Source organism: Phocoena phocoena, chromosome 10, assembly GCF_963924675.1.
Source record: "Phocoena phocoena chromosome 10, mPhoPho1.1, whole genome shotgun sequence".
NCBI classification, from domain to species: domain Eukaryota; kingdom Metazoa; phylum Chordata; class Mammalia; order Artiodactyla; family Phocoenidae; genus Phocoena; species Phocoena phocoena.
Window position 1 is genome coordinate 49,502,106 of NC_089228.1, and position 144,179 is coordinate 49,646,284.

At 42.4% G+C, this 144,179-nt stretch overlaps 1 protein-coding gene across 2 annotated transcripts; it reads right to left on the bottom strand.

Moving 5' to 3' along the window:
• Nucleotides 1-8,677: 8,677 nt before the first annotated feature.
• Nucleotides 8,678-110,659, bottom strand: STAC (SH3 and cysteine rich domain). 2 transcript variants are annotated; one of them, XM_065885590.1, is made up of 11 exons: nucleotides 110,476-110,659; nucleotides 74,140-74,416; nucleotides 50,063-50,163; nucleotides 48,457-48,538; nucleotides 47,263-47,378; nucleotides 43,978-44,056; nucleotides 35,899-35,963; nucleotides 34,475-34,563; nucleotides 18,137-18,188; nucleotides 17,905-18,042; nucleotides 8,678-10,048 (listed from the first exon to the last, which is right to left on the bottom strand). In XM_065885590.1, the coding sequence occupies exons 1-11, from the start codon at nucleotides 110,584-110,586 to the stop codon at nucleotides 9,950-9,952; spliced, it is 1,209 nt and encodes a 402-aa protein (XP_065741662.1). In that variant the 5' UTR covers nucleotides 110,587-110,659; the 3' UTR covers nucleotides 8,678-9,949. The 2 variants fall into 2 exon arrangements, with proteins under 2 accessions (XP_065741662.1, XP_065741663.1); XM_065885591.1 differs by lacking the exons at nucleotides 48,457-48,538; nucleotides 50,063-50,163 and having other exon boundaries at nucleotides 9,950-10,048; nucleotides 110,476-110,586.
• Between the last annotated feature and the right edge of the window lie 33,520 nt (nucleotides 110,660-144,179).

Genomic DNA, 144,179 nt, shown 5'->3' on the forward strand with positions numbered 1-144,179 from the left:
TTCGTGCCCTGGTGCGGGAAGATCCCACATGCCGCAGAGCAGCTGGGCCCGTGAGCCATGGCCGCTGAGCCTGCGCGTCCCGAGCCTGTGCTCCGCAACGGGAGAGGCCACAACAGTGAGGGGCCCGTGTACCGCAAGAAAAAAAAAAAAAAGGAGTAGTAGACAAACAAAAATAATGCCATGCATAGAAAACACGGGGTCACGTGAGTAACCTGAGAACCTGAGTAAATGAGGCCAGTGTAGGAAATCTAAAGATGACTGATCATTTTTCTTGGACATAGGTATTTTCCTTTTCCAGGGTGTATGTTCAGTACTTCAGTATGTCCTGACTTCCATGAAGACAGGGAAGATGTTTCATAGCTGTTTAATCTTGATGATGAGATGATAAAAAAAGATCTGCCACGTTCTCATTTTTAAAAAGGAACTATAAAATAAATTGCTATTAACTTGTTAAAATTTCAAGGTACCACTAACAGTTTCTATTACCCACAGGAAGACTGAGGACTATTTAAAACTCCTTATTGGAAGCTAAGGAAAAAATATATTCCAAGGGTCAAAAACACCAGGTGTTATACAAAGCACACAACAGAATGGCAACTGAGAAAAATCTGAGAGATCGTTACAGGATGTCATCAAACTGTCGTTACAGGATGTCATTTTTTTGTCCGAGTTGTTTGTAAGGGTTTTTGTTCTGTGATAAATCTGTGGAATGCAACTGCTCACTCAGTTTCCTGGGGATGCTATTTTGGGTGATGCTGAACTTTCTTTTATTCTCAGATTTATACCACCAGCCTACGCCCTGCTGGTCAGTATTTGCTAAAGTTATCGGAACATGAAAAAGCCACTCTTCCTTGTGAGTTTTTCATCCCTTGGGGACACAGATCCCACTTTCTTCTACTCCCTGCTGACTTAGATTCCAGAGTAGACTATCTTTCAGCCTTCATTTTTTACTATGATTGCTCACTTTTGTCCTTTGCAATACCTCATAGGTATCTTAGTGATATTGTAGGAAGAAAGGGGCTATTAGGTGGACCCGATATTATATAAGAATTCTCTACTGAAGAACTTTCCAAACTATATTCCTTGGAATGTTCTACTTGATGCTAACAGGTATTCCATAGTTCTAGATCACTTTATTTAAACCTAAGTTTCTATTTGAGCACACAACACTTTTTCATAGCTACCTGGGCCTGTCTGTAGGCTGGGGCTGACAGTAGGTTTCCTTCCTGGCTCTTTTGTCCTTGGAGCAGCCAGTGATCTGGACCAGCTTTTGGACTTCCATGGTGCTTCTTTTCTTTTTTTGCCTTTTAGCAATACTCGGCACCAGGCTATTTACATGTGTTGTGATCTTCCCACTGATTTTATTTTTCTTTCTTTAATAGCAAAGAGGACAAACTCTAATAAGTTTCTACCATCTCACTAGTTGCTTTCAATATGTAATACAGATGCTGGACGCTTCATCCTGATGGGAGTGTGTGTGTGTGTGTGTGTGTGTGTGTGTGTGTGTGTGTGGTATAGAGCTGTGGGGGGGAGCAGTCTGTGAAATCAATCCTGCTAGTAGCCAGCTGGACATCTACATATGGGCTTTCTTTGCAGCCCCACTGCCCACGTTAGAGGTGCCTCAGATGTCTGCTAGTGATGGGAGGGTGAAAGAAGTTCTATTCTTCACCCCCTGGAGCCCTGAGGAAGGTTCAATCAGTTCTTCATTTCAAATTCACCACGATGGCATCCAATCCTACAGCACTGGTGGTGAAGTGCTGGGCACGGCGCCTGTGGTTTGGCTAGATGTGTGCCATCCCTTAGCTGGAGGCAGGGGGAGGCAAGGGGATGCAAGGCTGTTCCCTCACACTGTGAATATCCCCAGGCCCCCTTTTTCTTCTTCATATTAGCACTTTCCCCTCCTTTCCTGTCCCCTCACCTGGGTCTGTCTCCTGAGGTCTTCATCTTATCCCTATTCCAAAACTGTGGTCATTCTTCCAGCCATTTCTTGAGTTGTGGAAACCTTCAAGACTTTGGTAGGTTGAGATTGGTTCAGGATGGTGGAGTGGAAGGACATGTGCTTACTCCCTCTTGTGAGAGCACCAGAATCACAACTAACTGCTGAACAATCATTGACAGGAAAGACTGGAACTCACCAAAAAAGATACCCCACATCCAAAGACAAAGGAGAAGCTGCAATCAGATGGTAGGAGGGGTGCAATCACAATAAAATCAAATCCTGTAACCACTGGGTAAGTGACTCACAGACTGGAGAACACTTATACCTCAGAAGTCCACCCACTGGAGTGAAGGTTCTGAGCCCCACATCAGGCTTCCCAACCTGGGGGTCTGGCAACAGGAGGAGGAATTCTCAGAGAATCAGCCTTTGAAGGCTAGCAGGATTTGACTGCAGGACTTTGACAGGACTGGGGGAAACAGAGACCCCATTCTTAGAGGTCACACAAGTGTAGTGCGTGCATCAGGACACAGGGGAAGGAGCAGTGACCCCCATAGAAGACCGAACCAGACCTACCTGCTAGTGTTGGAGGGTCTCCTGCAGAGATAGAGGGTGGCTGTGGCTCACCATAGGGACAAGGACACTGGCAGCAGATGTTCTGGGAAGTACTCCTTGGCGTGAGCCCTCCTAGAGTCCGCCATTAGCCCCACCGAAGAGCATGTAGGTTCCAGTGCTGGGTCGCCTCAGGCCAAACAACCAACAGGGAGGGAACTCAGCCCCAACCATCAGCAGACAAGCGGATTAAAGTTTTACTGAGCTCTGTCCACCAGAGCACACCCAGCTCTATCCATCACCAGTCCCTTCCCATTAGGAAGCTTGCACAAGCCTCTTAGATAGCCTCACCCACCAGAGGGCAGACAGCAGAAGCAAGAAGAACTACAATCCTGCAGCCTGGGAACAAAAACCACATTCACAAGAAGACAGACAAAATGAAAAGGCAGAGGACTCTGTACCAGATGAAGGAACAAGATAAAACCCCAGAAAATCAACTAAATGAAGTGGCAACCTTCCAGAAAAAGAATTCAGAATAATGATAGTGAACATGATCCAGGACCTTGGAAAAGGAATGGAGGCAAAGATCGAGAAGATGGAAGAAATGTTTAACAAAGACCTAGAAGAATTAAAGAACAAACAAACAGAGATGAACAATACAATAACTGAAATGAAAACTACACTAGAAGGAATCAATAGCAGAATAACTGAGGCAGAAGAACGGATAAGTGACCTGGAAGACAGAATGGTGGAATTCACTGCTGCGAGACACAAAAAAGAAAAAAGAATGAAAAGAAATGAAGACAGCCTAAGACACCTCTGGGACGACACTAAATGCAACAACATTCGTATTATAGGGGTCCCAGAAGGAGAAGAGAGAGAGAAAGGACCCGAGAAAATATTTGAAGAGATTATAGTCGAAAATTTCCCTAACATGGGAGAGGAAATAGCCACCCAAGTCCAGGAAGTGCAGAGAGTCCCAGGCAGGATGAACCCTAGGAGAAACACCCCAAGACACATAGTAATCAAACTGACAAAAATTAAAGACAGAGAAAAATTATTAAAACAAGGGAAAAATGACAAATAACATAAAAGGGAACTCCCATAAGGTTAAGAGCTGATTTCTCAGCAGAAACTCTACAAGCCAGAAGGGAGAGGCACGATATATTTAAAGTGATGAAAGGAAAGAAACTACATCCAAGATTACTGTACCTGGTAAGGATCTCATTCAGATTCAATAGAGAAATCAAAAGCCTTACAGACAAGCAAAAGCTAAGAGAATTCAGCACCACCAAACCAGCTCTACAACAAATGCTAAAGGAACTTCTTTAAGTAGGAAACACAAGAGAAGAAAAGGACCTACAGAAACAAACCCAAAACAATTAAGAAAATGGTCATAGGAACATACATATTGATAACAACCTTAAATGTGAATGGATTAAATGCTCCAACCGAAAGACACAGGCTTGCTGAATGGATACAAAAACAAGACCCGTATATATGCTGTCTACAAGAAACCCACTTCAGACCTCGGGACACATACAGACTGAAAGTGAGGGGATGGAAAAAGATATTCCATGCAAATGGAAATCAAAAGAAAGCTGGAGTAGCAATTCTCATATCAGATAAAATGAACTTTAAAATAAAGAATTTTACAAGAGACAAGGCAGGACACTACATAATGATCAAGGGATCAATCCAAGAAGAATATATAACAATTATACATATATATGCACCCAACATAGGAGCACCTCAATATATAAGGCAAATGCTAACAGCTATAAAAAAGGAAATCGACAGTAACACAATAATAGTGGGGGACTTTAACACCTCACTTACACCAATGGACAGATCATCCAAAATGAAAATAAATAAGGAAACACAAGCTTTAAATGACACAATAGACCAGATAGAGATTTAATTGATATTTATAGGACATTCCTTCTGAAAACAGCAGATTACACTTTCTTCTCAAGTGCACACGGAACATTCTCCAGGATAGATCACATCTTGGGGCACAAATCAAGCCTCGGTAAATCAAAGAAAACTGAAATCACATCAATCATCTTTTCTGACCACAACACTATGAGATTAGAAATAAATTACAGGGAAAAAACCATAAAACCCACAAACACATGGAGGCTAAACAATACATTACTAAATAACCAAGAGATCACTGAAGAAATCAAAGAGGAGATAAAAAAAATACCTAGAGACAAATGATAGCGAAAATACGATGACCCAAAACCTATGGGATTCAGCAAAAGCAATTCTAAGAAGGAAGTTTATAGCAATACAATCCTACCTCAAGAAACAAGAACAATCTAAAATAAACAATCTAAGCTTGCACCTAAAAGAACTAGAAAAAGAAGAACAAACAAAACCCAAAGTTAGCAGAAGGAAAGAAATCAGAAAGATCAGAGCAGAAATAAATGAAATAGAAACAAAGAAAACAAGAGCAAAGATCAATAAAACTAAAAGATGGTTCTTTGAGAAGATAAACAAAATTGATCAACCATTAGCTAGACTCATCAAGAAAAAAACTGAAAGCATTTCCTCTAAGATCAGGAACAAGACAAGGATGTCCACTCTTGCCACTATTATTCAACATAGCTTTGGAATTCCTAGCCATGGCAATCAGAGAAGAAAAAGAAATAAAAGGAATACAAATTGGAAAAAGAAGTTAAACTGTCACTGTTTGCAAATGACATGATACTATACATAGAGAGTCCTAAAGATGCCACCAGAAAACTACTAGAGCTAATCAATGAATTTGGTAAAGTAGCAGGATACAAAATTAATGCACAGAAATTTCTTGCTTTCCTATACACTCACAATGAAAGATCAGAAAGAGAAATTAATGAAACAATCCCATTCACCACTGCAACAAAGAGAACCTAGGAATAAACCTACCTAAGGAGGTAAAAGACCTGTATGCAGAAAACGATAAGACACTGATGAAAGAAATTGAAGATGGCACAAACAGATGGAGAGATATACCATGTTCTTACATTGGAAGAATCAATGTTGTGAAAATGACTATACTACCCAAAGCAATCTACAGGTTCAATGCAATCCCTATCAAATTACCAATGGCATTTTTTACAGAACTAGAACAAAGAAATCTTAAAATTTGTATGGAGACAGAAAAGACCCTGAATAGCCAAAGCAAAGACCCTGAATAGCCAAAGCAATCTTGAGGGAAATGGGGCTGGAGGAATCAAGACTCCCTGACTTCAGACTACACTACAAAGCTATAGTAATCAAGACAATATGGTACTGGCACAAAAACAGAAATGTAGATCAATGGAACAGGATAGAAAGCCCAGAGATAAACCCACACACCTATGGTAAACTAATCTATGACAAAGGAGGCAAGGATATACAATGGAGAAAAGACAGTTTCTTTAATAAGTGGTGCTGGGAAAAATGGACAACTACATGTATAAGAATGAAATTAGAACACTCCCTAACATCATACACAAAAATAAACTCGAAATGGATTAAAGATCTAAATGTAAGACTGGACACTACCAAACTTTTAGAGGAAAACATAGGAAGAACACTCTTTGATATAAATCACAGCAAGATCATTTTTTGACCCACCTCCTAGAGTAATGGAAATAAAAACAAAAATAAACAAATGAGACCTAATGAAACTTAAAAGCTTTTGCACAGCAAAGGAAACTATAAATAAGGTGAAAAGACAACCCTCGGAATGGGAGAAAACATTTGCAAATGAATCAATGGACAAAGAATTAACCTCCAAAATATATAAATAGCTCATGCAGCTCAATGTTAAAAAAACAAACCCAATCAAAAAATGGGCAGAAGACCTAAATAGACATTTCTCCAAAGAAGACATACAGATGGCCAAGGGGCACATGAAAAGCTGTTCAACATCACTAATTATTAGAGAAATGCAAATCAAAACTACAGTGAGGTATCACCTCACACCAGTTAGAATGGGCATCATCAGAAAATCCACAAACAACAAATGCTGGAGAGGGTGTGGAGAAAAGGGAACTCTCTTGCACTGTCAGTGGGAATGTAAATTGACACAGCAACTATGGAGAACAGTATGGAGGTTCCTTAAAAAACTAAAAATAGAATTCCCATATGATCCAGCAATTCCATTACTGGGCATATACCCAGAGAAAAACATAATTCAAAAAGATACATGCACCCCAGTGTTCACTGCAGCACTATTTACAATAGCCAGGTCATGGAAGCAACCTAAATTCCTGTCAACAGGCGAATGGATAAAGATGTGGTATATATACACAATGGAATATTACTCAGCCATGAAAAGGAATGAAATTGGGTTATTTGTAGAGACGTGGATGGACCTAGAGACCGTCATACAGAGTGAAGTAAGTCAGAAAGAGAAAAACAAATATCGTATGTTAATGCACATACGTGGAATCTAGAAAAATGGTACAGAAGGAACTGGTTTGCAAGGCAGAAATAGAGACACAGATGTAGAGAACAAACATATGGACACCAACGGGGGAAAGTTGGGGGGAGTGGGATGACTGGGAGATTGGGATTGACATATATAGACTAATATGTATAAAACAGATAACTAATAAGAACCTGCTGTATAAAGATAAAAAAAAAAAAAAGACTCTGGTAGGTCATAGCAATCTTTGTCCTTGCCATTTCCGCAGACAGGCAGGAGGAGAAACAGAGTGATGGCTCCTAAAATCTGTGTATGTGTGTTTGCGTGTGTGTGTATAAGCATCCATGGCAATCTGTGCTGTAAGGAACATTTTGTTTTTTTCTCTGATTATCTGCATGACTCCAGATCTTTAAGGAGCACTAGACATCTTGCATTTGGAGGGTTAACCTCCTGCCAATACTTGATGGTTGCAAAAACTTATGGGCCACATTGTGCAGAAAAGTTTTTTTTCTCCTTTCTAACGCTGGCTCAAATTACAAAGTCCCTGTTCCAGTTATCTATTTTTGTGTAACAAATTACTCCCAAACTTAGTGACTTAAAAAACATATTTATCTTGCTCATAAATCTTACACTTGGGCATGGCTCAGCCAGATGATTGCTGCTCTGTGATGTCTGGGTTGTTCTCAGCTGCAGAAATGTGTGGTCTCACACTGGTTTCTCTCCAGCATTGTGGCCTCAGCGTAGATAAACTTACATGGCGGCTCAGGGTTCCCAGGGGGGGGTGTTCCAAGAGATCAAGGCAGAAGCTTCAGGGAGTTTTTTTCACCTAGCCACGGATATCATGGAGAATCACTTCTGCTACAGTCTACTGGCCACATAAGACCAGCACAGATTCAGTGTGGGAGGGGCCTAAACAAAGTCAAGAATGTCAGGAAGCAGGGATCGTTGAGGGGATCACCTTGGAGACTGGCTACCGTAGCCTCTTTCTGTTCAACTTTGAAAGGAAAACTGATTGTTTTAAAAAAATTAATTTATTGATTTTTGCTGTGTTGGGTCTTCGTTTCTTGTGCGAGGGCTTTCTCTAGTTGTGGCAAGCGGGGGCCACTCTTCATCACGGTGCACGGGCCTCTCACTATTGCGGCCTCTCTTGTTGCGGAGCACAGGCTCCAGACGCGCAGGCTCAGTAGTTGTGGCTCACGGGCCTAGTTGTTCCGCAGCATATGGGATCCTCCCAGACTAGGGCTCGAACCCGTGTCCCCTGCATTAGCAGGCAGATTCTCAACCACTGCGCCACCAGGGAAGCCCAAAACTGAGTTTTTAAAATGCAGATTAAATTTGCATAGGATGTAACAAAACTGTACCCAAAAGCTTCGGTGGATATTCCAACAGAAAGAAGAGATCAGGACACATGTTTTCTATGCTCTTTCCAGCCATTGTGTTGTCTTTATTAAATGGAATATTGAATTAGAGGCAAAGAGTGTTTGTATTCTGGTGTTCCATTTTATGGAATGGCAGTCATGTTATCCACCCTGGCTCTCGAAGAATCCATCTTGATTCTGTACACTCAGTTTTGCATGTTGTATCAGAGAGGGAGGAAATCCTGGATGCTGGCTTTAAAACGAGAGTAAGGCATCCAAACTACTGTGAAACCAGCAGTCATCCCATCTCAGCTCCCAACTTCACACTGAGCAGTAACAAAAGAAATAAACGGAGACTAATGATGCTTTGGTTTGGGAAATAATGCTTACATGCACAGGATGCATCCACTTAAGTCTTTTAAAAACCAATTGTTCTAATGATTTTATTGCTCCGTAACAAAATAAACCAAACCGACATTAATTCGAAGGTCATTGTGAATTGAAGTTTAACTGCATTAATGACTGATAAGATGCAAGTCTGAATGCTAGGAGGAGGCTTGAGGAGGAAGGCATCACAGTATATTGCATTCTTGTAAACATTAGTACAAATACAGAGTAATAGAGATTCCTCTAGTTGATGCTAAATAGGCCCCAAGTTCCTCTGTTTTCAGAGGGATGAAGCATTAAGGATTATTTTCCACTTTATATCTGCTGGGGCATAATATTCTGCCCTAAAGAAGAATGGATTCCTATTTGGCTACTTTTCTCCTAAGATGCTGTTTTTGGTTCTCCTCCATGTTTCTGGTTCCCTGCAAGGTGGGCTCAAACTCCCTTCAAAAGGGAGTCCTACAGGATGGCAGGAGGGGAAACCGTCCCCAGACAGAGGATGTCAAATGAAGATGAAGCACTCATGGAGACTTTTTTCCACATTCACTTCCCCAGCTCCATCTCCTTGGGGAAAGGACTTCATAATTGAAAGGGCTGTATAATCATCAATAACTAAGAGCTCTTTGCCCCACCTTACCCCACTGGGCCCACTGTTTCCTTCCATGTCTCGTATCCTGCCTCCGTCACCTTTGTCAGTAACTAGAGTAGCCGGAGGGACTGCCTGACAGCAATTTTGGGGCAGATCATGTCTTTGCAGTTGGTGTCACATCAACTTATCCTTCACATCTAACGCAGGCCACCAGGACTTACTCGGAGGCCAGAGAGACAGCTCGATCACAGTGAGGGGCTTGTGGGGAGTACTGGGGGCTAGGAAGTAGGGCTTCCTGATGCTCTGCAGAGAGACTGTTGGGGGCTTAGATGTGATGATGCTGATTGGTCGGTACTGGGGACAAAGGTCTGGAACCAGAATCACACTTGGCTACGTGGATCTGAGCCTCAACTGGGGCCACTCCACAGACTGGAGCATCCTCCAGCGGGTTAACTGACACCACATGGACAGGGAGGGAGTTGAGTCCTGGGGGATGGCGGTGGTTACTCGGCTCTGCTGGCCAACTCTCTCAGCCTCACCCCCATCTTTGGGCAGCCTGGATGTGCTGTGGGATGCGCCTCCTGCCTTGTGGCTGTTCCCCCACAGTCTCAGATTCTTGAGTCTTGTCTCACTGTTTCCTGGGTGGCGGGTCAGCGCAGCAGCCCCTCTGGGTTAACACAGTGTGAGGTGAGTTTGCCGACTGCAAAAGGAGGAGGGGCCAGCAATCAGATGTTTTCTAGAACGTCGAAGGGAACCAGACCTCTCTTCTTTCCACTGAGGACTCTGATAAAGCCGTCTTGTTCTTCTTCAGAAGTCACACAGATCTGGAAAAAAGGAAGAAAAAAAGAAACGTGTCAATGGGAAAGAAGCTAGAACCCGCGGCTTGAGTCACCGCTGGTTGAAGTCAGTGGAACACCAAATTGGAAAAGGGAGACTGGTTTAGGGAAACCGAGGCTCGGTGAGAAAAATATTTGATAAGAAATTAAGCAGCATCCTGGGTTTGGAACTAGGTCCAGGCGTTGAATGTTTTCTGAGATTCAGCTTTACGAATGAGGATCAGTAAAGCAGGATTGATGATTCTGTGTCCCCCTGAAGAGTCCCTATGAGGACAGAATGAGATAATGCTTATCACAGAGCCTAGCATTCGGCATGCAATGAGTCCTCAATATATTATTTTAAAATCCAAAATAATGGCTACCATTTAGCAGGCTCCTGTCATATGCCTGGAAGTTTATACATATAATGTCAGGAAGCCAAAGGAAGCTATTTCATTCTTGGTCACAAGAAAATAGATGCTATCATCTTGCATATTCCAGAGTAAGACCACCTATGCTGGACTTAAAAAAGGAGGTGGTTAAAATCCATTTGGGCATTTTGTCATTCACCACTAACAGGCCATTGAAGGGCGTGTAAGGGTGGCTGTGGCCAGCTGTAAATGAGAAGCAGTTCTGAAGGGCTGTCAGCATGCTGAGTTTCTCCTGCTGAACCTGCTTCCAAGGGTGGTGAGTTTTGTCTTTGGTTGGACTGCCTAGAAACAGAGCCTGAGACAGGAATCCCTGTGCAAGTGACTTGCTGTGGGAGTGCTCTCGGGAGGTGGGACATGAGGGAAGCAGGATGGGGCAGGAGAAGGAGCTGGCAAGGGTGTGGTCTCAGCTGGAGGTGAACCTCAGCCTGATCCCACAGCGGGCGCCGTAGCGTTAACTGTGTCATAGGATTGACCCACTTTCAAGCAAGGGGTCTGGCATTTTGGACCCCACATTAGTCCTTGGTCACTGGCTGCTGACCTGCGGAGTGAGAGCGTAACTCTGGTGAGGCAGCTTTTGTTCCACCAAGGGGTATTCGCTGGAGAAGGGGCAGCTATGAGTTGTTAGTCGCTGACATAGCAACTGGAAGATGGGTGCACACGCCTAGTGAAGGGGATGTAGGCAGGGCACCAACAGAAACCAATAGAGCGGGTTCTTCTTTTACACAGAATAAGGAGCTTTATGATTAAGTATTAGGATACTTAAAGAGCTTGATTTGTGACTCCTGAGGCTTGGGGCACACAATGGACTGGTATCTGATTCATGTTTCAGAAATCTAACACCTGGCAGTTAAGTGCCCCTCTTGGCTCAGTTCCATTTTAGTCCTATCTGGCTAAAGTCCTTCAGTCTAACCCACTTCCGGGAGCGCATATGCTAATAATATCTAAGGTTTCCCCCTGCATTGCCTCCAAGCTCGTTAACATTTAAATATGCTGCCACTTATAGCAGAAGAACAGTCATTTTATTTAAAAAGATTTTTTGCCTAGCATTCTTAGACTCAGTTTTCCCCTCAAAATACCTGTGAAAAGATAGGGAGTTGGAGGTGGGGAAGAAATGTCAAAATACTGAACGCCCAGACTGACAGCCATTCCAGAAGCTGAAAGTTCCATAAGACCTTTGGAGCTGAGCTCAACTGATGACAGAAGCAAATTGTGCTGCTGGACCAAGGATAAATCTACCAGCCTAAAAGATGACGCAGACCTTGTTGGTTGATATCAACAGTCATTACTGCCCCCTTCCCATGCAGCAGAGTCTGGACTTCTGTTCTGTTGTCCATCCTTAACCCTGCAGGACTCAGGTAAATCCTAATTGGTCCAAGTCTGTTTCTACCCTCCTTGCTAATGATTCTTAGTGGTTCCCATGGGACTCAGTTCCAGCCAATGAAACAGGATGGAATATCTGCTCGGAAACTTCTGGGAAGAGTTACTTTCCTCTTAAAAGAGATGCACTAGGAAGAAAATCTCTTCCTTTTTCTGGCAAGGATTCCTGGAGTGGCTGCAGCCATCTGTGACCACTAGGGGAGGTGGCTAACATTTCAAGCATAGCAGAACAGAGGGGTGGAGGAATCTAGATCCCTCTCCGATCATGGGGTCAAGCTGCGGAATTACGAATACAAGAACTGCCCTTACATCTTATTATATGAGTAAAATATATCTTTTGCGGTTGACTCAATTGGAGTTTTGTGACTTGAGATATGTATTAGTTCACTTCTGCTGTCATAAATTACCAGAAATTAGTGGCTTTCAACAACACAATCTATTATATCACAGTTCTCTAAATCCTATATCTAGTGGGCTTGGCCAGTTTTCTCTGCTCTGGGTTTCACAAGGCCAATATCAGGGAGTCAGTAGGGTCCTATTCCTTTCTTTCTCTTCTATTTCTCTAGGAGAGAATCCAATTCCAGGCTCATTTAGGTTGTTGCCGAATTCAGTTACTTGTAGTTGTAGGACTGAGGTCCCTGTTTCCTTGCTGGCTGTCAGCCAAGGGTCATTCTCAGCTTCTAGAAGCCACCTGAATTCCCTGACTTGTGGCCCCTTCCTACAGCTTCAAATCCAACAAGGGTGGGTTGAGTCCTTCTCACACTTAATCTCTTTCTGACCTGCCCTTCTGCCTCATCTCTCTTCTGCCCTCTTTTGCTGCATCTCTCTTTCTCCAGCCAGCTACATTTCACTGCTTTTAAGGGCACAAATGATTAGATTTGGCCAATGTAGACAATCCAGGCTATCTCCCTGTCACGTGGTCCATAACCTGCAATAAAATCACATCTGCAAATTTGCTTTTACATAGGAAACAAATCCAAACAAATCTGGATTTGTTTCCTATGGTGGCTACAACAAATTACCATAAATTTTGTAGATTAAAACAACACAAATTTATTATCTTGCAGTCTTGGAGATCAGAGTCCCCAAATCAGGGTGTCATTAGGTCTGTGTTCCTTCCAGAGGCTCTAAGAGAGAATCTGTTTCCTTACCTTCAGCTTCTAGAGGCCACCTGCATTCCTTGGCTCATGGTCCCTTCCTGCATCTTCAAAGCCAGCAGCACAGCATCTTCAAATCCCTCTCTTTCTTCCTCTCTACTTCTACTGTCACATCTCCTCTGACTAGGACCCTCCTGTCTGCCTCTTATAAGGATCCCTGTGATTACATTAGGTTTACGTGGGAACCTACTTAACTTAAAGAAAACCTGCTGTAGAGGAAAGTGGGCTGATTGAGAAGAAGGAAATAAACACTAAATTAAGATCAATGTTAGAAGTGATGAAAGCCTGAATCAAGCTTCAGAAAATTAAAGTGAAGTGCGGGACTATCTTGAAACATTCTCCTAGGAAGAAGTGAAGTGATAAAGTGGGAAGCAATAAAGAGATTAAAACCATAAGGGAAATATGATAAAACAGAGATGATTCAACTGAAGCATTATTAAGTTCCTGAAGGAAGAAGCATTAAGATCAAAAGGCAAAGGACCAACTGGGGGAATCGTTGGCCACACATGATAGATCAGGTGTAATTTTAAAGGATAGAAAACTTTTTCAGTAGTGTAAGAAAACAAGAAAGTACACAGATTATTCATAAAAGAAATACAAATGTGTTAAAATTTCAACCTCTCTAAGCATCCAGGAAATGAGGATTAACATGAAATATTATTCACTTATCAAAACAACAGATATCATTTTGTATGATATACAAATATGTAAAAAATAGTAATGTTCAGTTCTGGCAAGGATGTGGTAACCTGAATATTTTCATAAACAGCTGATGTGGGTGTAAACTGGCACAAATGTTTGGGAGGCAATTTGGCAGTATGTATCAAGAACTGTAAAAATTGTTTATCTGTTTTCCTGTAAATTCTAAAGCATATTCTAAAGAAGTAATCAGAGTTATAAAAAACAATTTAGGTTTAGAGGTGTTCATTGCAGTTATCCACAATAGTTTTAAAAACTCTGAATATCCAATCATAGAGGAAAACTTAATACATTCTTGTACACCTACACTAGGGGTTGGAAAATTTTTTCTGTAAAGGACTAAATAGGAAACATTTGTAGGCCACGTGGTCTCCACTGCAATGACTCAACCCAGCTGTTGCGGTGTGAAAGCAGCCGCAGGCAGTGCAGGCAATACATAGATGAATGAGTGCAGCAGTGTTCTAATAAACTGTATTTCAAAAACAGGGCCAGACTGATCCATTGGTTATAGTTTCCCAACCTCTGCTCTACATGATGATATGTTATACAACTGCTAAACCATGTTTTTTTTTTTTTTTTTTTTGTGGTACGCAGGCCTCTTACCGCTGTGGAGCACAGACTCCGGATGCGCAGGCTCAGTGGCCCTGGCTCACGGGCCCAGCCGCTCCGCGGAATGTGGGATCTTCCTGGACTGGGGCACGAACTCGTGTCCCCTGCATCGGCAGGCGGACTCTCAACCACTGCGCCACCAGGGAAGCCCAAACCATGTGTTTTGATAAACATTTAGTAACTAAGTTTTTTAAAAAGTTGGGAAACTAAATATAATATGATATCAAGATAAGAATTAGAAGAAAAGTCTGGTGGGAAATAACATGAAAGTAATTATGTCGATAGTTGCTTGATGGCTGAATTACCTGTGATCTTTACTTTCTTCTTTGTAATTTTTGAGGGTATTTTCCAAATTTTCTCCACAATAAAAGCATTTTAGTTTTATTAATCTAAAAATGATTTATCCATTTTTCTTTAAAGCTTTTATAGGACACAAGAATCAATTAAAATAGTTCTCTAAGGATGACAGAACTATGGATGAATTAAAACATAGTTTTATGGTGTTTATGTTGATTTAATAAGGATAGTTTTTAAATTTCAAAAATGAAGAAAAGATACTCGTGTCAATGCAAACTCTAGGTGTGTTCACAACAAAAAGATAACTTAATTCTATCTGCAGCAAAAGTTCTGTGAAAAAAATAATGTAATAATTTTGAGACAAATTAACCCCAGAGGCAGAAATTTCATCAAAGAGATGCATTACATTTGTTTTCAGGATTTAATTTCTTCTACTTCCCTGCTAATGACCATTTGTCTCTTTCTATTTTTAGAGTTTTAATATCATGCTATTTTCTGATGTTTACTAGGTAATTTTAGGTGGCACTGGCCACTGTAGATGGATGTCCCAGTTAGGCTTTTCTCTGAATGATGACGGCAGCAAGGGTAATGACCCCGTTCAGCACCCACGGTGGTCAGGCATTGTGCTGACGCTTTACACAGGTGATACATGTAACTTTCACCTCCATGTCAAGAGACACATGCTACTATGCCAATTTTACAGATGAGAACATTGACTTTCAGAGATGACTTTGTCAAAATCACCCAGGATACAGATCCATTTCTGTATGATACTGGAATCTGTGTTTTGCTACTACATTAGACTCCCCTCAATCAACAAGCATGTTTTGAACTTTTACACGTAAAATAATTTGAGACACTAAAGTGGAGACAAATTTAAAATTTCTTCTCAATAATAGATTTTTAAAATGGAATTTTCTTTCAGGGGGCTGATATTTTCCAAAAATTGGTACCCACATTGATGACAAAGATCGAAAATAGAGATTTGTATAGGAGTAAAGAGATCTCAGTGCCTTTTGTTGACCCATATGTAATTGGAAATAAAAATGCCTTTAGGGCTTCCCTGGTGGCGCAGTGGTTGAGAGTCCACCTGCCGATGCAGGGGACACGGGTTTGTGCCCCGGTCCGGGAAACTCCCACGTGCCGCGGAGCGGCTGGGCCCGTGAGCCATGTCCTCTGAGCCTGCACGTCTGGAGCCTGTGCTCCACAACGGGAGAGGCCACAACAGTGAGAGGCCTGAGTACCACAAAAAAAAAAAAAAAAAAAAATGCCTTCAGTTGCCAAAGAACTACTATAGGGCTTAAAAGTGAAAAATGGAAATGAAGGTCATTCTCAAATCTTAGCTTTGATCGGAGCACCTGGGACGTCTGTAAAAAAAGGCTGATTCCCTGCCTTTGTCCTGAAAGTTTCTGCTTCAGCAGGTGTGGGATGGAGTTAGAAATCTGCATTTTCAGGGACTTCCCTGGTGGCACAGTGGTTAAGAATCCGCCTGCCAATGTAGGGGACATGGGTTCAAGCCCTGAACTGGGAGGGTCCCACATGCCGTGGAGCAACTAAGCCTGTGCACCACTACTTCTGAGCCTGCGCTTTAGGGCCTGCGAGCCACAACTACTGAGCCCGCGGGCTGCAGCTACTGAAGCCCGTGTGCCTAGAGCCTGCACTCCATGACAAGAGAAGCCACTGCAATGAGAAGTCCGCACACCACAACGAAGAGTAGCCCCTGCTCGCCGTAACTAGAGAAAGCCTGCGCGCAGCAACGAAGACCCAACACAGCCAAAAATAAAATGAATTAAAAAAAAATAAAGAAATCTGCATTTTCAGCAAGCTCCCAGGTGATTCTGATTCACATGGTGCAAAGACCATACCTTAGAAATACCAGGCTAGACAAATATCAGGGTTATAGCCCTTTCCTAAACAATTATGGGTAGATTCATGCGGTTCCAGGTTCAGGCCAAAATGCTGTGTTGTGTCTCGAGCGTGTCTAATTAAAGATGGTGGGTTGTTTGTCTCACCCCCACCCCGGCAGGTTGTCAGTTCAACCATTAGAGTGGAGAATGTGAGCTCATTCCCAGAAAAATTTTTTTTCAGGGGGAATACGGCCAAGGGATTGGTAGAAGTCTTTGAGCAGCTGTTCTGCTTCTGGAAATTGATCAACTTAAGCAAATTTTAACTTGCCTTCTGTTTTCACTGATTTGTATTTTAATAACGTAAAACAATGTTTAATCTCAAATGGGGAAGCAAAAGATTATTCTGAGAAAAAAAATCAAACAAGCTAGCAAAATTATGTAATAATGCTTTGCCAATAAAGATGAACATCCTTCCCGAATGTATTTCATTCAAAAGACTTTCCAGATTTTGTAACAGGAAGGATACAGTGGGTAATCCTGGAGAAGTTTGAAACACTGGTGTGGAATCCAGCTGGGAAATGTCCCATTTGCTTTGTGGGATGTTTATGGCATTAGAGATGGGGTCTCAGTCTGATAAGGGTGATTCCATTGCCTGGAATCAAGAATGACTCAGTAGGGCTTCTGTATGAGGAAGAATTTGTTTCCAAGGGCCCTTCTGGTCCTAGGACACTTGCCCTGAGGACACTTGCTTCCCGGAACCAAACTATGCAAAAGGCACTTTACATTCTGTTTGTTCCACATTGTCCAGGGCACATGGCTCAGTGGAAGGCACTGACTTGAGGCTTGCAGACCTATCTTTAAGTTCCAGCCTGGCCACTTACCAAGTTTTTGCCCCTTGAGCAAGGTACCTGACCTCTATGAACCTTTGTTTCCTCATTTATAGGGCATGTATAGAACTTCAAAAAAATGTAGGTATATAAGCTCTATAAATAATGTATAATCTATATGTTTGGTTCCCAGGGAAGGCAAGTGAGCTTCCTAACACTTTGGTTTTGCATGTTTAGATCCTCCTACACTAATATCATTGGACTAAGAATATCTTCTCTCAAAGTGAATACTTTGCTTGTGACTCCACTCATTCAGACTTACATGTACTGCTATTTGTCAAAGTGAGTTACTCTGGGGCTTCCCTGGTGGCGCAGTGGTTGAGAGTCCGCCTGCTGATGCAGGGGACGCGGGTTTGTGCCCCGGTCTGGGAAGATCCCACGTGCCGCGGAGCGGCTGGGCCCGTGAGCCATGGCCGCTGAGTCTGCGCGTCCGGAGCCTGTGCTCCGCAACGGGAGAGGCCACAACGGTGAGAGGCCCACGTGCCGAAAAAAAAAAAGAAAAAAAAAAAAGAGTTACTCCGTTTTGGTCATACTTGGTATGTGTTTGTGTGCTTTACTCACCTGATTCTCTTTCAGTGTTATCTGCCCCTGTTCCTTACACCCAATGAAGGTTCTAACACATTTAAAAATCTTCTCATTTTGTTGTACTCTCTGAACAAAGTTGGCTGGAAAGAAGCCAATCCTGTCTTGAATTTTCCCCTGAAAGGAAAAAGGAGGCATGCATCCACAATTGTAGCATTCATTGTGATTATATTTACCAAATGACTTTTCTTCAAGAAAAAGCAATACTTACTTTCCACCAGTCTTCATTGGAGTCCTCTAGGAGAGTAATCATGTCTCCTGGCCTAAAATGAAGAATGAATGAATGAGTTGGGTGGGGAAGTAGAGGGGGTGAAAGAGAAAAAGATGGTCCTTTAAAGTCAGAAGTGGTAGCTTTTCACTTACACAAATAATCCTAAAATAAATAGGATTAAAATAAACATGACTTTTACCTGTTCTTCCCACCCATGAAAGTAGCTTTGTTAGATACTGAAAGCAAGTGTAATTTCTGTGCTGTATTTTAAAAATAATCTTTAGCTTTATTTTTATATTATACATAGATGATCATCTTTGCATTGAAAAAAACTCTAAAATTTGGAAGTCTAAAATATGAAAACTGGAGTTTCTTCATATTCTGCCCCATAATCCTCCTCCCATTGCCCAGAGGTGACCACTGTGAGTGGTTTCCTGTGCCTCCTTCTGGACCCTTTTTCATGCACTGACATTTATATAGAGATATAGATGTATTTGGCTGTTTCTTTTGTTTACTAATGGCATCTGGAATGAGACATTATCTCTATTATCAGCTATGTCTTCTCAGTACCTTCTTGAAACCATTTTTACTTAGTTCCACTTCCCTTGTCTGCCACCTTTTATGTAGGTATAATCTGGAATTTTGTTTTAGACTTGTGTGTGTGTCTGTTATATCCTTCATCAAGAATTACTTGGTTTAACTGAAGAATTACATAATGTTTTTGCTCTTGGAATTGTTGTAGATATGGTGATTATTTGCCACTTCTCATTGGATTTTCACATCCACGTGTATGTGTGTGTGTGTATGTGTCTTTTCATTCCTTCTTCTCTGCACCTAATGACACTTTTACAATCTGAAGATTGTACTCTTTTTCAACTTGGGAAAATCTTGTCTATTATTTTCACTGTTTTCTACCATTCATTTTTCTCTCTTCTTTCTTCCTGGAATTTCTATGCAACACATGTTGGACCTGCTGGATCAATCATCTATATCTTTTGTCTTTCTTACACATTTTCTGTCTTAAAAAAAGACTCTGTTTGGGACTTCCCTGGTGGCCCAGTGGTAAAGAATCTGCCACAACTAGAGAGAAGCCCGCACGCCGCAATGAAGAGCTCGTGTGCCGCAAGGAAAGATCCCGGATGCCGCAACTAAGACCCGATGCAGCCAAAAAACACAACAATAACAACCCCTACCCGCCCCAAAAGAACAACTCTGTTCTAAAATTTTTCTCAATTTAATTTTCCTAATTGCTTAATGGGCTTGTCTCTTCTAATATTTATTATAATACTGAGAATTAAAAAAAAAATTGAATTTCCAAGCACTCTGTATTATTTTCTGAAAGTTTCCTTTTAACATTTGTCACTTTATGTTATGGATGGAATAGTATGATGGATCTTTCTGAGGATATTATTATATATTTAGAACAATATTTCTCCCCTTTATTGAATGATTTGTTTCCACTAGGATTAGTTAGCCGGTTCCTTATCATACTACTTTACTTCTCCTTCCTATCAAGGTATTTTCTCCAACACCTGTTTCTCGGCTGTCTCTTTATATTCATGACTGAAATCAGAGGGTGTGAATCGCTGGGCAAGTTTCTCTGCTATCACATACATCTGTATCTGCAATGTATGAGGGTCAATTTCAGGCTCTGCTTAAGAGAGCAGGGTGTGTCAGTCGACGCATCTCATCTTTGGATGCTTGAGAGTATAGCAGACAAGCAGTCTGGAGCCTCCTACCACCACCCCAATGGCTAAAACAAGGGCGGCTTTCTTAACCCCAGGGAGGGAGAAGGTTAGATTATTTTCCTCCAAGTAGAGCTATCTTTTCCTTCCCTCCTGCTCTCTAGAAGCTCTGGAGGTCCAGAATTATCTCAACACAATTCTTTTTTTTTCTCAGTCTTTCATGCCCACACAGGAGCCCTCCTTGGGCAAGGGTTCCCTTTCTTTAGAGTACAGGTAATGGTTTAATTCTAGAGTCAAACACCATTGCTGCCTATTTCTCATTCTAAGTAGTAACACGGTGTTATGAACACTGTTGGGACTCTGTATCAGTTATATATTGCTATGGTAATGCTGTGTAACAAACAGCCCCCAAACCTCAAAGACTCACTCACATTCTTGGGTGTTGGCTGCTGGCTGGGATGACTGGGGTGATTTTGCCTTATTCCAATGTTTCTCATACCCCAGAAGGTCAGTTGGGACTTTCATGGCATTGCCAGGGCAGCAAATGGAAATGTGAAAAACACATAAGACCTGTATGGCCTAGGCTCAGAACTGACACATTTTCATTTCTGCCTCATTTTATTGGGCAAAGCAACTCTGCAGTGAGAGGAACTGTAAAGTCTCATGGCAAAGGGTATGGCTACAGGGTTGGTGAAGAATTGGGGCCATTAATACAATTCAGTCACCAAGACACCATTATGCTCTTTAATGAACCTGTTGTGAATTCAGTGTCTCTTTAGTGCTCTTACATTTAAACTTGTTTTTTTCCTGAGCATCCTTTGGTCTCTGGTCATCTGCCTTGTTCTCTATTTGCTGTGGTCTCCCAGGAAACTCCTAAGATTTTTTGGTCTCTGATAGTGTTATTTCTTATTTTCTAGTACTATGATGGGATGTATTCTTTAAAAAATATATTTTCTGACATTTTAAGGGATTGGAGCAAGAAGGGAAGTAGATTTGTGTGCTCCTTTTACTATTCTGGTTCAATCTCCTCTGCTGTTCATTTTCAATTTTCAGTTAATATCTATCTTCTTAGGGGATTCCAAATGTAACAGCCTTGTTGCACCCTAAGCATTAAACACAACGGGCATTTTGGTATTTCAACAGTCACAGTATCATGCTGATGCCACAGAAAGTGAGAAGGCTGAAAATCACTCTTTTCTCAGGTGAGGGATTTAATTAAGCAGCAAGGATAAAAGTCAATGTAGAAAAGTCCTTCTAGCTCCAGCAGATTTTATTTAGCCTAGTAACCTAAGAAGCCATATGTTAAACTACATTGACTTTGCTGATGGTTCGGTAGAAATTGTAAGTAGGGAATCAAGGTTGGAAGAGGCGACTTTTCCTAAGGGTATAAAACAGTGCTGCCTGAATCCATCTTCTATTTTTATGGTCTAGAGAGTCAGTCTTCACCGTGCCCAGATGTGGACAGTCCCTGAGCCCATGACCTATGTTAACTAAACCACACATTAGGATAAGGCACTCATTGGAATACAAGCTATAATTTTATGAGAAAGACTAGACATCCTGACAGTGTGATGGAGTTTCTGTCTTTTCCTATAAAAGAGCACTGCCAGCATCTAAAATTCTTTGGTAAGTGAGGAGAATTACGTTCATCCCTTCATCATTTGTTGTTTTGTTTACCCACTCATTCAACAGATATTACAGAACACTGACTCTGAAAGAGTGATTTTACTAGGCACCGGGTATACTTTGGTGAGTAAAGTCCTCACTGGAGCTAATATTCTAGTGAGAATGACAGATAACAAGCAAATGCATAATTAAACTTTTAATAAATATAGAATGTGTATATATAACTAATAAATATATATGAAGGAAATAAACAGGATGCAGTCATAAAGAATAAGAGTAGACCCCTAATGATATTATTTAAATACTCTAGTCATCAGACAGAGACAGCTAATGTCTCTTTTTCAGTTTGGGGAGGATCTTGCTCTAGGGTGGCACTTGAATCCAAGACAACAACTGGGCAAGCACACATGTGGCCTGTGGGATTTCTACTGCCCTCTTGCCTCTGCCTGGCATTTTTCTCTTCTCTTCCCAGCATTCTTCCCCACTGAGGCTGCTTTAGATCCTTTCCCACACTGAGCTCCAGGCAGTTGATCTGAGTAGGCATGCAAGGTAAAATCACTCTGTGTAATATAAGATTTTTAATTTATTTTTAAAAATATGTCTTGACCAGTTTTGAAACTCTGGCAAGAGATTGGTCAGTTCCTCCTTAAACATCTGATTAAATCAACACCCACACAACTTCCCTCATGAGGCTGGGATGCTCCGGGGCACTATGTACCAGCCCCATCCCTAAATGCCCTGGGGCCAGGTACCAGACAGCTAGGGACAGCCTCTGTACCCTGGAGCCTGTGAAATTATTCAAATTAGCTAACCCACAGGAAGCCTGGGAAACCTCACTAATCCCAGCTGCTGACCATACATAAGCTGCCATTACAGCTCCAGCTGCTGTTACCCTGACTCCCTGCTTGGCCAGTGTGGCCCTGTGTGGCAGCCCTTTACTCTCAACTGTGAGTTCTCTTCTAACCTGTTCTCAACTTAGTTCTCTTCTCCTACCTGTGGTGTCAGAGTGCCATGTCCTGCCATCAAAGAACTAAGTCAACACTCTGCCTACCTGCTGTACATAGGAAGAGCCTTGCCATCGATCCTGGAGGAATGGAGGCCTAATGCTTAAAATTCTCCTTCCCTTGGTTGGTCCTAAGATGGACACTGCCAGCGCGTGACTCTCTGCCTCTAGCTGTTTCATGCCTCTGTGGCTGACCAGGCCCCTTTCCATGAAACAGTTCTTTCTTATTTCACATTATCACACTCCAGGCATGTTAGAAGAAAGTCCTGCTCTGGTCTAACAGCTATTTTCTCTCTTCCAGGTGACTTTATGTTCCTGATCCATTATATATCGATTTTATAATTTAACTATATTTCCAAATCTTGGAGATGAACTCATCAGGCTCCCAAATACTGAAAAAAGCATACTTTTGCTTAATTCAATCAATCAGAGCATCCTAAGCTCAGGTAAAAATTCTGCTGTATTGTAACCCAGAATTTTATACATTGACAAAAAGTACAACGCTCTTCAGACACAACACAAGCATGAGCCTCCTACTTGGAGCAGACGGATCAGAACACCGCAGCTGGCCTTTTCGTTTGTTCAGTAAAATTGGTCTTAAACCCGGAGGAAAATTTTCAGGTTGGTTATGTCTTGATTCATGGAACATCTTGAAATGAAGAGGGAACTGTGGGCTATCAATAGGAGCAGGAATAAAATAACAAAGCTAACTACAGCATCATGGCTTCGCAGCGAGGACAGAGTTCTGTGTGTGTGTGTGTGTGTGTGTGTGTGTGTGTGTGTGTGTGTGTATATGCATGTGAGCCTGATGGTTGCTATCTGGGGTCACTTCCAGAAGTCCTCTGCCTCCCTCATTTCTCGATTTTCCACTTGGACACAGAACCCATCTCGCCCTCAATCAAGTAAACTGGTTTCAGGGACTCAGAGGGCACAGTGTACGTGGAGCATATGAATGATGCAAGCGAGCCTGGCCATCTACAGGGAACTCTTCTGCAAGGTGTTATGAAGATGGTTGAGTCTTTCATGGGTGGGAGCTCCTGGAGGGTGGGTTGTGAGCTGTCCTGAGGCCCCCCATCCAGCCTCTCTCCAGTCCCCACATAGAGCACAGATTCCTAGGGGTGGAGATAACTGACACCCTTCCGATGGTCACTGCTTCCAAGAAATACCTTCTCCACTGTCTGAGACAACCTGAGACCTCAGCTCGGCCCTCCTATGGGAAGCCCATGGACAAGGCAGGATGCTCTGGGCCTTCTTTTCTTTCATAATGTTTTGGATATACTGAATATTTGGGACAACAAAGGAAATTTGTCTTTCTTTATCCCTCCATCTTTGTCTATTGAGCTGAAGGAAATTATATGGCATTCAAGTATTTTTTGAATGCTTATGACACGTTAGGTCTTGGGTGTGCACTCAGGGTACAAAGATGAAAGGATTATTCTATGCATCAGTTTTCTTATCTGTCAGGTGAAGATAATAATTGCACCCACGTCAATTGTTTTGAGGATTAAATGAGTTAATACTTGTGAAGCACGTTTAGATAAGCCCACAAGAGATGGTGGCTATTATGGTTGTTAAGACATAGTTATTGCCATCAAGATGTTGGTGATCTCAAAGGGGAAAGACATGTAAACTGGTAACTTATAGTGCCATTGCTAACTGAGAAGAAATATGCTCGAGGGGCACAAACGTGTGGAATTGACCCCAAACAAAAATCACAAACATACATGCCTCTGAGACTCAGCTACCTCAATTATATTTACATAATTACAAACTATGCATTATATCTATATCTGTATATCCATCTCTATACAGTGAACTATATTTACTTGGCAAAATTGCTATGTGAATTAAATGAGAATGCATACGCGGAAGTCTTCAGCACTGTGGCTGATAATACAATAAAGGCTTAAAAATTCTAATTTCCTCCTAAAAATGCAATTTTTCACTGGGAAATGAGATTTAGTAATCAGTACTTTTTTTTTTTTTTTTTTTTTGTGGTATGCGGGCCTCTCTCTGTTGTGGCCTCTCCCGTTGCGGGGCACAGGCTCCGGACGCGCAGGCTCAGCGGCCATAGCTCGTGGGCCTAGCCGCTCCGCGGCATGTGGGATCTTCCCGGACCAGGGCACGAACCCGTGTCCCCTGCATCGGCAGGTGGACTCTCAACCACTGTGCCACCAGGGAAGCCCCAGTAATCAGTACTTTTAAATGAGTGTCCCCTTAGGTTCTGGCAGGGACAGTTCCTTAATGTGATAGCCTTTGACCTCTTAAGTGGCTTCCGACACTGAAGTTTGATGTGATTCAGAGTTTTGGAAAAGTGTTTCCCTCTCTTTATGCCCCCACCCCTCATCTCTTTTGCCCCTTGACTCAGGTAGTGACCACAAAGGTGTGGCAGGGCCCGGGGTGGAGTGAGGATTCTACCACGCAGGTGGCTGATTGCAGGGGAGATGATGGAAGGGTTGAGGGGCTCCCACACAGCCTGGAGGGGACGGCAATGTTCACTGAATGAAGTGGGCGTGACCAGTAGCATTCTCACACAAGTAAGAAGGTCAAGAGAGACTTTACCACTTACAGGTAGGTTTGATTCCACCACTAACTCCACTAGATCCGGCTGCTTCTTGTACCACCCAAACTTTGTGAAAACTCCTTGGAATTGCCCATTTTACTCTGCAAATATTTGGGGATTTTTAAAAAATTTCTTAACACTTTCCCATTCATTAGGCAAAAAGGACCCCCAAATCAAGCTTACATCAACCATGGTCACTGGGCCCAAACAGATCTCCTGGAGAAACCAAGACAAGGGGAATAAAACAGGGGCCAGCCAAACTGCCCCATTAATTTTAGATCTACTGCTTAATTTTTCACTAGACCCATTTCTCAATTTCTATAATCCTGGTCTGGGGCCTTTTATAGTCTCAGCACATGGATCGGTAACAAGGAACTCCTGAACTCTGTAGTTTGATTTTGTCTTAAGCCTGGCATCCATAAGACTGCCTGCACCTTCTCAAGTCCAGAGACCAGCTCAGAGAAAAAGCATTCAGCTAAAGGGCCATTTGGATGGGATTTGGTAAATGTTCCTGAACTGTCATGGATCACGCTCTCCAGAACCTAATTGAAAAAGGCATTTGAGTGAGAGGGAGGCTCCTAAACACATTAGTGACATTCAGGAAGATCTGGGTTTCCTGACATAGTGCAGCATCAGAGCATAATATGCGCCAGAGACTTTCCTCAAATGGCCTTAATTGCATTTTGATGTCCTGGTGACTGTGAAGATGATTTTTAAATCAAATCGGTACATACGAATTACGTTTAGTTTTAATTAAGTTGATGCATTTGCCAAGCAGTAATGTACTTATAGAATGGAAACGAGACATCAAGAGAGTCTTATTTTGTCTTACCCTGTCTCACGGGCTCTCCTTTTCTTATCTTATGGAGGGTTTATAAAACCTTACAGAGTGAAGCATATTACCAAATAAGAAGCCCCAATGCGGACCAGTGTACTGAGCATTGGCTGAGGGTCAGGAAGCCTGCATTTTGGGTTGGCCACCGGCACACTACGCATTTTTGGAGAAGTCCGATAGGTCACAGTTGCTCTCAAATCTGGCAGGTAATCAGAATCCAGAGAAATACTCAACCGTACAGATTTCCAAGTGGATCTGACTCTCTAGACCTGGGTGCAGGCCAGGAGTCTCCATCTTAATAACATTCTCCAGGAGATTCTTAAGGATTGGAACACGTGGTTTAACCATCCTGACCATAATTTTCTCTGTAAGATACTACTTGCTTGAATAACCCCACAGATTTGTTAAAAGAATGCAAGGGGCTGTCAGGGACAATTTGGGAGACTTTGAAATGGGCAAAACCGATGACTGATCTGGTGTCCTGTGTGGTATGCCCTTCTGGGTCACCTCCCCCTTTCAATGTCTTTGAGCTATTGCACATCTCTGCAATAATGCAAATGATCCTTATCTATAGAAATGCAAGTGAATTGTGTCTGGCAGAATGTAGTTAATTACTACTGTGAATATCGACCAGTTTTGCATTTATTTGTAAATTCACATCAGCACTCCTAATTGCCTATATATGGGTGCTGTGTGAATTCTCCTTTGTACTGGTTCTCTCATTCATTAATGATTCAAATGAAATTTCTGACATGTGCTCATTTTATAATTGTATAACAGCTGTGATTTTATCTTAATTTTTAAAAATTATCCTTGACCAGGAGTGACTTTTCATGAACCCACTCTATAGATCACAAGCTTCCTGTTCTTTTGAAACAGGCTTAATAATCCAAATAGATTTATAAGCAGTGACGTGAGTGGCCAAAATGGGAGAAATTAATGCATTACCTGAATCTGTTGATTAATATAAATTGTCAACCTTATCAGAGAGAAAACCTACCACAGTCAATGTAGGATGGAAAGTTTCGGGTGGGAGAAAGACAAGTGGACTGAGAATCAGCCTCCCTGTGTAACTGCTCCGAGCCTCCACTTTCTACTTGTGAGTTCTTGGATTTGGTTCTCCCTCCCTCCCCTCAAAAGGGTAAAGGACCATAAACTGTGTCATTGGAATATGAACTAAACAGCTAGGTGTCCATTTGCTATGCTTGGACACCTAGTCCATTCGCTAGACTGGGAGGAAGGTAAGACTCTAAATATGTTTCTGCGATGAATTTCCACTTCTTTTGTAATGGGGTTTGCAATTGGCTGGCATTTGGCACCTCTTAAAATAATTCTCTTGTTCTATAGTTTAACTTATTCTTCCGTTATCCTTTCCTCCCTGGAAAGAGAGAATAGAATGACTGCTCAGTATCTAAGCCGCACAGGCACCCATGTCCCCTCTATCTGGAAGCCTTGGCTAGGCCGTGATGCCGCCTGCTTGAAAAGTCTTCCCTGGCTTCCCAAGGCTGCTTCAATGCCTTCTTTTTTTTTTTAAGATTAAATGAAATGATGTATTGTAAAGAACTTGATACATAGTAGATGCTCCCTAAATATCAGTTTTCTTTCTCTCTTCCTTTTAAGTTTTGGGTCACAATCCTATCTGCAGTGGGGTGATGTGGTCGGAAGCACTGATTCTTCCTAGGTGATGCCTCAACGCCTTCTTCAGGTGCAGTAGCAGCATCCTGGACTACATCCCCGCCCACAAGACCTCACATTGGAGGCACTTTCTTGTCTAGGGCTCTCAGCCTTATGGCCGCTGGAACTCTTTGAGAACAGGGCCTGCGAACTGTTCACCCTGCAGAGAGTACGTGCTCGTACACCACGTGATGAGTGGTGGGTAGATGAAACAAATCCTGGAAACAGCCATACAAGGGTTAAAATCCCTTTTAACCTGATTTTCAGTGGTGCTTTCAATAAATCAGGAAGAGGTGAATTCAGGCCATCCCATCTCCAGAGGTTCTTGTGAATATTAGCTAATGAGACAATGGGTTGCTTGGCTTTGTTCAGACTTATCCATGGAAAAATCCAGGACTCACTGCTTCCAAGAAAGAATCTGGCAACTCAAGACTCTAAATCAGGAATCTAATTTGGAGTCACAAAAGAAGATATGTTTTTCTTTTAAGGCCCCCAAATTTAGGTGTTCTGACACACACACATGGAGTGGCAATTAATTTGTATCTCCCTTAATATTTAATAATATTCGAACAGCAGTTTCCTCATTCCCCCTCTTGGCCCATAAGAATTATTTTCCTCTCTTTTTTTCCCCCTTATGAAACACAGCCATTATCACATAAATCTGTCTGGGGACAAATAATAAAAATGAAAATGATTTAGATGTGGAAAACCAAAATGGATTCTTTGGAATAGGCATGGTCACTAAAATATGTATTTGAACCTTAGAGTCTTTTATTTATTCTAGATCTTTTATTTCAGAGTCGCTACCGTGTTTTAGGAGTTTGTGCTTACTCAAAGTTTTTTACATCTGCTGATTATTTAAATGGTATGTCGACTTGGCAAAGCCACTAAAGTTATTCTTATTGATTTTAAAAAGATGGGGCTTCCCTGGTGGCGCAGTGGTTGAGAGTCCGCCTGCCGATGCAGGGGACGCGGGTTCGTGCCCCGGTCCGGGAGGATCCCACGTGCCGCGGAGCGGCTGGGCCCGTGAGCCATGGCCGCTGGGCCTGCGGGTCCGGAGCCTGTGCTCCGCAGCGGGAGAGGCCACAACAGTGAGAGGCCCGCGTACCGCCAAAAAAAAAAAAAAAAAAAAAAAAAGATGCATTGGTGTGAATAATAACTGATATCTCCATGAATGTTTTGCAGACTTCTGAATCCAGAAGCAGTGAGGGTAATGAGGCTGGTTACAGTGTAAATGTGGAGGGCAGGATTTACTTTCATCAAAAGGCTAAGCATGGGTTATCAAGCTTTTGCTAATATGTGTGTGTAAAAATGCAGGTGTATCTGAGTGTGCGCATGTATGTGTGTGAGTGTGTGACTGTGTGTGAGTTTGTGTGTATCTGACTGTGAGTGTGTGGGAGTGTATGTGCATATGTGATGCGTCACACACATACACACTTGGCCAGAATGACTGACACATGACCTTTGTGAATTCACAAGGCAGTGTAGCATGATAGTGAAGTCAGTCCTGATTATAATGGGGTTCTCCAGTTTGTATTTCAACTAGCATTTTAAAAAGCTTTGCTCATGAATTAAGCTGGCATTCCATAAAGTGTAATTTTCAGGACTCCTCAAAAACCTGATAGTAAGGGTTTTTGGTGGAAATTGTCTAAGACCCTTAATGACAGAAAGTTATCTACTATACACGCTCATTACACTTAGAGGAACCCGGGTGCCTCTTTAACGTTACGAGACCTCAAATCATCAGCAACGGGCTGGAGAGCCCTGCATGATGGCATCACAACTTGTGTATCAGTGGTGAAATTCCATACCTAGAGCATGTCATGTCAGCAACCACAAAACCTACTCAGAAGATGAGGGACAGGGTGTCACAGCATCCTTATCACCAGACCAATTAGATAAAGTCTCCTTGGATGTGCTCAAAGGTGAGACAGAAACTTAAACTGTGTTTTTTCTACTATATATCTTTAGGGTAATTGATCAGAAGACCAGGAAATAAAACATATTGTGAAATGATGCAAATTATGAAGAGAAGGTATCTAAAATATATTGTGTGGGCTTCTCTGGTGATGCAGTGGTTAAGAAGCCGCCTGCCAGTGCAGGGGACATAGGTTCGAGCCCTGGTCCGGGAGGATCCCCCATGCCACGGAGCAACTAAGCCCGTGCACCCCAACTACTGAGCCTGTGCTCTAAAGCCTGTGAGCCACAACTACTGAAAGCCCGCGTGCCACAACTACTGAAGCCCACGTGCCTAGAGCCCGTGCTCTGCAACAAGAGAAGCCACCGCAATGAAAAGCCCGTGCACTGCAATGAAGAGTAGCCCCCGCTCGCTGCAACTAGAGAAAGCCTGTGCGCAGCGACGAAGACCCAACGCAGCCAGAAAAAAAAAAAAAAAAAAAAAAAAAAAAATATATATATATATATATATATATATATATTGTGCACCTCACTCTGTCCTGGGCATGAAATCTCACTGTTTTTTTTTTTACATTATCTCATTAAATACTCTGTCTCCCTAGGAAGGAGAAAATGGAGGCTGCAAGAGATTAAACAGTTTGCTCAAACTGATGTAGCAAGCATGTGTCAGAGGTGGAAGGCAGCCCCAGGTGTGACTCTTAGACACTGCTCCTTTCTGCCCTATGCCCTTGTTCTCTCCTGCTCTCTGCCCATGACGGTGGGAAGATTATCATGATCTGAAAGCTCCAGAGATTTGGGGAGGTAATAGCAGATGAATTTATGAAGGAAGTTTGCCCTGAAACTGTAGCAAAGCTGACTGTGTGAAGCTTCTGCCTTTAGACAGTGTTTGGAGACCAGTGATGGGACCACAGAAATTCTAAGAGGAGTACCACTGCCCTAAGAATAAGGGGGTAGCACTCTGGGTTCCTCCTCTCTAAGGCTCACTCCTCCATGCCCAAACTGCATTTGGCTTAGCAGGGCTTCTGCCAAATTGTCTTAAACTCTTGTTCTTTGTGAATACGCCTATGGCTACTTTTGGTCTCTTTTTCTACAGTTTCTTCTGGACAAATCATATTCATCCTGGGCTCAAAGCCCATCTCCTCCAGGAAACACGTCCTGGTTAAACCCTCTGAGCTGGGTTTGCTTCCTCTTTTATAGTTTCCATTATGTTATCATGGACTTTCTTTGCCCACTAATTGTATATGCCAGGCACGACATTGGTTCATTCATTTAATCTCCACAATACTCATCCATTCATTCATGAAATATTTATTAAGCATCTGCTATATCTCAAGAACTGTACTACACTCCAGGGACAGAAGTGTTCGCAGATACAGACTCATTCTCATGGGCTTTACAAGGGAGATAGAAGTTAACCAAGTAACTCAAGAAATAATAGATACAAGATGAGATAAGTACTTTGAAGAAAAGAAATATGGTGTCACGAAAGTATGTAACAGAGGATCTCATCACCCAGGTTGTGCTTATCAAGAAAGGCTGCACTAAGGAAGAGAAATTGGAGCTGAGATCCAGTGGGTGCGTAACAGTCAACTGGAAGCAGGTGTGTGTGTGTGTGTGTGTGTGTGTGTGTGAGATGGTGGTGGTGGTGCGTGGCTAGGAGGCTGAGGCGAGAGGAGGAGCAGACTGCAGGAAGAAAAAGTCCTTGGCAGGTGAGAGTGGGATCCTTTTGGGGAACAGAAGATGGAGCAGAGAGGTGAGGGGAACAATGGTGCAAGACAAAGCAGAGAAGTCACCAGGGATGAGACTGTACGGGTCCCAGAGGTCCCTGTAAGTATTCTAGTCTTGACCCAAGGAAGTGGGAGGACATTAGAGAGTTTTAAACAAAGATTGAGTGTCATGAGCAGATCTAAGAAAGGCACAATGATTATCTCCTTTCACAAGTGTAGAAGCAGAGGCTCAGATGGCTTGTGGAACTTTCTCAGGCTTCATGGGGGTCACACAGCTAAGTGAGTGGCTTGGCTAGGGCTTAAATCCAGGTCAAGTGATGCCCACTCTTTATTCCTAAACATTCGGTGAATCCATGTTGTATGTCATTCTTTCTCTCTCACTTCTTAAGTCTGAAAAGGAAGCACCTACCTCTGGAGTATGAACAGAACTGACTGGAACCAATATTATTAAGCTCCTACTATGTTATTTAATCACAGCCATCCTATGAGGGCAGGGCTTATTATCACTATTTTCAAGATGAGAAAACAGAGGTTCAGAAAGTTAGGTAAGATGCCCTATTGTCAGAAAATAGAGATGAGAATGGTATTTTGTTAAAAGGATTTTTTTCTACCGCATGGTTTAAGGAGAAAAAGATAATTCACAAAGCACCAGTTCATTCAAGGAATGATACTAAATCCCCGAAGCATTGCCTTACACATTCTAAATCAAGAGCTTGGCTTTTAAAATGGGAACCTACAATCTCTTTACAAAAAAAATGAGTATGATTTATCACTCCAATCTTGCAGTCTATGTAACGCAGACATTTCACTTCTGGGAGTGAACAGTCCTGGTCTGCCTCGAAGCAGACTGTAAACGTTTGATTCGTGACCAGACAACTTGACTTTTAAAGGCCTGTAACCGACTAACCTAAGCACAAAAACTTACGACCACCGCCAGGCAGCTAGACTTTACTCCTCAGTACCCCAGTAATAGTCTAGATTTCTCTGGAGTTATTTTTTCCATCTGACGACTTCAGAACAATCTTCTAATACAAAACTGTGGGATCTGCATAAAGGGGAGTTGTTAAATTTTAAACTCTAGACACCCAAACGATAATCTCAAGAAGGACCCAGTATACTATTTATTGCAAAGTAAATATAAGTCACCCTTGTCTTCATCAGCAGATGGTTAACGTGGACTGTCAGTTGAGGGCAAGGCACCACCTCAGTGATGAATTCTAGGCAGGCTCTGCCTAGCAGAGTCTGCTGTATCTTTGATGGAATAGGGCTTCACCTGACAAATGCCATCTCATCCTGCTGCACCTAAGCCAGGCTGTTTAGGTAATGTTTACAACTCCAGCCAGTGAGTCCAGCATGGTGATTCTTCCTCAAGGATGGAGAACATTCAGATGTACAATAACCCAATTGTCTGAAGGAATCTCAGGAGCTAGGAACCAGGCCTGAACTCTGCCCTGGAAAGATCCAAGAATCAACTGGAAGCAGACCACAGACGAATAATGAAAACTGACCTTGGGTGTGAGCGGGGGTGTTCCCAGACTCCTGCAGGACACCCACATCTGCTACGGAGTCCCGCTGGGTGATGCACCAGGAGGGGCAGCTGAGCGGCCAGCGTTGACCCCGGTGGCATATGGGCCCCAGGAAACAGGGTCTAAATGGAGGTTTTTGGTAGCTCTCTCCTTTTAAGGGGCTTTGGGGAAAGTGGAAGAGAAGGCTGATTTCACTGAGGAGGAACTATATTCAGGCAAAAGCCAGAGGGACCATGCCGGGGAAATGGCACAGACCTGAGATGCGGAAACGTTCAAAGAGCTCCAGGGTGGAGACAAGGCGTTCCAGAGTCATCTTCAGGGATGATCGGCGACTGATAACTTGACCTACACGGCACTCGGACAAGTGGAGTCCGCCACAGAAATGGAGGCTATTTCCCTAATACTGTGACAGTTAAGTGGTCTTCTGTGCTGATTTCTCTCTCCATGCTCTTCAGAAGAGGAGAGAACCCATCGCTAAGGGCCCATGTGGCTACAAAAGCAGCCCCTTGTATCCTGCTCTAGGACTGGAAAACACCAAAGCCTTCTCCTGAGATTACTTGTGTTTTGGGTCATAAATGGAGGGAAGGAGTGAGTTCTTTTCTTTGATATAAGCCAGTGAACACGACATTGCAAACACCTTACTGACTACCAGTTCCTGAGTGTTTACCACGATGGTGCTGTATGTTTTAGGAACCTTATTCATTTCACCCTCACAAGTGCCTTAAGGGGAAACGGTCATTATTATTCGTTTATAAGTAAGGAAACCAGAGTAATGAGATGTTCAGACACTGCTTAAGGTCACACAGCAAGTAGGGTGTGAACACAGGACTGACTCCAGTCACACTACCCCTGAAACGCGAAGAGACTGTGGTCCAGAGAAGGACCTCGTGAGGGCCCTGAGGCTCACCTGTCCTCTCGTTTCAGTTACCATGAAGTGGGATGGTTCCTGAAACAGAAGTAGCTCCGGGTAGGAGCCAGGAGGAGCTGCCAGTCTCCAGCAGGGTGAACAAAGAGTTTTAATTTGATTGGTCAATCAGTGTTAATTTGGGCATTAAGTACACATTTTTGGTTCCCTGTTGGACCCCACAGGATGCCAAGTGCATCTGTTGCTCAACCTTCATGAAAACTCCCAGCAGCAGCTCTGGTGACGATGTGCTAACTGCTTTTTAAATTAATTAATTAATTTAATTTATTTATTTTTGGCTGCATTGGGTCTTTGTTGCTGCGCGCGGGCTTTCTCTAGTTGCAGCGAGCAGGGGCTACTCTCTGTTGTGGTGCACGGGCTTCTCATTGCAGTGGCTTCTCTTGTTGCGGAGCACAGCTATAGGCACACAGGCTTCAGCAGCTGTGGCTCGTGGGCTCTAGAGCGCAGGCTCGGTAGTTGTGGCGCACGGGCTTAGTTGCTCCGCGACATGTGGGATCTTCCTGGACCAGGGCTCGAACCCGTGTCCCCTGCATTGGCAGGCGGATTCTTAACCACTGCACAACCAGGGAAGCCCTAACCGCACTTCTTAAAGCGTGGTCCCTGGACCAGCAGCATCAGCACCACTTGCAGACCAGCTAGAAATACAGATTCTCAAGCCCCACCCCAGACGTGCTGAGTCACAAACTCCCGGGATAAGGTCCAGCGATCTGTGTTCACCAGCCCTGCACACTAACATTTGACAGTCGTTGCTCTAAGACACTTGGAGGGAGCGCAGATTGAATTATATATTTTCACATGAAACGATACTGACTTAAAATTTTTCTTTCATTCTTTTTTTCCTTTAAAAATATTTTTACCTCATTTCCAGATCTTCATTCTCTTGTGGTATAAATTTGTACAAGGCAACATAGGTGTTCATCTGTAATTGGTCTTTGGAAAGAGGTCCCTGAAAGAGAAAATAAAAGAGAAGTGAGAGAAGGAAGGAGGAAGAAATAGAGAGAAGAAAGAAAATAGGAAATGGGGAAGTTAAATGTAATTCCAGTGTATGGATCTTAAGTGTTAAAATACCTAAATGTTATTAAATACTTTGTTCCAAACATAGATTTATTTTTAATTTCCTGGCTGAGTTTGATTTCACCACAAACTATTTGGAAACATTTATGTAGAGTTCTTTGTCAGAAATACTGCAATTTTCTTCAAATCAATTTTTTTCTTTGATATAGTTGTTCACGAAAGGTGGGTCCAGGCAAGAGAATATTCTCTCTATAGACAGGAGACATGTGAATAGTAGTAAACAACTTCCATTTCCTAAAATAGACTTTTTTCAGTTAGCCTACAATTCTTTATCTAGCATATCAAAGGGATCTGGGTATATTCATCCAGAAATTCGTTCATTCATGTTGTGGAAAAATTACAGATTTGGGCATTAGACTGATTTAATTTATGTTATGGTATCACCATCTACTGGTTATGAAACTTTGCAGTAAAGATGATAAAAGCTACCATTTTTGATGGCTTACTGTGTGCCAGGTATTATGGTACATGGATTAGCATACTCAAACCTCACAACAGCCCTGTGAGGTCGATTCCATTGTGTCCCCAATTTGTACACTATACAAGAGTCTTACAGGTATTGTGTAAACATTAGCTATTATTATTAACTACATAAATGTTAATCCTATATAAATGTTTATGCTTTATAACATACATAATTTAAAATTATATAATATGTGACATATTATATGTTGTATAGGTATACACTATATATGTAATACATAATTGTATAATACATTTAAATGCATAATATAATAAATATATGCCATATATAGAAAACATAAACACAAGTTGCACACAACTACATTCTTTTTGTTTGTGATTCGCTCTGCTATCCGAAGCTCAAGTACTTTATGAAATATTATTCTGTTCTAATTGCATATGTAAATTACCATAAAATGTAATAAATATATACTTATGTACTTTAAAATAGTCATAATATATTACATAATTATATAATTAATACACTGTAGAGCATATATCAACTTGTATGTGACTACATAACAGAAACAAAAGCATACAGTGTAATGCTTATCCTTTGTACCCTGGATGCCCTGTAGTATTTGTTTTGCTCAATGCTGTCTACGCTATGTACCTTATGCTACATTATTCTCTAAAAATGCTGGTCTGGGCCCCCCTAAATCCATTTCATGACCCACTTGGGTGGTGACCTACAGAATGATCTAAGGACCCTGTCTGGTCTGTTTTCCAAGACATCTATGAATACCTGGTGGTTTATGTTCTTTGCTTGGTCTCTGAAATCGTCAGTGCCATTTTCTGGATACGTGAACACTGAAGGAGACAAGAAAAAGCAGGAGCTTTATTAATCCAGTCACCATGTTTTGGAAACATGCTTGAAAGATGCAGCTTTATTTATTTATTCCCAGCACCATACCTTCGACTTGACCTCTCCCCACCTTTTCCTCATCCTCAGTGACCCAGCTCTCGTGTCATCTTCCACGTGATGCTCCCCGTCTCCCTTGAGCATCCTGCACCACCCTCTCTGCAGGCCCACACCTTCATACAGGCCTCCAGGCCAGCACGCATCCTCCTGATTTGCTTGGTCTCATTTGGCAGAGCTCTTCTCAGGAGCAGAAACCATGTTATTAATCTTTGTTAAATGTATCAAATCATCTGTTAAGGGGATGGTAGGTGAGGTATGGCCCAAATTAACTGCATTTGAATTCAGTTTTTCAAGTATCAGATTCTTTGATCTCTATTCAATATCTTGACTCTAGTTTCTTAATGATTTCTACATTCCATTTGCAGAGTAAAGCTTTAGTTTTAAACTTCAAAATACTTTCTCAATCTCTTATTGTCAATGCATTGGGGCTGCTGTTGAGAAAGAAAATTAAATAGTGGTTTCTCATTTAGTTTGTTCTTAGAATACATAATTCTCTGCCTTTTGCATTTAAGCAGCCACTCTGTGGCCTTCGCTGAAGAAAAAGGCTTCTTACAACGGGCAGGAGTTTTCACTGTCCACACACACAGCTGTGGGAGGTCCCTGATGGGTATGGGGGGTTCTGCCTTAGCTAGTTCAATCAGTCACAATTATCTCAGAGACCAACATCATGTATCTTCCTTAAATAAAAATAAAAGGTAGCAAGTGTTCCCGAGTCTATACAATAGGGTTGTAGTGTTGAAATTAATCTACCTTTTAGATGACTTGACATTCAAAAATAACACATTAGGGCTTCCCTGGTGGTGCAGTGGTTGAGAGTCCGCCTGCCGATGCAGGGGACACGGGTTCATGCCCCGGTCTGGGAAGATCCCACATGCTGCGGAGGGGCTAGGCCAGTGAGCCATGGCCACTGAGCCTGCGCGTCTGGAGCCTGTGCTCCGCAACGGGAGAGGCCACAACAGTGAGAGGCCCGCATACCGCAAAAAAAAAACCAACAACAAAACAACAACAAAAAAACACATTAGTCTTCCCTTTGGTCCTCCTTCAGAGGATCAAGGATACCAGCAGAGGAAGAGAAACACACCACGGAAAGCTCTGTATCCTCTTTCATTTAGTGCATCGACAATCTCCACTGTCCTTAAAATGGACTCAATAACTGTGATGTAGGAAACACACTTCAGAACAAGAGCCCCTGTAAATGTACTGATGCTTAGCAAACATCTGTTGCCCATGGTTTATAGTTCCAGAGCCTGTGGGTGCAATTCCATTATCCCTAGGAAGCCAATATGCAGTCACCGGAGGCACTCGGCTTTGTAGGAAAATGGAAAATGAAGGGCCTTGTCTGCCTCAATATTTGGCTACGCAACTTCCCGGTTTTAAGAGTAGAGACGAGCAACACTCTTCTCTGGTTTTAAGTGATTACCTGAAATCTTGGCATAATTTGATTCCATAAGTATAAAACTGGATACATTTAAAGAATACTGAATGTTTGAATGGAAACATGGGAAGAGCATCTTAGAAAATTCTTGATTGATCTAAAAGGGGGATGACATAAGGTACATATGCAATATTCAGTTTGACTGATTTTATAATTTTGTAATTTCACATTATTTTAGCTTTTCATTGACTATCCATTAGCCATCACAAAAATGTGTATCATTTTGTGAACTATGCTGAAAATTATTTGAAGTGACTCCCAATGTGTTTTCAGCTATATGGTTGCAAACAGAACTGGAACACTGCCAAAAAAAATGAGTTTTTTAAAAAACCCATTCCTTCTGGCTATTTCTAAGACTTTGATTTGAGGGGAAAGGCATAAAGAAAGGTAACTATTTTACCAAAAAAATGTATCAGACACCTTTTATGTTTGGTACTTTTAATTCATTTCATTAAAAATAATTTGGCCGTTGATTTCACCCATGGACACACTCAAAATCTATTTGGCTGTTGATTTTACCCATGGACACACTCAAAATCTATGTCCATTACACAGGCATATTTTCTAATGTTACAGATGCAAAATGAATCTTTAGTTTTTGCTAGTCCTCAAAGAGCTTTCCTCTTTCCCTTTTCTATATTCTGTCTTTATTTTTTACTTTGCAGTCCTGGGAGACCCATGTCTGCCTCAAGCTGATGATTTGGTTTTTCTTCTTTAACCTGGTCATGTACAAGTTACATTATCAGCTTATTTGACATTGAGTCACATTTGCATCCCCAGAATAAGTTCAACTTGGTAATTATGCACTGCTTTTCTAAAATGCATTATTGGATTCAGTGCACTAAGATGATTTTATTTCAGATTTCTGCATCCATATTCACGAGGGGGACTAGCCAGCGATTTTGTCTCATGCTGTCTTCCTTTGATTTTGAGGTATTATACCAGTCCCATAAATTAAGTTAGAGAATGCTGCTGCCTGTCCTCCTGTGCACCTCCTGTTGTCCTGAAAGAGCTTATGTAATCTGAAAATTTTACCTTCCTCAAATGTTTTTTTAAAAATAAATTTCTTTATTTGTTTATTTTTGGCTGCATTGGGTCTTCATTGCTGCGTGTGGGTTTTCTCTAGTTGCGGCGAGCGGGGGTTACTCTTCGTCACCGTGTGCGGGTTTCTCATTGCGGTGGCTTCTCTTTGTTGCCGAGCACCGGCTCTAGGTGCGCGGTCTTCAGTAGTTGTGGCTCGCTAAGCCCGTGTACCACAACTACTGAGCCTGCGCCCTAGAGCCAGTGAGCCACAAGTACTGAGCCCACGTGCCAGAACTACTAACGTCTGTGTGCCTAGAGCCTGTGCTCTGCAACGAGAAGCCACCACAATGAGAAGCCTGTGCAACGCAACGAAGAGTAGCCCCAGCTCGCCGCAACTAGAGAAAGCCTGTGCGCAGCAACGAAGACCCAAAGCAGCCAAATATAAATAAATAAATAAATATATTTTAAAAAATGTTTGGTAGAATTTATTGATAAAGTTGTCTGGGATAAAGTTGTCTGGGCCTGGTATTTTTGTTGTGCAAAATCTTAAAACATTGAGTGTTTCCAACATAACTGGAAGCAAAGTCAAGTTCTCTACGTATTTCTGTTTCCTCTTGAGTCAGACTTCAGTCATTGATAAGTTTCTTGGCATCTGTCCATTTAAAAAGTTTTAAATGTATTGGTATGAAGTTTGTCATAAGATTCTTTCTTGTCAACCTCTGTTACATTCCTCCTTTTTAATTACTTTTTGCTTCATCTCTCTCTCTCTCTTATTCTTATAAAGTTATTAGTGATTGTAAATTTTTTTTTAAAGAACTGTTTTTAGAATTTATTGACCTACCTGTGTCATTTAATAATTTCTTCTCGTTTTTTTTTTTTTTGCGGTACGCGGGCCTCTCACTGTTGTGGCCTCTCCCGTTGTGGAGCACAGGCTCCGGACGCGCAGGCTCAGCGGCCATGGCTCACGGGCCCAGCCGCTCCGCGGCATGTGGGATCTTCCCGGACCGGGGCACGAACCCGTGTCCCCTGCATCGGCAGGCAGACTCTCAACCACTGCACCACCAGGGAAGCCCTCTTCTCGTTTTTATTAATGCCTTCCTTCTGCATTCTTTGGGTTTGTTCTATTTCTTTTTCTGACTTCTTGTATATGATGCTTAGATTATTACTTTTCAGCTTTTATTTTTTAGTGGAATAATTTTAGCGCTAAATACTCTAAGGCACAATTTTTGCTGCATCTCACAAGTTGTGATAGGTAGTGTTTTCATTATTATTCAGCTTTAAATATATTTCAATTTTCATTATGACTTCTTTTTTTGACATATGAGCTTTTTAAAAATATGTTTTTAATTTCCTAAAGTATGGGTTTTCCTAGTTATATTTTGAATATTGATTTCTATCTTGTTTACATTGTAGTCAGAAAGATGTGTTCTGTATCATATTAATTCTGTGAAATGTGTGAAACTTGCAGTATGGTCCAGTAGGTGAGCAATTTTTATTTATTTTTTTGTTGCATTGTGTGGCATACAGGATCTTAGTTCCCTGACCAGGGATTGAACCCATGCCCCCTGCAGTGGAAGTGCGGAGTCTTAACCACTGGACTGTCAGGGAAGTGTCAGCAATTTTTATAATAGTTCCATACATTCTTAAGAAGAATGTGAATTTCCCATTTGTTAGATGGAGTGTCCTTTTAATTTTATATTATCTTATTTTTTAATTGAAGTAGAGTTGGTTTACAATATTGTGTTAGTTTCAGGTGTACAGCCAAGTGATTCAGTTATATATTCTTTTGGAGCATCCTTTTAAAGTCAGTTAGATTTGGATTGTCAAGTGCGTCCTCAGATCCTCCATGTCTGTACTGAATCTTTTTGTTTATCTGATTTGCCAGTGACTGAGAGGAGTGTTAAAAAACTCTCATTATGAAGCGCGATGCCAATTTCCTAATAGTTCTGTCAATTTCTCCTTGAGTTTTTGTCATTTTGAAGCTATGTATTAGATAGATGAGTCTCTCTCTGCTCATGACCTTGCTTCCAGTGGAGTTTCTGGCAGTTAAGCCAAAGGTGAAGACCAACAAATGTGCCCATGTGTATTTCTGATGCACCCAGGAATAGGGTTGAAAACAACCACCAGAAACACTCAGACCTGCCCAAGAGCTTTTATAATATAAGAGAGAAAGCAGAGACTGCACTCTTAGCACTAAAGACATGAGTATGAATTGTACCTTCTTCTGAGGTGGCCTTGGAAATATTTCTCGAGGATTTTGACATAACATCCGGCTGGCAGAAATAATACCTGTGTGCTCTGCGTACATTTTAGAACATACATGAAGCTGGTAAAGCAGAACCGGAGGCTCTCCTTGCCAAGAATGTGAGACGATGAGTGGGAACTTGGACTATATATAAGCAGGGTGTTTTCTCTATGTTGTTTCTCAAACTACATGGACAGAGCATTAAATCCAAATCAAAGGAACACGTTTTGAAGCAAACTGATGCATAATTAATCCCTCTTGCTTCTCAGAGTGCACATGAAGAAAGCTACGGCTGATCAAAGGAATAGTTAATAGATCTCCAAAGCTTTTTAGAGGTTTATCCCTTACTAAGTTCTTTCAACAGATTGCTTTGAATAAGACTGTGAAAATGCCCCTTAACATGAAAGAGACAGCAAATCATCAACTTTGTGTCCTTGAGTGTATTACTCCACGTCTCAATTTCCTTATCTATCCAGTATTTGTTGCGTGTATATGTCTGTGTGTCCCTGTTTGTGTGTGTATATTGGAGGAGAGGGGTTAGACTAAATGGCCTCTAATCCGGCTTCTCAAACGTTAACAAGAATATGAATCACAGGTCCATATGGAAATTCTGATTTTTCAGGTCTGGGGCAGCCTGAGATTCTGCATTTCTAACGGGCTCTCAAGTTCTGCCCAGACCGCTGGTCCACGGGCCACATGTGGATTAGTGAGGCTCTAGGCTGCATCTCTGACACTTTGTGACCTGACGATGACTTCATTAATAGCAATGGTACTTCATATTGATGATCCCTAAATACAGCTGTTCACATAATAAAACCCTAAGAAGATTTTTTTTTTTTTTTTGCGGTACGCGGGCCTCTCACTGCTGTGGCCTCTCCCGTTGCAGAGCACAGGTTCCGGACGCGCAGGCTCAGCGGCCATGGCTCACGGGCCCAGCCGCTCCACGGCATGTGGGATCTTCCCGGACCGGGGCACGAACCTGTGTCCTCTGCATCGGCAGGCGGACTCTCAACCACTGCGCCACCAGGGAAGCCCAGAAGACCATTTTTGAGTGAAGAAATTCCCAGGGCAAAAAGAGACCTCAGCTACTGAGGAATGGGCGACAGCATCCGTAAATCTGGACTAGGGTGGTGGAGGCAGAGAGGGAAGATGTGGGCCCATGCTGGGTGTGATTTTGGAGAGCAGCAGATAAGATCTGCGAACAGACTGGATAAGAGGTGTGAGAAGAAGGGTGTCAAGGCTGATGCCAAAAGTCTTGGCCTGATCATCTAGTAAAATGGTGTTCCTACAACAGAGCAGGAGCAACTGAGGAAGAGCTGGTTTTGGTAGGCGGGGGTGGGGGGTGAGTGAGGGAATCAAGAGTCCATTTGGGTGTGTTAACTTGAAGATGCCTGTTCTCCATTCAGACGGCCGTTTCCAGTAGGCTACAGGCATCCAGAGGCAGCAAAGAGGCCTAATGCTAGGAATGAAGTTTTAGAGTCATCAGTGTACAGATAGTATTTACCTTTGTTATCTCATTTAAAGATCACAACACCCTATGGATTTGTGTTATTAGTATCCTCATTTTAGAGGTGAGGTGACTGAAGCAGAGAGAGGCTAGGTCTCTTGAAGACCACATGGTCACTAAGTGAAGTCCAGCATCTACCTCCACAGCAAGGAGGGGCCAAGGACCAAATACGTCCAGTGCGATTAATGATGAGGATGCCCCCTGCGATTTGGTGAGAAGCGTCAGGGGAAGAAGGCAGGCAGAACTCAGACTCAGGGGACAGAACAGCTGACAGACTTGCAGCACTGAAATGCAGCTCTGGCTTACATTCCAGCCTCTGGTGAGTCTGGTCCTACGATACTGACAAACTCCAGGGCTGCTCACCAAATTCAGTTGCTGGATCTGCAATGCTGGACAGAAGTGGGCAATGCTGCAGAAGTGAGCAGGTCCTGCTCTGCCACGAGGTCCTCTGGCAGCTGGCACTCTCTGATTTGTCTTTCTAATGGCACTGCTAAGTGCTTGACGGATGTCTGCACTGATCTGAAAGTAGTGTTTTCCCCATTTGATGCCAAAGACTTCTTACCCTAGCAGTGTGCTTTAGCAGCTGTGGGTGGGCTTGGCAAAGGGGGTCCTAATGGACGCTGATGCTTATTTAGAAAGGAGGGTCATGGGGCACTGCCTGAGGGAATCGCAGAGGCCCCATCCTAACTAGAGAAGAGAATGAATGGATTCCTAGAGCTAAGGAAGTGAAGTGACACCTTGTAAGACAGCAGCTGACAAAGCAGCTATGGGGTATTTGATGTAGAAGTCCTGCTTCCAGTCTGGAAATGGCAGGGACATTTAGTCAAGTGGAAAATCTGTCCAAGGTGGTGCTTCACCTGTGGGTATTAGAGCTTCAAGGGATAACTTCTGCCAGGAGAATGCATTCAGCCCAAGGTAACAATGCAGGTCAGGACCTGCAACCGTGCTGGGTTATGAGTGACCTGAGGACAGCTTTGTGACCTATGTAGTTTTGCTGCTGGTAGTAAATACTTCATAAATAGTTTTTGGATAAATGAGTGGAAATTAAGTAGCTGTTGACATCAAGAGGCTCATCGAGACTCAGGCATAAGGTGCTGGTTATGTTTCTTTAAGTTCTGGTTTAAGAGGAGGTTCTTTCTCAATGTTAGCAAGCAATAGCATGTAGTTAGCATCTAATAAGTATTCTAGAAATTATTATAAGAAGGGCTTATGCTATTAGCAAACTAAACGATATTAATAAAGAATGTCTGGCTAGACTGTGCAGATCAGTCTTTGAGTCTTATTTATCTCTGCTGGGAAGGAGCCCAGGTGAGGCCCACACTCCCCGGCACCACCCCTCACCTGGAGTACTTCCGGTGTAGCATGGACTGGTTCTCTCTGGGATGCTCTGTTATCCAGTGTAGGTCAGTGGGGGAAGTGACGTGTTAACAGAAAGGCCTGGAAGGACCTCTATGTCCTTATGGCATGAGAACTCAGAAGACAGAACTTAGGGAATGTTATAGCCAAATCACTGAAATCCACCAGTGATTATGCCCGGTTTCCCTCCAGAATATCAAACACTTGCCCGGATTGAATTCCAGAGCTGGCAGAGAGAGGGGCCTGGAAGTCAGGTGTGCCTGCCTGCTGACCTGGATGACGGATGTGATTCCCGTTTGTGCTGGGCGGTGCTAGATCCCCACACCCCCCACTTACCGCTGTTGCTACGCTTCCGTAGGCCGTACACGCCTGCTGGCCCGTCAGCCTCTTCAGGAACCTCGACAAGATCTGAAATCTTGAAAAGAGGGAACAGAGTGGAATGAGCAATGTCATTTCAGGGGCCGACTGAGCAGAGATTGTGATACCAGTAGAAGAGCGAAGGTGGAATTTACATGACACTGTCTTAAGAATCGCATCATTGCTCTTCTGTCTGTTTGGTTAACTTCACAGAGGCTGTGTGCTCTCTTACGGGCACTGTCCCTCCCTCCCAGTGTCCAGAGCAGGCTCTGGGGTTGGCACATGACAGGTGAACGAGTGCCTATATGCACAGGCCACAGTTAGGCTACTTCCCGGGAAGAGACAGAGAGAAATCAGAATTCCTGCTCACATCCTGTCACTTAAAATGGTCAGTAGAACTACAGCTCTTTCTAGGTGAGTGTTAAATATTAATTATAGAGAACAAGATGCACTACTGAGGGGTGCATGACTTAGGTGTGAGTTCAATGCCATTTCCATTGCTGCGAAAAGTAATTGCTTTTGTAATAACAAATTCTGCCCTTTCTTGTGTATAAGAGAGGTCATAGTTAGAATTTAGGTTACAGAAATGACAACAACAATAATAAAGCAGCACTCTAAATAGCTAATTGTTACCAATCATCTAGCACGTGCTGTTTTTACATACTTTATATGAATCATCTCATTTATGCTTCACAGTAATCCTCTGATAGGCCTATTTTTCAGATAGGAATCTGAAGCCCAGAGACAATCAAGAACTCAGCTTGAGGTCTCAGAGCTCGTAAGTGGTGGAGCTGGGGTTTGAACCCCTGGTGTTGTCTCCAGAGCCCATGCTCTTTTTTTTTTTTTAAAGTATAGTTGATTTACAATATTATGTTAGTTTCAGATGCACAGCATAATAATTCAGTACTTTGCAGATTATACTCCATTAAACTTATTTCAAGATAATGGCTATAATTCTCTGTGCTATACAGTAAATCCTTACAGCTTATCTACTTTATGTATAGTAGTTTGTATCTGTTGATCCCATATGCCTAATTTGTCCCTCTTCCCTGCCCTTTCCCCTTTTGGAACCATAAATTTGTTTTCTATATCTGTGAGTCTGTTTCTGTTTTGCATATCCGTCATTTGTATTATATTTTAGATTCCACATATAAGTGATATCAGACAGTACTTGTCTTTCTCTGTCTGACTTATTTCACTGAGCATAACATTCTCTAGGTTCATCTCTTAAGCACTGTGCTTCACCCAGCAGTGTAGCTGGACTAGCTCACGTGGGCTGGTGAGAGCCTTTAGGGTCATCACACTGGTAGCTTGAAATTGGCCACAGTGGGAGTATTTACACCATGGAAATTGGCAAATGCTACAAATCAGGGTTCAGCCCTTGTTGGTCATTAAACATTTACACCACAGATGGCCTCTTTCAAAGGGTCAGTTGCTCTACTTCTATCTGTGCATCTCTCACCTCTTTAAAAGAGGAGTTTAGGGGACCTCACAGGAGAGCCATATTTGTAAAACAATTTATTTATATCTTACTAGAGAGGAACAAGTTTGCCTTCCTAACTCTCCTCATCAGCTCTAGAGTACTTTAGTACCACCTTCCTGAGACTGTTTTTTTCTTACAATTTAACTTTAAGATTTATTTCAGCCATTCTTCCTTTCATGACACATCAGAAAGAAGAAAAAAAAAATGTCACAGGGTCTCTAAGTCACTTGTACCCTGTTCCTCTGAAGCTCACTATTTCTGAATAGAAGTTGCTATTATCATGTTAATATAATCTTACAAAACTGAAGATCATTCCTAAACTAGCTAACCAACTCCTAGAAAGTTTTCGAATGTGGTTTCTCCTGATCTTCCCAAAGCCATCAAGCCTTCTGTATTCTAGAACATTTGAAAGCACATGAGAGGAAACCTAACGATTTAGAAACAGCCAGGCAGCAACTTCCCAACAATGTAAAGCAAATGTCTCTACAGCCCTGGAAGAAAATAAACCTTTGCTATGTGGGAATATGTTCGCTTTAGGATATAACAATACTGCCAGGATGGCAAGACGCTGAAGTTCATTACTACCGACCCTGCAGGAAGGAAGCAGAGTCATGTTAAAGTAGCAATCAATTGTTTCTGTTTGCTTCCACTGAGGCAATTTGGACTCTGGGGAAAGCGTGAAGTGACAGATATTTAAGTACAATTTCATTTGTCTTTGTCTCCCTGCAGCTCTCGTTGTCTCCCTGCAGCTCTCAGAACAAAGCCTTCACAGAGCAAAATTTCAAGAAATATTTACAGATGGAACCAGGGCCAGGAAGTATAAGTGGGCTATGATGAACGAACATATCATTGACATTGAACAAACTATGCTTTTTGCCCCTAAAACCAGTCTGTAGGGTCGAGATATTGCCAGAAATAAAGCTGTCTTAGACACGAAAGCAGACTGGACATCCCTTATTTATGCCTGTGATGGTCTTTCTGCTCATAGCATCAGTCACAAACGTGGAGGCGAAAAGGTTCACTGTCTCCCGCGGAGTGTTTCTCAGGATGTCTCCTTGCTGTGATGAGCAAGAGCTCAGAACCGCAGCAGCAGACATTGCTGCTCATGCGGGCAGGTCAGGCCCATCTCTGGGGAGCCTTCTCTCTGCTACAGAGTTGTGTGGCATCTTGGGGCATTCACAGAAATTTTGGTTGGGACAGTCAGAGAGAGGATGACGACACAGGTCACAGAGACGCACACAACACTCATTTTAGATCAGGTAAAACATAGGAGAGAGGTGCTTGGGAGGGTGTGTGAAACATGGAGGGAAGCGCCCCGCCTCCACGCCACCCCCGTCTTCCGGGGAGGGCAGTGTTTGTGTGAAAGAAATCAAAGGGTGCATCTTGCCTTAGAGAGAGAGGACTGAGAAGATGTGAGAAATGGCTGTATTCTTGAACTGGGATGTAGCTGGAAGGAGAACTGGACACAGCTGGGACTTCTCTGCTTCTGCCCCTTGTTTGGGTCGAACCTTTCTATGTGTCAGCGGATAAGCTACTAGTGGTGGGAGGGGGAGGGAGAGAGAGTCAATGAGCCTGAGGCCAGGAGCGTGGTCTTTAGGAGGAAAGTAAAAGGATCTCTGGGGGTTGGCCCCAGAAGGTTAACCTTTAGTGGCTCAAAGGCACTTGGAGCTCCCTTTAAAGGCTGCCTGACCCCCAAGAGACTCCCCCCCGCCCCCCACCGCCTGATGCATTTAGGTGGGACCCGCACTCCACACTGCCCGAGGGAGGAAGAGGACAATTACCGAGGTTCCGTGAGGTGAACTGGAGCCGCTGCCGGAGCTGCCCTTCTTTGTTCTCTGGGCCAGGGAGGTGCCGAAGCGGAGGGTCTCATAGACAGGGTCCACCTTATTGCCGCAGGCTGCAGCAGAAGAGAAAGCTCACCTGAGAGAAGGGTTTCCTCATATCACAGTCGGGACAGACAACCACCTATCATACCTCCTGGGTTAACGGCATCGAAAAGTAGGTCCTGCACAACAGACCCTCTTACCCCTGGGGAAATGGAGCTTTTGTGGTCAACTTTCCTCGCGTGCTCCCCCCACGACCTGTGCCCATTTCCCAGGTCCCTCCACTGCACTCAGCCCACTCTGCTCCCAAAGCTTTGCTGATTGACTGGTTTTCCTCTTTGTTATCCACCCGCTGGACTCCAGTGCCAAGGTTCTTCCCAGCTTTATCTCCTCTAGTGAAAGGCCCTGCTCACCAGGGTACGAAGTCTCGTGACACAAAGTCTGCAGTAGGAGGCAACCTTTTTGAAAGACTTGGACATTACCAGGCTTCCTGGGATTTCTAATTAAAAACTTTCCAGTTTGTAAATTTCTAGTTTAAAAGTTGCTCCCCCTGCCACCACCAAAGGGCAAACGTAAATGTAGAGATTTTCAGAAAGGGAGAAGAAATGGAACTGAAGGATATTGTTGAGGAATATATTCAAGCCAGAAATACCTAAAAATATAAGACATCTTTTCCTCATTAAAGAATAAACAATATTCAGTAAGCTCCTTCCAAGCGTTGGTCTATAATGTATATCTATTTTCTACAAAAAATTATGAAAAGCAGCCATTGCTGTTTTCATCGTATAGGGTCCAACAGGTTGAGTAGCTTGTTCAGACACACAGTTGGTCAATGGAGGAGCTGGGCTGTGACCCAGGTCTATGGGATGCCAGGCTCCATGCTCCTTCCACTCTGCCATGCTGCTGATGGCCTTTGGACCTGGGTTCTTTGAAGCTTCATCAGGGAGAGGACAAAAATTTCTGGAGAATTTGGTTCACCTTAAGTTTCTCCTCCAGCAAAACAAACAACCATAACCCAATTAGCCACCAAACGAGTGCCACCCGCCCCCGGTCCCCCACTGGTACGGCAGCATCGGGACCTGGGAGAAGAGCAGCCATCAGCTCTGACGTTGCTGCTCCAAACCCAGCTCAGCCCACCGGGCCCCAACTCACCAATGGGCATAACTTCTTTAATGCATCCAAACTGTTCATGAATGAGCAAGGGGGAGCTGTAGTAACGCCGAAACCCCTTTGGCTGGAGACAGAATGAGAAAGAGAAGGGCTCAAAGTTACTGATGAGATGACGAAAACCCCACGAGAACTCTAAAAATGAAACCAGTTGGTTCCTCTAGGGGTGCCTCCCTGTCTCCCTTTAAGATGCTGACATGTCCTGTAATTTATCCCTGGGGTTGGGTTGGGAGGTAGAGGTGTCAATAAGCAAGCTCCACTCCCTCCAGAAAGCAAGCCCCCAGCCCTGCCCTCCTCCGTCCCACTTCTCCTCTACAGGTGCACATTGCAGCCTCCTTTATGTTGGGCTCCTCATTACTTCCCAGGATAAAAATAGACCATTGTGTGTTATTTCACCACGTGATTTATTAACATCATTAAAAGGCCTGGGCATGGGCAAGCAGACCTCACAGGTAGACCTGAAGTCCCTTGTATGTCTGATGAGCTCTACGCAGAGCTTTGTGTCCTAGATTCTGTTCTGTTTTTCTGACCTCTCATCCATGGTTTCTGCCTTGGCTTGTGGGAATCACCATGGGAGGAGAGGAGGGGAGCACGTGAGGCAGGGGTTTTGGAGAAGAGGACACTGCCAATCAGAGTACGGAGATGAACTCTCTAAGAATCCTGACTTACTGTACCCCAGTGTTAGAAGGGAACTGAAGGGTCCCACCCCTACTAGAATTCCAGAATCCCTTCCAATGTTCCTAGCAAGTGGTATGCTCCTGTGAACCCTGCTGGGGATGTGGATAGCAGGAACTCTCACTAATCCTGGAGGCAGGTCTTTGGTGACATCATATCTGATGGTTAAGACTTGGAACCTACTGATCCTAGGCCTTTTCCCTGAAGCCACAGAGGACGACAGAATTCTGTGTGACAGATCTTAAATTCTTCTGAAGACAGCTGTCATGCCCCAAGTATGTGCCTAGGGTAGACATTCTTGGTCCCTTCTATAATTCTTTGGCCATCTTAGTTTCAACTATTCTCAAAAGTGTTCTGGGTGGCTTTTTTATCATTGTGTGGCACCAGTACTGAAGTCCACCCCCGAGATGCGACACTCAGCCCAGAATGGGCCAGGCTGAGCCCCCAGCCCTTCGTTTGCCCACCATGATCTGTTACAGTGGTATAGATGTTTACTACTCTCTCCACTGTGGGGCGGTTCATCTCTATCCCATTCTTGATACGCACTGAGCTGTCAGACAATTAAGCTGGGGCTGAGGGGGCTCCTGGGATGCCTGCTTTTTACTTGCAAAACCTGGACAGTCCCAATGCTAAAACCAGGAAAGTGCCGACCCAGGACAAGGTGGCCACTCTATGAAGGACACTGAGCCCGTTCCACACGTGCAACATGCATCTCCTAAGTTGACAAAGCTCCTCCTTCCTCAATCATTATGCCAACTAGGAAGCCAAGTTGTCCAGCCAGAGACGTGGGGGGGTACCTTCCCGGTGTCCAGTTCTCAGGGTGCTGCCGCGAAATATTTTGAATGGAGTGATCTCATCGGGCAGGCAGGTGCCCTGAGCAGCGGTTCCGGGGCACACTCTGGGCACAAGCCCTTACCAGTTTGCCCATGCACCGCTGGGGTGCCAGGCCGTCCATGCACTTGTGGTGGACACTCATCTTACAGGCCTTGCAGCGCAGTCCATGCTTAGCATTTGTTCCTGTCAGATATATGGTGAGCTTTGGTTAGGATACAACCTACTGTTCCCTGGCGACTTGTATGAAATCACTGAAAAAGTGGTCATTCCCATAACCCAGCTAATTCGTCTTTCCTGTGATGTTTATATGAAGATTTAAAAATGGACAAAATATTACGGTAGATTCTTTTACCTTCTTCCATATTTTCTACCCAAAGTATCAGCTCTGGTTTCCTTCCACCCCTTTCCTGTTTATTCCTCCAGACAATCTCAACCTCCTCTGCCTCCACTGCTCACTCAATTCAAGCTTGCAAATCCCACTTTCTTTGCTCTTCATATGGATCACATTGCTGCTCTTCTGTGTATCTTGCTGAGTAGTCCAAGTCCTGAGATTCTACCCATTTTTACCTGAATTCCCAACACACAGTCTGAACTATTGGGCAAACTCTCTGGAAAATGACCAATAAAGGGGGAACAGCGTGGTCTGTGTGAAAGTGGGGCTGATGATGGTCTAAAGTGGGGGATAGAGGGCTCTATCAGACACCAGCCCCTGCCTGGGGGAAAAGGAAGAGGAGGTGGGGGGCAGTGAAACTACCCCTGCAGTGAGTCACTTAGTGTCCTGGGACACAGTGCCGTAACAGGTGAGAAGAAAGAAAGCAGAGGAGGGAGGGGAGGCAGAGAGTCATCCTGGCCACCGTGTCCAAAATCTTGGCCTGCACCAAGGCCCAAGGCAGCAGCACTGGAGAGGCATCGGGAGGACAGACCAGAGGGCGGGATGTGGGAGCTTCAGGAAGACAGGAGTGGTGCTGGGCACCTCATTTGTTGTTTTACAAAGTGGCTGGCTGGAGGCGAAGAGAGGATGTTAAAATGGGATGTCTTCTGTCTCCATTGAGTCCAGGACACAGGATACAGGACAAGAGGTGCCATCTTCTCTGACTTATGAAAAGGAGGTGGCAGGCTTCCAAGCAGGTCTTAAAAATGAGGCGCCAAAATGGATTTCACAGCTCTTAGGTGACCAAGCAAATCAAGCCTATTGGAAAAGTGGAAGGGAGGTGGGAGGCTGGAGGGAGCATTTCTTTGTAGAGCTGTTGAGACACCATTAGTTTTATCCCTAAAACTGTGCTTCTCTACATAATGAGAAGAAGGAGGTGCTTTCTTCTCTTCTCAGTCTCCTGCTACTGAGAGGGATTTTGAGGAGATTTGGACACATGGCTGTGGCCACACCCATGGGAGCATGTAGGTGAGGGATACGGGTGACCAGTGGTCCTGCCAGCCTACCAAGGAGAAACAGCCATATAGGCAAGGCCCGCACCTTAAAAGCTTGTCAGCAAAAGGATGTGTGAATACTTTCCATGGATCACGTGGAATGCTGCCCAAGAAGACCAGCTGGAAAGGCAACGAGCTTCCCTCAGTAGGAATTAATATGTCCATATGCCGTGACACATGAGGTCACAGGTCTCCCCTATATATCATAGCTGACCACAGACACAAAGCGAGGACAGCCCAACACACATAAAATCCACCCTCTTCTCCACCACTGCCTCCTCCAAACCATCATCACGCCTTGTCCGGACCAATTCCTGACTGAATTGCCTTATCCATTTTTGCCTTCCTCCACTGTGTGTAGAACCTCCTACTTAATGGTCTCTCGGTAGGTTCTCCCTGCCTTTCTGGTGTTACACAAAATGCTCACCATGGTGGCGAGACTTTGTATGATTTGGTGGGAGCCCATTTCTAACTTTGTCTCAGGCCGACCCCTCTTGTTCACCAGGGTCTAGCCACATGACCTTCTTCAAGTTCCTTAAATGCACAAGCTCTTGAATCCCTCAGGGTCTTTACACATGCTGCCCTGTGTGCCTGCAATGCTTGTCTGTAGCTCCTCACTTGTTTCACTGTCCTCATCCTTAGGGCTGCTTGTCATTTCTTCAATGAGGCCTTCTTGGGAACATTCCCTCTCCCCCCCTCTAAATTATCTTTTTTTCCTGTTGGTCTTTTCACAGCGCTCTGTTGTTATCTTTCACAGGATTTATCACAGTTGTTATTTATTTGAGAGTTCGTTTTTGTCTTTTCCTCTGGACTATGAACTCAATGAGGCTAAGGACTGAGTCTGTCCATTTGCCACTGTTTACCCAGCTCTGGGTATGATGCCCAATAAATACGTATTAAAGAAATTAATGAACGAATTCTTTTGTAGTCAGTCACACACATACTGAAATCAGTGGTGACTGATTTAGATAATTAATTGAAGTTGATTTCATCGATGGTGTAGGAATGGCATTCAAGCGCTGAAAGAGGACTTGGAGATCATCTATGTGTATGATTTTATTTTATTTTATATTATTTTTTTAACATCTTTATTGGAGTATAATTGCTTTACAATGGTGTATGTGTATGATTTTATTTCACAGACGAGAAGCCTAAGTGTCCAAGCAGTAGAATGACTTATCTCAGGTCAGAGGAGGTCCTGCTTAGTTTCACTCTTTCCCTGCTTGGCCCAAACATTTCCTCCTTTTATTTGGCTTGTTTAACCTATATGGGGATGCAGTTGAGGATAATGAGATGATAAAATAGGGTCTATGAGAACCTGACAGTCAGCTGAGAAAAGCAACAGGAAAACTCTTGACTGGACAAAGCCCTAGAAACCCTTCAGGAGGTATTACCTGAAAACTCCCTTCACAAAGGCATCATTTAACACAAAGTGTGTCTGCTGTTATAAATACAGAAAGTCAAAGTGACATATAAACACACCATAAATTCCTGGGTATGTGTGCGTGTTCATAAATACTAGTTGGAAAATCTCTTTTTCATTTTGAGAATAACCACTTAGCTGAAAAATTGCAGTGTCTTCAAAAGACTGGACTTTGAAGGCAGTAACTTAATTTTTGTTTTCAAATAGAGAATGCTATTTGTGCCTTACGTGAGAATGTAAGTAAAAGCTTCCAAGAGGAAAGTTATTTCACTGTGTGCTGGACTCTGAAATAGAGCCATTATATATTAAGGTATATTTTCCTTCAGACCTGAACACCATAATTTCAGTTTTCCTTGCTTGTTCTAAAACACTCCACTGTATGAGTCAGACCACCTGCAATTATTTGGTTTCAGGTGTTCCAATTTCTACCATGGAATAACAAAAGTGATTGAAGAGGAAAGCTTGTATTCTGTGGCTCAGAGACTAGTTCAAAGGAATAATTTACATCCCAGCAGTGGCATTAGTTTACTGTAGCAAGATATGGAGAAGCTATAATCTAACTCGTTTTATCACCACTGATCTCCATCACAAAGGCATCACTGAATGTGACCGTTATGCCTCAGTAGGGTGGGAAAAACATGGTTTTAAATTTGAATCTGTCTCATGTGGGCTCTTTAAACTTAAGAAAACTACTAAAATTCTTGGAGCTTCAGCTGTCTCATCATCGAATGGGAATACTACTAACTACTCTCAGGGTTGCTAATAGTAATAGCATCATAATATATGCAAAGGGGATGGCATGGGTTTGCACACTTGGAAAAATAAAGGTATCACTGGATTTTGAGTAAATATGGTGGACTGGCAACATCAGTTTCCCACTTATTCGTACCAAAACCCCACTAAAATTAGCAAGAATTAAAAAATGGTATAAATGCCCAAATAACAGAGTTACTGGGAGGAGTGGCAAGAGTAGAAGAAAGTTCAACATACATACATTTGGAAGATAGCAACTGAAGGTGTGGTAAGCAATTTAGCAGAAGAGAGGAAGATTGGATTTCCCAATAGCACCTTGGAAACTAGAAGGTCACGGAGCTTCAAGAACCGTGGAATTTCAAAAGTCTGCAAGAAGAGAATTTCCAACCTAGAATTTTATACCCAGCCAAATCACCAACAAGTATGAAGGCAGAATCAACACATATTCAGATCCTCAGGAATTAAAAATATTTAACTTTCCACACAAGCTTTCTTAGAAAACTACTGAAGAATGTGCCTTAGAAAGATGAAGAAATAAATCAAGGAAGAAAAAAATATCTGACTCAGTGTGCAACACAGGAACAACACAGAGGAGAGGTAAGTGATATGCCCATATGACAACACAGTAATAGCCCTAGACAGGAGCCACAGATGAAGTGAGGCAGTAGACTTGGGAAAAGATGGAACTTAAACATTTACAGAGCTTTTTTAGATTTGGATATCATAGTAGATATGGCATTAGACAGATACATGAGAGTATATAAAAAAAAATTATAGGTGCATGAAAAGTCAAGGAAATGAAAAAGGCAATTTCCAGTATGAAGCAACATAAAACCTGTGTAAGAAAAGAAATGTAATCATGGTACAATGCTAGAATCAGAAGTGAGCAATGGTCATAAGAGTGTATAAAGTGACTGGTTGACACAAAATTGTGATAAAGCTACTTGGGAAGACGACAGAGCAAGGGAGCAGCAGACTGTGATGTGACTCTTGTGGGAAAAGTGAGAGTGAGGAAGAAGTGAACAAGCAGGGGTTGCTGGAGGGGTTAGAGCTGAATCCTCATCCTCTATAGCAGGAAGCCAAGACATGTGTGATTCATCAATAAATAGTAGTAGAAGCACAGGATTTAGAAATATTGAAATGAATGCTAGAAGCAACAATTAAAAAGGATGAAAGTGGTTGACTTTCAGAAGCGAGGCTGGGTTATAGGATGAGACAGTTTGCACTGTAGTATTTTCAGTACCATCAGTACCACCTTTAAACTAGTCTCATGTGCTACTGTGACAAAAAGCAAAGTTGTACTTGCAGGAAACCAGGTCAAGTCAGCCCCTTGGAATGATGTGGTCCTTGGAATATGGAGATATAGGGAAGACATGGGGCCAGATCTTCACAGAAACCATCAGTTCTTCCCTGCGATATGAACTTCTAGGATAAATCTAAGATAGTTCTATGAGTTACAGTTGAAAATTGTTAAGAATGTGAGTTATGATATTGAGACGGATTTTGGAATGGATCAGTGAAAACCAATACAACACTGATTAACTGTTGGGCACTGAGCCATTTTATGAGCCTGGTATCATTTACCACTATGGATGAGTGAGCTGTCCATAGAAAACCAAGTGTTGAAGCTCCAGTGAATGAAGAAGTTTATATATAGATGTTAGGAGAAAATATTGAAGGGGTTTTCTCAATGCAAATGGCTGAATCAACTACACTGGATGACAGGCTTTTTAAAAGAAATGATATCGATTACAGGTATCTATAAAACAATTGGCCAGACTAATTTTGATAAGATTTTGCCATCGAGGCATTGCTTACCCCTTGGCTGAATTTCATATAGTATCAGAGTTAAAGATAAAGCAATTGTTGCCCTTGAGATCACTTACCTAGAGGAACAATATGGAGAATGGGTAAAAATAAGAAAAAGAAATGTGTAAGAAAAGAAATGTAATCGTAGTACGGTACTTAATCAGCGGTGAACAATAGTTAACATTGTTACTGATAATTAATTTGCTTCCAGATTGTACAACCATGGTATCAACTCCTATAATTTATTTGATAAAATTAATGTAAATTAGACAAGAAAGATACCTCACTATGATTTGGGAAAAAAAACTTTTAAAAATCTAGAAATAAATAATATATATGTTATATATATATGAATATCTAGACATAGATTCATAAATATTTCTTGGATTACATAAAAAACATATAAATGATTCAAAGGTAAATATAGATGAGATAGTTCAAAGATGTTCCAGGCCCCTGTTCTTACCGGTTTAGCTACTGGACTCCCCTCAGCCTCTGGCAGTACAGGCCGTGGCTGGGAGAGGAGACTGCAAGGGATCAGGAGATCGCTTGCATCAAGAGTCTGCAAAGCCTCGGAGGGCCAGAAGCCAGGCTCACAGAAGGGCCTCAGAGCCACAGATGAGAGCAAAAGTGGAGGGTGTGTTTTCAGTGCCTGGGCAGACCAAAGGCATTTAAGGGCTAGGGACTATGAAAACAGTAGTAAAGATGGTAGAGTTAGTATTTTTAAACTAAAGGCCATAACAAAACCTCCGATGGGTGATAAAAACCGGCATTATAATGCAGCTAGCATTATTCATGGACCATTTGCCTTTCAATGAACACTAACGCGAGGAATGAAACAGAATTCCTTAGCATTCCCTCCCTGATGGGACCTCTGCTGACTCTCCTTGCTTCATTTTCAATATGCTCCACCTTGAGCTACTCCTTGGTTTTACCAGATCATTTGTGGCTCCTGGCAAGGGTGGCCGGCTCATGCCACCTGAGCGCTGCTCACATTGCCTCCTCTGCCTTTCTTGCTCAGGTGCTAAACAGCTTCCCATTTTCTTGAAGCCCTTTTAAGGATTTTCCAAAGCCTCCTGCACACACACTCTCCCTGCTTCCACCACCTCAGGACCCACACTCTCCTCTGCTCCCTTACTGTTCCCAGGTACCTTTCACAAAAGGCCCTTGACTTGGAGTGATGGCTTATTCACCTCTAGAACCCCTGTGGCCAGGAAAGGGGAATCACTCCTTCCACCTCTGCTACTGATTCCTCAAACCCTCCTCAAAGCAGATGCTGATAACTGTCTGGACCTGTCCTCATACTGTGGTGTACTAGAAGGAATCTGAGCTTCAGAATTCGAGCAATACAGCTTAAACTGGCCCCAAACTTTGGAAATCACTCAGTAGTTAGAAGAAAGTTTTCTGATAAAGGGGAAAAAATGGGAACATTTTTCCCATCACAGTTGAACTCTACTCATGAGAACTTGATTAAAAATAACCCATGCTATCTGTCCCCTACTATGAGTTCAATTGAACAAGGTGGTTTGAAGACCCCTGGGCCATCTTTCCCTGAATATATTCCCCACTCCCTGCTACATTACATCTTTTCCAACTCCTTCCTAGCTTAAAAAAATTAATGGCATTCATTGTTTATAAATGCTTCTGTTGATCTTTCCTATTTCGGTTTCTGACTCCTAGTGGAAAAACTCTCCCTACTTCTCCCGCCCCTCACCCACACGGAGCTTCAAAAATAGCAAGAGGAGTTGGGTTGGCTCAGGGCTTTGTGTTTGGAGTCCATAGCCTTTGCCCTCTGGGTCATTTCACGTCCTAACACCATGGCCAGCAAGCTTTCCTTTTGTTACATGTGTGTGGCTTGAAGTTTTGAGACATGTCTTCCTGAATGATCACTTTCTCATGACCATCTGGAATACCCCTGACCTCAATAATAATCTCTGCTGCTCTCTGTCTTCTCCTCTTCTCTGAGGTCTGCAGTTTTCACAGTCTCATTTGCTTTCTTCAGAATTGTTCTTCTAGCTTAGGGCTCAAGAATTTGTACTTATCCTCAGCTCTCCTAAGAATGGATTGGCCAATCTATGCTATACTCCGTCTCTCCATCTCCAAAGTGCTTCCCGAGGAATTTGGCGTGCTATTAATCTCAACCTTTCATACATACAGATAGCTTTAATCGTACTGAACAATTTTTGAGTTTTTTAATACACAAATAACATTCATTTGTATCAATGTATTTAATTGTCAGTAAATTCCATGAAGTAGGTATTGTTATTTTCAATCTCATTTGAAAGACACTGGGATTAAAAGATGCTCAACATTGCTAATTATTAGAGAAATGCAAATCAAAACTACAATGAGGTATCACCTCACACTGATCAGAATGGCTATCATGAAAAACTCTACAATTAATAAATGCTGGAGAGGATGTGGAGAAAAAGTAACCTTCCCACACTGTTGGTGGGAATGTAAATTGGTAACAGCCGCTATGGAGAACAGTATGAAGGTTCCTTAAAAAACTAAAAATTGAGCTACCATATGATTCTGCAATCCCACTCCTGGACACATATACAGAGAAAAACATAATTGGAAAAGGCACATGTACCCCTACGTTCATAGCAGCACTATTTACAATAGCCAAGACATGGAAGTAAAACCTAAGTGTCCATCGACAGATGAATGGATAAAGAAGATGTGGTATATATATATATATACATACACACACACACACACACACACACACACACACACACACACATATATACAATGGAATATTACTCAGCCATAAAAAAGAATGAAATAATGCCGTTTGCAGTAACATGGATGGACCTAGAGATGATCAGACTCAGTGAAGGAAGCCAGACAGAGAAAGACAAATATCATATGATTATCACATATATGTGGAATCTAAAAAAATGATACAAATGAACTTATTTACAAAACAGAAATAGACTCACAGACATAGAAAGCAAATTTGTGGTTACCAAAGGGGAGCCAGCGGAGGAATAAATTAGGAATTTGGGATTAAAATATATACATCACTATATATAAACTAGACAACCAACAAGGACCTACTGTATAGCACAGAGAACTATATTCAATAACTTGTAATAACCTATAATGGAAAAGAATGTAAAAAAGTATATATATATATGTATAACTGAATCACTTTGCTGTGTACCTGAAACTAACACAACACTGTAAACAAACTGTATTTTAATAAAAATTAAAAAAAAAGAAATTGGGATTGAGAGAAAGTAAATCAATTGTCCAAGGTCACTCCATCTACTAAGTGCAGAGCCAGAATGCAAACACCCACCCCAACCTCTCTGCCCCATTCTGCCTCTCTCCTGGCTCTCTCTTGCAGTTCTGTATTTTGAATTTGTTTGCAATGATCCACTTGTAGATGCTCACTAGTGCCACTTGTGATGACTGTCAGGGCAGTGAACGAAGTTCCACTTCTACAAATCTGATGGGACAAAGCCCTCACTTCTTTGCCTTTGTCAGCTACTGGAGGTTTTGGAATGAGCATCAAGCCAGGGAGCTTGAGTATAATTCTCTGGGCAATCAGGTTGAGGAAAGCAGTCATTTTCCCTGAGAAAAGCAGTAATTCGATGTCAGTTCGCTTTCAGAAGAGGGTTGGCAGCAGTGTCAAGGGGATGAGGCGGTAGAGATGGATAAAAGAACATAGTTTAGGAAGTTCTTGAAACAGTTCACATGAGATGTGCTGAAGCCCGGCCTGAGGCAGGAGCAGTGGGAAGAGGGGAGGGAGTTGGCCATGGAGAAGTCACAGAAGTAGAACTGACGGAGTATGCTGCTCATGGGTGGGGTTTCTAGAGAGAGGGGCTGGGAGAAGTTAAAGACAGCCTTGAGGTTCTGGCCAGGTAGATGGGAGCACGCAGGTGCCATGTGCCCCAGTAGGAGAGGCCAGCAGTAAACTGGCAGGTTTTATGGGGGAAGGAGATGATTTGCTTCACTGTGGGAAGATGTAGGCATTTCAGCATCCACAAGGCATCTGAGCAGCAGAGTTCCGGTAGCTAAAGTGAGAGACGGGAGCTTGGGAAAGAGGCCGGCCAGCACCGGTACATGCCCCCTGGGACAGCAGGACAGGAAGACAGGGACAAGCAAAGAGCCCTGAACCTTACTGCTAAGTGGGCACCACTGCTTTTGGGCACTGTCTCATTGAATCTTTATGCCACATCTATCAGAGAGATATTTTTATTTCTATTTTTAAAACGAGAAAATCGATGCTCAGAAAATGTTCCTGGACATCTCCTTCTCAAAGAGGGCTATCAGGCTGATCTCACGTGAAGTGATACAGTCCCTCTGGGTCAGAGTCAAGCTGGTTCACTGTCCCGCCTCGGTTATAGTAAGTCATGCTTGTGACTTCTCTTTATGGCATTACAGCGCTTGGATCTTAGACTGTAAGGGATCAGAATGAAGCAGATGTAAACTCTTGAAGCCATGTTCTTGACGTGTCAATGGAAACACACATTTCCCTGATTGGAGGTAAAGTGTGTGTGTGGTGAGCACACGTGCTGGCAGGTATCTACGTGTGCACTCCTGTGCTTGCTTGTTGTCATGTTGTTGGGACGACGAGTTGGGGTAGCTAAAGGCTTATGGATCTTTCCAGGTAAGCTTAGCATGTGATAGAATAGTCTATGCTGTGTTTTTCTGGTTCAGCAACCAGACAATGTTCAATCAACTACAAAGAAAATGCATTAGTATTTCTCTTCCCCTCATCTTCTGTCCTTAATAGCTGGGTCACAGTGTATAGGTGTCTCCCTTACACACACACACACACACCTGCCAGATGCTTTGAGCCCCAGACACACACAAAGGGCTGTCCTATATATATATATATTTTTTTACTACTGGCCCAATTCTGTCATTTATGTGATATCCCCGGGGCTGCACAAGCAAAGGGACCTTTCTAAAGTAGGTCAGTGGAGTGTTCTCTGCCCTGGCAGCTGAATGCAGGCACAAGATACGCATCTTCCAACAGGTCTCTGCCTCCCCTGTTTTTAACAGGAGATGGCCTATTCCAGGAGATCCCTAGCTTCCAAACATGGAATTAATCATGGGTCCTTCCTACATTTGTCTGCCATGGCTTGGTCTTAACCTCAAGCAGGAAGGCATAAATCAGCAACATCACAGTCAGGAAAATGTTTTGCAGCCACAAGTTTAGAAAAGGCTTAAAGTGTATCCAGAATTCACTGCCTACTTTCTGTCCACCCAATTCCACCTTGATAGATTTCTCCTCCTTTCCTTCTGTCCTAGGCAGCTTTTTAATTTCTTGGTAGGTGGGACAAGGAGGAAATATATGAAGCACAGAGGGTCTCAGAAGAACATGGAAATATATATATTCAGAATCTATTGGCTATGATATTACTAAATAGCATCTAGCTGGTGACCTAGACCTTCGGAGAATGACTAAAAATGTAACAAAAGACTGCCGTGAATTATCATTCTCCCCTGTCTGGCCAGTTATTTATGGAGTGGAAATACTCTTCTGTATTGTCATTTCTTTCCACTAAGGTATGATTTTAAAAGGCTCCTAAAATACAGATCTCTTCTTTGGGGCACGAATAACATCATTTCTCTGGAAATCATGTCTATGCTGTGATTCAAGAAATCACCAAAACACCTGCAAACATCATGATGGAAAATAATTTAAGAGGGACAGTCTCTTCCCTTTGGCTACCTTTTTTTTTTTTCACAATTTTCCCCTCAAATTTGGCCATTTAAGACTTTGGTCAGTTACTAGTAAAATAAACAGTTCATAGGAATGAAGTCCCTCATTTTCTTTCGTACACTGATAGGACAGCAGCAGTGTTTGACAAGCTGGGAAATTTTTATTTTATTTTATTTTATTTATTTATTTTTGCGGTATGCGGGTCTCTCACTGCTATGGCCTCTCCCGCTGCGGAGCACAGGCGCCGGACGCGCAGGCCCAGCGGCCACTGCTCACGGGCCCAGCCGCCCCGCGGCACGCGGGATCCTCTCGGACCGGGGCACGAACCCGCGTCCCCTGCATCGGCAGGCGGACTCTGAACCACTGCGCCACCAGGGAAGCCCTTTATTTTATTTTTTATGCATATAAAGATTCTCTCGTCACCACCTGGTCCCCTTCGTATTCTCAGTAATCATGACATGTTTAAGGACAGGGTGGGAGGCAGTGCCCATGTCTTCCTAATGTCAGCAAATGTGTACCTTAAGAAAAACAACTTTAGGAACAGATGTGGAAGTATGGCTATCACTGAGATGAACCAGCCTCTAACAGTTCCTTTGGGTGCCCGACTTCCCCAACTAGTCCCCCAAACAGGACTCAGATATTCTCCCAACAGTGATGTGGCTTTGGGACATCCCAGTCTGATGCTCTGGATGGGGGTGTGGGATGGGATGGCCTTGGAAGGCCAGCGAGAGCATCACGAGGCCTGTTAAACCCACCCTCCCCAGTGGACACCACAGCATCTGCATGGAAGGAGGCCCAGCAGGTCTTCATTTGAAAGAGTCAGGGGCTCCTCCTCACTTCTTCCAGTTTCTAGATAATTCTGGTCTCTTCTCCTTTGGTACCTCTCAGTCTCCTCGCTTGAATTTAAGAAGGTACTAGACATCAGCACCGGGCTGGTACACAGTTGGTGTTCAATGTTTGAAGGATCCATGGCTGTTGAGATTACCTGCAGTTCTCCCTTCTTCTTTTTTTTTTTTTTTTGCGGTACGCGGGCCTCTCACTGTTGTGGCCTCTCCCGTTGCGGAGCACAGGCTCGGGACGCGCAGGCTCAGCGGCCATGGCTCACGGGCCCAGCCACTCCGCAGCATGTGGGATCCTCCCGGACCAGGGCACGAACCCGTGTCCCCTGTATCGGCAGGCGGACTCTCAACCACTGCGCCACCAGGGAAGCCCCAGTTCTACCTTCTTAATTGTGAATATTTTTCTGTGTATAATAAAAATAATCATAACCATAATTCTCATAATAGTTATCAATGGTTGAGCAATCATTTATCTATTTATTCATTCAACAGATTCATACTGAACACCTGTTACAGGATGGGTGCCAGACTTAGCGCTGAGGATGCTACAGTGAACACAACACACCACAGCCACTGCCCTCAGGAGTTTACACCATCAGATTTGCCATTCACCTTGTCTACGTGACTGCATTAATCACCTGTCTCCTTTGCTCCTTTCACAGTGTTGTAAGGGAATATGCATTTTAAAGAATTATATTATACTAAACAGAAGACAACTATAGACAGCATCTGCTTTTGGTTGACAATAAAATACAAGAGAATCAGATACTACAATAAAGGAGTCAAAATAAGGAATAGGGACTTCCCTGGTGGTCCAGTGGTTAAGACTCCACACTTCCATTGAAGGGGGTGAGGGTTTGATCCCTTGTTGGGAAACTAAGATCCCACATGCCGAGTGGTTCAGGGGGCCAAAAAAAAAGAAGGAAAAAAAAACCTAGAAGAATGCGTGGGGAATACAGGACAACAAAAAAATAAAATTTCACAATCAAAATCCTTATTAGAAGAAGTGAAGGTCAGAACTGATAGCACATATGATTTAATTACTATCATAAAGCAGCAGTTCTCAGATCTTTGGATTTCATGGACTAAAGTAAAAGGCAAGAGTGTGCAACTGGCTTCAGTGAGAGCAGAGTGGACAGGGGACGAAGCCGCAGAACAGGCTGAGGGACATTAAGTGGAAACCGCGGGAATTCCCAGATTGGACTCTGCTCACCATTCTGCCCCAATCTGCAAGAGATGCATTAGCCAAGCAAGGGGGCCCATGGCAATGTCCTTCCTTATGCCTTTGGTACCATATCCTCTTGAAAAATATTGCTGGAAATATACCGAACAACTGAGAAACAAAAATAAGAGCTGAAGAATGGAGATGTTACGTAAGAATAGAGCTGGTAGTAGATACTAAAATCAGTTACAACTGGAAATGTCTAAATCAATGTATAAATCTTGTTATAAAAGGTATGTATACCTTAAGATTTATTCTCAAATGTCTGAATTGCAAAACATTGGAAGAGCAATAAAAATATGGATTGACAAGAGTGCCGTACTTAATTCGCAAAAACAAGAAGTGGAAATACTATTGCTGGCACGATGGGAGTTGGGATTAAAAGTTGGATAAGCTTATCTGCAATAATAGAGGAATAAAACTACCATATTTATTTTACTTTTTAATAACTTGGAAAATGTGGAATAACGAGTGCTTTTTGAAAACCTCAGAGGTAATTGTTAGGAGAAGAACATATTACATATCTTTCAAACTGTGGAGGTTATAAAAGGAAAGAACATATAAATCACATGTCACACACATGTGCGCGCGCACACACACACACACACACACAGAGACATACATGAACTGGAAGGAAACAGGAAACACAGAATAGAAATCATATAGTACCAGACAAAAGGAAGCCAAATATTTCACTCATAACAATGAATACTAATGCATAAACATCTTCCATTTAAGAAGAAAAATTTAGGTTGGGAAAAAAAAGAAATCTAAAACCCAATTATGCTTATTTTCAAAAGAAGCACTTAGATGACATGACAAAAAAGGTTTAAAGTTACAGGTAGATAAAGGCATATCAGGCAAGTATTAAAAAACTAAGGTGGAAGCATTATTATAACAGTGGGATTCATGACAGAAGTATTAAACAGGATAGGAAGCTGTTTTATTTGGCTATGGATATAATTCACAATGAAGGAATCCATGTAATGACCCTTTGTGCGCTGAGTAGCTTTACATGAAAATATGCAACACAAAGGAGAAATACAGAGAAAGATGACAGATGAGAAAATTGGCCTCCTGTGTCAAGCTTCCTTCTGGGCAGGCTAGAGACTTGACACACCACAGGAATGGCTTGCAAAGGGATTAGGGAGTTTTCCATGTTCTTCTATTTCTGTTGGTTGGTATTTAAGGCAGGCGATTTTTCTCCCACTCACTCACTGCTCTTTTTAAAATACCCACTACATGTCGGTGGGTGCTGTGCTGGCTGCTGTGGGAATAGGCACCTGCATCAGACCAGATCATTCCTTCAAGGGGTAGGCTGTTTGAGAAATGACATGAAAGTTCAGAGAAAGTGGTCACCACAGGAACTGGAGAAAGCCTTTTAATTGATTTGGTGCTGGCATGGATAGAGAAATGGGGCAGGAAGGAAGGGTGTCCCAGATCTTCCAGAAGGAAGAGCAAAAACGCTGGGGCACTGACAATGGGCTCAAAACACATTAGGACCGTTGCAGGGTAGCGTGGTGAGCAATCTGGTAACATGGGCAGTCCTCTCCAGCTTCTATGTTCCTGTCTTCTGTTTTGGCAGCAGGTCAAGTGATACCATGCAGTCCCATGTGAGGTCCCAGAGCATAACACTAGCCCCTGACAGAAGCTGCTTCCACCCCTGTGTGAGGCTCTAACATACCTCCTTCCTCGGAGCCTACCAACATCTATTTCTGCTCAATCTTTGCTGGAAGGAATGTGGTTTACTTTTTCATTTAAGTCATTTTAAATGAGACAGAATGTAATTCTTAAAATACATGGCAGGGCTTCCCTGGTAGCGCAGTGGTTGAGAGTCCTCCTGCCGACGCAGGGGACACGGGTTCGTGCCCCGGTCTGGGAAGGTCCCACATGCCGCGGAGCGGCTGGGCCTGTGAGCCATGGCCGCTGAGCCTGCGTGTCCGGAGCCTGTGCTCTGCAATGGGAGAGGCCACAACAGTGAGAGGCCCGCTTACCGAAAAAACAACAACAACAAAAACATGGCAGCAGGCATAAAATTTCAGGAAACTAATGGAAGACGCTAGCTGAAAAGTATTTTGTGCCCCTTTAGTTAAAAGGTGCTGAGTACAACGTTCTCTGAGAACATGGGATCTGAACTGAAGTCTTAATAACTCTTTAATGAACTTGCTTTTGCAGGCACTGTAAAGGCTTTCCAAATTGTGTCCATTAAAGAGAGACATGCCAAATAGTGTTCAATGACAGCCGAGTGGAATTAGGGAAAAGAAAATCTTCAGGAGGGAGAACTCCGTTATAACCCATTTGCTCCACTGCCTCTGCTCTCCACTGATAACACCTGGTTGTCTTCAGGATAGCAGGACTTCAAAATGCTAACATGTGCTGTGATTATACAAAGGGAGTGTAGTGTACAGCATTTTCCAAACATATTTTACTATAGAAAATCCTCCCTCCCCAAATCTACGAAGCCTACTTCTGGGAATACTTTTAGAAGCTCTTCCTTTTAGCATCTTGAGCTCTGCCTCACTGTATCATCCATCATTGTGCACCTGGGACCCTGAGCAAGTTTAAACCCTCTTCCAGATGAGATCACTTCAGCTATTTGAAGACAATGTCTTCTCCCAGCCAAGCACTGCCACCTCCTGTAAACATTCCTCAGCCGGCAGGGTCACTATCTCCCCACCCTGGGTGTGCTCCAGTTTTATTTACTTTCACTTAAAACCCTGTCCCCAGAAGCAACACAATTCTCTCAAGGGGGCCAGATAAGCAAAGAATACAAAGAAATTACTTCTGTTGGTCCAGGCACTATGTTGCCTTTTTGTCCCCTAGTAGAAAAGTAGCAGTTTACTGCTACTTGTAAGCAATTAAGACTCCGGAGATTAACAATCCCATAGGGCAAACCACTGAGGTCTAGGTACCACATTTGATGATGGACACATACCACAGCCCAAAGGACAATATACATCTGAAATTTAAGAAAAAGGTTCTAGAGAGCACTTGTATTTTATTTATAAGCTGCACAGCTCCTAAAACAACTGTCCAGCTAAATGACTGATGGCATTTCAAGAGTTTTAATTCCATCCTGAGAATACATAGATTTTACATTTGCTTTTCTTTAATATTCCCCTTGATTTCTGTTTGGCATTTTCCACCAAGAAACAACTTCAACAGTGAGTGAATATTTCCATTCAAGGTGTGGTTCATGTTTCAATGTTTATGGCTTTTTCAAGCAATCGGATGAGGTCCGAATAGGTCAGGAAACAACTAAATTAATGGTCAAACAAAAGCGTAGCGGAAAGTTCCGTGACTCAGTGTAATGTAATATTTCCTCTCCTTATATTATCCATTATAATGATAACACAGTGTTATAGGTACAACAATGTCACGGTCCATCTGCATTTCAAATTCATTCCTAGTGGAGGATGTTTTTATATTGCGTCTTGTAGCATTAAAGTGTGTTTACAGAGATACTGATGCTGTTAGTGCCTCGCCTAGATTTTACTTATCGTACTGACACTGTGAGTATTGGCTCCGAATGGCTCACAGGTGCCCTTTTTCAGAGAATTGTTCTCAGCCAAATGGGATCCTCTTTGTCTGGGATGTCACACTCCCACTGCCCCCTGGGGGGCAGCCATGGCCAATGACTGAGCGACAGGAGTATACAAAGGCCAACACCCTGGTCTCAAGGTGGGGCTACTTGGCCATAGGATAAAATCTGTGTTCCAGAGCTCCCCCTGGGTGGGATCATGTGACGTCAACTCCAGCTGAGACCACATCCTTGCTTGACTCCTCCCCCTGCCTGGTCCTGTTTCTCTGATTCCCCTTCTCCTGACGGCTCTCCCCATAATAAACCACTTTCACTAGGATCTCTAACTCTGTCCTGTTTTAGGGATTCTTACCCAGGACAAAGTCATTACTGTTTTCCCCAGTGGTTGCTACTCGGACAGTTAGAAAGTAAATGATCCTTTGACTGCAGTGACTGTATAAGGAAACTTGACATTTTAGGCAACAAAATCCAGCCTTTTTGCTAAATATTTGTTTAGAAAATATGTGCCCATTTAATATGCGGTGTCTTCTAAGTGGCTGCCAACTAAAAACATTTAGCTAATTTAAAAGTAGTTTTGGGGGCTTCCCTGGTGGTGCAGTGGTTGAGAATCTGCCTGCTAATGCGGGGGACACGGGTTCGAGCCCTGGTCTGGGAGGATCCTACATGCCGCGGAGCAACTAGGCCTGTGCGCCACAACTACTGAGCCTGTGCTCCGCAACAAGAGAGGCCGTGATAGTGAGAGGCCCGGGCACCACCATGAAGAGTGGCCTCCGCTTGCCACAACTAGAGAAAGCCCTCACACAGAAACGAAGACGCAACACAGCAAAAAAATAAATTAAAAAAAAAAAAAAGTTTTGGAAACAAGGTGTCAGAATGGAGTCCCTTAGAAAAATCTCCTTAATTGACAGAGTGGACTCATGCACTGAGTTCATTATGCTAATAGCACATACTGACTTGTTCGAGTCTTTACAATTCCAATGAGATGCAGATTACCACAAGGAAATTCAACGCTCTCCTGAAACGAGTCACTGTAGACAGTTCATTGTAAAGACAGAGTGCCCTAGATGGAATACATGTACTGGGTGCCCAGTGAAGACGCGTCGCCCACCCTAACTCCCACTGCCAAGGCCTAAAGATGGCAAGAGTGGATTGTTTTGGTGGAGGAAGTATTTTTCTTCTAAGCAAGTCCAAGAGGATTCTCCTAGTCTGACTGGCTCTTGAATCCTGTTGACCCAAAGGTTTGGGCATCCAGCACTGGGGCTGGTGAACACACCTGCCTATTTCTCTCATGTCTCCATGAAAGACTGGCTTGATCATCTTTGGCTTGCACAGGTGACCACATTTCTGGAAAGGAGGTGATCATAAAGGGTAGCCATGTCCTGGAGGCGGGAGGCATGCCATAGTGCCTGCTTAACCCAAGGGGCCTAAGGGCAGGGTCAGCAGGGGAGGAGCAATCTCAGGTCTAAGGTCAAGGGCAATGTGGGCACTAGGGAATGAGGAGTGAAGGAGCCAAAGAAATTAGAAAGAGATGGGCAGGGAATGAGGCTGGGGTCCTGGTCTACTTTTACTGCCACTTTCCGGTGGCAAATGTTTAGGCTTTCCAGCTTTAAGGCCTAGGCAGCTAGGCGAGGCACACATGTGAGACCCTGTAAACCCAACTCTGAGTGTCCATTCCAACTCAGAAATCCTAGACAGCGAGGATGCCAGATTCCATTTATTTTTATACAAATATCCATCAGCTAGAAACTGCACAAATGAGATTTGATTTTTCTTGGCCATCATTACATAACCTTTGGTTCTCAGTTGAGAGGAAAAAACCTGCTTTAATATGTTCTCTGGAATGTCATTCTAAGGGGATAGTAGCAGGGGGACTTTCCCCAGAATTTAGAAAATGAAGATGAGCTGAGGCTTAAAGAATACAAATCTTGGGCTTCCCTGGTGGCGCAGTGGTTGAGAGTCTGCCTGCCGATGCAGGGGACATGGGTTCGTGCCCCGGTCCGGGAAGATCCAACATGCTGCGAACCGGCTGGGCCCGTGAGCCATGGCCGCTGAGCCTGCGCGTCCGGAGCCTGTGCTCCGCAACGGGAGAGGCCACAACAGTGAGAGGCCGCGTACCGCAAAAAAAAAAAAAAAAAGAATACAAATCTTCAGGTGATTATGTAGAGACAGGAGGTTAGGTTTGCAGAGTAAAGAAAAAGGGCAGATCAGCTGTGCTCTATCACAGATGACAAGCCCTGGGCAGTGTTTCGGGAAGGATAACGTCCATCAGCCTCTGCTTTACCTCACTCCTCTTCCTCTCCTCGCCTCCTTCCTCTGCCCTTTCCCTTTCCTCGTTCCCTCTGGTATCACATCACCTCTCTAATACCCTTTCTCCTTTCCTTGAAGGAGCCTACTATTTGGTTTACTTGGTTTTCATCTTTGAAAAGAGCAGTGTGCCTTGTTGACTGTTTTTTCTCTTTCTTCTCTTTCTTTTTATGTTAAAAAGGCAGTTACACTATACATTTAATTCTGAGAAGAGAAAAGTATAGTGAAATTCTCTTTAACACAAAGCATTTTTTTGGTGTGATTTTCAAAACAGAATCTTTCAAAATTGTCACTGTACTTGAGATGTACCTGGAATCCTCTTTAGGGTAATGACTGTGACATTCCTCAGAGGTGAACTCACTTCCATTAGTTGTTTTAAAAAGACACAGGCTGTCGGTCTTTTCACACTCGTCATGAGACCGAAAATAGAGACTCATCATCACCTATTTAAGGGTTATGAATAGCACTGCCTTGAAAAGGACAGTGGAAATCTGTGTGGAAATTGAAAATGATGCATCAAATTACGAAGCTAGGTAGGTAGACACAAAAATGAAGTTGGAGGCCAAATTGTCTCAGACTTCTGAGCACAAGACATGATAAGACCCCCTCCCTGCCATGGTAATGGTCAGATGCCAGGCATCACTTCCAGATGCAGAATGGACGTGGAAGGTAGTTTAGCTCTAAGACTTAGTAGTGTCTCCCAGACAAAAAAGGCTCCGTAGTGCAGAGGCCACCCTAAGCCCAGTGGTAGGCTGGATTATTAACATTCTTCACTCTGTCCTTCGCAGGTGGCTTTGCTATCCCTGCTACTGGGGGCAAAGTGCACTTCTCCATCCCTGGACATGGGTTTGACCCACATCCCGGTGGAGTGCCCACAGAAGTGACAGTTGGGTTCCTCCAACCCAAGGCCCTCTGGAAGCTCTGTATGCTTCCACTTGTCCTTGCCATTAGAAGGACATGGCATGGGCAGCCCGTGGGTCCAACAAAAGGGCAAGAGATAAGGAAGAGAGAGAGGACGCAATAATTGAGCTGAGTTTGGATCAGCCAAACCCCAGGTGATCTGAAGATGCTGAGTAAGAGTAAAAGAAAGCTGTTTTGAGCACGCTGGAGTTTTAGAGTAGTTGTGATACGGCGATTTTTCGGAAATCCTTGACTGACACAAAGCACTCTTCCTAAATGTGGCCTGTTAGAAGGAAGAACATGAATAATAATAGAGACTAGAAAATGACAGTGTGAATAGAGAATGGTTTTCTGAGGATGAGGACAGGCCTGTGTGTATGGTTGCAAAAGTGGCTGATGCTGCTCCCCATTTTGAATAAACACCCCTCCACACACACCCTCCCCCCGCCAACTGGGCCTTGGCCAAGGGTGAAGGACACCGCAGAACCCTGCCTTCCCGGTTACACTGGAAACCACTGATATTTCCACGTTCAATGATGACAGACACTGGTCTCTTTGGGAAGCAGCAGAGGCTCATTTCAAAGAATATCGGTTAATTAAGTAGGGGAAGATGTTCAAGACCACCTACGCCTGGGAGAAGTTAAATTACTCGCTACTCATAAGGCAGGCCCTTCAATTACCGGTCAAATGCCTCAGTTAAATGGTTATATTCTCCCTGAAATCTGTCTTTTAACTTTACCCCTTGCTCCCAACCCTTCCCTCTAAAGGCACAGAGAGTAAGTCTCTTGACTTTTCCAATATGGTATTTTAAAACACAGTTGCACATCCAAAGTCTTTTTTTTTTTTTTTTGCGTTACGCGGGCCTCTCACTGTTGTGGCCTCTCCCGTTGCGGAGCACAGGCTCTGGATGCGCAGGCTCAGTGGCCATGGCTCACAGGCCTAGCCGCTCTGCGACATGTGGAATCTTCCCGGACCAGGGCACGAACCCGTGTCCCCTGCATCGGCAGGCGGACTCTCAACCACTGTGCCACCAGGAAAGCCCCATCCAAAGTCTTTTCCACACCAAACTCCCAGGGTTTCCTCACAATCTTATTTTGGCACACCACTCACCATTCTGATCACTCTCTTCTAGACACCTGCTTGCTTGTTCATATCCCTCACAGAATGGGAAATGCAGAATCAGAGGCAATCTTTAAGGTGTATGTAAAACACTGCTGTGTAGATGAGGGACTAATTATTTTGTTACCATGACATTATTTTTTAAATTATTTATGCCTATAAAGTGTCAACAAATTTTTTTGTTACTCTAATTTGGTTTACCCTCTAGCTTTCTCTTCCTTAGGAAGATGACTATTTTCTTGTTTCATAATAATGATAATGATATCAATTCCAATACCCTTCCTCTGCTGAGGTCTATTAGATGCCTGGTACTTCCCTTCTACCACTTCATTAGTCCACACAAAACCCTGAGGGTGGTATTATCATCTCCGCATAAAATGAGGACACAGGTTAAGAGAAGGCAAGTCACTGGCATGAGGTCACACAGCTGCACGGGGCTCTAATCCAGGCTGTCTGGTTCTACACGCATGGTCTTTCTACCGTCCTCACTCCCTCATCTCATTTCATCTGGGAAGGGAAGGGGCTAATTGTTTCATGGGAATAGCCAGGAGCAAAACATGGGTCCGCGCTCTCCCCATTCTGTGTACCATATGGAAAGGTACCTCTCTGCCCACTTCAAAGTAATATGGCCTCTCACCCTGTGACATCACAAAGCCTTTGGCTGGAATATAACTATCACATGACTGGCATCAGAGACAGCATGGAAAGGAATCCACAGAGGCCAGTCTTGTGATCTTCAACTAAGGTTTTCGTCTATTGCCATGGTGGACACTGCTGATACCCTACCCAGATACCCCGTACTGGGTAGGTATAGGCAGAACAATGGCCTCCCAGAGATGTCCATGTCCTAGTCCCCAGAACTGGTGAGTAGTTATGTTACGTGGCAAGGGGAACTCAAGGGTGCAAATGGAAGTAAGGCTGCTAATCAGGTGACCTTGAGATGGGAAGGTGATCCTGGTTTACCCAGGTAGGTCCAGTGTAATCACAAGAATCTTTAGGAAAGGGGGAGAGTCAGGACCAAAGGGATGGTGGTGTGAAAAAGACGTGACCTGCCACTGCCACGCTTCATTGCACTGAACATAAAAAGGGGTCACAAGCCAAGGTGTGGGCAGCCTCTAGAAGCTGGAAAAGACAAGAACATGGATTTCCCCCCTAGAGCCTCCAGAAAGGAATGCAGCTCTGCAGACACCTTGATTTTAGCCCAGTGAGACTCATTGTGGACTTCTGATCTCCAGAACTATAAGGTAATAAATCTGTGTGGTTTGAAGCTACCAAGTTTGTGGCAATTCGTTATAGCAGCGAAACCTCACTAATAACACTGGTGGTATGTGTGCTGGCTGCTCGTGGCTCACAGCTGCCCCTTTCTTCCGAAAATTGCCATCGGCAGAACATGAGCCACTTTGCTCAGGGGTTTGAAATGACCTCCATCATGGGAGGAGGAGGGAAGCCCACTGATACCAAAGGCTGGCCTCAAGGAAGGACCAACTGGTGAAATTCATGCTCCAGACTCCCGCAAGATCCACCTAACACCACTTCCTAGTTTAGTTCCTCCCCTTCTCCATCGCTTCCCTCTCTCCCTCTTGTCCTGAGAGCACCCTCTCAATAAATTACGTGCACTTGAGTCCCCATGTCAGGCTCTGCTTCTAGGGAATCCGACCTGAGACAACTGTCATACCCAGAAGAGGTGCTGGGCCACGGGAAATGGGTACTGAAGGGGGAACGGGGGGCTGGGAAGGGTTTCAGGGTTGAGGAGCTGGAAGGTGAGATGAGCGACATATCAGGGCCACACTGGGCCCTGGCTCCCAGCTTGGGAAACAGGTTCTTGATCTTAAAGTGTTCTTCCCTGAAGCCTTCACGGCCAAACCCAGCGCTGCAGCATCCAGGCCATAAGTGAGCAGGAGGTATGGCGTGGGCCTGGCATTGGGACCCCACGTGGGGAAGGCCTGTCTCTCACACCTGTTACCCTCTCAGTGGCTGTCCAGGCACTCTAGGCCTTGCTTGGCTTCGTATCTGCAGGATCAGCACCGTCTCAGGAGGACAGTCCCCATCTCGGTCAGCCTTGCATCGTTTGATTCCCAGCCTCATTTCCTCTCTTAATTCCAGCCTTCTGCCCTTCAACTTCTCCTAGGGTGGGTACATCCTAACTGCCCCCTGAGAGCACACATGGGCGTCTCCTTCCCCCTCCTCTCTTGTTCTGCAGTGGCCCGTCAATCACCAGGACACGCTGCTGTTCTTGAAACAACGGGTTTCAATTCACTCTGAGTTCCACCCGAAGTACCTTTACGGTTTCCTCCATCTGTTTGGTCACTGGGTTTCCACTGTGGGACAGGCAGAAGAGCGTTAACTGCGGAATTTCTGTGCGCCTGGCTCTCAATGGCTCAGGTCTTCCTTCTAGCTGGGACATTTTATAGGTCATTCTCTTCATCTGGGCACAACTCGCAAGACGCTCAGGCTATCACCATTTCTCTGAGGTACCAGGAGTGAGTCCTTTCCGGGTCCAGAATTGTAATCACCATTCCAACCTAATCCCCTGTCCTGCCTGGGTCAGTGCCTCCCTGAGGTCTCCTGCCTTCCACAGCTGCCTGTCTCGGTCACTCACCTGGAGCTCAGCAAGCCACAGACCCCCTGCCCAGGCGACCCCAGATAGACACGGCCACGCATACTGGAGAGGACCCTGCAATGCGTCACTCAGATCTCCCTGCAGAACAGAGGCGTTCGAACCCCAACTGCCCAGCACCTTGATTGCCTCCCACGGATTCCCTCTCCCTTAACTGCCCTTAGCTAAAAAGATTTTGCCCCCTCCCCAGGGGCTGCCCGTACCCGGTGAGAGCTGATGCAGGGGTACAAAGTCCCAGACCTCTGGCCTCAACGCGAGATGACTGTACGGGGCTTGAGAGCTCCCTGGGGATCGGCTGGAAGCTTTCTTCCATCTGTACCACAACCCAGCGTCTCCCTCCACCCAGCCCTGCTTCCCTTACCTGTTGACACACACTGTCACCCCAAACGCTCCCAAACAACCCTCCTGCATATCAGACAGACTCAGAGTCTGTCCACGGGGACCTGGACTCAGGTACACCCCTCTCACCTGGCTTTGCAGGGATGCAAGGACCTGGAGGAGGAGGCAGAGGGACGGCTTACCCACGATCATGTGGTTGCAGACGTCACAGAAAGTGGGCTTCTTGAAGATGTGCTCCTGAAAGGCGTGGGCCTTGCCGCCGCCTGGGTACAGGCCGGCCCTGGTGACTGTGGACGTCAGGCATCCGGGGGCAGGGAGCAGGCTGGAGCTGGGGCTGACCTCCGAAAGCATGTCTGCCTGCAGTTTCGCATCGCTGTTGGTTTGCTGGAAGAAGTTGTCAGCACTTTTGCTCCGTAAACTCTTGGTCTTGAAAGAAAGTGATCGTTTTAGTTTCTGGAGCTGCAATGCAATGACAGAACAGACTTATGATCAATCGTGCAGACTCCTGCTGTGGGGCTGAGGCCTGCTCCATGGACTGCTCTGTTCCTACGGACTTCCTCAGCCCCTGGGGAGGCTCACAGATGTCCCTGAGGGGATGGGTGATGTCAGCAGCCCCTATTCCACTGCCTGCCCCTCCTCTCTGCCTCCCTGCCCTCCCACCCACGTGTTGTCAAAATATCCCACTGCTTTGGACACCATTTGCCTTTTGAAGTGGAATCACTGGAAATATTAATTGTATGAACTCCTGGGCTCAAAGGCTGGGTCCCTCATGCTGGGGTCTCTGCTGGTCTTTCTCTGCTGTGGTCCCTTGGCAGCCATCTGTCTGTTCACATAGCAAAGCAGAGGAGGCCACTGTCTGATTCGGAATTAATCTGGCTAAAGTATCACAGAACACAAGCCGGAACTTCTCAAGCCTGCTTGGGTCCGAAGCAGTGTGTGTGCGTGCGTATGCGTGTGTGTGTGCGTGTGTTTGAGGAGGGCACGGTGTGAAATTATCCATTTGACTTTCTCTGCTCCTCCCTGTGCCCTGCCTCTCGGTTTTGCTCATGGCAAACTAGACCATTTCTCCTTTGCCTTTGGGACCCATGGAGTGGCACCACATGGGGCTGGAGGAAGCCTAACTCGGTTTGGTCCAGTCTGCACCTCCAATCTAGTTTTCACATGGCAGCCGGAAGGGTCTTTTGGAAACAAAATGTGAGCCCTGTTGTTTAAAATCCTTCACAGAGCTTCCTTTGTTCTTTATAAATTTAAAGAAAAGCTCCTTGCCATGGGCTCCAGGGACTGGTAGATTCTGGATCCCAATGACAGCTCACACCACCGTCCACCTTGCTCTGCCCATCCCAGCCACAGCGGCCTTTTAAGTCTCTGGCATTTATTATGCTTTTTAATCAGCAGCCCTTAGTGCATAGTTTCCCCTCTCCCCAGATAAAAGAAATGAACCACTTAGCAGCTGCATGACCTGTAGTAGGTCACTTCACCTTTAAGGCAGTTTTCCTTTTGTGATTGAATATCCATGCGTGTTGCCTGGAATTAATGTCTAAGCCCCAAAGCTGTAGACAAAACAAGTGCTCATCACACTATTCTAATAAAGACCTCCATCAAGTGTGGTCAGACACCCCTACTGGACACAGAAGATGTCTTGATCTGGCCTTGCCGAGTCTAGCCACCTAATCTAGCCATCAGCCCCCCAACTTCTCCCACAGAAGATCAGGAAGATGTGGTGGTCTTAGTGCTTGGGGTGGATGCCACAGTTCTCTACCCTTCCCCTTCCCATGCCCCTTTACAAGGTGACCTCGCAGCTCCTCCCATCAAAGCTGAGTTCCTCAGATCTTGTTGGTTTGGGGAATTTGACCAACAGCAGGTGGCAGAGCAACTTTAAGCCACTTCCAAGCCCAGATCTCAAGATGCCCTGTATGCTTCTGTCTGCCCTCTTGGAAACCTGCCAAACTGCCATATGCACAAAGCCGATATAGCCTGAAGGACGATGAGAGACACACAGTCCAGAAGCCCCCATCACTCGAGTGACACCACTGAAGCAGAGCCACCCTGCTCCCTGCAGGGAATCAAGGAGCGTAGATGAGACCAGTAGAACTGCCCAGCTGAGTCCCGCTCAAACTGTCAACCCATAGAATCATCAACTAAAGAGATGGCTGGTGTTTTGAACCATTAAGTTGAGTATCTATCGTGTGTACACGGCAATACAGTGCTGTTCTCCCCACCTTCCAAACATGTGGTGGGATTGTGCCTTGTTGCCCATTTGAAGTTGGCCGGGACCATGTGAAGCCAGTGCTCTACTTCAGGGAACTGTATGGCGTCGGGAGTGGGGAACACCCTGCAGGGGGCCCTCTAGAGAAGCCCCACTAAGACCAGCAATGGAGCATCATCAGCCCGAAAGGGCTAGCCTGAGAAGCAGCAGTAACCTACATAACAGGTCAGAAACTGTGGGCCGCCAAGACTCTTGTCCCTTTCCCTCCATCCTACAGCCCAGACCCAGCAGAGGGGCTGGAACTGCCAAAGGAGCAGGAAGGAAGAGTTCCTGGATTATCTTGGAGTGTTTGTTACCGAACCGTAACCTAGCGCATCCTCACTGATACAGGGGAAGGGAGTCACGAGCCCTTGGGAGCACAGCACTTATTTTGAAGAGGACTCTCCATCTCCAGCAAAGCTAACTGCGAGGGGGCTATGAAGCAATCGCTCTGTGAGACTGAGCCCCACAGAGGTGAGGGCCTGGAACCAGCAAAGGAGCAGAACACACCTTCTGCACGTCAAGTCCTTCTGGCTATAAATTGGACTGATGCTGGAGGAAGAGAGACTTAGACAGGAGGCGAGTGATTCAGGTACACACACACACACACACACACACACACACATACATATATAGTAGGATAGTAAGAGGTTCAAACTACTAGGTATAAAATAAATAAGTTGCATAGATGTAACATATAGCACAGGGAATATAGCCAATATTTTATAACTTTATATGGAATATAATCTATAAAAACATTGAACCACTATGTTGTACACCTGAATCTAATATAATATTGTAAGTCAACTATACTTCAATTAAAGAAAAAAGAACTTGAACATAAGTATCTGAGTCTACATCTGGGGACTTTTCCATACCCTGGTTCTGCTATTTTGTATTCTGTTAACTCAAGAAAAACTTACTTAGGTGTTGAAAAAAGTGGCTAATGGATTGTCAAGTTACAGGCTGAATCCTTTGTGTATTTCATACACTGTTTCTGATCCTTGATTTTTCATTTTGAAAGCACTGCAGAACCCCTCTAAAGCTGCACGTTAGATTTATAGAAACCTAGTAAACGGTGTTTGCTTTAATAGCAGCTTGGAGAATCAGAGCAGCAAACAGAATCCCAATTCTGTTTAAAGCCCCATCTGATGCTTTCTCTGGTTTTAACAATCTATTTAGCTAAAGATAAGGGCTAAGGGCAGTTTCTTTTGTCAAATGAACAACAGATCTGCTTCTTTCAGATAATTAAGAAAAATCCCCAGAGTTAGATTATACCAAATGAGGAAAAAAAAAACTACTGATTTTAAACATTAGCTATTAGGTGTTAGAAAATTATTCTGAATTCTTCAATTCAGCAGGGCTCTGGATTGCTCACCTATGAAAGAGCAACACAGTGAAAACTGCATTACCTATTTTTTTTGGAACTTGTTATTTAAAAATAATTTTAGTAATACAAAGATTGCAAAATAGTAGAATCCCCATGTAACTTTCACTCACTTTCCCCTAATGTTAACGTCTTACATAGTACAATATAGTAAATTGATTGTAACCAGGAAACTGACACTGATATAAAACTGTTAACTAATCTATGGATCTTATTAGATTTTTCCAGTTGTCCCATAATGCCTTTTTTTCTGGTCCAGGATCCAATCCAGGATTCCATATTGCATTTAGTTTCATTTCCTTAGTCTCTTCGATCTATGTTAGGTCCTCAGTCTTTTTTTGTCTTTCATAACCTCTACCTTTTTGAGGTTTACAAAACAGTATTTTGTAGAATGTCCTTCAATTTGGGTTTGTCTGATGTTTTCTCACTATTAGATTGAGGTTATATATTTTCAGGAAGAACAGGACAAAAGTGATGTGTTCTTCTCAATGCAGCACATTAGGAGGTACCTGACATCAGTATGTCCTATTACTGGTGATACTAACTTTGGTCAGTGGGCTGACGTGATATTAGCCAGGCTGCTCCACTGTCAAGTTACTATTTTTCTCTTTGTAATGAATGAGTTTCATGTACGGGAACTACTTTGAGATGATGTAAATATCCTGTTTCTCATCATGCATTTGTCCTCTAATTTCAACATCCATCGATGATTCTTGCCTGCAAAACTTATTACCTGGTGTTTGCCTAATGGTGATAGTCTATTTCCATTATCCTTCTATATTAATTAATTAGTATTCTCTTCCTCTTCACCTATTGATTAATTATGTGTTTCTATTAGTATGGACTGATGGATCTTTGCTTTATTCTGAGTTACAATTTCTTACTACCATCATTTTGTTACTCTAATTGTCCCAGGTTTGGTCACTGGAAGCTCCTTTTGCTTTGAATCTGTGTCCTTTTCCACATGCCCTGACTATTTCTGAAGACTTCCCTACTTGCTAACACTACAGGGTTCTCCAGGCTTATCTTATATTTTCCCTGTTCCAGTCTTGCAGCCAGCATTTCTCCAAGGAGTCCTGGTTAGTTTTATTAGGGAATGGTACCTATGAACTGCTATCTGGGCAGAAAATAACTGCTCAAAATTTAATCATTATCTAGTAGTTTATAGATCTTTTTATTGTTATGAACATATTTTATAGATTTATAAAAACTTCATCTGCCATTTGTATAGCCAGGAAGAAATGAAAATGGACTTCGGTGAAAAAATGCAGGTCTCTGCCTCAAGAAAATACTAGAAGCAATCAAATGTTCATCCACAGAGAAACAGTTAATTAATCTAGTACCCCATTTGATGGAATATTAGACCACAATTAAAGAGTGAGTTACATCTCCCATGCTTTTTTTTTTCACTCACAAGACTGAGTTTAGTACTGTAAAATGAATATCTGCCCATGTATCTCCCCAAGTGAGATGAAAACTTTCCTCTCCTTTTCCCCTCAGTTTGTCATTCATCTTTGACTTTATTTACTCAACGCGTTTGCGGAGGATGAATTTAAAATTCTATGGAGTCAAAATTGATCAATGCTGCTGCTGCTCTTAACGGCCGACATTTACTGAAGACGTACCATTTGCTTATTCTGTGTGATTCCTGAGGCTGCTGTCTCAGTCAACTAATGATATGTACTTAACATTGACCTCCCTTCTAGCTCAAGACATAATACAAGGACTCTAACAACATCTACCTGACTCCTAAAGTGATCAAAGGCGACTTTTCTCACTATATTTAGGCAGAAATTCCAGATCTTGAAAAACTCGTTTCATTTAGAAATGAAAGAACATAAAACATAAACCAATAATATGGTGTGTGTGAAAACCTCTAAAACATAAGTAAATATTATACCACTCAGGTGGTAAAGGAAGAACATAGTTGTGAAAACGCTTACTATTGGAATAAAAAGTAAATTTTGTATACACTCTGTGCTTTCAATACACTTGGAAACATATAATCTCTGAAAAATAAGATACGAAAGCTGAGATGATCAAACTCAGTTATAAAGGAAGGGATTCGCTAGAGTTAAGAAAAGAATTTGTAGCAAGCAGTAAATACCACAGTAAAATTTAAAACAGGAAAGGTAAAAGCAACAAGGACTCACTGCAGAAACGTGATCCTACGATGTGCGGTTATGTTTGAGAAGCTCACATAAAACACAGGACTTATTACAAAGATACAAGAAGATGAAAATCATTAGAGAAGACATAAAGAAATAACTGGATCCTGAAGAAGATTTCAGAGTGGCTGGAACGGCAGCATTATTCAAAGATAAAAGAGAATTCCTGGGCTAAATGAGGGAAGAAGACAAACCCATCAATGAGGGAACCACCATGTGTCCGGTCATCCTGGTGAAAAGAGCTATCTCTTTTCCTGCCAGCAAGTTCAAGTGTCCTGTCAGAACGTCAAGGTGTCAAAAGAAAAGGAGGACATCCAAACACACAGGCAGGAAAGTGGGTCACCCATGAAGAAAGAAACCTTAGACTCACTTCAAGTTTCTCTTCTCCAATGTGAAACAATGTAAGACTACGTTATGACCCAAGTATTCTCAACCCAGACAAATGACCACTCAGGAGCAGAGAAAACAAAAGCACTGGAAAATATGGAAAACTCGAGGCATAAAAGAACTTGCGCTTGAAATAATTTCAACATGGTTAAGTTAAAATGACTGGTATACACAGTTCACAAAGACAATTCACCTGTTATAAATACTTAATGAAACAGATGACATGTAATTTAGAACAGATGACACGTAATTTAGTTTTAACAGTAATAAAAATACCACGAGTTGTAGTAACAAAACACAAGTAGTGAGGGGGTGGAGGATGGAGGAGGAAGCCAGCTTGTGTTAACTTCCTCATTTCTGTGGAGGAGAAGTAACAAGGACAACAAGCACGGTATTAGTTACAGCTGACATTTGAGTCCTTCGGATGTGTCACATACTATTCCTAAAACTTCACGTGTATCATCTCCTTTAGTCCTCCAATCCACCTCATCAGGCAGTTACTGTGTGCCACTGTGCCATTAAACCCACCCTACAGCTCTATGAGGGACTATTATTCCAATTTGTAGATGATGTCCTGGGAGTCAGAGTGGTAAAGGACATACTGTAAGTGATAAAGCCAAGAATCAGTCCTGCTTACTCTGACCAAGCCAGGCATTTGCAGCCAACCCAAGCTGACCATGTTCCTCCATCCTCACTTGGAATTTCAGCCATAAGTGACCAAGGAGGATATACTTTCCTGCCTCTGAGCCTCTGTTCATGCTGTTTCTCTGTCTGGGAACACCCTCTCACCCTTGGAGAAAGCCACCTGCTATGTCAGGGTTGTCACAATTGGAGTTCATTTTATTTGTTTAATTGTTTCTTGTCTCTGTCCTTAAGATGTGAACTCCATGAAGGCAGGCAGGTTTTCTGTCTTGTTCTCTGGGGAGACCTTTGCAATTAGTGTTGAAATGCCTGGTACGTAGGAAGTGCTCAAATAGATCCATGAAGACGCCTCCATCATTCCAATCAGAAGTAATTGCTCCTTGAGTGTACCATAACATAATGCTTGCATCACAGGTCCAGTTCTTATTTCAATTTGTATCGTATTCACTCTCTTTTTATGTGTCTCCCACCCTAAATTTGTGAATTCCTTGTAGATTGGGTTAGGTCTCAATCAACTTTATATCACTCCCAAAGCAGTTCTCAACCTTTTTTATTTTTGTAGGACACTGCTTTTTTTTGTTTTTGCCCCCCCCCTCCAAGGCAGACTCTGTTAGCTGTGTACCCAACTTCCGGTCCCTACTTCTCTTTTCCTTACAAAACCTCCATTTTTTCTTAGAACAGCAGTGTGTCCAGCTTTCCTGACGGCTGGAAATGGCTTATGACACAGTTCTGGCCAAGGCAATGTACATCCAATGTAGATTTCTCCAGAGTTTTGCTTTCCTGATAAAAGAGGGAAGACTTGGTTGCTCCTACCTTTCTCTCTTTCCTTCTTGGCTTGAACACAGACATGATGTCTAGAGCTACAGCAGCCCTCTTGCTATCCCACGACAATGGGGACATAAGCCAACAGGCCAAGGTGGCAGAGAAAAGGAAGATCATGATGGCTTTGCTGAGTAGCTAAGCCAAGGCCAGCAACTTCTTATCTCTAGGCTTCTTACTATGTGAGAAAAACCAACCCATACTTGTTTAAATTACTGTAAGTTGGATTTTTTGGTCCCTTTAACCAATATTTTCTTTAACTTGTCCAGCTGATATTCTTTTTTTTTTTTGCGGTACTCGGGGCTCTCACTGCTGTGGCCTCTCCCGTTGTGGAGCACAGGCTCCGGACGCGCAGGCTCAGTGACCATGGCTCACGGGCCCAGCCGCTCCGCGGCATGTGGGATCTTCCCGGACTGGGGCATGACCCCGCGTCCCCTGCATCGGCAGGTGGACTCTCAACCACTGCGCTACCAGGGAAGCCCTGTCGAGCTGATATTCTTAACTGGTACAGCACTTACATGCTACCCTCCCACGGGTATATGTAGATTTTTGACAAACCCAAACTATTATTGCAGGAGAGTAAATCACTGCAAAATTCTGAACTAAGAGGAGAACGAGACTCCGAAAGGGTAAGTGTCTGCCCACAGTTATGCTGACAGTAAGCAGCGGAGTCAGAATCAAATTCAGCTTTCTCAAGACTGCCAAATCCATGCTTGTGCCCTGCCCTTGTCGCCTCATCACAAGGTACATGTGTGCCACCTGCAAAGCCGCACCCCTTGGCTTAATGGAGATATGGGGCCTCTGATCACTGCCTTTCAAAGACCTCACCCTGGAGGAACACTCTCCTGGGCGTAGCTGCCATGGTTTCAATTCCTATGATGAGGGTGCAACTTTGTTGGCCAAATACTGCCTGGCTGTCCTGGATACTTCTTCTTCTTTTTTTTTTTTTTTGCGGTATGCGGGTCTCTCACTGCTGTGGTCTCTCCCGTTGCGGAGCACAGGCTCCGGACGCGCAGGCTCAGCGGCCATGGCTCACGGGCCCAGCTGCTTCGCGGCATGTGGGATCTTCCTGAAACGGGGCACGAACCCGTGTCCCCTGCATCGGCAGGCGGACTCTCAACCACTGCGCCACCAGGGAAGCCCCCTGGATACTTCTTTTAAGGGCCACTTTAGAACATCCCCACCAGCACCTTTTCATCCTGGTCATCCTCCCAGCCTGAGCTGGAAATACGTTCTGTGTGTTTGAGGAACGCCAAGGAGCTTGAGCACCGGTGACTAGGACAGACCGAGAGAGAGTTGAGGAGGCAGAGGACAAAGATAAGGTTACACACGCAGAGGCTGGTCCTGCAGGGCCTCAGAGGCCTTGGGGGAGGACTTTGCATTTATTCTCAGTGTGATGGAAAGTCACTGCCTGACTGAGTGATCTGTATCTGTAAAGGACTGCACTGGTTTATGCATGGAGAAAGGACTAACATTTTCATAGACAGATGATGGCTTAAGCGAGGGCCATGGCAGTGGAAATAGTAAGAAATGGTGTGTTCTGGGCATATTCTGAAGTAGGGTATCTTAGTGAGTTGGATGTGGTGTGTGAGGAAAAGAGAGAAGCCAAAGATGAATCCAAGGATTTTTGTCCTGGGCAGTTGCCACTGGAGAAATGGCCATTTACTGGGATGATGGACAGTGGGAAGAAGCATGTCTGATGGGGAGAGGAGATGAATACTGGGCATTTGTTTTTGATGGGCTAATTTTGAGATGACTACTAGAGATCCATGTAAAGATGTGGATAAAGAGAGTTCAAATCCCCTAAATTTCCAGTCCCAAACATCACACCGATTTTTACCAGCCAGAGGCCAGACGCAAGGCACCAGAACGAACTGTGTGGGCTCTGTCTGAAGATGAAGACAAACAACGACCAGGGATCCAAACAAACACTCTGAGATTTTAGCTTTTCAAACTCATTTTGCTGCTGAACCCATTAATATGTTACCAAGAAGATGGGTGTGTTTGTGAGAAATATACCTACCGATACTATTTTAATGCAGATAATAGAGAGAACTGCTCCCCTTTAAGACTGTCTCCAAAACAAACAAAAAATACACAAAGACACATATAAACATGGCTGTTCTGCAGCATGGTAATGTAATCAGTGGCAGAGGGCTCTGGGGAGCTGACTGCCTGAAATGGTCAAGCTGTCTGGGTCTGAGGCCTGGTTTTGATTTCTAATAGCTCTATTAACCTCTTCATGAACGGAAAACATAGGCTGTAGAGATAATGCAAAGAGATAATCTCCATAAAGCTTTTAGCACAGAGTCTGAGACCTAGAATAAACCCAATTAATATTAGCTATTATCACTTAGATTCACAGAAACATGTAATACAGACACGCGTAACCCACTGAACACACACTTTCACACCTGTGCACTGAGAAACACACACTAGAAAATCTACATTTACGGTACATGCATGCATATATACAGAAAATGCCTTAAATTTTCTCATTCCCTTGCTGCCTGTCTTGCTTGCGTTTGACTTGATAACATTCCTTTTCAATGATTTTCAAGAATGGAAGGATTATTTTCTTTTCCTTGCAAGAGCTGGTTATTACTACTGATGCCTGCCATGGCTCAGGGCTGGCTGTCCTCCTGAATGAATGACAAATACCCTCAGCAAATCACTTTCTCTAAAAATAGACCACCCCAGATGATGTTTGGCTTCCATTCTCATTGCCATATACTTTGAAAAGAAAAAATTCCATTCTTGTTAGAGACTAACTGCTAATCTATCCCAAGCAATGTGACTCGATAAAAATGAACGAATCTCTCGAGTTCTGCAAAATGCCCTAGTTTTGCCTCATCTGTTTATTGGATTTATGTAAAATATAAATGGAAGGCTGACAGATTTCTCCATATTCTGCCCGTTGAATGTTCATTCTGTTTGGCTTTATGGAGCCATTTACCTAGAGTATTTTATCTTGATAACTTAATGCGTGACTTGCCTTCTCTATTTCTTCCTCCAGATGTGTGTGAATGGATTGAGTGGCTACAAGATACCTTTCAAATTATAGTCACTGTGTAGAAGCAGATGAATTGCTTTCGGCATTATTAGCCAACTACACTTCTGATGGACACAATTCCCCAAGAGTTCACTTGGTTTTCTGGGCCAAAGGACCACACGGTTTATATCATCCATACTGTTGGGATGCATGTTTATGGCAAAACAAACAAACAAACAAAATTAAAAAGAACATTTAGAGTGAATTTTATATTGGGAAAATCAATACTGTTGGCCCAATATGCATAAACCAGCTAAATTCTGATTTGGACCACGCTGCTTCCTTGATTTGAATTGGAGAGAGGCACTCACTCAAGATCTTAACGCCAAAATCATTAACATCTCCTCTGAAGTCTGTCTTGGCACATTTACTCTGGATTTTCAAACCAGGGAGCACTGAATCTGGAAGACTATAGGGAACATGTCAAATCTATACTTATATCCTTCTAGATGCCATTCAGTAAAATCAGGGGCAATGGATTTTGCAGATTTCATGCTGGTAACTTTGACATCATTCCCTGGACAGAGCTAACTCCTCTCTGTGTAACTGCTGTTATCATTATCTTCGTCAGCATCATTAATATTTCCAACTACAGTATGTAAAGCAAGGGAACCACAATATTTCACACTGATTCACTCTGCTCTGGGGTGGGTGCCACAATTTAAGATTGATATCCCCCCAGCCACATACAATCATTTAGGTACCTACGACTGCAAGTGCTAGGAAACCTAGATTCAAACTGGCTTAAGCATAATGATACTGCTTCACATAACACGGGGTCGTAATGCAGGAGTCACTAGGGATGGCTACTTCAGCAGCAGAATGACATCACAGAGGACTCAGGCTCTCTCTATCAGATTACTTTGCCTTTTTCATCCCAGCCTTAAAGCTGGTTTCCCTCATGGTCAAAAAAAGTGGCTGCCAGTTTGCAAAATATTCAGTAGCAGGAGGGTGATGGCATCTCCCCTTATGTCTGTTCTCACCAGCCTGCCTGGAAAACCTTTCCCTCAAGCTCACCATCAGATTTCCCTTCTTATTGGCCAGAACTGTAACCACATGTCCTTCCTAAACCAATCACTGGCAAGGAGAATGATCCACTTAGACCAGTCAGGATTTACCTTCTTGGTGCACGGGCTGAGAACAGTTTCCTGAAGAATAGGGCGATAGAGAGAAGGGTGGGCACCAGAGCAGTATTAGCATTTTATAAGGACGGAGAAAGGAGTAAATGGCTCTGGGGTAGGCAACTAACAGAGTTTCGGAAACGTATGGCGCTCCCTGGTGGAGACCGACTGAACTAGCGGTAGGTGAAGGAGGAGGAAATGAAGGAGGAAGGAGGGGGCAGGAGAAGAAGATAAGGCCTCAGGGGAGCAAGAGCACATTATGCCCTCCCCTACAGTACGGGAAGGATCTGTGAATATGACGGGATAGTCACTTCCTTGGTTAGGTTACATTGTATGAGAAGAGTGATGGGATCATCACTCCAGGGTTATTACTGTACCGTGTTGTATAAAACGCCATCCTAGCAGGCTGGAGTGAGACTGTCCTGTTGAAGTAAGCTTGAAGAAGAAGTAAGCTTCCAGTTGGGACCAAGGTGGCTTCTAGTTACTGACAGCATCTCTGGCCTGCAGCTGGCAAGGAAATGGGGACCTCAGCCGTGCAGCTGCAAGGAACTGAATTCTTCTCACAACCCGTGAGCTTGGGAGAGGACCCCGAGCCTCAGATGAGATGGTAGAGCAGGCTGACACCTTAATTTCGCCCTCGGAAGATGCTAAGCAAAGGAGCCGACTAACCTGTACCTAGATTCCTGACCCACAGAAACTGTGAGGTTAAATAGATGTGTTAAGGTGCTAAATTTGTGGTATTTTATTATGCAGCAACAGAAAGTCATACACCCACTTTGGACTGTCAGATGAGAGAAATAAACGTATTCTTTGTGTTAAGCCGTTGAACTTTGGTGGTTCATAGCGGTGTGTTACCTTAACTAAATAAATACAATGGCATTGACAAGGCTGCTCATATAAAGGCAGTAAAAGCCCCAGGAAATGCGCAGGGACTGTCTCCTCTGGAAATCTGTTCATGGAGGCGGTCTCCTGGGGCTGTACCCGCTCTTGAAATGGAATTCTGAACAGCTATGAGTTATCAGTTGTCACCCCCAGGTTACAGCACTTTTCGTTTATGGGATCTGGCTTGTTCCAATTAATTAGAATCTGTGCCAGAAATTAAAGCACGATACCTTTGAGAACCACTGGGACTGTCTGTCACGTTTATGCATCAGGAAAGGCCTTTTGCATTTCTGGCAGGTACTAAGGTTTTGCTGTTTTTTAATAAAATAAGCAATAGTCTACCCAAATAGGGAAATAGGATTCCAGCCTTTTTTAGCTGTAAAATGTCATACGACTTTTTGAATAGACCTAATGGCTCTCTTTTAAGTGAACATATAGTATATACCAGGTACTGTGATAGAAATCTATACGTGCTTCCTCATGTAATGTTTGTCTCAACCCTGAAAAAGAAGTAATATAAATCCCATTGTATTGATGAGGAACTTGAGGCTTAGAGAGGTTAAATGATGTACCTAAGATCATAGCTTTTGAATGGCAGAGCCAAGAATCAAACCCAAGTCCGTGTGATTCATTCATCTACATATGAATTCATTTGTCATTCATCCAAAATTCCATTTCCAGGCACCAGTGAATTTCTATGAATTTACTCACATATAGTTTTACTTAAAAATTTCCATCAAATCAGTATATGACAAATATATGATATTGCTTATATGTGGAATCTAAAAAAAAGGGTACAAATGAACTTAGTTACAAAACAAGTAGAGTCACAGATGTAGAAAACAAACTTATGGTTACCATGGGATGAGGAGGGGAGGGATAAACTGGGCGACTGGGATTGACATATACACACTACTATATATAAAATAGATAACTAATAAGGACCTGCTGTATACCACAGGGAACTCTACTCAGTACTCTGTAATGGCCTATATGGGAAAAGAATCTAAAAGAAAAAGAGTGGATAAATGTATATGTATAACTGATTCACTTTGCTGTATACCTGAAACTAACGCAACATTGTAAATCAACTATACTCCAATAAAAATTTTTAAAAAATGATTAAAAGTAGGGACTTCCCTGGTGGTGCAGTGGTTAAGAATCCGCCTGCCAATGCAGGGGACACAGGTTCGATCCCTGGTCTGGGAAGATCCCACATGCCACAGACCAACTAAGCCCATGCGTCACAACTACTGGGCCTGTGCTCTAGAGCCTGCGAGCCACAACTACTAAGCCTGTGAGCCTAGAGCCTGTACTCCACAACAAGAGAAGCCACCGCAAGGAGAAGCCCATGCACCGCAACAAAGAGTAGCCCCCGCTCGCTGCAACTAGAGAAAGCCTGCACACAGCAACAAAGACCCAACGCAGCCAAAAATAAATAAATAGATAAATTTATTTTAAAAAATGAGCACAAGTAACACTTGGGAAATCTGAATAAAATAGGTGGATTTTATTAATGTCAATACGTTGCTTATGATATTATGCTATAATTTAGCAAAATGTTATCCCTGGAGTAAACTGGATGCAATGTACAAGGGATCTCTCTGTATTATTTCTTATAATTGCATATGAATCTATAATTATTTCAATAAACACTTCAATTAAAAGAAGTAAAAAATTTCCATCATCTATTTATTTTGATACTTTTTACATACATAAATTATCCTGCACATTTTGTCCTGTGATTTGCTTTTTCCATGTCAGATTATAGACAGAAATAACTAATTTTATTAATATTTCTCCATGCTATGGATATAGTGCATTGTACTTAATCATTATAATAGTGATGGAAACTTGAGGCTGCCCTAATTTTAGCTATTGCAAGCACTGCTCGAATAAACATTATCATATGTATATCTGCATGCACAGGTACATTTAATAAGAGTAATATAATAAAAACTAATATTGGTGCGTGCAACTTATGGGCTGGGTATTGTGGTAAGTGCTTTGCACGTGTTACGCATTTGTCACAATTACCCTTTGAAGTAGGTTTCATTATGATCCCAATACTACAAATGAAGAGGCTGTGGCTTAGAGAACTGCCACTAATTCCCCAAGAAGGATGGTGGAATGGACTTGCTGGTTTTCATTTTTAAAAAACATGCTGTTGTTATATGATTGGAATTCACTTGAGTTTATGTATTTATTTAGAGTGGATTGACATCTTTACAGTATTAGTTCTTCTCATCTAAAAAATGTCATGCCTTTACACTAATTTAGGTCTTCTTATTTGCTTTCCATAATGTTGGCATGTTTCTTCACATTGCACATACATACTTCTTGTGAAAGATATTCTTCAGTATGTCATAGTTTTTGCTGGTGTAAAGCAAATTAATGGATTTTGTATTTTGAGCTTGTCACATACAGAATTGTCTTATATTAGTCATGAGAGTTTCATTTGATTATTTTAAACAGACTTTCATATAAACTGCTTGTCATGGCAATTTTGTCTCTTCATTTTACTATTTATTCTTCTTGCTTATTTTCCCATCCTGGCATTTCTGGAGCAGTGTTGAGTAACACAGGCAAGAGTGAGCTTTTCTTGTTCCTCACTTTAAGGGGACTCATGATTCACTGCTACATTGGAGTGTTTGCTTCAGTTTTCTGGTGGATAGTCTTTAGCAAGTAAACACATCCTAGTGTACCAGGAATCTTTTTGATAATCAGGAATTCCAATTGATTCTGCAACAGTGGAGTCAAAGCAATTTTCTCCTTTTTTTTTTTTAAATCAAAATAGGGAATTACATACATTTTAAATGTTTTGCTGCCCATGATTTTTGGGGGTCCATTCTCCTTGGTTATGAGAAATTCATTTTTTAATATACTGATGGCTTTGTGAATGCTTTATGCAGTATTTAATTTGTATCTATGCTCTTTCGAGAGAGATGATGACTTTCTTTTCCAGAGTCATCCCAATGTCGTGATTTTGGATTCCAAGTTGAATGTACGCTTTCCTTAGAATCTGAAACCATGGTGCCTTTGACTTTTACACTCACTCAGCCTGATGTGACTCATTTTCATTATGAGAAGGTCACCTGTTTTTTAATTTCTGGAGACATCTAGGGATTTTTCTCTATTCCTGAAGTTTAGAAAGGTCATTATGACTCTGCTAATTGTGTATGCATAGTTCTTTCAATTTTACTTTTCATATCATTCTTATATTTTCGCTTTTACTGCTTGACACTTACATTTGACTTTTATTGCTCACAAATTGCTTTCATTTTGAACATTTCTGAATCCAATATTTTTCTACTTAACTTTTTATTAATTTATTTTTCATATTTAAAAAATCCTTAATTTTTTTCTACTTGTTTCTTTAATTATCTTCTGACCTCCATTTCAGCTGTTCTGTCCTAGTGGAGATGACCTGTTGGCTTCCAGTTTCCACTTTCAGTATCTCCAGACCTTTATCTTATAAATTATCTTTCCTTTTCTATCTCTTTTGGGAAATTACCCTACTTTACCTTCCATTTTACTGATGCAGTCTTCAGATTTGTTCGTTGTATTTTTCAGGCCTTGCATTAATTTTTTTTTTAGATTTTGGAAATCTTATTTTTTCCAAAAATTCATTCCTAGCATTGGTTGTCCCTTTTTTTAAAAAAAATAGAAACGAATTCTTTTGATACTGTCACAATACTTCTTGAATCTCTCTGAAGATACCAATTAGAAAGTAATTTTATAGAGTTGCCGTATGATCCAGCAATCCCACTCCTGGGCATATATCCGGACAAAATTCTAATTCCAAAAGATACATGCACCCCTATGGTCATAGGAGCACTATTCCCAAGAGTCAAGACATGGAAACAACCTAAATGTCCATCAACAGATGAATGGGTAAAGAAGATACAGTACAGATATACAATGGAATATTGCTCAGCTGTAATAATGCCATTTGCAGCAACGTGGATGGACCTAGAGATGATTGTACTAAGTGAAGGAAGTCAGAAAGAGAAAGATAAATACCATATGATATCACTTACATGTGGCATCTAAAATACGACACAAACCTATTTACAAAACAGAAACAGACTCACAGACATAGAGAACAGACTTGTGGTTGCCAAGGGGGAGGAGGGGTGGGGGAGGGATGGGTTGGGAGTTTGGGGTTAGCAGATGCAAACTATTATATAGAGAGTGGATAAACAACAAGGTCCCACTGTATAGCACAGGGAGCTATATTCAATATCCTGTGACAAATCATAATGGGAAAGAATATATAAAAAAAGAATGTATAGGGGGTTTCCCTGGTGGCGCAGTGGTTGAGAGTCCGCCTGCCGATGCAGGGGACGCGGGTTCGTGTTCCGGTCCGGGAGGATCCCACGTGCCGCGGAGCGGCTGGGCCCGTGAGCCGTGGCCGCTGAGTCGGCGCGTCCGGAGCCTGTGCCCCGCAACGGGAGAGGCCACAACAGTGAGAGGCCCGCGTAACGCAAAAAAAAAAAAAAAAAAAAAAAAAAAAAAAAAGAATGTATATATATGTATAACTGAATCACCTTGCTATGCAGAAGAAATTAAAACATTATAAATCAACTATACTTCAATAAAAAAAAGTTATTTTAGTCATAATCCTTGTGTTATCTCTCATTTCCCTCGGTTAGTTTATTTAGTTGTGCTTACTCATCCTTCTTACCTATGCTTTTGTTGTCTGTTCTTATTTATGGGTGAAAAACTAGCTTGATCACACAGGTAGCTGGGATGAGCTTCCTCTGCAGGTAAGGCTCTGAGTACATCACTCCCTGGATCCATCTGAGTTGGGAAGGCTGACAGGCAGCCTCTGCTTTAGGATATCTGGGTGGGGATCGAAAAGGCAGGATGGAGGCTCCCACAAATCCCAACATATGGAGGGTTTTACTTTGAGAGTTGAATGCTTTCATATATTTTATTCCTGGGTAGAGCTGCCTTCTGTCTATTATTTTCTTGGAGTTACAGTTTTTGAAGTCAGGAGTTATATTGGGCTCTTCTCCTCTGTCTGGCCCCTGAATCCATTCTGGGTGACTTCCTAGGCTAATGTTTTAGGTTGTTTAGACATAAGTCCAGAGGTGTTAGCCTCCAGCAGGAGCGTATACTTCTAGCTCTTGGCATCCTTGGGGAATGAGGAAGAATGACAGAGCCTCTGGGTGGGTAACTGCCGAGACCACCCTTGCTCTTTGCATCTGCTAAGTCTCAGCTTGGTGGGGGGATCTCCTGAGCTCTGCTGGGAACATCTGCTCTCATGGCTGTAACTATTAACTCCAGAATCTGCTCTGGACAAGTTTTCTCTTATCTGCTTTCTCCATTACTTCAATGCTCTCTGCTTCACATCTTCCACAATTTCCTCACAAATTCTGGCCTGCTGATGGTATCATTTCTTGTTTTACCACCGTCATCGACATAATCTTTTAACCTACGTTATCTGTTATGTCAATGGGATTTTGCGAGGAAAGGCAATTAAATACCTACCCCTGCTCTAGATCTGAATGACGAGCCTTCAACGATCTTTAAAATAAGGCTGACCATTCACCTGGACGAGTTACCGCCGCCTCAGCCTCAATTTGCTCACCTGTTGTTTGGATCAAATATTAACCTACCACAAAGGGACTGTTGTAAGGATTAGAAACTGGATTCAGAGTACCTGGGTGACAGGGACTCAGTACATGGCACCTGCTCTTACTATCTGCACTACAGTGATTTCGCTGTGCCTCACTGGAGGGGAACACTATACCTACCACTGGACGGACGGTGAGACTCAGCCCGACACGGGACACAACCTGCACGGCTTTCCTTACAGAAGAGCGCGAGCGAGCAGCCTTCAGCACCCAGCCTCAGCCATGCACAGAGCGGGGAGGCTCAGGAGAGTTAACCAACGGCTGTAAGCTTCTGGCTTCTCATCTCTAAGGTGGGCACAAAAACAAGAGCTGTCTGGGAAGGCTCTGTGCAGGTTAAGTAAAATAAGGCCTGGAGAGTGGTATGTAGTGACCAGTCCTTCCTCTGTCCTCTTTCTCCTCTTTTCACACTCACTCTTCCCCTCCCTCCATCCTCCTCCTTTCCTTCATCCTCTCTTCCTGTGTTTCCCCTATTATTGTTGTTGTTGTTGCTACTGAACCAGGACCCGGAGAATGTATTAATCCTTTTATTCACTAAAAATAATTTTTGAATATTTACCCTTTCTTTAGCCTCATAAGGGAATAAAATTTGAAAACAGATATAGTGCTTTCCCTACAAGCCGTTACTGCTTTTGGAATGTAGATGTGGAAAAGGTAAATCAAAGAAGCAGCAAACCAACCAGCAAACAACCAACGGGAACTTAGAGCCAGAACTGGGTACAAATTTCAGTGTAGACTCGTATCAGTCACATGCCCCAGGGGAAGTCACTTTGCTTTCCTTAGCCTTGACCTTTGTGGTTTCCTCATCAGTAAAATGAGGAAGAAATGGAATGATGTATACGGATCACCTTGCACAGCAAGGCCTAGGGAAATGTCCATCCCCTCTCCCTTCCCCTTCCCTGGCTCTGCCAAACCCTGTAGTGGGGATCACACTGCAGGGCCAGCTTCATGGGGTCACCACCTGTGTATGGTCACTCAAAGCCCTGCACTGGGAAGAGCCCTGGGTTTGGTTTAATTCTCTGCTGTTGCTGTCGAGATTCTTAATAATGTTTGAACAAGGAGCTCTTACTGTCATTTTGCACTAGATCTGTAAATTATGCCGCTGGCTTTGCTTGCTGTGACACAATACATGGAAGGATCTGTATTTGTCTTCCCAGTAGACAGGGACGAAGCAGAGTCCCAGATGCGTGAAGGCAGCAGCTACGGAATCTTACGGCCGGCTGTCTGTGGCTTCAGCTCTCCCAGTGCCATTTCTATCCAAGTTCCCAAAGCAGCTGGCACAGGGCTCCTTGGGTTTCCTGCAGCACTTGTAACTACAGCTCTGATCTGACACACTTACTATTTTCTATCCAGGTCTTTAAGGTAGTTCTCTGCAAGGTTCTGGAAGTGAAGCAACTTCCTGCCTTTCTGTTAATGACTTTTAAAGGAATGAGCGTGTTTGGAGAATAATAAAACTTCTAGGAATAGGCCGGAAAAGGCGGGCTCATGCTGTGCACGTACTAGAGTATGTCCTCGAACGTGAAAGCCCTGCCAAGGAGATGCACAGCTGGGAGGTGTCCCTGCCTCCTTCCTGAACCTTCGGTTGGCCATCTGTTCCTTTATTTCCAGAAGGGATAGAGACTGCTTTTCACAAGCCAACGTGACTTCCAAATGGAGGGACAGCAACCTTCTTAGAGGTTTGATTTCCCGGTTGTTTCAAAATGAACCCCAAAAGTTGTTTGTTTGGGCAAAGTCAGTCTCAACCATGTGAAGACCTCCTTTGCCTTCTTTATCCAAGTCCACAGCTGGGGAAGGAGGCAGGGGCTATGGGAGGGGGAGAGAGGCTGGGCCAACCCAGCGTGGTCCTGGCGCTTCCCTCCTCGCCAGCTGAGTTCACTCTGGCCATTTGTGGGGTGACAGAGGCTATGGCCTGAGCCCTTACATACACGCAGACCGTCTTGAGTCAAGAGAATATCTGTATGTAATTACAGCCACAGCAATAAATTAAGAGGATGGCTTCCACAAGGATGAAGGTACCTCAGTGGCAGTACTCAAAGTGTGGTCTCTGTACCAAGCGTCAACATTACCTGAATCTTCCAGCACCAAAAGTCTGCAACAACCAAGCACACACGCCTTGTCTCTCGATTTACTGGCCTGTCGTGGGGTAAGCAGTAGAAGCTTAGACTGGGTAACAGCCGTGGCCACCACCTCTCCCCCCAGACCCCCCCGTTCACCCTCCTTCTGCCGTATGATGCAATGGTGCATTAGGGGGTAAGCAGCCAGTTCCCATGGCCTACAGCTCTTAACATGCTTTCATACCATGGCTGTCTATCAAACTTTTTTCAAATGTAGCGCTCTTTTTCTGACTAAAAAATTAGCAAAATTCCTAGCTGTAGAGCATGGAAAAGGGGAATGACTGCTCTAGCTGAAGCAGCGCAGGTAGAACCCCGAGGTAGTGGGTGCTGTTGGTGTCCCGCCCAGATCCTCTCTACTGGGGCCCTTGCACCCACCTCCCAGATGCCTAGGTTTGCAGATCATTCTTTGTTCCCAGAATTGCCCTCAGCTAATGGAAACTGTCTCCCCTGGGAGACTGTGCAATGTCTCCCTTCCCCTCCGCCGACCCCTGGGGTCAAAGACTGATTGATACAGAGTAAAGCAGTCCTGCCCTATTGCTTTAAGGCCGAAACAACCCTGTGGGGCTGTCTGTGCCCCAGAGCCCCGCTGTGGATCGGGCCAAGACCACCTGAGATGACATTCTCGATCAGCCCCATCTCCTGTCCTTTCCTGCTTTCCTTCCTCCTCGTAGGTTTCTCCAGAGAGTACACCCTCCATAAATTACGTGCTTCTGAAACCTCATGCTTTTCTGTTAGAGATATCAACTTAAGGTGAAGGAGAAGGGGGGAAAAAAAACCACCTCAGTACCTTCTGCAGCTACAGCAACTTTACATGTTGGAAATAGGCTTCCTCAAAGTTGGACCTATATGATTTGATGATTCTGACCACTGAGAATGAGGACAAAGCTGTTGCTCTCCCCATGGGCCTCTGTCTACCCCACAGCTGCTGTCCAGAGCCTGGGAACCAAGGGCACGGGCTCTAAGAATGAGATTCAGGCTCTCTGTGCAGCTGTCCAACCAGGTTGTGGACAAACTTACAAGGGAAGGTCCAATTAAGAACCAGAAAGTGTCCTGCCATGAAGCTAGATGGCCTGGCATATTGCTCTTGGCTCCTGATATACAAGCTTAAAATATCTCCCATCTTCAACCCCATGATTTATTACAAATTAGAGTATCAGGTTTTTTACTTCCTGTTGTCTGCCAAAGTCACCCTATAGGCAGTCTATAAATGGAACTTTGCCAAAATAATTCTAACCACAAGGACTAATAAACAAATCACCTATAAAACCACTGCTTTCTCAGACAAGTTCATAAAATTCATGAAATTCTAGAGCCCTTGGGTTATCAGAACCAGATTGAAGTTACTCCTTCTGGAAAAGAGACCATTCAGTGATTAAGAATCTGCACATCTGAGACGCTTCAGTGGGCTAAGTTGTGGTCTGACATGAAGCCTCCTGATTGTACATCGTGTTCTCTCTTTCATTCATCTGAAGAACCATAAACCACATGCTTTAATTTTGTAAGTTGGATTTTTTTCCTTTTGCTCTTTTTTTTCTCTCACACAACATATTCATGGAACATTTATTTTGATAATGTTACTGTACTTCCAGGCTATATATCTGAGGAGAACAGATAGAGTCCGGTATAGCAATTAGAAAAAAATCACTCCATAGAAATTGACAATAATGAAACCTATTTTGGAATTTATCTTTTCAAATGTTAACTGGAAGGTCAGATCCATTGGGGATGAACACCAGCAAACTGATCAACACATGAAGGATCCAGTACAAATGGATTAATGAAAAAAATGGATACCAGAAATTTGAGCTTAATCAATTTGTCCTTTAAACAAGAATTAAGAAATATCAAACCTATCAGGAACTCAGCAACTGATTATGGAAAATGCAGCTAAGAACCAGAAAATGTAAGCAAAAAGTTCTGATGAACCAATCACTAGGTAAAGTCACTAAGTAAAATCAAACCACTGAAACCCAAAAATCCTCTATTTACTTCCCTGATAGTCCACTGAGTTCAGTTTCTGTTTCCTCTTAAGGAACATGAAATTCCAACTAGTGTGATGATTTATTTTCCAATACAAAAGCAAACGAAAAGAAGCATGTTAGAAGACTCAAAGTAGCCTGCAGAGAGAGGATGGTCTTTGTGTAGGAAGAGTATGAAAAATGTTAGAGTCAGACACAAGAAACAGGACAGCACAGCAGTATGGAGTCATTAGTGCAAGGGGAAAATTCTCCTGCACGTGAAAAGTTCAATAACTAGTGTTTAAAATGGTGATCCTGAATAATTAGGAAAAGGAAATTACAAAAGCAATATAATTGCTTTGAAATTTACAAAGCATTTGCAGCTCTATTACACGTGAGTGAAATTTCATGTGGCATATTCTGCTTTTGAAAGTACGGAGATGTGAACCTTGCAAGCAAAATTCTCAATAGGGAAATGCCTGGAACATAAAAGGACATGTTCTCTTTTATCTGGAAGGGTTGACCCTCCGGAATGACTCCTTTCCTGAGCATCCTCGCCTGAAAAGTTTTCTCTGTACTTTCTTACACTTGGAAAGATGGTGCAATCATTGTGCAAAGTCTTGGGAATGGTCACAGAAGTGGGTGGCAAGGTGGGAGAGAGTGGAGACAAGATCTTAGGAGGAGAAAAGTTTAAGAACTTAGGATATTTGGAAGAGTCATCTGCAGTATATGAAAATCACCGATGTTTATGACAGGGGTAGGGTTGGAATGAGTGAGAGTGAGCCTGGAGAATGGAGAGACCTACTCGGGTTGGTAGGTGACTGCTGATTTTAGCAGTGGGTAGAAGAGACTGAGTGTGTGGATTTTAAAGCTATACATTTTAGAGGAGGAGAGATCAGAGTCTGGAAGCAGTAGTGAGGCAGCCTCCTCAACTACCAAGCCTGACGAGGGAGAAAAGAGCCACCATTTGAGAGGCTGCAGGGGAATGGCTGGGCATCAGAGTCAGAAGTGAAGGACACATCAGAGACGTTGAGGAGAGAGAGGATTTACTGAAGAGTAAATTCCAGAGGGTAGAGTAGAGAGCACCGACCGCTGGGGAGGGTGGCAGACAGAGCTGACGATAGATATGCAGACCTGTATGGAGATTAAACTGTGAGAAAGGAAGGGAGCTCTGCAGCCTTGTGCTCTTCTGGTGATTGACATGCCAGGGAAAGGGCTATCATGGGAATCTTTTCCAAGGCTTCCGAGTTACCTTGTTCTGATAAAACTGACAGTGCTGGAGATGAAGAGAGGAAATGTGGGTGTCTTACCGGGGCACAGAGCACTCTAGGATCTCTTTTCACTGCTCTCTCTCTCATGTCAGTTTGGAGGGCAAGGTAGCAGTGGCATTCCTGGGAGCCCAGGGTGCTCTGGATCCCTCCTCTTTATTCTTTCTCTCGTGCCTGACCTCAGTCCTTCATGCTGTGGTCACACCTGCTCCCAGACCTGAGGAAAACATGCTGACCGACACTTCAGCTACGGGGGCCATTAGGAACAGACAACAGGTCCAAGTTTCATTTTCAGATAAATGAAGCACCCTCTGAAGGCTGACAGACATCTTGTCTCCTGTCCACCTGCTTCCAAAAACCTCTCTATTCAGGCCCCCTGGGGGTCACTGAGGATGAGTTCTGGTTTTCTGGCTTGGCTGACTCCATGCATGACGCTCATCTCTGGATGAGAACACAAGAAGAAGAACACACAAGAACTGAGCTGGCATCTGAGTGGAGAACGATGAGTTTAGTTGAGGGTAGGCTGAATTTAAAATATATGGAGGGCATCAAGACAGGTTGCCCAAAAGGCAGTGGGATATATTGGTCTGGAGCTCAGAAGAGTGATGTCTGTGTTGGCTTCAGATTTGGGTGTTATCAGCTGGTGGATGAAATAAAAAGAATAAGTAAGATGTCCCAGAAAGACCCAGAGAGATTATGAAGAGTGAGAAGGGCTGAGGGCTGAGAATAGAATGCTGGGGAAGACCAACCCTTGAATGATGGGTGGAGGAGAATGTGATGGCCAACAGGACTAGTGAGGAACTGTTACAGCAGTAGAAAGAGAATCAAAGGAAAAAATGAGATTTAAGGAGGGAGCAAAGAGGGAGCACCTCTCTAGATAAAGGCGGAAACGTGAGCACTGGTATTTAACTTTCCTGATTCCAAATCCAGATCTAAGGGACCACTGGTATATAAACACAGAGAACTACAAAAAAAGGGATTTCATAAGATAAGAACACATAGGAAACCTGCTAGAAAGAGTGAGGATGAGATAAGATTGAAGGAAGGTCCCAGGGCTCTCCTATAATAACTCATCCAGAGATATTATGAAGATTTAAATGAAAGGAATAATTTTCAGGCAAAATACAAGTTAACAAACCTGATTCATGTCAGTTTAGGAAAAGAGAATAGAATAAAAAATACAAAAATGTTTTCAAATTTTATTTTAAAATAGGTGCCAGTTTTAGATATTGTCCCATTTTTTTCAAACATTCAAAGTGGAGATCTGGGTTCTACAAACTATTCACAGAACAAAAACCAAAAGGAAACAAACAAAAACATCCATGTATATCTTCCCAAATAATTTTTTTAAACTTGGCATATCCTTAAAAATAATATCTGACCAAGGACACAAAATGACAGAGAACAATATTTCTTATGTATATAGATGTAAAAATAATAAAGTACTGGCAATGAAAACCTAGTAGTTTATTAAAAGAAAATCCCCATGGTCAAGTGGGACCTTTTCCAGGAATGTAAGAAGAGTTTAATTTAGGCTATCTATTAATATAATCCATCACATAAAGAGGCCAAAGGACAAAAAAAATAAATCACATGATTACTCTGATACTTGCCAAAAAGTCATTTGAAACAATTCCACATCCATTCCTGGTGGAAATTCTTAGTAAGCTAAGAACATTACCCAAATTTACATAAGAAACACTGTCTCAGTTTAATTGCAAACAGAGTGGGAAGTCTGGAATTTGTGTAGAAGGAGGACTTAAGAAATGATTTAGTTGGAAATGGATTTGTCTTAAAGTTAAATTTGCAAAGTACCACCTGATGTTTCTCAGACTGAATGCGTAAATTTTAAGTGGCTTGCAGAGTAACTCGAGATACAAAAGATCTAAGAGTACCCCTTAGTACCAACACTATACAATATACACCTATACTCAATGTACACTTACAGCAAAACTTAGGTAGCACTTAAAGTTAGGTACTAGCCCAATACCTCCACTGATACTTATTGTATTTTGGGATATCTACTGCAATAATATTCTGTCCCTACCTACCCCACTCCCCTAACCCCCAAAAGAGATAATTATAGTTAGAGAGGCAAAATTATTTTTGTAGATACTATGATAATCTAATAATAATAGCTAACATTGACTCACTATGTGCCATGCACTGTGTTAGGCACTTAGGATACACTCATTAACCTAACCCTAATGACAGTGCTGCAAAAGACCATTAGTATGCTCATTTTACAGAAAGAACAGCGAGGCTCAGGAAAGTGAAGGACAGGGAAGCTCATTAAGTGGCATCCCAAAGCCGTACACTGGGATTTGAACACAGCTGCTTCTGACTCCAGGGCCCACAATGAATCAGTAAGCAACACTGTACTTCTTTATTAATGAATAAGAAATAGAATCTAAAAGACCTTAGATTACAAAATTAATATAAAACTAGTAGGAAATAGCTAACAGAGGATTGGGCAAAAAAGTATTTGAAGAAAATTACTAAGCGTTTATGAGTGGCATAAAAGACGTTTCAATAACTAAAGATATATACTATGTTCCTGGATGAGAAATCCCACTGTATGTAAAGATTTTGCTGAAACTATCTTAAAAGTTTCATGCAATTCTTCTCAAAATATTATATTTATAACTTGATGGAAAATCAAAACAGTGAGTGCAGTTAAATAAATAAATTCCCAGGAAGGTACCTGTATTATCAGTTATCAGTCTATTATAAAGCTACAGTAATTAAAACTTATAATTGTAATGTCAAAGTAGTGTGTAGTAATAAATGCAAAATCATTAGAATATAACAGATGACTGTAAAAGACAACCTAGTACATATTACCATTTATTACATAATAGATCCAACATTTCAAATCAGCGTAAAAATGAATTGTTCAACAAGTGGTTTTTTTCATTCAGAAAAAAGTAAAGTTCTTCCTTACCACATAACAACATAAATTCCGGATGGATTAAAGTGATAAAAGTAAAAAGTATATAATAAGGAGCTAGAGAAACACACAGATTAATATTTATTTGCTCCCAGGGTGGGGAAGACCTTTCTAAATATAAATGGGAAAAAGAAGCCATAGCTAAATAAGTTTGAGACATTTAACAACATAAAAAAATAATCTTCCATGTTGAAAATGTAATAAAATTGAAAAACAAATTTGAATCTGGGAAAACGTTAGCAACATATATGAAAGATTGTGGTTTTAATATTTATAAAGAATTTTTAAAAATCAATAGGAAATAAATGCTCTATTAAAATAGATGAATATATAATTCACAAAAAAATTTTAATATAAAAATAATACTTTCTAGTGAATAAATGTAATAAAACAATAAAAAATTTCAATATATCTTTGCCCTTCAAATTTGCTGATAGAAGGCTATAAATCTAAAAATAACAAAAATAACTAACAAGAAAGAAAACAACTCAAAAAACAGGCAAAGGCCTTGAATGGACATTTCTCCAAAGAAGATATACAAATGACCAATAAGCACATGAAATGATGCTCAACATCACTAATCAGTAGAGAAATGCAAACAAAAGCCACAATGAGATAGTATCTCACTCCCATTAGGATAAAAAAAACCCAGAAAATAACTAGTGTTGGTGAGGACGTAGAGAAATTGGAATCCTGTTCATTCCTGGTGGGAATCTAAAATGGTACAGCCATTGTGAAAAACAGTATGGTGAATCCTCAAAAGATTAAAGATAGAGTTACCATATAATCCAGCAACCTCACTTTTGGCTATACACCTAAAGGAAATGAAAGCAGGGACTTGAACAGATACTTGTACACCCGAGTTCATAGCAGCATTATTCACAATAGTCCACTGATGGATGAATCGATAAAGAAATGTGGTATATACATACAATGGAATATTGTTCAGCCCTAAAAAAAGAAGGAAATTCTGACTTATACCACAACATGGATGGACCTGGAAGATTTATGTCAAGTGAGATAAGCCACTTACAAAGGGACAAACATTAAATGATTCATCATATATGAGGTACCTAGAGTTGGTCAAATTCATAGAATCAGAAAGTAGAATAGTAGTGGTTGCCAGGAGCTGGAAAAAGTAGGAGATGGGGAATAACTGTTTAATGGGTATAGAACTTCAGTTTGGGAAGATGAAAAAGTTCTAAAGATGCTGACGGTTATACAACAATATGAATGTATTTAATGCCACAGAAAACTACACTTAAAATGTAACCATTTAAAAATTAGTAAGAAGGTAAATTTTATGTTATGTGTATTTTAACTCAAAAAAAAATCCTAGGGAGATTGAATTTTACTGCCTACATATAGTGGAGATCTGAAAAGAAAGAATGAACAAGAAACAACTTTCTCACCAATTCAGGTTGATGAGAAAGAAAATCTTAGTATAGACATAAGGTGGACAATAAACAAACAAATATTTCCTTGGGAATTCATAATCACAGATCTGCCTTCACATAGATTTGGGGCTTAAATTTATACAACACAACTTGGTCTGAGAATCCCCAAACTGAAAAAAAGTAACAAAGATTTAGGTTCTCAGGTAACGATGCCTTGGGGCACTTGGTGGAAGCAATCTCTGTACAGTGGACTCTATTACTAGAAGAACTAACAGTATGAGGATGTCCATTCTCTCCAAATGGATTTGTAGATTTAACGCAACCCCAGTAAAAACCCTAGCAGGTGTTTTTGTGGAAACTGATTAGCTGATTCTAAAATGCATAATGGACATGTCAAGGGCCCAAAATAACCAAAGCAGTTTTGAAAAAGCAAGGCAAAGCCAGAAGTCTTACTCTGCCAGATATCAAAACTTTTTAATAAAGCCATTATATTTAAGACAGTGCTGTGCTGGTACAAGGACAGACAAATAGACCAATGGGGCAGAGCATCAACCTCCACATAAATCAAAAATATAGCCATCCAATTTATGGCAAAGGTGGCAGTGCAGTGCCGTAATGAATCTTGACCCCTACCTCACACCCACAGCAATTTCAAATGGATTATAGACTTATGTGTGAAAGGCTAAGCAAAAACATTTCTAAGAAATACTAGGAGAATACTTTCATGCCTTTGGGGTAGGCAAAGATTTCATAAGGAGAACACAAAAAGCACTAACAACCATAAGTGAGAAAATTAATAATTTGACTACACTCAATAAGAATTTCTGTTAAGAAAAGAAAAGCCACAGGATAGAAGAAGATATCTGCAACACATTTATCTTTAAAAGTACTTGGATCTAGAATATGTAAAGAATTCATATAAATTTTTAAAAATGACATATAAGCTAATAGGAAAATAGACAAAAGATTTGAATAACTACTTCACAAGAAGACATTCAAATGCCCCAAAGCATAAAAACTGCTTAATTCGGGACTTTCCTGGCAGTCCAGTGGTTACGACTCTGCCCTCCCAATGCAGGGGAGAAGGGTTTGATCCCTGGTCAGGGAACTAAGATCCCGCATGAGGCATGGCCAAAACAAAACGAAACCAAAAAAAAACCGCTTAATTCATTAGTCATTGGGGACATACAAGTTAAAACCACGGCACAATACCACTAATCACCTGTGAGAATGGCTGAACTGAGAAATATAGACGATACCAAATGTTGGTGGGATGAGGATCAGATGGAACTCTTATACATTGTTGGTGGGATCACGAATTGGTACAGATGCTTTGGAAAGTTGACAATATCTACTAACACTGAACTTATGTATACCCTACAGCCCAGCAATGTTGCTCCTAGGTATACATCCAACAGAGGTGCCACAAGGAATATGTATAAGGATGGTCAAAGGGGTATAACTTCTGGCAGCCAAAACCAAGAAACAATCCAAATGTCCACCATCAATAGAATGGTTAAATAGTGGTCTATTCACACAGTGGAATTCTATATAGCAATGAAAATGAAAACTATTGCTACATGCAATGGTATAAATGAATCTCACAACATAATGCTAAGTGAAAGAAGCCAAGCATAAAAGAGTACACACTGTATGATTCCATTTATATAAAGGAAGGTTAATTTATGTTGTTAGAAGTCAAAATATTATTTATCTTTGGGAAGGCAGTGACAGAAAAGGGTATGAGGGAGATTCTGGGGTGCTGATAACATTCTATTTCTTGATTTTTGTTTTGGTTACATACTGATCAATAATTTATTTTTTGAAAATTCATTGATCTGTAATCTTGTGTGCACTTTTTGGTATGATGTTATATTTCAAAGTTTACAAGAAAAAAAGCTATGATAGGGCTTCCCTGGTGGCGCAGTGGTTAAGGATCCGCCTGCCAATGCAGGGGACGTGGGTTCGAGCCCTGGTCTGGGAAGATCCCACATGCTGTGGAGCAACTAAGCCCATGCGCCACAACTACTGAGCCTGCGCTCTAGAGACCGTGAGCCACAACTACTGAAGCCCACGTGCCTAAAGCCCATGCTCCACAACAAGAGAAGCCACCACAATGAGAAGCCCGCGCACTGCAATGAAGAGTAGGCCCCCACTTGCTGCAACTAGAGAAAGCCCATGTGCAGCAACGAAGACCCAACACAGCCAATAAATAAAAATAAAATAAATAATAAAAATAAAAATTCTAAAAAATAAAGCTATGATAGATCTTTCTAGAGAGCACTGTGTCAGTGAGAATAAAAGACCTTCCAAGTGTTTATATCCAGACCTAGCAATTTTACTTCCCATGAAACGAATCAGAAAAATATTCAAATGTTGATGTATCAGGAAGCCCATTTAGATATTGATATTTTTTTAAAGCTTGAAAGCTGAGAAATAATCTAAATGTACCATCAGAAGAGACTGACGAAATAGATATGGTACAACAATGACATATACCACCTTTATTTAATACTTATCTAAGAATACAAGAAAACTGTTTATGTACATTAGGTAGAAGAAAAAACACAATGTGCATTTATGTATACATTATTTCAATTCTGTTTCACGTGTGTGTGTGTGTGTTAAAGGAAACCTGAAATACAGCAAAAAAAACCCCTAACAATCCTTATGTCTAGGTCATTGTGTGATAAATGAATTTTTATATATTCTGTGCTTTCCAGTTTGCTACATTTAGTGCTTATTACTTTTATAATCATGAAAACAACTTAATAAGGACATAGTCAACCTTATAAATCCAGCTGTATCTGAGCAACGCTTAGATTCTTTGGCAATGTGGAGGAAACAGCAGGTTACTTTTGCCAGAACCATTTCTTTGGATTGAAGTACAAATGGGAAATGAAGAAGAGAAAGTAAATACAGATGATTCCAAGTATCTTGGCTGGAAGGGAAAATATCTTGCTTTCTTTGACATTCTGTAATTCTTTTAGTCTAGACCAGTGTTTCTCAAACTTGGCTGTACAATGAAATCACTAAGGAGCTTTATAAAAGTGCTGATTGCTGGGACCTTCACTCACAGATTTCAATTTAATAGGTCTAGCCTATGGTCTGGACTCTCCAGGGGATTTGAATGCAAGGCCAAGGTTCCATTTTCTTTCTTCTCCCCTGAGCAGAAGTTAAATTCCTTATCAATAATAGCTTCATATATACGTAATGGGTGAGCTGGCCACAAAGTAGGCAGTCAATAAATAGTTGCTGATTGATGGACACAGAAATCTTTCCGGGAGATGCAGGGCACATCTTCATGGTTACGAATTGCTTCTCAGCTTAGAAGGTGGTCCAGATTCAGAAAGAACCATCCACAAATGAAGGGACACCTTGGCCCATGGCTCCAGTGGTGCCCTAGGTGGCTTATATCAACCTTTCAAAATCAAAGTCACATGCTGGTGAGTCTATGGCTAATCTTCTTGGGGATGCAACATAGCTAAGATGAAATCTCACTGCAGTCAACAGTATAACCGAAAGTGCAAAGGGAGGAAAACTCAGTTATACTATGGGAACGTCATTTTTGATTATTGAAATTCTTCCAATGATGACATTTGTGATTGGTCAGTGACAGAATCATCTAATTTGAAGCAGGAAGAGAAAGTAAATAACGCTTTATGCTTACAAATGCTTTCAACATATTGGGTGTTTTACCTATTCTCAGGCTTTACAAAAAGCCATGCCAATTGGGGATTAGCATCCCCTTTCTAGATTTTAGGAAGCTGAGGCTCAGGGAGGTTAGGCAGCTTGCCCATAGACACAAAGATGGCAACTGATAAGAAGAGATTTGACCTCTTGTTTATTGGACCTCAAAACCTGCAATCCCTTCATATCATCAAAACGTGACTTTGTGTCATATAAGCGATGGCAAAGGGCATCCATACAAAACTTCATGTGACACCTTAGTAAGATTTTTATGTTGTCAATAAGTTAGTAGGAGAAAAGACATTCATTGCAATAAGGGATGCTGAAACATGAAATTTTTCTTAGTATTCAACGGTCTCTGTCAAGCACTTAGAAAAAAAATTAGATTGTGGTCTTTCTGGGATAGTTAGTGGAAAGATACAGGGGTGAGGTTCATTAGTGGCTTTCAAACTCTTTCAACTAGACTAATTTTATGAAAAACAAAACCACATAAACTAGATTATGACTTGTGCTTACTGGAATTTACTCTGAGGAAATTGTGCTGGGGTATCCAAGGTCCAAGACGGGGACCTTCCTTAGACTATTGGCAGTAACTACCTGTGTGATCTTAGGCAAGTCACTACCTCTCTCTGGGCCTCGATTTACTCAACAGAGGAAAAAAAAAGGGAGGGGATATTTAAATAAACTTTGAAGGCTACAAACACTTTATTGAGCTGGTATAAACTATGGATCCTTTCCCCAGACAATGCACATATACATGTACACAAGCAATTTTGAAAGTTCTGGTTGTTCACAGATATTCCAAAGACAACTTGTGGACCTCCAAAGAATATACTGACGCTTGATTTAAAACACCTGGAGTATGTGATAATGGGATTGTAGTCATGTTTACAAAAAGAGCCCTTATTCTTTAGAGATGCATCTGGAAATATTTACGAATGAAATGCTTTGATGCCTGGAACTTGCTTTAAAATGATCCAGTGTGTATGGGGAGGGGTGGGGGTAGTGCTGGGGGTAACAGATGAAGCAAGATTGTCCATGAACTGATAACTGGTGAAGCCAGGTGATTAGGTACATGATGGTTCTTTATAGTATTTTCTCTGTGTTGAAATTTTCCATAATAAAATAAATTTACACAATAAAAATTAACCATAATTTTACAAATACCCAGAATAGATCATCTCCAGTGTTTCCAATTCTAATATTCTATGATTTAGCATTCCAAAGAATCTGCAGAAATGGACTTCCGGAAACATTTTATGTGCTCAGGGCATTGAATCATTATCATTCTTCTCTAATGGACCCTCTAGACCAAAGAAACGGTTTGCTGTGGCCCGGTTGTCCAGATGGTTCTGTGATATTCCATTTAATCACTTCCGTAAATATACTTTTAGGGAAAGAGTAGCAAAATCAAATGCAAAGAAGCTGTATAAGAACTGGGCTTTAATCATTTCACATGATAATGTGGCTCAATTTATTTTCAAAGATTTCTTAAGATGAGAAGACCAAAATATGGCTGCAAGTGGCTTTTAGTAGCATATAAGATACTTGGTTAGGATGTTAGGTGAAACAGTACAGGATGTAAAACAGTACACAGGCATGAGAGACGGCTGCAGGTGGTTGACAACTTGTCCTCCAGAGCCATGCTGCCTGGGTCCCTGTCCATGCTGTGTCACTCAACTAACTATACAATCGTGGGGGAGTCACCTAACCTTTTTGAGTTTCCGCTTCCCTATCCATAAAACAGAAATAATAGCAGAGTCTCCCTCACCGGGTTATTATGAAGGGTCAAGTTGTGCCTGACAGACCAAACACTCAGTAGATGCCCACCATTTTTCTCTCAACTGTGTAAATATAAAAATTAATGAAGGGCTTCCCTGGTGGCACAGTGGTTGAGGGTCCGCCTGCCGATGCAGGGGACACAGGTTCGTGCCCTGGTCCGGGAAGATCCCACATGCCGCGGAGCCGCTGGGCCCGTGAGCCATGGCCGCTGAGCCTGCGCATCCGGAGCCTGTGCTCCGCAACGGGAGAGGCCACAACAGTGAGAGGCCCGCGTACCGGAAAAAAAAAAAATCAATGAAAACAGGCAAATATACAATCAAGATATCAGTAGGTGTCTCTGGACTGGACCAGTGGGGAATTTTTAAAACTTTTTTTCAGGACTTTTCAAATTTCCACAGAGTATTTGTTACTCTTATCATGAGAGAAAAAAGTTATTTTAAAAATGTGTAGTGAAACCTAACAGTCAAAACAAATCAACATATATAACCAAACAGAAACAAGACTCACAGATACAGAGAATAAACTAGTGATTGCCAGAGGGGAGGGAGGTGGGGGGAATGAGTGAATGAGGTGAAGGGGATTAAGAGGTATAAACTACTACTACTAAGAGGTATAAAATAAGTAAGTCACAGGGATGCAATGTACAGCACAGGGAATGTAGTTAATAATATTATAATAACTTTGCGTGATGACTAATCTATAAAGACACTGAATCGCTAGGTTGTACACCTGAAACAAATACAGTACTGTAAGTCAACTAGGCTTTAATAAAATAAAAGAAAAAACTAATTTTAAAAGTCTTTCTTGAGAAAGTTTACTGTCCAGAGGGGCTGAACCATTCTGTCCCAAACGGTATTTTGACAAACAAACCACTTCAGAGGAGAGTAAGATGGGATGACTACATGTCCACATTCTCCTACCAGACGCTCATCCTCAAGGTGGAGGATCCTTGTTAGCGCCAATAAGCTTTAAAATGTGGCACTGCTGGTGCAGAATAAGTAGAGCCTGCCTCTACTACCCCTGTTTCATGCCATCCTAATGTTCCCTTACCATAACCCCTCCACATCAGCAGTGTAGCCTTTTTAGAAGCATGGGCCCCCTTGGAGAGTATCAAAAACACTATGCCCCCCCCCCTCAAATTTCACCTTCAGGCACAACATTTTGCATTCAATTTCTTGGGGTTCATGGGCCCCCCACAGTCCATCTCCACTGATTAAGAACACCTAAGCCATGACAGCAAATTTAGGAATGTACAAATACACTTTGAGAAAAACTGACGTGTGCAGATCCAAAACCATAAACCAGATAAGTTGGTGGATAATGACGGGTATTACATACGTAGGTTTTGCTTTGCCAAAGAATTTACATTAGGATATCTATAAATAGCAAGCCCATACAGTGTGTTTGAACTGTGCTTCTGTATAAGCAAATCCTAAGCGCTTTCCAGAACGTACCTACTGCAGAGCAACAGGCCCAATTCAAAAAGTTGAATACTAGTTTCACTCTTGAGTTTAGCTGCATTCATTTACAGTATTCTAGATCACCTTTGAGGTGGCCACTACCCCATATCACTTAGGTGAATGAAGGTCAATGATGGACAATGATGAGACAGCCAGAAACTTCCGGTCGGAGGGGTAACGGTCCATGTGTAGGGGTTGTGAGATGGATTTGGAGTGAATCATCTATGGTGAGATGGATCCCATCTCCTTATCTCAGGAAGGAAAAGGGTAAACATGGATCGAGTCCTTACACTGTACTGGGATGTACAGTCCTTACACTGTACTTACTATGCCTCACAATGATTCTGGAAGGTGGGGTTTTGCCCCCATTTCCAACTGCGTTTTAGAAAAGTTAACACATATTTCAGGTCAGATATTTATCAAAAAAATAAAATAAAGATAATGCAAAGCTCTTTGTCTTGGATTAGCATCTCTGATGGCTAACTTTTGAAGGCTGGGGTACACACAGTGGGCAGCATCACTTAAACTGAGAGCCCCTTAGCTGTGCTTTTGATCCTGCTGATTTGTCAAAGGCTTCCAGGGATGTGTGTGAAGGGAGAGAAGGATGGGACTCTTCTTTGCCCCATCTGACCTGCCCTCCAGACTGGCATCCTCCTTTCCTTCATTCCTACACAGGAACTGCCCCACATTCCAAAGACATCCAGGGAACACAAAAGGAGATCTGGATAAAGAGCCAGGAGTCCTGCCCTTAAAAAATCCATATAACTACAAACTCCATCTTATGGTTTTCACTCCTGGCTGAGATGCCATTTGGCATCGCACAGCTAGCAGCCGCATTTTACTTTATCCTCTTCCAAGATTTCCAAACATGTGCCTGGCACCCACGAGAGTTTCAGAGGAAGTGTACCAGCGACAGAAGTGCTGCGGGGTTGGTTTTGTGTATGTCAGTGTAACTCTCATGAAAGCAAGTGTAAGTCCGAGGATTAACTTCCACAAGAGGAACATTAACTTTCCCGAGAACGCGTCATTTCCCTAGTTTTTCTGAAATGAGCTGTATCTGAGGTTAGGGATGAGCCCTGTTAAGCAAAGGGTCTCAGACCTTTGGGATACAGGCAAACCTCTGCTGGTCCGCAAGTGCCCCAGCTTTTCTGGAGGAGTATCCCTCGGCTGTTTGTCCCTCAGTCTTCAGAAGCCACCTAATACTTGCACGCGCTTTGGGTGCATGCAGGTTCAAAGCACAGAACAACCCCGCCACCACCACCCAAGAAAGCTATATGAACCAGGAGTCAACTGAATTGCGGGTGCTCGCTGGGTGGAAGCCCTGCGCAAAGCCCCCGGGCTGTGTGGGCAAGAAAGCTGGGTCTCCAGGGATGTGGTCCAGCATCGCTATCAGAGAGTCCTGCCGTACATTCAAATCTCAAGAGAGGTACAGTCCTTGAGAGGAACTGGGGACGCGTCTTAGGCTCAGGCGCCAGCGCCAGTAGGGAGGAAACAAAGGTGGACAGAGGAGAGAAGGAGAGTGAGTTTGTATCCTCTCGGGGCAAGCGTGCGCGGTACCTTGGATTCCTGGCTGCCGGTGGATGCAGGAGAGGGCGGTTGTTCGGCGTTCGTCGTCTCCTTGGGCAGCCCGTCCACGCCGTCCTCTCGGGCGCCGCTCGGGGGGATCATCTTGGCGGCGCGGGAAAGGTGTTGGGCTCCCGGAGGAAGAGCGAGGCTAGCCTCCCTGCGGCGCGCCCTCCTCGCCGCGGGCCGGCTTGCTCAGCTCCGGAGGCTGGGGACTCCCATCCTAGCCGAGGCGCCGACGCGCCCTCCTTCGGCCTCGCCCCCGCCCCGGCCCTGCCCACCTCCCCGGCACCCCCGCGGGCAGGGGAAAAGCGCGCCGCCCCACTGCGCCCGCGGCCACCTCGCGGGGGACCGCACAGTCGTGACTGGGCTCGGGCTGGCCCGCCCCCCGGAGAAGAGGGGCGGGAGGTGGCTCCGGGGCGGGGCTGCGCGGGGCCCCGCGGGGAGCAGCGGGGCAGAAGTGGGCAGCGCCTTCGGGAGGCCCTCCGGGGAGGCTAGGCGCGCACAGCACGGTCGGGGAGATGCTTTAGGAAGTAGACGGAAAATTCAGACCAAACGCCCGAATGAATGATCCAGCTGAAGAGACCACCTGCAGCAACTCCCTCCTGTACCCTGAGAAACATCGACTCTCAGGGAGCCGGTGACTTAGCCAAGTTATTTATAGGGTTCAGTGACGGAGGAAGCAGAGCTGGAGTTCCCTGGCCTGAGGGCGCTCCTCTTTCCTCGGTTCAGTTTTGGACTAAAGCAGGGGGATACTGCAAAATGTGGATGTGTCCTAGTTTTGTTGTGCATTTATGTGCTAAGCCGTCACACTTTTAACCGTATTTAATCCTCAGAGTCACCTTATTAGGCTAGGTATTATCAGTTGCATTTATAGATGAGAAAACTGGGAGGCTCAGTAATTTGCTCCAAGTCGCTAAACTGTAAATGGTGGAGCTGGGATCTGAACCCATTTTGGCGTCAAAATCCATGCTTTTTGGACTGTGGAGCCTTAAATCTAGGCCAAATCTTCATAGCTGAGGAGCAAATGGGTGTTGCAGTATAGCAAGGATGTCAGGGCTGTTTACAGAGGGGCAAACCAGTACCTACACCTTAGTAGGTCTTTCGGAAACAGAGAGATGGCCCCATGGGATAAAGGGGCAGAAGAATCCAGTATCTTTTGAAGAAAAACTTCAGTGTGCAGGGAAAGGAAATACAATCTGGATTTTTAAAAAATAAATTTATTTTATTTATTTATTTTTGGCTGCATTGGGTCTTCGTTGCTGTGCATGGGCTTTCTCTAGTTGTGGCGAGAGGAGGCTTCTCTTGCTGCGAAGCACGGGCTCTAGGCACACGGGCTTCCGTAGTTGTGGCATGCGGGTTCCACTGTTGTGGCTTGCAGGCTCTAGAGTGCAGGCTCAGTAGTTGCGGCGCACGGGCTTAGTTGCTCCGCGGCACGTGGGATCTTCCCGGACCAGGGCTCGAACCCATATCCCCTGCGTTGGCAGGCTGATTCTTAACCACCGGGCCACCAGGGAAGTCCTACCTCTGGATATTTAAAAGGCTCCCCCCTCCCCAAATACAAAACTCCTTAATTTTCCAACAGGAAACTACAAACTTATATTCAGATTTTATTTAATGGCTATAAATGTTTGCAAGGCCAGCTTCACGGTGTTAGCAAATGCAAGTTCTTGTGCCCAATGCACAGTAAAGCCAAACAAACTGAAAAATCGGAGTTTGGAGCAGAGAAAGGTTTATTGAAGGGCCATGCAAGGAGGGGAAACAGGTGGTTCGTGCCCCAAACCTCCAAACTCCCAAACTCCTCCAAGGGTTTCAGCAAAGCACTTTTAAAGGCAAGATGAAGGAAGGGCGTGGTTAGTTGTTGTGAACTTCTTGGTGTAAGAATTCTTTGTTCTTCCAGCTATCCACATAGGTCAGGATGTTCCTGTAAACCTCTAACAAGGCGACTGTTATTCTCTGTTTTGCAACTTTTTATTGCTATATGGAAGGACTCTTAAAGGTCAGAGAATAGGCTATGCTGTATATTTCAGGCTATAGACAACATTCTTTTACAAAAGGTGCAGAGCCAGCATGACTAAGTGCAGACAACAGAACACAAAGGTTGAAGTGAAAAGGAACAGATGTAATATGGAATCAGGTTTTCCTTCCCTATTACAATGGGTATGCAGCCTGTGCAGTCACACAGGGCCCTGCACTTGGGTTAATGCTCTTCTGTCACCATCTTGAAATTCTTGATACTTTTTGAACAAGAGGCCCTGCAATTTCATTTTGCACTGTACCCTGTGAATTATGTATTTGGTCCTGCATGTTTGCCCTAGCTCATGTCCTTTGGAAAAAACAAACCTATTACTCTTTCCATCCTGGACATCAGTTGAAAGCTTCTGTTCTAAGTGACAGCCTCTTACTTGGCCCTTGGCTCTGAGTGCTCTAAATACCCCCGTGACCCTTAGCCTCTCATACGACCAGGCCATACTGGCTAACCTGATGACTACAGCTTTTTCCTCCTCAAAACACAATTCTTTTTGGATTGGGTTGCTTGTTTTTTTGTTATTGAGCTGCATGAGCTGCTTATAAATTTTGGAAGCAATTATACTCCAATAAAGATGTAAAAAACAAACAAAAAAACACAATTCTTGTTTGCTCAATAGAGACAAAATTGTAACAGCCAAAGTCACAAGAGTAACAGCACACAATGGCAGGAGGAGCAGAATCAACACTTTTTTTTTTTTTAATACATTTCATTTTATTTATTTATTTTTATTTTTGGCTGCATTGGGTCTTTGTTGCTGCGTGTGGGCTTTCTCTAGTTGTGGCGAGCAGGGGCTACTCTTCGTTGCGGTGCATGGCTTCTCACTGAGGTGGTTTCTCTTTGCTGTGCAGCACGGGTTCTAGGCGCCGCAGGCTTCAGTAGTTGTGGCACGTGGGATCCGTAGTTGTGGCTTGAGGGCTCTAGAGCACAGGCTCAGTAGTTGTGGCACTCGGGCTTAGTTGCTCCATGGCATGTGGGATCTTCCCGGAGCAGGGCTCGAACCCGTGTCCCCTGCACTGGCAGGCGGATTCTTAACCACTGCACCACCAGGCAAGTCCCGGAATCAACACATCTTTATCAAGCATGTATTTTGTACCAGACATTGTGCTAGAAACTAATGATACTGCAGAAAGAAAACAGAGATTAAGACTGTTCTCCTGGAGTTATGTGGCAGCCTGGATGGGAAGGGAGTCTGGGGGAGCATGGATACATATATATGTGCCGCTGAGGTGCTTTGCTGTGCACCTGAAACTATAACATTGTTAACTGGCTACACTCCAATATAAAATAAAAAGTGAAAAGAAAAAGACTGTTCTCCTGGAACTTTGAAACTGGTGAAAGATACAGATTAATTAAATCACACACACGTGTGCACACACACACACACATTTTTCATGAACTGTGATAAGGAACAGTACAGGACTCATAATGACTGTGTACAGATGCAGGGTCTGAACTAGTGTGGGACCAGAGAGGGGTTTCCTGAGAAAGTAAAGCCCCCAGGGTCCATGGAAAATTACAGTCTTGGTGGGCAAGCGCATTGTGTCTTATAACAAGACACATTTCATCTTTGGATTTTTTTTTTAAGAATTGAAGAGCAGCTGTAAGATGACATCTTTCATTTTAGTAAATGCTTAGCTTTGGTTAACGCTAGTCATTCTCCAATAACCTAAGTTTAAACATGGTCCCCTTGAGGGAAATGTTAAAGGAGCTAGTACATCCTTCCTCCTCACTGCACCCCCATCCTAGTAACAGAAATCCTTGGTCTGATAAATAATAGCTACCTTTCCTAGGAAACTGTGGAATTACCTGTAGCTGCCAAAACTTATCAAGCCTTTCCTCGTGTGTTGCTTTCACATAAATCCCTTTCCATCTCATGTTTTGTTATTTAGCTAACTCCTTTTGTTCTTCAAAACCTATCTCCAAACATTTAGTACTCTTGAAGTCTCCTTCCTTGACTCCTTTGGTCTGATTTAGGTTTCCAAAACAATGCCGTGTTCTCATGCCATCCTTCGTTGAGTAATAAATGACGAAGTGGCCTGTCCTCCTATGGGCTCTGAGCTCCACTAGGGCAGGACCATGCCATGCTTACCTTGTTTCCTCTGCCTCTAACTGCTAATGAAAGGAGACTGCTTTTGTAGCTTCTGAGTTTTGACATGCCCTAGGCATTAGTTACTCCCTGTGCCCTGCACACTCTGAATGGAGAAAGACCCTGGATGCTTCTAGAAAACAGTATGATTTAAAAATCAAACAAACTCCTAGATATTGAGGATTTTGTCTTTATTGGCTTAAGAGAGGACCTTAAACTGAGAGTCACGCTGTCTGTGAACGGGGAGTTCATTGGTTTGGGGAGGTAAGGGGTCTGCACAAAGGATGTTAGGTCCACAGCTTGTCTCTGGGAATGGGAGTGCAGGTGGACAGAATACTGCTTTGTCTCAGTCTGTGGGGAGAGGGCTGCTGGCAGAAGGAGATGGCACTATATTTGTGTAGGATGCCTTGAGGCTTGGGTCACAGGCATTGCCACCTTGGGACCTAGGCGACCATGCCTGATTCCAAGTGCTGGAGTGATGAGAGTCATCCCACGTTGTCATGAAAGCCGGCCCTGACCTGGTATTAAGGGGACACTGATATATTGGCAGTGATGCCCAGAGGACAGTGGAGAGGACTGATGGTCTCCATGTACTGGAGTTAGTGGATGGTGATTCCCGGAGGTCACCTGATAAAGCGCTGACATCTCTGAGCAGAAGTGCACTTTTTCATGGCTCTGTGTGAGATGTCCCTTTAGGACTCCCAGTGATGCTGGGGAGAGACCTCACAGAAGACTGGAGGTCCTGCATTAGAAGCTGTGGTGACATTTCAGCCATGGGTGTCAAGATGACCTCATTTCTATCGGAGGCTGGGAACTTCAAGTTGCAAATAATTATCCTAAGTCTCGGGACTGGGGCAGGACCCTGTGATTTTCGTAGCTTCCCTTCATGGTCCATTTCACTCTGGTTACTGGTTAAATATCAAGCCAGCAGAAGTATGAGGTGTGCAGAAATGTATCTTCACAAACTTGAACTTGATGCTCCCTCTCCTGGTTTATTTACTCATTCATTCATTTGTAAAGAGACCAAAACCCTCCTCCTGACTACATGCAACTGCCTTTTGCAGTACCACTGGTGAGCAGAAGAGTATACGATGCTTTCAGCCTTCTCCCATTGCTCTGCTCCAAGTTTGGATAAAAAGATTAGACTTTCACTCTATGGACTTTGGCTTCTTCTAGAGTCATTTAATAAAAACATACTATCAAGACTACTTGACTAAAACAGCCATAACTATGAAGGGTACAAAAAAAAACAACAAGGAAAAGGGAAAAAGGAGGATCATTAGAATATGCAGGGGGCGGAGAACTGACAAGGGTAAAGGAGAGAGGGTCTCAATAAAGGAGCGGCTCTCCATGTCTGATGCATCCGAGTCATCATGGGTAATGAGACATATGAAAAGGGCATAGGGTTTGGCAATTAGATTGTTGATAATAACAATGGCTAACATATATTGGGCTTCTACTATGTTACAGACATTCTCTATATGTTATTTCACTTAATCCCTACAAAACCTTAGCAAGATAAAGATAATTATCCTAGGTCCCACAGTGAGCATGGGATTTGAACTCAGATATATCCTGCCTCTGGGCCAAGTTTTGGCTCTGCTCTGCTGAACCCCAAACATTGGCAGAACCCAGATCTGGTGAAGAGGCCACAGGCCTTAAAGGGAAGGAATGATGCAATTTGAGAGCCAGAGGCGTAATGAAAGACACGGGGAGAGTCCTCAAAGAATGAAGCATTGCCCACTCCATTCTTTTACCTTAAGAGTAAATAATAACCACATCTACACTTTGAAAGGAATAGCCAAGAAGTCAAGACAAACTAGGCATTCAGCCTGTAAAGGAGGGCCAGGAATCCCAGTATTAATCCTCACCCTCTGGCTACCTTGTTTGATGCACCTGCCTTCAAGCCCAGAGAAATCAAGGGCTTTGTCCAAAGTCTTACAGCTAACAAAACAATAACAACCACAACAACAACCCCTACTGTGAGCAACTGTTAACGCCTGTCTGCAGTCCTCACAGCAACTCTGGACTGGTCTCTCATCAGCTACAAAGTGAATCATTAAACTTGGAGACTCATATTGTCAAGCTGAATGAGATCCAGCTGAAGCATCCTCACCTTGTTTTTTCTAAGTACCAATCAACAAGAACAACAGTAACATGAATAGTAGATAATATTTTGGAGAGCACTGTTTGGCTGCGTTGGAATCGTCTCCCACTGGAGGTGCCTAGAAAAGGGCACAAGATCGACGCCTCAGGTAGCTGCTTTCTGGTTAAGATCTGCCTTTTTCTCTAAAGACGGCATGCGTGGGCTGCTTCTAGTTGGTTATTATCTCAGTGAGAAGAGAGCAACTTTAATCTTTATTCTACATTTAGTGGAAAGGCCATGAACTTGAACTCCAAACATCCCAGCTCCTCTGCTCACAAGCAATGAGATCTTAGACAATTGGTTTGATCTCTCTCAGCCTTGGCTTCCTTGAGTCCAAAATGGTATAATAATCCCTATTTCAATGGATTTCTATAAGTATTAGAGGATTAAATGTCTGGTTTTGATATTATTATGAGTCATATGATTTTGGTCAAATATATTAGCTTTGAGTTAGGTTTTCTGTTCATTTCCAAAACAATAGCTTTATCATTATTCAGGCAGTATTCAAAAAGAATAGAGAAGAAAGTAAGAACCTTCCACCACCTACTGGTAATAACTATTAGCATTTTGGTAAGCCTCCTTCTAGAAGCACATACATATATTGGTATATATATATATTTTAAATGTTTATTAGAGTATAATTGCTTTATAATGTCATATTAGTTTCTGCTGTATAACATAGTGAATCAGCTATATGTATACATATCTACCCATATCTCCTCCCTCTTGAGCCTCCCTCCCACCCTCCCTATCCCACCCCTCTAGGTGGACACAAAGCACCGAGCTGATCTCCCTGTGCTATGCAGCTGCTTCCCACTAGCTATCGGTTTTACATTTGGTAGTGTATATATGTCCATGCCACTCTCTCATTTCATCCCAGCTTCCCCTTCTCCCCTGTGTCCTCCAGTCCGTTCTCTATGTCTGCGTCCTTATTCCTGCCCTGCCGCTAGGTTCATCTGTACCTTTTTTTTTAGATTCCATATATGTGCATTAGCATACGGTATTTGTTTTTCTCTTTCTGATTTACTTCAATCTGTTTGACAGACTCTAGGTCCATCCACCTCATTACAAATAACTCAGTTTTGTTCCTTTTTATGTCTGAGTAGTACTCCATTGTATATATGTGCCACATCTTTTTTATCCATTCATCTGTTGATGGACACGTAGGTTGCAGCCATGTCCTGGCTATTGTAAAGAGTGCTGCAATGATCATTGGGGCACACGTGTCTTTTTGAATTATGGTTTTCTCAGGGTATGTGCCCAGTAGTGGCATTGCTGGGTCATATGGTAGTTCTGTTTTTAGTTTTTTAAGGATACTGTTCATATCATCCATACTGTTCTCCACAGAAGCTGTATCAACTTACATTCCCACCAACAGTGCACGAGGGTTCCCTTTTCTCCCCACCCTCTCCAGCATTTATTGTTTCTAGATTTTTTGATGATGGCCATTTTGACCGGTGTGAGGTGATACCTCATTGTGGTTTTGATTTGCATATCTCTAATGATTAGTGATGTTGAGCATCTATTAATCATGATGTATCTTAAGTGACACCCCTAGAAGTAAGCAGTAAGACTGATGTTCAAAACACAGAACAGGAACGTCAGCACAAACATCTAATAGCTCCTGCTGTTTATCCATAAAGCTTTGCACTTATTTTGAACAATGTTCTAAAAGCTTGTAGACTCATGCTGGGGACAAATGAATCTCAAAAATTCTCTTTACAATGTTTTCCAGGGAGGGGTTATATTACTGATTTGTTCTTCTGCCTTCTGTAACCCTCTGTGTTTCTCTGATAACTCACTTGGCAGCCCTGAGCCATCCATCAGGCAGGCACTTGACAATTGGCCTGGAAAAGATGACGCAGGCCTTAAGACTTAAACACCATTTTCTTCCCTCCATAGCCAAGGCAAACTTATCCACAGAGCTTGGACTTAGGAAATATACCTATGTTTCATCTGTCTTTTTTTCTTTTATTAAATTATTTATTTATTTGTTCTTGGCTGTGTTGGGTCTTCGTTGCTGTGCGCGGGCTTTCTCTAGTTGCGGCGAGCCGGGGCTTCTCTTGTTGTGGAGCATGGGCTCTAGGCATGCAGGCTTCAGTAGTTAAAGCACGCAGGCTTCAGTAGTTGTGGCTCCCCAGCTCTAGAGCGCAGGCTCAGTAGTTGTGGCACTCAGGCTTAGTTGCTCCACGGCATGTGGGATCTTCCCGGACCAGGGTTTGAACCCGTGTCCTCTGCATTGGCAGGTGGATTCTTAACCACTGCGCCACCAGGGAAGTCCCTCATCTGTCTTTATTCTTGCAGAGTTGGCCAGAAAAATGGGAATTTTGCCTCCTCAGTTCATAATAACTTATTTGGTGCAAGGTACAGTGAGAGACGGTATCAATGGAGCTGTTATTCAACAAACCTTTGGAGGTGGCTGTTGTTTGCATCTTACTCCCCTGTTTCCTCCTCTAAATGCAAGCGGCTACAACACCTAAGTCTACCAAGTAATGTCTGAGGACATTAAGGAAGCCCAGGCTGGCTAGTAACTCTACTGTGTGGAATCACTGAGTTCCTTAGAATGCAGTTAGACCTGCTAATGTATACAATGAGATAAACACCCAGGTTTTAAATAAGATCTGCCCTATTTTACCACTTGCTTTTCTTTAACCCCCTTATCTAGTAAGTCACCATGGCTTCTTGCTCCTACCTCTTACATGGTCATGGGGGTAAAGAATTATTCAGCTAAAGATATTTGAGATCATTACAAAATAAGGTAGAGATGTCTAAATACATGAAGTCCTTAATTGATTCACTGATTTATTTATCGACAGTTGTTGAGACTTGCTATGTACCAGGCACTTTATTAGTTCCAGCATATTCCCTGAACCAAAGAAAAATCCAGCTTCAAAAAGAAGGCAGAACTGGGACAAAGAGTAATCCTGTGTATGAAGAGCAGGCCACAGGAACCAGGGGAAGAAAGAGCTAATTCCACTGAGAAGCAAGGGGGAAGATTCACCAAAGGAAAGAAAAATTAATATTGGAAGGTAAAGTTGCAGTTTTCGAAAAGGAGCAGAAGAAGGTCATTCTAGAGATGATGTGAACACCCAGTGCCTGATACACCAGGATGAAGACTTCTTGCTATTCTACCTAAATGTTCCAAAGCCATGTGGCTGACAAGGTCTTGGTGCTCCAGCCGGGTGTCAGGCCTGTGCCTCTGAGGTGGGAGAGCCGAGTTCAGGACATTGGTCCACCAGAGACCTCCCAGCCCCACGTAATACCAAATGGCGAAAGCTCTCCCAGAGATCTCCATCACAACGCTAAGACCCAGCTCCACTCAACACCCAGCAAGCTACAGTGCTGGACACCCTATGGCAAACAATTAGAAAGACAGGAACACAACCTCACCCATTAGCAGAGAACGTGCCTAAAATCATAATAAGGTCACAGACCCCCAAAACACACCACTGGATGCGGTCCTGCCCAGCGGAAAGACAAGATCCAGCCTCATCCTCCAGAACACAGGCACAAGTCCCCTCCACCAGGAAGCCTACACAACCCACTGAACCAACCTAACCCACTGGGGGCAGTCACCAAAAACAATGGGAACTATGAACCTGCAGCCTGTGAAAAGGAGACCCCAAACACAGTAAGGTAAGCAATATGAGAAGACAGAGAAACACACAGCAGATGAAGGAGCAAGGTAAAAACCCACAAGACCTAACAAATCAAGAGGAAATAGGCAGTCTACTTGAAAAAGAATTCAGAGTAATGATAGAAAAGATGATCCAAAATCTTGGAAATAGAATGGAGAAAATAAAAGAAATGTTTAACAAGGAACTGGAAGAACTAAAGAGCAAACAAACAATCATGAACAACACAATAAATGAAATTAAAAATACTCTAGAAGGAATCAATAGCAGAATAATGGGGGCAGAAGAACAGATAAGTGATCTGGAAGATAAAATAGTGGAAATAACTACTGCAGAGCAGAATACAGAAAAAGGAATGAAAAGAATTGAGGAAAGTCTTAGAGACCTCTGGGACAACATTAAATGCACCAACATTTGAATTATAGGGGTCCCAAAAGAAGAACAGAAAAAGAAAGGGACTGAGAAAATATTTAAAGAGATTATAGTTGAAAACTTCCCTAATATGGGAAAGGAAGTAGTCAATCTAGTCTAGGAAGCACAGAGAGTCCCATACAGGATAAATCCAAGGAGAAACACTCCAAGACACATACTAATGAAACTGTCAAAAATTAAATACAAAGAAAAAATATTGAAAGCAGCAAGGGAAAAACAACAAATAACACACAAGGGAATCCCCATAAGGGTAACAGCTGATCTTTCAGCAGAAACTCTGCAAGCCAGAAGGGACTGGCAGGACATATTTAAAGTGATGAAAGGGAAAAACCTACAACCAAGATTACTCTACCCAGCAAAGATCTCATTCAGATTTGACGGAGAAATTAAAACCTTTACAGACAAGCAAAAGCTAAGAGAATTCAGCACCACCAAACAAGCTTTACAACAAATGCTAAAGGAACTTCTCTAGGCAGGAAACACAAGAGAAGGAAAAGACCTACAATAACAAACCCAAAACAATTAAGAAACCGGTAATAGGAACATACATATTGATAACTACCTTAAATGTAAATGGATTAAATACTGCAACCAAAAGACATAGACTGACTGAATGGATACAAAAAAAAGACCCATATATATGCTGTCTGCAAGAGACCCACTTCAGACCTAGGGACACATACAGACTGAAAGTGAGGGGAAGGAAAAAGATATTCCATGCAAATAGAAACCAAAAGAAAGCTGGAGGAGCAATTCTCATATCAGACAAAATACTTTAAAGAATTTTACAAGAGACAAAGAAGGACACTACATAATGATCAAGGAATCAATCCAAGAAGAAGATATAACAATTGTAAGTATTTATGCACCCAACATAGGAGCACCTCAATACATAAGGCAAATGCTTACAGCCATAAAAGGGGAAATCTACAGTAACACAATCATAGTAGGGGCCTTTAATACTCCACTTTCACCAATGGACAGATCATCCAAAATGAAAGTAAATAAGGAAACACAAGCTTTAAATGATACATTAAACAAGATGGACTTTATTGATATTTATAGGACATTCCATCCAAAACAACAGAATACACTTTCTTCTCAAGTGCTCATGGAACATTCTCCAGGATAGATCATATCTTGGGTCACAAATAAAGCCTTGGTAAATTTAAGAAAATTGAATTCATATGATGTATCTTTCCCAATCACAACACTATGAGACTAGATATCAGTTACAGGAAAAAAAATGCAAAAAATACAAACACATGAAGCCTAAACAATATGCTACTAAATAACCAAGAGATCACTGAAGAAATCAAAGAGGAAATAAAAAAATACCTAGAAACAAATGACAATGAAAACATGATGACCCAAAACCTATGGGATGCAGCAAAAGCAGTTCTAAGAGGGAAGTTTATGGCCATACAATCCTACCTCAAGAAACAAGAAACATCTCAAATAAACAACCTAACCTTACACCTAAAACAACTAGAGAAAGAAGAACAATAAAACCCCAAAGTTAGCAGAAGGAAAGAAATCATAAAGATCAGATCAGAAGTAAATGAAAAAGAAAATAAGGAAGCAATAGCAACGATCAACAAAACGAAAAGCTGGTTCTTTGAGAAGATAAACAAAATTGATAAACCATTAGCCAGATTCATCAAGAAAAAAAGGGAGAAGACACAAATCAATAGAATTAGAAATGAAAAAGGAGAAGTAACAACTGACACTGCAGAAATACAAAGGATCATGAGAGATTACTACAAGCAACTCTATGCCAATGAAATGGACAACCTGGAAGAAATGGACAAATTCTTAGAAAAGCACAACCATCCAAGACTGAACCAGGAAGAAATAGAAAATATGAACAGACCAATCACAAGCACTGAAATTGAGACTGTGATTAAAAATCTTCCAACAAACAAAAGCCCAGGACCAGATGGCTTCACAGGTGAATTCTATCAAACATTTAGAGAAGAGCTAACACTTATCCTTCTCAGACTCTTCCAAAATAGAGCAGAGGGAGGAACACTCCCAAATTCATTCTATGAGGCCACCATCACCCTGAAACCAAAACCAGGCAAAGATGTCACAAAGAAAGAAAACTACAGGCCAATATCACTGATGAACATAGATGCAAAAATCCCCAACAAAATACTAGCAAACAGAATCCAACAGCACTTTAAAAGGATCATACACCATGATCAACTGGGGTTTATCCCAGAAATGCAAGGATTCTTCAATATATGCAAATCCATCAATGTGATACACCATATTAACAAACTGAAGGAGAAAAATCATATGATCATCTCAATAGATGCATAAAAAGCTTCTGACAACATTCAACACCCATTCATGATAAAAATCCTCCAGAAAGTAGGCATAGAGGGAACTTACCTCAACATGATAAAGGCTACATATGACAAACCCACAGCCAACATCATTCTCAATGGTGAAAAACTGAAGCCATTTCCACTAAGATCAGGAACAAGACAAGGTTGTCCACTCTCACCACTATTATTCAACATAGTGTTGGAAGTTTTAGCCACAGCAATCAGAGAAGAAGAAGAAATAAAAGGAATCCAAATCAGAAGTGAAGAAGTAAAACTGTCACTGTTTGCAGATGACATGATACTATACACGGAGAATCCTAAAGATGCTACCAGAAAACTACTAGAGCTAATCAATGAATTTGGTAAAGTAGCAGGATACAAAATTAATGCACAGAATATCTCTTGCATTCCTATACACTAATGATGAAAAATCTGAAAGAGAAATTAAGGAAACACTCCCATTTAACACTGCAACAAAAAGACTAAAATACCTAGGAATAAACCTACCTAAGGTGACAAAAGATCTGTATGCAGAAAACTATAAGACACGGATGAAAGAAATTAAAGATGACGCAAACAGATGGAGAGATATACCATGCTCTTGGATTGTGAGAATCAACATTGTGAAAATGACTATACTACCCAAAGCAATCTACAGATTCAATGCAATCCCTATCAAACTACAAATGGCGTTCTTCACAGAACTAGAACAAAAAATTTCACAGTTTGTATGGATACACAAAAGACCCCGAATAGCCAAAGCAATCTTTTTTTTTTTTTTTTTTTTTTTTTTTTTTTTTTTTTTTTTTGCGGTACGTGGGCCTCTCACTGTTGTGGCCTCTCCCGTGGCGGAGCACAGGCTCCGGACGCGCAGGCTCAGCGGCCATGGCTCACGGGCCCAGCCGCTCCGCGGCATGTGGGATCTTCCCGGACCAGGGCACGAACCCGCGTCCTCTGCATCGGCAGGCGGACTCTCAGCCACTGCGCCACCAGGGAAGCCCAGCCAAAGCAATCTTGAGAAAGCAAAATGGAGCTGGAGGAATCATGCTCCCAGACTTCAGACTATACTACAAAGCTACAGTAATCAAGACAGTATGGTACTGGCACAAAAACAGAAATACAGATCAATGGAACAGGATAGAAAGCCCAGAGATAAACCCACACATGTATGGTCACCTTATTTTTTGATAAAGGAGGCACGAATATATGATGGAGAAAAGACAGCCTCTTCAATAAGTGGTGTTGGGAAAACTGGACAGCCTCAGGTCATAGAATGAAATTATAAGATTCCCTAACACCATACAGAAAAATACACTCAAAATGGATTAAAGACCTAAATGTAAGGTCAGACACCATCAAACTCTTAGAGGAAAACATAGGCAGAACATGCTATGACATAAATCACAGCAAGATCCTTTTTGACCAATCTCCTAGAGAAATGGAAATAAAAATAAACAAGTGGGACCTAATGAAACGTAAAAGCTTTTGCACAGCAAAGGAAGTCATAAAGAAGACAAAAAGACAACCCTCAGAATGGGAGAAAATATTTGCAAATGAAGCTAATGACAAAGGATTAATCTCCAAAATTTACAATCAGCTCATGCAGCTCAATATCAAAAAAAAAAAAAAAAAAAAAACCCAATCCAAAAATGGGCAGAAGACCTAAACAGACGTTTCTCCAAAGAAGATATACAGATTGCCAACAAACACATGAAAGAATGCTCAGCATCACTAATCATTAGAGAAATGCAAATCAAAACTACAGTGAGGTATCACCTCACAGAAGTCAGAATGGCTATCATCAAAAAATCTACAAACAATAAATGCTGGAGAGGGTGTGGAGAAAACGGAACCCTCTTGCACTGTTGGTGGGAATGTAAATTGATACAGCCACTATGGAGAACAGTATGGAGGTTCCTTAAAAAACTACAAATGGAACTACCATATAACCCAGCAATCCCACTACTGAGCATATACCTTGAGAAAACCATAATTCAAAGAGTCACATACCACAGTGTTCACTGCAGCTCTATCTACAATAGCCAGGACATGGAAGCAACCTAAGTGTCCATCAACAGATGAATGGATAAAGAAGATGTGGCACATATATACAATGGAATATTACTCAGCCATAAAAAGAAATGAAATTGAGTTATTTGTAGTGAGGTGAATGGACTTAGAGTCTGTCATACAGAGTGAAGTAAATCAGAAAGAGAGAAACAAATACCGTATGCTAACACATATATATGGAATCTAAGAAAAAAGAAAATAATGGTTCTGAAGAACCTAGGGGCAGGACAGGAATAAAGTCGCAGACATACAGAATGGACTTGAGGACACGGGGAGGGGGAAGGGTAAGTTGGGATGAAGTGAGAGAGTGGCATGCCCATATATACACTACGAAATGTCAAACTGATAGCTAGTGGGAAGCAGCCGCATAGCACAGGGAGATCACCTCGGTGCTTTGTGACCACCTGGAGGGGTGGGATACGGAGGGTGGGACGGAGATGCAAGAGGGATCGGATATGAGGATATATGTATACATATAGGTGACTCACTCTGTTATACAACAGAAACTAACATGCCATTGTAAAGCAATTATACTTCAATAAAGATGTCTAAAAAAAAAAGAAGAAGGTCATTCTAGGCATGTTAAGATGAGTATACTTCTCTGCTTCTATTTTCTGTGGCTCTTTATTCTATTATTATTACTTTGGGGTAGTGAAGGGACCTGGAATTGTCACCACCAATTTTTGCAATTCTCCTTTCTCATTGAATTTGTTTCAGTCACTGTCCCAATATAACCTAATTCTCACTCAAAATTCCCTTCCTTCAGTGACACCCACTATAATGTTTTTAAAGTACGTATCTTACATATGTACGCATACTAGAGAAATATGTGCAGTTAACTTGTGTATGAGTGTTCTAAATTGCACAAAACATTGCACTGTAGCATATTTTCTCTTTCTAACTTATTTCAGGAAACACAGTTTGTTTTAACTAAATTAAAAGTAAAATATGTAAAAATCGGTTTAAATGGATGAAGACCAATGCTGTTGAATGTATTCTCTTTCATTGTTGTATAGAATTCGATTGTCGAATCTGTCATAACTGATTTAATCCATCATCTGTTGATGGTTAGGTTGTTTTCATTTTTTGCCTATCATGAAAATAGTGCTGCTTTGAATATTCTTGTCTATGACTTTGGATGCAAATGGGCAAGCATGAATTAAGGGTTCCAGTTGTTTTCCCTAACATGGATACTGCATTATTTTAAAATTTGATCACTGTGGCTTTATTTGCATTTCACCATCACACTCTAATTTTCACATTTTCAAAGTTTCTTCCATTGTAAGTCACTTCCACTTCCTGCTAATCAGATGTGGGGTTGACTCCTGCAAAGGAAGCAGTTCTACACATTGATATAGACAGAAGATCCTTGCCATTTTGCATTTGCAGATGTGTTGAGGCACCTGAGTTAACACATGTCCCTGGCAATTGTATTCAAATCCAGGCTGCATCTCACCTCATCTCCTCCTTTCTTCCTTGGACTTACTTTCAATTGATTCCACATCACACAGTCTCAGACTATATAAAGCATCACATGATAGTGTTTGGTCCCAGACAACCTGACATGAGATCACTCAGTATTGCCAACCTCTGTCTTAGATGAGGGTCCGACTACATTGACTATTGTGGCCTATCCATAAACAGTGACCTACGCTATGGCATTTAAATCACAGGAAACATTCAGCAAGGATGTTGAACCATCCAAGAGCAACAAGTATGTACTGAGTGCTTTTATGGGCCACCACTGTTTTAAGTGCTTTTATGTGCATTATCTCGCCTACGTGTGAGAGGTAATAATATTATTTACACTTCGCAGGTGAGGGCCCTGTGGCTCAGAGAGGTGACACATCTTGCCCAAGAGCACAAAGCTATTAAGTGAAGGCATTCTGGTTACAGAGTCATGCTTTTGTATGTTATACTGCCTTCAAATTGAGCACCCTGCCAGGATTCAAAATACAAGTGGGAAATTCAGAAATATTCTTGTGACTTAAGCACCTTATCTTGCATTTATAGGCACCTATAATTAGGGCCTATGGTATAAATCAGTTCAAACAAATTGGAGGAACTGATGCCACAAACACTGCTCTTATTGAAAAGCTCCCTCAATTTGGGTTTTGGAGCCCTAATGCATGTTCTTAAAAAAAACATTCATCTTTTAGATTCAGATGGAACTCAGACTGAAGATACCATAATGCTGTTGTCTATCAGGAAACAGCCATTTGGAAAGGCATTACTGAAGATTCTTTTGATAGTTCTGTCATAAAGGGGGAACCTGTTACCTTGAACACGGTTTTGCATTTCAGGATTACTGCAGTTGAGGAGGGCACTGAGTCAGGTGGAGCTCAGTTCAAAGGTGCGAAATATTAATTAGCTTATAACTAATTCAAAAAAAAGTCAAAATTTCAAAATGTAAGTATTGTACAGTATAATCACGGCTAGTTTAAACTGATGTCAATTTCTGACTTCCATTGGAATATGAATGCTCATGGCTGTTGGATGTTATTTGAAGTTACTTAGAAGAAATTAAATACACATAATTGAAAAGTAAACGTTCACATATTTTCCTAATTGTGTTCCATTAGGACAGAATTTTAATTTTCAGGAAATTAATTCTGTTGAACTTTATGTTTAAGACAGAGAAGTGGAAAGAATCAAACCACTTTGCACTTAATATTTTCAGGAGGCCATTAGCAAACCCACATATCTTTCCTGTGATGTAGTTGAGTGTTATATTCCTCATGCTTCCCCCGTGGGAGATGAATCAGGAAGATGTTATGTACCACGGAAGTGACAGAAAACAGAAAATTCAGCTGCTCAGACTGTTGTGCAGAGGCAACGGTTAAAAATAAGAAGAGAAAGTTGAATTTAAGGGGACCCCCCCACAAAACCACAGCATTTCACCAAATAGCATTTAAGAATCTATTAACGGATGTAAGAAACACCCAAATAAACCAAAAAATCAGACAAAAAATCACCATTGTTTATTTTTAAAATGTGTCCCAAATTTTATGGCTTTAGTAGCTACAGAGCATGCAGAACCCATAGGGCCACTCTGGACCTCTGGAAAAATTAAATTCTAGGTATAAGCATATAATCTACAACTAGTCACTATCTAGTTACTATTTATATAAGTGCTTTATATGCATTGTCGTATTTAATACTCTCAGCAACCTAGATGATAATTATTATTAGGACTTCCATATTATAGACGAGGAGACCCAAGTTTCAAAGGTGAAATAAATTATCCAGAGCCACTGAGTGTACCAGTTAGTTTTTATTCTATAATAAACTTATTCTATAACAAACAGCTATCATTTATTCATCTCAGAAGTCTGTGGGCAAGCAACTGGGGTGGGCTTAGCTGGGCGGTTCTACCGCTAGTAGGGTGGAACCTACTGGGCTCACACGCAGGTTCGAGGGCACCAGCGCATCTCATGGTCTCTGATCCAACAATAGGCTATTGGGCCATGCACATGGTGGTCCCAGGAACCCAAAGAGAGGACAGCCCCAAATGCTCAAGCTTCTGCTTGTTTCACAAAGCAAATGACCTGGCAGAGCCAAATGCAAGGAGTAAAGAAACAGACCCTCTCTTGACTGGAGCAGCTGCAAAGTCACATTGTGAAGGGGAGTGGAAGGATTTTGGCTGCTTTGAAATCCATTAGTCAGTAAGTGACAAAGCCAGCCTTTGTCCAGATTTCAAAACCCATGTCCCTAATAATGATCCTACAGTGCCTCTCAAAAATGGATCCCTTCACAGTTTTCAAGATGACTGTCCCACTTTTTGAAGGGAACATGCCTTCTCTTATTTTGTAAGCCCCTGCTATCCTCCAACCCCTGACAAGCATTAGCTCTCTGTCTGTACCACTGTTCTGTGCATCCATCCACTACAGCATTTATTATATTATAATGAAGCATTTATCATAATACAGTGTTTACTCTCTAGACTAGGCAGGGATCATGTCTAAGTATTATCTATAGCCCTGATGCTTGACCCAGACTTTGGTACAGAATTTGTGCTCAAAAACAACTTGCCAAAGAAAGTTACGATAATTTACCTGTTTCTAATCATCTGCTTCAGTCGTAAATGACAATGTCATCGAATAGTTAGCAACGTTTACTGCTATCACCTTCAGTTAAACATCCTCAAGTCCTTTGAAAAACAGCAATGATAAACCTTTTATTTTTGATCCCCCAATTTAAAAAAAGGTCTCCACTGCTTTGTTATTTTAGGTTTCCCCTATAATATCAGTAATATTAATTTTAAAAAAATTAGATGCACAGAGCAAGAAAGGAATTTGGAACCAATTTCACATCCAGTTTAGGAATGTCAAGGATGGGGTGTAGGTGAGGTTCTCCAGCTTGTCTGAACTTTTTAAGAAGGCCACTTTCAGCACTCCAAGAGAAACAGGTGCTCAGAAGCCCCCTCCTTTCTTGGAAATTTAGCGGTGCCATTGTGAAATACTGCCTGGAGGGCCCATGGCTAGATTTAGAACCATTGCTTTACTTGTGATTTCCTTCTTTTCAGTAGCTGGTGTGACTCCAGGATGCCTCTGTGGCCATTTCATTTATTTTCTCCCCACAAGTCCTCGAACTTCACGTCACTCTGGGCCTTACTGCTCATCTGTACTTTGCTGTTTGAATGTTCCTTGCACACTCTATATGCACACAGAGGGAGGCATACGGGCAAGCACAAAGGAATGGGAAGTTGGTGCAATTCACACCAATGCAGGAGTGAAAGAGGTGTAAGAGAAAAATACTCAGATTGGCAACTTATTCTTTAACTTTTTCTTTAGTGTTTCCACTACCACCAAAAAGCTGGTAGAATGCTGACTTCTCCATGTTCGCCACATTAAGTGAATCAATATTTACTCTGACTGTTACACACACCGCACTTCTGTACTTGACACTTGCCAGCTGGGAGACCTTGGCAAGCTACTAATCTGTGAGCTTCAGTTTTCTCCTGTGGCTTATAGTATTGATGGGAAGTTGAGACAGATTACGCATATAGAGCACACAGCCCTGTGCCTAACCCAGGGGAAGTACTCAATAAAACGGACTACTAGTGGGGACTTTCCTGGCAGTGCAGTGGTTAAGACTCCACACTTCCACTGCAGGCGGTGTGGACTGGATCCCTGGTCAGGGAACTAAGATCCCACGTGCTGCGCCTTGCAGCCAAAGAGAGAGAGAGAGAGAGAGAGAGAGAGAATTCCATCATTGTGATTTGTACAACAAAAAAGAAAATAAAGTGTTTAAAAAACGGACTAGTAGTTACTACCATTATTAGTATTATACAGTACACTGGTGTTCCCGAGTATATCTCAGTTTTTAGCTTAACTTTCTGTATTTTATCATTTTTGAGTTAAAGATATTTTAATTTAAAGAACAGATTAAAAGGAATTCCTTGCAGTCCAGTGGTTAGGACTCTACACTTTAACTGCCAAGGGCACGAAGTCAATAAAAAAAATACATAAAAATAAAAAATAGAACCCAAATTTCCACTACCATTAGCAAATCCAATTATTTTCATTTTTCCATGTCCTTGTTCAGTCCTTATCCATACGTACAGGTAGTTTTTCTCTTAGTTTCCGTCATTGTGAAGGAAAGTACTTTGGTGTATTTAACATTTTTTTCACTAGTGTTATACCCTGAAATACACTTCAGTGGCCTGATTTAAAGGTTCAAGTAACAATAGCTAGATAGAATACCAGTGCTGTCATCCACAGTAAGTTACATAGTTCTTTATGTTTAGATAATGCTTTGTAATTTTTCATATATGCATTTTTATTTAACACAGTAATCTTGGAAGATTATAATAATGGAATGAATTACTATAAATAACGCTTTTAAGTGCTTACCATGTGCCAAGCCTATTCTAATCATTATTATCCCTATTTGACTCTCAGGGAAGCCAAGTGTCTTAGTGAATCTCACAAATCCAGTGAAACATTGAAATGAGTCTAAAAATCCAGAACCTCTAGTTACTACTCCAGTCTTCTTTCCAATTTACCACCCCCTTCCAGAAAACCCCAACTGTTGGGTTCTATCTAGATCCTTCACGGCATACATTCCCTCTGGGCACACGTGCTGCCATGTAATTTTCTGTTTCACTTTTTCACTTGGATACTTTCAAAGCTTGCCTTGGCCACACATCTTGGGCTCAGCCTCTTATCTCGGCAGGATTAGCTGGTGTAACCTGTAGGCACCTATGATAGCATTTATTGTCCCAAATCTTCCAGAAAAGTCTGACCCCAGTGATTAAACCAAGAGCAGGAAAACCAAGCATGTCAGCAGGAATGGCCTACCCTTCACTTTAAAGATAAATGCTCTTCCTATTGGTGTCATTCATTTCTATAAGTACCTTTTTTTTTTTCTGGGACACACTAAGTCCAAGTATCACCGGGTCAAGAGTTCTTTCCACGTACAGTCTTTTCCTTTGGCATTATTAAAACCTCACTAATCAGCATTTTTCACTCTTGTTTAAAAGGTTCTAGACAGGAACTTAAGAGTTGTGATAGCTATTAACATAAAGCTAAAGATAACTGCCATGACATGGAGGAAATACATGGCAAATCTATTCACTGACGTGCATTCCAGTTTCCTTTTGGTCAAATCAGGAAATTTGGTGAGATGTTCTTTACTATTTTACTTGCATCCTTCCTGCACTATGATTCTATTCTTGTTTCTTGAGGTAGTCACCCACCCACAACTACCTACTTTGTTAACTGTCTAGTGGAAATTTAAAAAATTCCATAAGTGTCATTACAAAGATATTCCCATGGGAGCATCCCGTGTGCCCATTTTCCTATTAATATAACTACATTAAAGTGCTACTGAAGTTCTTTAGACTCTTTCTGTGTGAAATATTAGCATTGCTAAAATTATAGACACAATGACTAATGCACAGAGGAAGATACGTAAAATAGCATAAATTCAAAAACGAGACATAACTTCTAAAACTGAAACTAAAATTCTGACAAGTATTTAGTCTTGTAATTCCTACTTTATAGATCCTTAGGGATCATACATTTATCTTTTATAATTTATCTTTTGTTTGCAAGAACCATGAGATCAAGTGAGCTTGTCCTATTAAATTCATCAGACTTTTTGAGCTTATTCATTTGAAAAAGATACATGTGGTACAACTGTATTTTAGCAATAGAATATAATATGTTAAAATGACACATTGTTAGGTAAGAACTCTCTTAATATTGCTAAGAGAGTTAGCAATTATTTTATGCTCCAAACATGTGTTAGTTTCTATATATTCTTTGTCTCCAAACTTGCCCCAAATTCTGCAATCCAGGTTCTATGAATTTCATGAATTCCGTTTTAAAATTCAGGAAATTGAGATTTAGTGAGTGACTAAAACAATGATCTCAGAATTGATATCAAAGAGGACTTCCCTGTGGCGCAGTGCAGGGGACCCGGTTTTGAGCCCTGGCCTGGGAAGATCCCACATGCCGCGGAGCAACTAAGCCCGCGAGCCACAACTACTGAACCCACGTGCCACAACTACTGAAGCTGGTGCACCACAAATACTGAAGCCTGCATGCCTAGAGCCCTTGCTCCACTACAAGAGAAGCCACTGCAAAGCGAAGCTTGTGCACAGCAACGAAGAGTAGCCCCTGCTTGCCACAACTAGAGAAAGCCCATGTGCAGCAACGAAGACACAGTGCAGCCAAAAATAAATAAATAAATTCATTAAAAAAAGAATTGAAATCAAAGAGTAATTCAGTTTTTCCTTATGAACTAGCATACAGAAAACAACCACCTACTTAATTAACTGGTCATATTTTATTTTCTTGGGTATATTTTTTAGGTCCTCCCCTCCTTCACTTTTCCTTCCCTTTCCTTCCTTCCCTTTCCTTACTTTTCCTTCATTCCCTCCTTCCCTTTCCTTCCTTCCTTTCCTCCCTCCGTTCCTTCCCTCCTTTCCCTCCCTCCCTCCTTCCTTCCCTTCCCTTCCCTCCTTCCTTTCCTTCCTTACTAAATGCAAACAAGATACATGACATAGATGGCAATTATAAACAAAAATATTAATTACAAACACTCATGTACAAATGATACAGCTTAAAAACAGAGCACTGTCAACACCTTCACTGTCTCTCCCTCAACCCACTGCTATGGCTTTCTGGGTAGTTTCCTAAGACCAGTTAACGGAGAAGGAAAATGAGAATATCTTAGTCTGTTTGTGCCGTTGTAACAAAATACCACAGCTGAGTAGCTTTTAAACAACAGACATTTATATCTCACGGTTCTGGAGCCTGGTTTCAGAGAGGGCTATGTCCTAATTGACATTACCCAATGATGATATGGCAGTTTTTTGTGCTCCCATGTATTCCCTATGTTAGAGTTTCAAACTTTTCTACACAAGAGAAAATCCTGGGTGGACTGGGGCAAAAGAGGTGAGTTAATGGGTGTGTCAGTCTATCTTGCATTTCCTTCTCAAAGTCCACTGTCCCCCTGTCTCTTGTACTTTCCATCCTACTCTCTGCTCAGGGAGGCTGCCCTATATGGAATTCATCAATGATCTAGGATTGCCAGATAAATATAGGATGCAGAGTTAACATTTAAATTTCAGATAAATAACAAAATAAAATTTTAGTCTGTCCTATTAAGTATTTGAGATATATTAAAAAATCATTTGTTGTTAATCTGTGTGCCCTGCACTTTTAATTTGTTAAATCTGGCAACCCTACTTTCATCTCCTCTGGTTTCTGGCTGAGTTCCACCACTGGGGAACTCCAGTAGGACCGAAGGGATGTAGGGAGGGAGTCCAGAATATTTACTTTCCTGCCTCACTTTGTGTGAGTCACCTTGGGCTGGCTTTGTTCCTTGACTGAAGCCCACTGCTCCTTGTAAAGAGACCTCTTTTATGGGACTCTCCTTCCAGGCTCCAGGTACCAGTTCTTCCCCTTGATTCTGTAGGCAGAGGGACAGAGACAGCTCTACTGGTGTTCCTAGCCCTGTGTTACTGTGCTATCCTCGAGATCACCTCAAATCTCATTATCGGTTTGTAAATAGTCTCTTTGTAAATTAATCCTCCTTAAATTATCTTACTGAAGGAGCACCGAAAAGACCAAAGTTCAGGTACTTGCAAAAAACTGATTCTGTTGCAGAGTGAAAGATAAATGGAATTTAATCCTACAATTTCTTATTTAGTCCAATACCTTGCTTTCACTTTGGATCTATTGGAGTCCCTGATGTGTTTAGCCAGAGGGTGTGTCTCCATCCTCATGGAACTTCTAATCTAATAAAGACATCGAATGGGAGGGAAACCAACTTTGGTTCATCACCACTTCAGCTGTTTTATATGCATTTTCTCAAGTCATTCTCCTAACAGTTCAATGAAGAAGGTAGCTTTTCAGATTAGGGAAATGAGACTCATAAAAGTTAATAGGAAATTTTAAGCATCTTTTCCAAAGATTTACCACCAGAGCATGCCAGAACCCTAGTTCTCATGAGGCTCCCCTTCCAGGCACTGTTCTAGCCAAGATTTATTGGGCCCATAATATAAGCCAGGTGTTGTTCTCAGCACTTTACATATATTTACTAATATAGTCCTCCCTAAAACCCTGTGAGGCAGGCACAAATAAAACACCATTTTACAGCTAAAATATTAGGCACAGAAAGGTAATTTTCCCAAGTGGTTTCACAGGCAGAACAACTGGTAGGACCAGGATTTGTGCCCATTTAGATGGGCTCCAGAGCTCTCACGCCTACCCATCATGCCTCAGTGTCATGTCTTGCTCCAAATGAGAGCTGTTCTTAATCTTGTGGGTCAACCCCAAGAAACAGGTGAGATAAGGCAACTGATGTGGGCACCTGGAGAAGTGGTCTGCATGGTGCTGGGCAAGGGGTCTGTCTTCTGTGCAGTGAGATGCTGGGCAATCCTGCATGTGGTTGTTCCTGGAGTTGGTCTGCATAAGGGATGGATGTTCTCTGGTTCAGAGGGAGCAGCAACAGCTGAGGGCCTCATTTTCCTCTGGTCCCTCAGCACCTTGCACAGATGGCCTACTGCCTCCAGCTCTCCCACCCTCTAAGCTCACCCTCTTCAGAATCTGGCTACAGTGAGTTTTCTGCCTCCACTCAACTCCTGAAAGCCACCGAGTTATGGGAACTTTGAATTTTTCTCTGAACCTCAACAACTTCCATTCCAACACAAAGCATTTTCTTTCTAGCAATATGAGACAGCCCAATTAAGGAAGGTCATTAGGACAGAGAAAAGGAGAAGGATATAAGAGGGAGAGATGTAGAAAAAATTAAATTATTAGTATTGTTATATTCAGATGGCATAGTTGTCAACCCAAAAAGCACAGGGAACTAACTTAAAGACTATTAAAACTCATTAGAAGATAAACAAGGTCCTACTGTATAACACAGGGACCTATATTCAACAGCCTTTAATAAACCATAATGGAAAAGACTATGAAAATAGAATACATATATGTGTATATGTGTGTGTGTGTGTGTATGTGTGTGTGTGTGTGTGTAACTGAATCACTACGCTGTACACCAGAAACTAATACAACATTGTAAATCAACTACAATTAAAAAATGGTGTTGGGAAAATTGGACAGCATGTGTAAATCAATGAAGTTAGAACACACCCTTCACCATACACAAAAATAAACTCAAAACAGCTTATAGGCTTAAACATAAGACATGATACCATAAAACTCCTAGAAGAGATCATAGGCAGAACATTCTCTGACATAAATTGTATCAATGTTTTCTTAAGTCAGTCTCCCAAGGCAATAGAAATAAAAACGAAAATAAACAAATGGGACCTAATCAAACTTACAAACTTCTGCACAGCAAAGGAAACCATAAACAAAATGAAAAGACAACCTACAGAATGGGAGAAAATATTTTCAAATGATGCGACCGACAAGAGATTACTTTCCAAAATATACAAAGAGCTCATACAACTTGACAACAACAAAAAAACAACCCAATTGAAAAATGTGCAGAAGACCTAAATAGACATTTCTCCAAAGAAGACATACAGGATGTCCAAGAGGCACATGAAAAGATGCTCAACATCATTAATTATTAGAGAAATGCAAATCAAAACTACAATGAGGTATCACCTCACACTGGTTAGAATGGGCATCATCAGAAAATCTATGAACAACAAATGCTGGAGAGGGTGTGGAGAAAAGGGAACCCTCTTGCATTGCTGGTGGGAATGTAAACTGATACAACCACTATGGAGAACAGTATGAAGGTTCCTTCAGAAACTAAAAATAGAATTACCATATGACCCAGCAATCTCACTAGTGCACATATAACCTGAGAAAACCATAATTCAAAAAGACACATGCACCCCAATGTTCATTGCAGCACTATTTACAATAGCCAGGTCATGGAAGCAACCTAAATGCCCATTGACAGACGAATGGATAAATAAGATGTGGTACATATACACAATGGACTATTACTCAGCCATAAAAAAGAACGAAATAATGCCATTTGCAGCAACATGGATGGACCTAGAGATTATCATACTAAGGTGAAGTAAGTCATAAAGAAAAAGACAAATACCATATGATATCACTTATATGTGGAATCTAAAATATGACACCATGAACCTATCTATGAAACAGAAACAGAATCATGGACATAGAGAACAGACTGGTGGTTGCCAAGTGGGAGGGGGTTGCGGGAGGGATGGAGTGGCAGGTTGGGGTTAGCAGATGTACGCTTTTATATATAGAATGGATAAACAACAAGGTCCTACTGTATAGCACAAGGAAGTATATTCAATATCCTGTGATAAACCATAATGGAAAAGAATATTAAAAAAAGAATGTGTGTGTGTGTGTATATATATATATATATATATATATATATATATATATATACCTGAATCACTTTGCTGTATAGCAGTAATTAACACAACATTGTAAATCAATTATACCTCAATAAAAAATATTGAAAATAAAACAAAACCAAACAAAAAACCCCCAAAAACTTATTAGAGAGTTCAATTGGGTGGTTAGTTAGAAAATTAAAGTGTAAATGGCAACAGGTTTTCTCTCTGCATGTAATAAATGAGAAATATAAAGCAAATCAGGCCCTATTCAAATGGTAAGAATACTTTTTAAAAATATTAAGAAACAGAGTTCATAAAATTATGCAGAACTTACATATAATAAACGAAATAAAACACAACAAGAACAACAAAAGCTACTACATGCCTGATGCACACACTAGGCACTTAGTCTGTAACTGCTGAAGGAGTAAACAGAGTACAAAACTAGAGATTTTAATAAGTGGCGAGAGGTATCTTGTTTCTGAATGGGGAGACATATTACCAAATAGTGTCACCAAAATTATTATCAGTTTTATTTTCCGTACTCTGATGTCTGAAATGTGGGCCAGTTTGAACTCGGACAACACAGTAAACTCTCCTGAGTTTTCATTTCCTCCTCTTTACAATTTAAGTCATCCCCCGTAGTTGTCAAAATGACTGAATAAAAAAATTGTCTTTGAAAGCTCTTTTTATAATGTGACTGATTATACACACACCCTTTGGTAAGAGAAGTCAGACCTGGGAGTAGAGTCATGCCACAGAAAGGGGTCACTCTGCTGGGATCTACACTGACATCTTTTTCTTCACCGCCGAGGACTCAGGTACTCACACACACTGCCACCTGTCCCCACAACCGTGCAGGCAGACAGGAAAACAGGTTTCAAGCTCAGCCTCCTTGACATCACTTAGAATGACCAGGGTAGGACATGCATTCGGTTTGAGGACGGCCTCGAGGATCTCTGCGCCCTGACGTGACGCTCTTTCAGCCTCCTCAACAGTGACAATGGCAGAACAATCTGCAGCCGACTCATCACCCCATGAACATTAAAAGAGAACTGGGACCCCCAGAGTTACGGCGTTTAGTAGAAAGGCAGAGAGGCATGATCACGTGGGCAGATATTTTTAACTTTAACGTAGGACAAAAAGTGGGCAGAAGAGTCTGAGAGCCCCGTGCAGAGAATCCAACTGGAGTTTACATGACACCTAAACTGTCCTAGCCCCACTCTCACCTCCATCCTAATTTCCAGCCTCAAGATTTGAGATCACTAGGGTGAGTACCTCCTTGGAGTCTGTTGTGAAAAAGCAGCTGCCCCTGAAAAAAAATGGAGCATATCAAATGCAGGACTGTTCCAAATTAGTCTTGAAGCTGGGAGATGATAATGTAAATTGCCTTGGTAGGACCACCTAAAGGGAGCTTTCTTTGGAAAGTCTATTTTTAGCTCAGAGCCCAGAGCAACAAAGACCAGCAAGAAAACTGCTCCTGCTTGACAAATGATGGAACGCACACACCCTGGAGTGGGCTTTCCATCCCCTTTCTCTGCACCACACTTGGAAGGAGTGAGGTAGAGCCTAAGGATAAAGGATGCCAGGAAAGGCTGCACAGCCTCAGTTTCTGACATGGTTGTGATCCCGATTCTGCTCAATTTCAGTGGCAGAATTCTTTATTTTAAGGGATTGGAGAGTGGTGGGGAGCTTCTCAGCTGAAGCACTGTCTAAGCACAGCATGCCATGCTGGGATGTGATGGGCATGGTAGCTTCCCCTTTCTGTACTTCAGCAGCTTTCCTCGCTAGCAGGTGAAGGACGATGCTGTCTTTGAATAGTTGTGCTCCTCCAGCCCCTTCACCCTTCCTGTGACCACCTCTACTCCCACCCTCTGTCCCCCTAAAAGTTAAACAAAGAAAAATCTGTGAAGGAAAACAATTTAGGACACCATCTATTGCCTGGACTATTAAAATCAACTCCCAGATGGTTTCTTCTCTTGTACTGCTCATTCTTCTGAAAAGTGCCTAAGGGATATTTCCAAAACAAGCTGACTGTGAACCCCTTGCAAGTGTACAAGCTCTTTCAAGGAAGTAATCATCTTTGTGTCCTTGGCTCTGGACCCAGTGCCTGATACACAGTAGATGCTGAACCAATAGTTGCTTAACTGGGACAGAACTGAAGGTCTGTCATTCATTAGCATGCATGACAAAGCTTTCTCCTCAGCCCATGTGGAGGTCTGTGTGTGTCTCCCCACCTCCACCAAATTTCCAAAGGCTGCATGACCTCACAGTTAGTCTGTAAAATGCATTGTTCTACAAGTGTTTCCCTGGCAAGAAATTGGAATTACCTAACAAGGCATAAGTGGAAAAGAAGCAAGCTCTAAAACCTTCCAGTCCTGTGAAATAGCATTCCATTAACCCATGGGAAATGCTCTGCTGAATAGCCCACCTGTAAAAGGTGTGCCTTAACTCCAAAGAAAACATACAGATGGCCAACAAACACATGAAAAGATGTTCAACAGCACTAATTATTGGAGAAATGCAAATCAAAACTACAATGAGATATCATCTTACACAAGTCAGAATGGCCATCATTAAAAAATCTACAGACAATAAACGCTGGAGAGGGTGTGGAGAAAAGAGAACCCTCTTGCAATGTTGGTGGGAATGTAAACTGATACAGCCACTATGGAGAACAGTATGGAGGTTCCTTAAAAAACTAAAAATAGAACTACCATATGACCCAGCAATCTCACTACTGGGCATATACCCAGAGAAAACCATAATTCAAAAAGACACATGCACCCCAATGATCATTGCAGCACTATTTACAATAGCCAGGATGGAAGCAACCTAAATGCCCATCAACAGAGGAATGGATAAAGAAGATGTGGTACATATATACAATGGAATATTACTCAGACATAGAAAAGGAACAAAATTGGGCCACTTGTAGAGATATGGATGGAACTAGAGACTGTCATACAGAGTGAAGTAAGTCAGAAAGAGAAAAACAAATAATCGTATATTAATGCATATATGTGTAATCTAGAAAAATGGTATAGATGATCTTATTTGCAAAACAGAAATAGAGACACAGACATAGAGAAAAATCGTATGCACACCAAGTGGGGAAAGAGGGGGTGGGATGAATTGGGAGATTTGGATTGACACATATACCTATATATGTTTTATATCTATAAAGTAGGTAACTAATGAGAACCTACTGTATAGCTCAGGGAATTCTACTCAGTGCTCTGTGGTGACCTAAATGGGAAGGAAACCCAAAAAAGAGGGGATATATGTAAATGTATAGCTGATTCACTTTGCTGTACAGTAGAAACTAACACATTGTAAAGCAACTATACTCCAATAAAAATTAATTTTTTAAAAAAGGGGTGCCTTAAAGGCTATTCTTCAAAATTGTGGACATTAGCCACTTTATGACAAAGCAACAATTTCACAAAGTTCAATATAATATTTACTGAGAGCCCACTAAGTGCCAAGGCTTGTAGGGGTATAGAGGGGAAATAGGCAGACCCAGTCCCTGCCTTTATGGACTTTGTTAAGTCTCACATATAGCATGCCTTGAGCTTTGTGACAGTGAAAAGTCAGGTGCTATAGGAATACATAATGGAGGGGGAGGAGAAGGGAGCCCTGTGGCAGAATCTGCTACCACTTGCCAAAATCCAAATTCTCCTCTTCTTCCTGGGAATGCAGCTGGACTATATTTCCCCATCTCCCTTGCATGGTCCTAGGACTGATAACGGAATGTGAGAAGATGTGATGTGTGCTATTTTGGGTCTGGCTCATAAAGCCTCCTGGAAGCCATGCATTGAAGAAGTTGACAACCACATCAGCCTGTGTACTTGAATTATCCTGCCTTGGATGGCTACATGAGTGAGATGTGATTCTACTGGGTTTGAGCCATTTCTGTGCTGATGTCTCTTTGTTATAGCAGCTAGATTTACCCTAAATAATACAGGGGACTATTTAGTTTAAAGTCAGAAGAACCCTGGTGGAAGTAACATTTGAGTTGAGACCTGAAATGTGAATTAAGGTTAGTTAGGCCATGCCCGAAGGGGAAAGTTAGCAGGGTGCAGGACCAAGTCTATAAAGGCGCTGAGAAAGCATCTGGGGAATGGAAGGGAGTCCAGTCAAGTTGGGAATCAGGTAGCCTGAAACACACTTTGAGAGGAAGACTGAGGCCAGATCCTACAGGACATTTTAATCATATTAAGGATCTGGGGTTTTCTTCTGGGGGAAAAAGGGGAATCTCTGAAGGATCTGAACCAGAGAAGTGACCTGTTGCACAGAGCTATAGGCAAGCATTTTGCAGAAACATTCATGTAACATTTCCCCTGAGAATGAGTGTGCCTGTGAAAGTGAAACATGGTCAGATTACTTTCTCCTCCTGCACCAGTTCCTCCTCTCTACTGACTTGCTGCTTGAAATTTGTGAAATATTAAAGCAAAGGAATAAGGAGTGACTTCCTCAGACAGTCAGAGGAGCAAGTCCATGAAGGCAGAAGTGGGAAGCCTTTGGTGTCTCTGCATCCAAAATTTTCTTTGTCTTGGTCTTCTTCCTAGAGTATACTTCCCCCACTTTTAATGTCTAGTATAGGGAGATGGCATTCATTTATATTTTTTCAATAATTTAATAACAAATACTTGGTGAGTGCCTAGTGCCAAGAACTGTTTTAGGCTCTAGAATTGATGTAACTGTGAATGGAGGAGGCAAAGCTCATGTTTTGTGAATCTTACATTCTAGGGTATGAGATAAAAAAAAAGTCATGTTATCATGCCAGTCAGTGTAAGTATTGTGGGAAAAAATAAAACAAGGAAGCAACCAAAGAGGGACTGCTATTCTATACAGATGTTCCAGGGAAGGTTTTATTTGGAAATAACATTTGACCCAAGACCTGAATGAAATAAGAAAGAAATCCATGGCAATTTGTGGAGGAAGAATCTTTCAGGAAGAGGGAGAAGCAAAGGTGAAATGCCCTGGATGGGAATGTGTCTGGCATACATGAAATTCATGAGTGTGTCAGGGAAAGAGACCCCTCACCAGACCACTTTTATTCCAGGGTGACTGTGGGCATACCCAATTCTGCACCCCACTAAGGACAACATCAGAGGCTTAACACTGCAAGATGAGGGGACAGACTTCAATAAAATAATCCAGCCAGTCACCAGACAAATAAAAAATCAAATAGTAAGTCTAAGAAGGGGAGTACCTATATCCAGCCAGTTGTTATAATGTTTTATCTAAAATATCCAGTTTCCAACAAAAAATTTATGAGGAATGCAAAGAAATAGCAAAGTATGACCCATATACCATAAAATGCAGGTAATGGAAACTGCTTCTAAAAGAGACCAGATGTCAGATAAAATATAAAAAAACTTCAAAGGAACCATTATAAAAATGTTAAAGAACTAAAGAAAACAATGATTAAAGAAGTAAAGGAAGGTATGACAATAATGTTCCATCAAACAGGAAATATCAGTAATGAGACAGAAATCATATTAAAGGGAAAAGTGGAATTTCTTGAATTGAAAAGTAGAATAAATGAAATAAAAATTCATTTGAGGAACTTAACAAAAGATGTGAACTGGCAGAAGAAACAATTAGCAGCCTTGAAGATAGACCGATGGAGATTATGTAATCTGAAGAAGAAAGAGAAAAAATTAATAAAGAAAAATGAACAGAGCCTCAGAGAAACACTGGTGCATTAAATGTGCCAATATGTGTATGATGAGAGTACCAGAAACAGAGAAGTGAAAACAGTAGAAAAAATATTGATGAAATAATGGGGATGAAAACATCCTAAATGAATGGAAAAACACTTACACATCTAGGAAGCTCAGCAAACTTCGAGTAGAATAAATTTTCAAAGAGAGGCAAATAGACACATCACAGCAAAAATGCTAAAAGCCAAAGATGACGAGAAAATCTGGAAAAGCATCAGGAGAAAAGTGATTCGGTATTAACAAGGGAACCCAGTAAGATTAACATCTGACTTCTCAGCAGAAATAATGGATACCAGAAGGCAGTGGAATGATGTATTCAAAGTGCTAGAGGAAAAAACCTGTCAATCGAGAATCCCAGAACTGATGTCACCAACATAATGACATAGGTTGTTCCTAACTTCACTCCTCCTCACAGTAAACAACTAACAACTATTCAAGAACATGACACCACTAAGAGAATCCTAGAATGCAGAGGTGAGGCTGAAATCCCCCTGCCCACTGGAAATGTGGCCCCTGAAGCACGTTTCCAGTGAGAAGCTAATGTAACCAGGTAATCATTTATAAGAAGGAAAGGCTAAACTAAATGATCTTTCTGAAATATATTATTTTCCAGTCAGGTAGACCTGAAAAGTGCTGTGAATAAGCTGCAGGAAGCAGGCTGGGGGCTGCTCTGCTCCTTACTTTTCAGTTGTTTTGTGGTCTAGATTGCAAAACAAATTGTTGGAGTGCATTTGTAATGCATTCCTCATAGCCCTTGTTGGGACTCTGAGAGGGAAACAGACGCTTTTCAGAAGACTGCTTAGTGGTAGGTACCAGACTAAATTCATATGAGTCTGATTTTATAGAGAAGGAAACTGAGATTGAAAATGTTCAAACAGTGTATCTAAGGACAGACAGCTAAGAAACCCAGTGGCCGGGTTCACAGCCAGGTCCAAAGCCCTGAGATTTCTACTAAACCATACTGCCTTCTTTTATAGGTTAAGTAAAGTTAAAAACCTAATCAAGCTTATTCTCCCAAATCTGTCCCCAGATGTCTGCTCAGTAGAGTACCTATATTTACTCAGGCAAAACCCATAGTATGAAAAGACTGAGCATAAGGCAGAAGTAAGCACACTTTTTTTAATAAAGGACCAAAGAATAAACGTTTTAGGTTTTGTGAAGCTTACTGTCTCTTGTCCCAACTACTCAACTCTGCTCTTATAGTGTGAAAGCAGGCTTACTGCAGACAATATGTAAACAAATAGGTGTGGCTGTATTCCAGTGAAACTTAATGACACTGAAATCTGAATTTCATATAATTTTCACAGTATATTTCTTTTTCCCCCTCTCAACCATTAAAAAATAAAAAAACTATCTTAACTCCTGGACTGTACAAAAACAGGAGGAAGGTAGGATTTGGTTTGGTCTGCAGGCC

Bases quoted from the DNA above. Each gene is read 5' to 3' on its own strand.
- STAC (XM_065885590.1), bottom strand. From the start codon at position 110,586: ATGATCCCCCCGAGCGGCGCCCGAGAGGACGGCGTGGACGGGCTGCCC. The intron at 74,417-110,475 runs GTACCGCGCACG...ATTGCATTGCAG, and splicing joins CCGGCAGCCAGGAATCCAAG to CTCCAGAAACTAAAACGATC. The intron at 34,564-35,898 runs GTATTCATAGAT...TTTCTCTTTCAG, and splicing joins CAAAGAACATAAACCACCAG to GGACCTCTTTCCAAAGACCA.